The 144,179-nt window shown below is 42.1% G+C and overlaps 2 protein-coding genes across 18 annotated transcripts in view; one reads left to right on the top strand and one right to left on the bottom strand.

Moving 5' to 3' along the window:
* Positions 1 to 27,347: 27,347 nt before the first annotated feature.
* LOC112252607 (liprin-beta-2) lies at positions 27,348 to 140,460 on the top strand. 17 transcript variants are annotated; one of them, XR_006083621.1, is made up of 31 exons: positions 27,348 to 27,510; positions 60,122 to 60,223; positions 67,834 to 68,057; positions 85,759 to 85,845; positions 88,163 to 88,276; positions 101,317 to 101,457; positions 110,949 to 111,146; positions 112,068 to 112,160; positions 114,164 to 114,292; positions 120,184 to 120,295; positions 120,606 to 120,641; positions 121,828 to 121,889; positions 121,972 to 122,047; positions 122,254 to 122,360; positions 122,607 to 122,674; positions 122,934 to 123,017; positions 123,359 to 123,419; positions 126,330 to 126,368; positions 126,759 to 126,897; positions 127,979 to 128,114; positions 128,295 to 128,423; positions 128,589 to 128,739; positions 129,341 to 129,452; positions 129,571 to 129,659; positions 130,010 to 130,132; positions 130,223 to 130,348; positions 132,756 to 132,944; positions 133,475 to 133,672; positions 136,713 to 136,778; positions 137,261 to 138,962; positions 139,180 to 140,460. XR_006083621.1 is itself a non-coding variant. In XM_024423992.2 (31 exons), exons 2-31 carry the CDS (start codon positions 60,160 to 60,162, stop codon positions 139,201 to 139,203), a joined length of 3,237 nt encoding a protein of 1,078 aa, XP_024279760.1. In that variant the 5' UTR covers positions 27,348 to 27,510; positions 60,122 to 60,159; the 3' UTR covers positions 139,204 to 140,460. The 17 variants fall into 17 exon arrangements, 14 of the variants coding, with proteins under 14 accessions (XP_024279760.1, XP_024279765.1, XP_024279764.1 ...); XM_024423992.2 differs by having other exon boundaries at positions 138,903 to 138,962; XM_024423995.2 differs by having other exon boundaries at positions 27,349 to 27,510; positions 114,200 to 114,292; positions 138,903 to 138,962.
* A 2,842-nt stretch (positions 140,461 to 143,302) lies between these two features.
* Positions 143,303 to 144,179, bottom strand: part of LOC112252606 (NADH-cytochrome b5 reductase 2) — a 5,196-nt gene continuing 4,319 nt past the window's right edge. Inside the window, exon 9 of the mRNA XM_024423991.2 lies at positions 143,303 to 143,894. Coding sequence (XP_024279759.1) covers positions 143,722 to 143,894 — 173 coding nt within the window. The 3' untranslated portion in view covers positions 143,303 to 143,721. The remainder of the gene's footprint in view (positions 143,895 to 144,179) is intronic.

Genomic DNA, 144,179 nt, shown 5'->3' with positions numbered 1-144,179 from the left:
ATGTAATTATCTAGGGTCCCCAGACGTGCAGACTCATAATGTTCCGGTAGACTAGTCTAGACTCCCAGGGTGTTCTCGTTAATTACTTCAATTTTTCTCCCCTTCTGCCCTCAAATTAAATGAAACCCAGACACGATAGGGCTGTTTAACAAGGGCCTTTTCCTTTTAGAGACTCAGGAATCACACTGTTTTCTGTGATTTCTCTCACTTCATTCAATTTGCAAGATAATAATAAAAACCGGCTCCACACACCAGGACTGTGGGAGAAACCCATTTCAGATTGGAAAGGATGAATTGTGTTACAGCTCTTTCATGAAATACACAATATATACAAAAGTATGTGGACACCCCTTCCGGCTATTTCAGCCACACCCGTTGCTGACAGGTGTATAAAATCAAGCACACAGCCATGCAATCTCCATAGACAAACATTGGCAGTAGAATGGGCTTACTGAAGAGCTCAGTGACTTTCAACGTGGTACTGTCATGGGATGCCACCTTTCCAACAAGTCAGCCGCGAAGTGGTAGGCCACACAAGCTCACAGAATGGGACCGCCGACTGCTGAATCACGTAGCGCGTACAAATCGTCTGTCCTCGGTTGCAACCCTCACTACCGAGTTCCAAACTGTCTCTGGAAGCAACATCAGCACAAGAAGTGTTCATCAGGAGCTTCATGAAATGGGTTTCCATGGTTGAGCAGACGCACACAAGTCTAAGATCACCTTGCGCAATGCCAAGTGTCGGTTGGAATGGTGTAAAGCTCGCCACCATTGGACTCCGGAGCAGTGGAAACGCGTTCTCGGGAGTGATGAATCACGCTTCACCATCTGGCAGTCGGACGGACGAATCTGGCTTTGGCGGATGCCAGGAGAACAATACCTGCCCAAAGGCATAGTGCCAACTGTAAAGTTTTGGTGGAGGAGGAATAATGGTCTGGGGCTGTTTTTCGTTGTTCGGGCTAGGCCCCTTACTTCCAGTGAAGGGAAATCTTAACACTACAGAATACAATTACATTCTAGACGATTCTGTGCTTCCAACTTTGTGGCAACATTTTGGGGAAAGCCCTTTCCTGTATCAGCAGGACAATGCCCCCGTGCACAAAGCGAGGTCCATACAGAAATGGTTTGTCGAGATCGGTGTTGAAGAACTTGACTGGCCTGCACAGAGCCCTGACCTCAACCCCATCGAACAGCTTTGGGATGAATTAGAACGTTGACTGTGAGCCAGGCCTAATCACCTAACATCAGTGCCCGACCTCACTAATGCTCTTGTGCTGAATAGAAGTAAGTCCCCGCAGAAATGTTCCAACATCTAGTGAAAAACCTTCCCAGAAGAGTGGAGGCTGTTATAGCAGCAAAGGGGGGACCAACTCCATATTAATGCCCATGATTTTTTAGTGTTCGACGAGCAGGTGTCTATATACTTTTGGTCATGTAGTGCAAGTTGGCCACTGTTTGTTTGAATAACTTATAACTTCAGAATATTACATAAAGTAAAGTTAGATAAACTGATTATTGAAATAATAAATAAATGACTTAAATCGCAGACATCCGTTTCACCTCTATACACACATGCATGCATGCACGTGCACATTGTATTCTCCAGTAGTAAACATGCTCATGAGGCTTGCTTTACTAAATGGCGTGCTCTGATCATAATGGTTCCTCATCAGCCAGTTTGACTCTCAGCTCATTACGGCAGGAAGGAAAGTGTGGCCCACTTTGATGCTCTCATCTAAATGGACGGCAATCAGAGGAGTGGCCGTATGAAGCTCCTGCTATCTACCGCACTGTAAATTGCAGCCAGCCAGGGGTAGAATTTAGATTATTCCACCAGCGAGCAGCACTTAATTGAAAGAGCAGCAAAGAGGTCACTTAGCCTGCAAACACTACGATATCATCAAGAGATTGCACACATTGACTATTAGCAGATAATTGTCCTGCCTATTTCACAGCACAAGAATGGCTTGCTATCGTCTGACCCGTTGCTCATAGAATTATAGGTGATCTATTGGGGTTGAGAACAAAAACAAAAACATTGACAGGTTGAGATAGATTGCCCACCAAGAAATTTGAATGAGGCAAAGAGGTTGATCACTCTAAAGAGCAAAAAGGAGTGTATTTTTTTGATAAATGTCATAATAGGTGTTCAGATGGGCCGGCCACTAAAAATGTGTTAGGTAAATGAGTCGAGGGGAAGTAGTTGCATTATTCATATTACTCAGGGATCAGAGCGCTGGATCCTCAGTGAGGCACTTGGGGAGCCTCAGAGCTCCTCCGGAGTCCTGGGACTGACAGAGAGCTCGGTGCAGTGGGCGTGGACAGCTACAGAAACACCGGCCTTCCTCTGGGACCCCTGTTCACTACACCATGAATACCACTCTGGGATGCATAGGGCACACTGGTACCACTGTGGTACTCAGCGAACATACAGGGAGATGAGGCTGGTTGAAGCTGGTTCTTAGCATTGCTGATAAAAACAATGTTTTTCTAAATGCCAATGGAAATGAATGTATCCTTCATTCATGTCGAGAAGCTGCAACATGGCTGTTGTTCTTCTAGGTGACAGAAACTCTTTCATCCATTTATCAAACAGTGTTTAAAAGCTTTCGTGTAAGACTTATTTGTTCTATTTCATTTTACACTCAGCAGGTTTTAGAACATCTGATCTCAGAGTAGGTTCTCTATCGGTAAGTAGAACCATCTACACATGCTGTGAGTGTGGTCTCCTCTACAGGCGTCAGTCTATAAGAGTCAAGAGTTAATTCTGAAGCTGGTCTTGATGCATTATTGACATACAGCCCAGATGTTGACCAGACATACTATGGAATCAGATACAAACAGGATTATCCAGCCATGTGCTTTGACCAAGATGACTGTGGGGGCTGACAAACAGGGAACAGACAGCAGCATCCCAATAAGAAATGGATATCACTTTAAAGTCAGTCTGCCAGTGTTTACCCCATCCATCTCTATTAAAGGGACACACCCACGCTAAGCTCAGCTCACAGTATGGCTCTCTTCTCTTTATTTTGGATCACAAAACGAAATATCACTCCCTGCAGTTAATCTCTCCTTTTTTAGTCACTAGATATCAAACAGAGGAAATGTGATTTGAAAAAAGAAATAATAAATAGAGACATCTCATTTAAGTATAATCATAATACTTTTTCCAGCAAAGAGATACCATAGCCTATCAAGGCAATTTCCCCACATAAAAGCAACCTGTTCTCAGAAACATTTTGTATTATTATGTACGTAATTCCAAGACACTACATTTAGTATGATATGTTACATTTCGTATAGTATGTATTAATTTGTGGATGTCCATCACCCTTTCGTATGATATGTTACGAATTACGATTCATGTTATATGTTACGAATTTGACAAACGTACAATATGTTACGAATTTGCAAAATGTATGATGTTACAATTCTAGCTAGGTGGCTAACATTAGCTAGCTCACTAACGATAGCTAGGTTAGGGGTTAAGGTTAGGGGTTAGGGTTAAGGTTAGGACTTATTTTAGGAGTTAGGTTAAAGGGTTTTGGCTCCCGAGTGGCGCAGCGGTCTAAGGCACTGCATCTCAGTGCAAGAGGTGTCACTACAGTCCCTGGTTTGAATCCAGGCTGTATCACATCTGGCCATGATTGGGAGTCCCATAGGGTGGCGCACAATCGCCTCAGCATCGTCATTGTAAATAAGCATTTGTTCTTAACTGACTTTCCTAGTTAAATAAAGGTTAAATAAAAAAGTATGTTAGGGTTAAGGGAAGGTTTGGCTAAAAGGGTTTAGATTAGGGGAAGGGGAAGGGTTAGCTAACATGCTAAGTAGTTGCAAAGTAGCTAAAAGTTGAAAAGTTGCTAATTTGCTAAAATACTAAAGTTCTCTGTGATAACCTTTGGATCACTAGATGTTCGGGTTATACGCCCACCCAATCACCCTGCATTCATTTTTGCCCTAAGTAACCATCTGTCTTATGTACCATATGAAATATAGCATATCAAACTAAATGGAGTATTTCAGATTTACGTACAGATGAATGACAAAGGAAACCGCACACTGCTCTTGATAGTATCACTGATCTTTAATAAGCTTACGTATCGGCATCTGACGGAGGCCGTGAGGCCGATACGTAAGCTTATTAAAGTGTTCGGTTTCCTTTTTCATTCATCTTGTTCAACTGTTACCATGCACCTGCAAAAAAGACTGCTCAGATGTGTGAGTGCCTTTTGATTTTGGATTTACGTACAGAAAAATCTCAAATGCTCTGAGACCTGGTTGATAAAAGGCTCTCTTCTTGTTATTGAGCACATTGGGCCAGGAAAAGGACTCATAGCAGTGCATTTTTGTCTTTCAGAGGGACACCTTCAGGGGCTCAAGAGATTGAAACAAGTCAATTGGACCCCCTCAATAATATACCATGATGAGTTTGATTGATTTGAAGAAAAATAATCCCTATTGTAAAGTGCCATAACTTTGCACCACAGTGACTCAGTTACTTATTTTATGATTGGATACCCCAGTTGCCAAGTACAATTTTGGTTACGCTGGTCCCCCAGAGGCAGCCAGCCTGTTAGGAGAAACCTGAGAACTCACAATTTCTCTTCTCTTTCCCTTTTCATCAGTCTGCGATGTACTGCTTTGGTCTGCATTAACAGTTCAGCAACGTGCACTATTGAACACATTCTTCCTGGAAAATGACACACAGCAGTGCACTCTCTCTCTCTTTCTCTTTGTGGTGCTTGCTGAGGAGAGGCTAAAATGAAGGGCATCCCGACCTCCTGGGGGCGATAAAAAACATGTCTGGGACAGTTATGGGATGATAGATCCAAAATTCAAAGCAATCATGCTGATGCAACAGATCAGAACATTCAGCTTAAAATGTTGATAAACTACACTGAAAAAAATATAAATGCAACATGCAACAATTTCAAAGATTTTACTGAGTTACAGTTCATATAAGGAAATCAGTCAATTTAAATAAATAAATTAGGCCCTAATCTATGGATTTCACGTGACTGGGAATACAGATATGCAGATATGCATCTGTTGGTCACTGTTGGTCACAGTTGGTCACCTTTTTAAGAAAGGTAGGGGGGTGGATCAAAAAAACTGTCTGGTGTGACCACGCCTCATGTAGCGTGACACATCTCCTTTGCATAGAGTTGATCAGGCTGTTCATTGTGGCCTGTGGAGTGTTGTCCCACTCTTCTTCAATGGCTGTGCGAAGTTGCTGGATATTAGCGGGAACTGGAAAGGGTGTTTCACATGTTGATCCAGAGCATCCCAAACATGCTCAATGGGTGACATGTCTGGTGAGTATGCAGGCCATGGAAGAACTAGGACATTTTCAGCTTCCGAGAATTGTGTACAAATCCTTGCGACATGGGGCTGTGCATTATCATGCTGAAACATGAGATGATGGGGGCGGATGAATGGCATGACAATGGGACTCAGGATCTCATCATGGTATCTCTGTGCATTCAAATTGCCATCGATAAAATGCAATTGTGTTCATTGTCCGTAGCTTATGCCTGCCCATACCATAATCCAACCGCCACCATGGGGCACACACGCACAACGTTGACATCAGCAAACCGCTCGACCACACAAGCTCGGTACAGTTGAAACTGGGATTCATAAAATAAAGAGTATACTCCTCCAGCGTGCTAGTGGCCATCGAAGGTGAGCATTTGCCCACTGAAGTGGGTTACGACACCGAACTGCAATCAGGTCAAGACCCTGGTGAGGACCACGAGCACGCAGATGAGCTTCCCTGAGATGGTTTCTGACAAAAACTGACTGTGCAAACCTACAGTTTCATCAGCTGTCCGGGTGGCAGGTCTTGCAGGTGAAGAAGCCGGACGTGGTGGTCCTGGGCTGGCATGGTTACACGTGGTCTGCAGTTGTAAGGCTGGTTGGACGTACAGAAAATTCTCTAAAATGACTTCGGAGGCGGCTTATGGTAGAGAAATAAACACACTATTCTCTGGCAACAGCCCTGGTAGATTTTCCTGCAGTCAGAATTCCATGTGCACGCTCCCTCAAAACTTGAGACATCTATGGCATTGTGTTGTGTGACAAAACTGCAAGTTTTAGAGTGGCCTTTTATTGTCCCCACCACAAGGGGCACTGGTGTAATGATCATGATGTTTTATCAGCTTCTTGATATACCATATCTGTCAGGTCGATGGATTGTCCTGGCAAAGAATAAATGCTCACTAACAGGGATGTAAAAAAAATTGTGAACAAAATTCGAGAACGATAAGCTTCTTGTGCATTTGGAAAATGTCTGGGATCTTTTATTTCAGCTAATGAAACATTGGACCAACACTTTACATGTTGTGTTTACATATTTTTTCAGTATATTATTTCTCCACATAACCCAAGCAGGATTATTTTTTATTTGTATTTACTTAAATCATACTTCATTAATGTAGTTGTATATATTTAAGTATATCTGTGATAAACACATTTAAATATTGTATGCATTTAATATCAATTCTATTTATATTTTATTAACATTTATGCATATTAAATCAATTTAAAGTGATCTAAATTTGTACTTTTTTGTACTTAAGTATTTTCTTTGTATATTAGATAAAGAGCAAAACAAATATAATTTGAATTCACTTTAAGTTTATTTTATGTATATTTATCATAAATTAGGAATATACTCAAATGGAATTTGAATGAGAATTCCTGTATTGTCTTTACAATAAAGTGTATTTATAATGTGTTTCAAGTATACTTTTACAAATACACTCTACTCAGTAACGACATAGCTGTTGTAATTAGCCATGTAAGGGTTACCTTGATGATCAAGGCATCTTCTCGGCCAATGTTAGTTTTAACATGATATTTACAAAGCAGTTGTGGCTGGTCCAGCAATTTATAAGTAATGCTTTTGATAACTGTGCACCAGTGGCATTTCACACATTAGTTGTTCACATTACAGGGATAAATGAACATTTAAATAAAATGTGTAATATGTCATGTGTAATTAAAAGTACAACATTATTTAGTTTGAAAATGAACATCAAAACATTTGAATAAACTAAATATGAGTAGCAATATCTAATAATAAATCAAAACTTAAGCTGCAGAAAAGGATGCTAGATAATATACACAAATGATTTTGTGGACATTTAAGTTAAATATACGTTTTTGAAAGTATACTTAAGCATATTTTCTTGATATAAGAAAAAGTATACTCTCAGGAAGCATGTTCATTCGCTGTGCATGTTTCCTTATGTGGAATAAACAATCATTATCAACTTTCTCTGCACTCTTCTGAACAGGAATTCAGAAAGTACTTAAAAATTAATTATTGGCACTTAAACTATTTACCTTGCAAATGTCTTCATACCCCTTGGATTTCTTCACATTTTATTGTTACAAAGTGGGATTAAAATGGATTAAAAAAAAAAAAAATGTAAACAAAAAGTATGTATAGATTATAATGTCAAAGTGCAAGAATATTATATATTTATATATATTTTTTACGATTGATAGAAATGAAATAACTAAAATATAGTTATCGCATAAGTATTCAGCTCCCTGAGTCAATACATGTTGGAAACACCTTTTGCAGCGAATACGATGGTGAGTTTTCTTCTGTAAGTCTCTAAGATCTTTACACACCTGGATTGCGCAATATTAGCCCTTTATTATTTTCATAAGATCATGGCTAACAGCCATTTTCAAGTCTTGCCATAGCTTTTCAAGCAGATTTAAGTCAAAACTGTAACTTGGCCACTCAGGAACATTCACTGTCTACTTGGTAAGCAACTCCAGCGTAGATTTGGCCTTGTGTTGTAGGTTATTGTCCTGCTGAAAGGTGAATTCCTCTCCCAGTGTCTGTTGTAAAGCAGACTGAAGCAGGTTATCCTCTAGGATTTTGCCTGTGGTTAGCTCCATCCTGTTTCTTTTTATCCTGAAAAACTCCCCAGTATTTGCCGATTTTGATTTGTTTAACACTTTTTTGGTTACTACATGATTCCATATGTGTTATTTCATAGTTTTGATGTCTTCACTATTATTCTACAATGTTGAAAATAGTCTAAATAAAGTAAAAACCCTTGAATAAGTAGGTGTTCTAAAACTTTTCACCAGTAGCGTATATTTTTTACATTTTGCTTGGTAAGCACAGCAAAGCGCAGAAAAGCGCACATGGCAGAAGCCTACACGCAAATCTTCCAAAATGCAATTAGCGGGAACACAGTTCTAAAAAGCACACAGCACATGCAAAAGTGAAAATATTCTTAGAAATTTAGAGGGGAGTTCTAAAGATGCAACAACTAGCATGGGTTGCTCATATGACTGACTGTGTCTTTGGCTACTGGACAATGACAGAAAGTTAATTTATTTTGTTGTGTTACCGTCTGAATTCAAAATTGATTCAATATTAATCTACACACAATACCCCATAATGACAAAGTGAAAACATGTTTTTAGAAATGTTTGCTGATTTATTGAAAATGAAATACAGATAATATCTCATGTATATAAGTATTCACACCCCTGAGTCAAAACTTTGTAGAAGCACCTTTGGCAGGAAATTGACATTGTACCATTCATAATAGACTGGTACTATCTATTCAGCTAGCTAGCAATACCTACTGCCAGACAGTAAATAAATAATTTATCTAATAAAAAGCAGAATCTAATTCATGTTAATAAGCTGACCCCATCATTGTTAAGGCCAGCCATTTTTGTCATATGTTAATGGTATTTGGTCATATGATTTTGGCAGGGTTCAAAGACGGGCAATAGAGAGAGAGAGAGAGAACACGGCCCGTGTTGAGAAGGCGAGAGGAAGAACAGGTCATCAGATGAGAATTTGCGTTATAAGGCATTATCAGTTCAACTCCTCATCTTTGCTGACTGTAGACCAAGTGCTATAACAAAATAGTTGTTCCCATACAAAAACGATTGCAGTCAAAGTGCAGTACAATGCAGTATAACTGCATTCAAAGTGCAGTCTATCTGCAGTGTGCTGCAAATACTGCGTACAAAATACATTTTTTTTACTACAGTAATTTTGCAGTGTAACTACAGTTACAGTGTAGTATAACTGCAGTACAACTGCAGTACACTGCAGTTATTCTGCAATTACTGCATCCAAAATTCCACAGTCGACTGCAGTTACTGCACCTTCACTGCAGTTTCAAAACTGCCATCTTTTTTTTGTAAGAGATTGCCTGTATTCTGATTTCATTTGGCTGTCATGGCAGGGGTCAGAGGCAGTCAGTAGAGACAAGGAGAGCGCCGCCCATGTTAAGGCACAGGGACAGATCACCAGGTGAGAATTTCAAATTTGAGTCCTAAAGTAGTCGAGTAAAGCACGTTGCACAGCAATTTACATAAGTTAAAACTCCTCCTCTTTGCTGACTGTCACCCAAGTGATATAATAAATGTTGATCCCTGCATTCTGATTTCATTTGGTTGTCATGGAGGCCGAAGACAAATCAAATCAAAATGTATTTGTCACACGCTTCGTAAACAACAGGTGAAGACGTGGCTGCGCTCAACAATGACACAAAGCAGATGGAACCATGTTGTCTGTCATATCCACCAGGAAAAGCTGTACACAATAGATTGGAAAACAATATGCCTGAACTTTATTTCCGACAGTGATAGGCTGTAAATATGTTTTTGGTACGTCTAAGTGAATTGAGAATGAATATCTGACCCCTCTCTGTACCACCATATGCCCACCTTTATATAGGGTTACAACCGGTTATTGACTGCTATTGAATTGCTATTGTACCTTTTCTATTTGATGGTGAATGACACTGAGTTGTTGCTATGTATTTTTGAAGTCTATTGCTTGAGCATGACATCATAGCGATTGGTTTATTTTGAATTCTATTGCTTGATCCATATTGTCAAGTTATATTTTGACTGTCACTTCATTGTTTTATGAATTAATACCGCAACTAAGTAAGACGTTTCTGGACTCAGATCGCCTCGGCTACTTTCAAGGTAATTGGGTGTAAGAAATTAGATAATCAAGCCCACGTACTAGCCAAGCGTGGTGAAGGGGTACACATATAGAATAATGTTTTTTGACATTTACAGTGAATTCAGAAAGTATTCAGACCTCTTGACTTTGTTCACATTTTGTTACGTTGCAGCCTTATTCTAAAATGGATTCAATTGTTGTTGTTTTCTCAAATATGACATTTACATAAGTATTCTAACCCTTTGCTCAGTATTTGTTTGGAGCAATTACAGCCTTGAGTCTTCAAGCTCGGCACACCTGTATTTAGGGAGTTTCTCCCTTTCTTCTCTACAGATCCTCTCAAGCTCTGTCAGGTTGGATGGGGAGTGTCGCTGCAAAGCTGTTTTCAGGTCTCTCCAGAGATGTTCGATCGGGTTCAAGCCTGGACTCTGGCTGGACCACTCAAGGACATACAGAGATTAGTCTTGAAGCCACTTCTGCATTGTCTTGGCTGTGTGCTTAGGATCGTTGTCCTGTTGGAAGGTGAACCTTCGCCCCAGTCTGAGGTTCTGAGCACTCTGGAGCAGGTTTTCATCAAGGATCTCTTTTTACTTTGCTCAATTCATCTTTCCCTCGATCCTGAGTAGTCTCCCAGTCCCTGCCGCTTAACATCAACCCCACAACATTATGCTACCATCACCATGCTTCAACATAGGGATGGTGCCAGGTTTCCTCCAGACGTGACACTTGGCATTTAGGCCAAACAGTTCAACAGTTCTTGGTTTCATCAGACCAGAGAAACTTGTCAAAAAAACAAACATATTCTCTTCAGCGGATGACGATAAGGAGTGGCTTCTGTCTGGCCACTCTACAATAGAGGCCTGATTGGTGGAGTGCTGCAGAGATGGTTGTCCTCCTGGAAGGTTCTCCCATCTCGACAGAGGAACTCTGGAGCTCTGTCAGAGTGATCGGGTTCAATGGTCACCTCCCGGACCAAGGCCCTTCTCCCCCGATTGCTCAGTTTAGCCGGGGGTCAGCTCTAGGAAGAGTCTTGGTGGTTCCAAACTGATGGAGGCCACTGTGTTCTTGGGGACCTTTAATGCTGCAGATATTTTTTTGGTAACCTTCCCCAGATCTGAGCCTTGACACAATCCTGGTTTGGAGCTCCTCCTTCGACCGCATGGCTTGGATTTTGCTCTGACATGCACGGTAAACTGTGGGACCTTATATAGACAGGTGTATGCCTTTCCAAATAATTTCCAATCAATTGAATTTACCACAGGTGGATTCCAATCAGGTTGCAGAAACATCTCAAGGATGATCAATAGAAAGAAGATGCACCTGAGCTCAATTTTGAGAGTCATAGCAAAGGGTCTGACTATTTAGTATTTCTGTTTTTTATTTTTAATGCATGTGCAAAAACCTGTTTTGGCTTTGTCATTATGGGGTATTGTGTGTAGATTAATGAGGAACAAATCTGATTTAATCTACTTTAGAATAAGGCGTAACAAAGTGTGGAAAAAGTCATAAGGTCTGACTATTTTCCGAATGCAATGTATTTACACCTGTTGTGACATATATTGTGTTATTTTATGGCTGGTTATGACACCTACAGTACATAAGTGTCAAACCCCACATTTATTTAAATTCGTTTTTTCCCAGCCAAGAAGTTTCCTTTTGTTTGAACGTTTTTTTCTGAAATCCTTGGTTGTTCTTTACAGTTATGTTTGTTTCATCAAATTTTAACACCTTGCTCGCTCTCCTTCACTGTTGCAGCCAATTTCATAACACTTGAGGGCTGAGTAAAAGTACAGATACCTGTATAGAAAATTACTCAAGTAAAAGTCACCCAGTAAAATACTACTTGAGTAAAAGTCTAAAAGTATTTGGTTTTAAATATACTTCAGTATCAAAAGTACAATTCCTTATATTAAGCCAACCATTTTCTTGTTTTTATAATGTACGGACATCCAGAAGCACACTCTAACACCCAGACATTATTTACAAACAGCATGTGTGTTTAGTGAGTCCGACAGATCATAGGCAGTAGGGATGACTAGGCATGTTCTCTTGATAAGTATTTGAATGTCCTGCTAAGAATTCAAAATGTAACAGTAAGAATAAAAAAATAGTGTTAATATAACTCCCATAAAGTTGAATTCAACACTGTTTCAGATAACACTATGTAGACTGGGACCAAATGTTAAAGTTACTCTACAGGTTGTGTCACATTTTCAGAGTTAATTTGACTCAATGGTGTCAAAATATTTAATACTGGTTTAGTTACACACTTTTCCGAGTCTAGTATACTCAAAGTTGTGTTAAAATGTACACTTGTTTTTTTCCTCTATTGTTATCCAGAAAGCTCCACTGCACAGTAGTGCTACCCAATTACTTAACTTGGTGTCAATGTATGTGAATAAACACAATTACACATGATACACTGGCCCTCAAACCATCACGGTCACCTAATAATCCCCAGTTTACAATTGGCTCATTCATCCCCCTCCTCTCCTCTGTAACTATTCCCCAGGTCGTTACAGCAAATGAGAATGTGTTCTCAGTCAACTTATCTGGTAAAATAATGGATTTAAAAATAAAAATGTAACCATTTACACATCAATGTGAACATAACAAGTGACATGCTCACCAGTGAAAGCAATATCGGACAACAAATAGAGTCATTCAATCCACACAACATTTGTATATCAAATGGTCTATGATAATGCAGGTTGTAGACATGAAAGGAAACAAAACCATGTTTTGACTTGGTTACTTTGTACGCATGGAAATGTTCTTGAAAAGCATGAGTAATTAAAGGCACAGTGAGCAGCAACACTTTGCCATTTATTATCAAAACAGAATCAATTTTATAAAACAGAGGCATTTCAGATTAAATTTTTACCACAGATAACCAGGAGTGGGCGGTAAACAAAGCCATGGTATTTAATCCAGTGCACTTTCATAACCTGAGTGCTAATGGACACTTGCATTGCCAGAACAATCATATAACCACCCTTTACCATATTCAAGACACCATTTTCCCAGGACCAATGTCTAATTGACTAAAAAGTGTGGAGGATTGCCAATTGTACACCATATAGTTTGTGTTTTTTTGCCAAGGTTTTGGTAAGATTTTGTAAAGATTTTGAAAACAATTATGCGTACTTTCATACCACATACACCAACTATGAAGTACAGGTCAAATTTTGGATGCAGCAGGGATATTGGATTAGAGAATGGTGCTTTATTATTTTTTTTAATCTGGGGAAACAACTGTTTAAATAGTTTGTGGTGCTCACAATCAAATGATTTAAATAAACATAGGAGAAAATATTATATTAAGTATTTGAAGTAATAAAAGGAGTAGGCCTCAGTGCTGGTCAGTAGAAGTCACCAAATCCCCCAAAATAAGAGCAACGTTTCTCAGCAGGCACCATGACTGAATTGCATTAAGTTCCAAATCATTCGATACTTCTGATAAATTCACAGCCACTGGTTTATTGTTTCTTTCCATGAATCCATAATCAAAACTTTGTATTTTTAAATCTAATTCTGATGATGTTACATGTGTTTCCTTCAGATAAAGAAATAACTTCACATCCACAACCGACAGAGAACAAAATGAATCCCGCACAAACCTAAGCGGGCCTAACAGGCTTAAATAGACCAAAAATCAAGAAACACAAAAAGGAACAGGTGCAACTAATAAGACTAAACTAACAGAAAAGGAAAAAGGGATCGGGGGCGGCTAGTAGACCGCCGACGATGACCGCCGAGCGCCGCCCGAACAGGCAGGGGAGCCACCTTCAGCGGGAGTCATGACACTCGAACACATCATGCACATCAACTGAGCATTTCTCAGTTGAGTATTTTTCACAAGAGTTTAATAAACACGAATGATTCACACCAAAAATGTAAGGAAGAGATGGATTCCTATTCATTTCCTGACGGTGAGCAGTGTGCATTTCTTTAGTTCGCAACACTATCTTGGGACAATCTTCCGAGAATTCTGTCTGGAAAGTCGTCTTTTTCTGCAAGACAGAACCTACAGCAATCCCTTGCTCTGAAAGACTCCACCAGGTCAAACAGACTATGTAGGCCCAGATTATCGCCACTGGACCACACTGCCACGGATACCGTATAAATGAACCGCAGTGCCATCACTCGCTAACACTTTAAAGTCTCGAACAATAGCAGCAAGGATTGCACTAAATCCATACCATTTAGGAGAGAAGTTCCTTAAAGTAAAATATTACTTGGAACCCAGAGGGTTTGAAAACTCAAAATCATCATAGAACAATGGAATCTGTACGGCGTGCCTTTCTGTTGAGATAAATATACACAAATATCACAGAGTCTTGTGTATCGCATTTTTGCAACATCTCTGAAACATGAAACATGACTTTTGAATATTGACTGAAAGGTAGACAATATTGGAACATACATGAATTTGTCTTGAACTACAATCTGGTCATTTGTTCCAGTCTTTTTGTTTCGTCTTGTGTCAAATCTTGAGCCAGTGACACGTTCAACTGGTTCTACAGTTTCCCACTTCTCTGTGAAAAATGTGGACCTCTTGTATTCAGAATTTAGCACAGTGAAAGGATTCTCTAACCTTTCAAAACATGCCTCAACTTTCTTGGACACTTCAGTTTGTCCTTCATCACACAGAACATGCTTAATTACAGTTTCTCAGCAATTATGGATGCACAACTATTTACAATGTCTGGGGAAGACGTCGCTGACTCACTCTCTATATTTTCAGTCAACACTTCTCCAACACCACTACCATTAAGTGTTAAAGGTGCTTTGAGGGTTTGAAAAATCAACATCACCGACTGAACCAAATTAACTGCAAATGTGGCAATTATTTAAATTCTTTCTAAAAGCAGAAAAGCTACCAAAGGAATGTGAACATCCCACTTGACCACATTTTAGATTAATAGTTTTCTCTGGAAAGAGTCCATGAATTACTTTACTTTAAGTTGCTTGACAAGGGCGTTTGAAGTTTTATGCTCAGTCTTGCATTGAAAACACTTCATCATTTCACCTCAGCCAGATCTACACCAACGCAACATTCTTGCTCTCAACTCAGCAACTTGGGGAGTCTCCTTTGTTTCCCCCATATCAATTTTATAGATGGTTGTTTGCACAAAAGTGAAGGAGTTACTCAGGCAATAATATAATAATATCAACGTACCAAAGACGAAGTGAGCTTTAAAGAGTTCCTCAAAGGCTCCCACTGAGGCCGTTGCCTTTGCATGGAACGGCATGCTTGTCGATCACAACGAAGTTGGAGTGAATGCTGCTCTTTGTGGATCACAAGGCAAGAAGGTAGGGCTGACTGCTGTGGGTGACGCTATCCAGATGCTGCTGCACACTGGTTCCAACTTAAAACAAGAGATATTGGTAGTGACTAAGTTCTGACAAACTTTATAGGAACATTAGCTCACTTCACACTATGCATAGGGGCTTGAGGTAGGGACAGATGTATTAAACTTGAGCCATTTCTGGTGTCTGGTGTATACATTTCAGACAACTTTTCAACACACCTTATGAAATTTGATAAGCTGATCTACCGCTTGACATGCAGACATCTTTCCTGGCTTCCTACATCCTTGCACAGTTGGTGGTAGCAGGTGTAGCAGCAGCAAGATAGCAGCCATGTGATCAGTAAATCAATGTCAAGTTGACATTTGCATTCAATACTGGTTGTGTTGGATTCGGGGTAAACTTTGAACATTGATATACTAGAGATATGATAGATCAGAAGCATAGTATATAAAGGAGTGAAAGAGACTGGTTTTTACATCAGAAGTTAATGGTTCTCGTGAGAAAGACAGATGGCTTTGGAATGTGTTGGGTGGACAGGAGGAAGTCACAGGATTGCTATAGGGGAAGTGGTGAGACATCTGTGGATTAGGTGAAGGAGGGGTTGAGGTCAGGTCAGATCCCCTGAAGGAAGAAATTATGGTTCATTACCCTCTTCCTGTCAAACCATAAGATGTAAGGATTGGAGATAAGGAGGAGTGCCTAAAGTGGAGTATATACATTTGTGGTGGGGGAAACGTTTTTGTCTGAATACAGCTGTGTCGACCCTTTGGGAAGAATTCAACTTGGTTAAGCTTCTCTAGTGTCCGTGAGTTGTATACTCTGAAAAATAAGAACGTAACAGTTGTCACAAACTTACAGTTGAAGTCGGAGGTTTACATAGACCTTAGTCAAATTTCAGTCAGTTTCACAATTCCTGACATTTAATCCTAGTCAAATTTAATCAGTTAGGATCACCACTTTATTTGAAGAATTTGAAATGTCAGAAAAATAGTAGAGAGAATGATTTATTTCAGCTTTTATTTCTTTCATCACATTCCCAGTGGGTCAGAAGTTTACATACACACAATTAGTATTTGGTAGCATTGCCTTTAAATTGTTTAACTTGGGTCAAATTTGTCGGGTAGCCTTCCGCAAGCTTCCCACAATAATCTGGATGAATTTTGTCCCATTCCTCCTGACAGAGCTGGTGTAACTGAGTCAGGTTTGTAGGCCTCCTTGCTCGCACATGCTTTTTCAGTTCAGCCCACAAATTTTCTATGGGATTGAGGTCAGGGCTTTGTGATGGCCACTCCAATACCTTGACTTTGTTGTCCTTAAGCCATTTTAGTCTGGCTTTTTTATGGCGGTTTTGGAGAAGTGGCTTCTTCCTTGCTGAGCAGCCTTTCAGGTTATGTCGATATAGGACTCGTTTTACTGTGGATATAGATACTTTTGTACCTGTTTCCTCCAGAATCTTCTCAAGGTCCTTTGCTGTTGTTCTTGGATTGATTTGCACTTTCCGCACCACAATACAATCATCTCTAGGAGATAGAACGCATCTCCTTCCTGAGCAGTATGATGGCTGCGTGGTCCCATGGTGTTTATACTTGCGTACTAGTTTTTGTACAGATGAACGTGGTACCTTCGGGCATTTGGAAATTGCTCCCAAGGATGAACCAGACTTGTGGAGGGCCACAATTTTTTTCTGAGGTCCTGGCTGATTTCTTTTGATTTTCCCATGATGCCAAGCAAAGAGGCACTGAGTTTGAAGGTAGGCCTTGAAATAGATCCACAGGTACACCTCCAATTGACTCAAATTATGTCAATGACCCACTGGAATGGTGATACAGTGAATTATAAGTGAAATAATCTGTCTGTAAACAATTGTTGGAAAAATTACTTGTGTCATTGTCACACCCTGACCTTAGAGCTTTTATGTCTCTATTTTGGTTTGGTCATTGTGTGATTTGGGTGGGCATTCAATGTTATTTTTTCTATGTTTTTGTATTTCTTTGTTTTGGCCGAGTATGGTTCTCAATCAGGGCCAGCTGTCTATAGTTGTCTCTGATTGGGAACCATACTTAGGTAGCTTTTTCCCACATGACTCCAACCTAAGTGTATGTAAACTTCCGACTTCAACTGTATATTTTCTCATCCTATTCCTTAACTAGATTGTATGTATTAGGTTTTGCTGTGGAATTTGTTAAATATTAGGTTTTGTTGTGGAATTGTTAGATATTACCTGTTAGATACTGCTGCACTGTCAGATCTAGAAGCATTTCCATACACTCGGGTGTTGTTAGGCCCGAGACAAAGTTGAGTGCTGGCAAACCGTGGCAATAAATCATCCAAACACCAGCTTCGAGGGCATTATCACTTTTATACAATGGGTTATCAACATATTCCTATAATGATTTACATATTTTCATTAACTTTATTTTTATGAATTTATTCATCCTATTTCATCCTTCACCAAGATATAGTCCCGACACAAATCTAGGATTGCTACCCAAGCCAGCTGGTCATTCATTTTATTGGTTCGGTTGCCAAAGATGCGACCCAGTTGTTCAGGCTTTTTGCTCTGTATCTATCTACGCTACTCAGTCGTTCCGTCTAAATGTTCCATAGCCATACTTGCTGGCAACATTCTCATCCCTTGCTTGTTAATTAGCCAACTCCGGCTAACCCAGAGTCACGTCAAAAAGTGCAGGCAGAATAACAGCAAAGTAGCTGACATTTATTTGTATGCATCCATAGCAATGAGCTAATGTGGCGCGATTTCGCCTGACATAGAAAATGTGCTCTCTCGTCAGGACACTGTTGTTCAGAGGAGCTAGCCAACAACACAGCTAACACAATCACTTCAAACTGAAAGACTGCAAATGTACACTTTGCATTTATTTGTTTAAATTCATAAAAATGATGAAAGATGATTCATGATTTTGATTGGATGAGAAACGCAGCCTGCCTGTCTGTCTCGTCACCACTCATGACACGTTCATTACTATGTTGCAGCTGAGGATCCAATTTGAATATTGAAACAATGTTGCAAGTGCCATAGAGACAGACTGCAAGGTTTTATACAAATCTCCGCTGTTGAAAACAAAATGTTAGTCTGAAAGAAATGTGAGATAATGTCTCGATGCTTTTTATAGTGGAGATCGAGTTTACAAATTGCCTGGCTGGGCTGATGAGACAGTGGATTGTGCAGTCAGATGGAACAGGGTAAATAAGCATTTATGTCGTAGATTTAGCCAGTGGTAAATTATGGAATAGACACCGTCTGGAACGCGGTTTTAACCAATCAGCATTCAGGATTAGACGCACCAGTTGTATAATACCTCATAAAACAAGTTCTATGCAATTCAGCTTTTGGGGGGTTGTTTACCACATCACACACAGACAAACAGATGATACTGTTCCTCATTCACAACAGACAGACAGGCACAAGGGCAAACACACATTCAAACAGATGCAACCTGATCTCCACTCCAGACATAAAGTGCTTCCGCCTTACATGAAGGTTAATGTAGAAACCCATGTCTAGTTATTACTATTCAAGTTAAAACCCACATCTCACCAATTGCATTATACAACAGCATACATAATTGATCATTAGGATTTGAAATGCAATTATGCCTTTTGCATTCATAATGCACACTGTATCTATCACTACATTAACTGTTAAGTGGGACTGATCAGCGGTGCGATCTGGATGAATTATCTGGATGAAGATTTTGTAGCCAGTTGTAGCCTATATCAAATTCTCAATAGCAAACTATTAAAGTAGCAAAACAATCTGGCAATGATACATATCGTATTACAGGAAGTGGTGATTGCTACCAAAATCACATGGATTTACTGCACTGGACACAGCTAGAATACAGGTCCTCAGGAGGAAATGTAAACATCAATCTTCTTCGGATAATGTGGCACCACCTGCTGGTAGGAGCAAGGTCACTATGCTGGAATCACTGAAATCAACCCTACTGGAAGAGGTCTAGCTATATGGGGCCAAAAGTGATCTCCTAAAACTATAAACAAAGAAGAAGAAATCTATTCAGAGCCTGTGCCTTTTCAGCAGTTATCTATAGATCTATAACAATGAAATAACAGCCAAAACCTAAATTATTTAATGAATACATTATATTATTACAATATTCAAAATAGACAACAGGCCTTTACATTTTGGGAAATCGTTATACCATGGGGGAAAAAACAACAATACATCAATGCCTGCATGAGTGCACTATAAAACTCATTAGACTTTTTGATCACACATAGGTGTATCTTTTTGCAGGACTGGGGATGTGTCAAAGGCCCATCCGGATAATACTAGAACTAAAGTCACAGCAGCCTGAGCGAAACTCTCTCTCAGAAGAAGGACCCAGAGCCTATTTGATCCAGAACCTCCTAGAACCATCTCTTACAGAACAACAAACACAGCCAGATGCCTCTGGAACTCAAGTTCTACTCACAACCAATCAGGAAGAATTTAGTTCATCATTAGAACCTTCGTAGGAACAGTGGTGGATAAAGAACTCAAAAGTCATACTTGAGTAAAAGTAAAGATACCTTTATAGAAAATGACTCAAGTAAAGGTGAAAGTCATCCAGTAAAATACTACTTAAATAAAGTCTAAAGGTATTTGGTTTTAAATGTACTTAAGTACAGTGGTGGAAAAAGTACTCAATTGTTATACTTGAGTAAAAGTAAATGCTATACATCAAAGTCCTTATGTATTTTTTCCAGACCGACAGGGGCACATTCCAACACTCAGACATAATTTACAAATGCAGTATTTGTGTTTAGTAAGTTTGCCAGATCATAGGCAGTAGCGATGACAACCTGTGATATTGATAGATGTGTGAATTGGACCATATTGCTGTCCTGCCTAAGCAGTAATAAGTACTTTTGGGTGCCAGGGATAATGTATGTGAATAAAAAAATCCATATTTTCTTTGGGAATCCAGTGGAGTAAAAGTTAAAGTTGTCCAAAATATAAATAATAAAGTAAAGTAAAGTACAGATACCCCAAAAGACTAGTTTCAGTCGTACTTCATAAACACTACATAAATGTGTCACAAATCATCTAGAACTATGTCATGCTCCGTAAAGGGTTGATAAATGTTGCATAACTGTGTGACATAACCACCAAGATCAAATATGACATAAACCTGTGCTTTATAAAGAGTGGCATGAGCACCGATTAATAAAGGCTGTATAAATCATATTAAATTGAGGCTTCACAAAGCAATTAGAACCTTGTCATGCATCTAGGTAGAGCATTGCAACGCCAGGATAGTGGGTTCGATTGCCGGGACTACCCATACGTAAAAATGGATGCACGTAAATCGCTTTGGATGAAAGCGTCTGCTAAATTGTATATATATTGTATTATATTACTCTAAAACATTTCTAGGATGGCCCAACCTCTTTCTCTCTTGGGTGCATAGCCAATATTGGACCGAACCTTAACTTTCCCCAAAATGCTGTGCTGCAGGATGACACACATAAGAAATAAAAAATCTTAAACCTGGCAAAAAGGAACCAGATAAAATAATCTAGACTGTTCACAACAATGCTTAAACCACATCAGGAGATGACTTTTGAGCTCTGGGGAAATAAAATTCGATTTTTGAATGTAATTTAATTCTGTGTGCATGCCCTGCACTGTTGTTTGGATAGCGATGTTTATGTAGCGCAACAAGTGCATATGTGATGAGTTCGCAGATCAAATGCCCTCTTGTGGTGCCAGCGGACAGCGGGAAACCAGTAAGTTAACCTTCATTTATTGTAATTTAAATTATATTTGTAGTAGTTAAGTGAGGAGTTATATCACAGAGCTACCTAAATCGTTATTTCAAATACGTTTGGTGACTTCACGGCACTTGCTAGCTAGCAAATGAAATTTAGCTAGCTAGCAGGCTCAGCTAAATAATAATCCCCCTAGATACAACCATGTTTCATAGTCACGTTATGAGATTTGTAAACAAAAGAGGAATAGAATAATATGAATAGAATTCCCCATCTCCCCATTTAGAGTATTTCTGGCACAGCACAGAAATTCCCTTTTCCAGATGGTGTAAAATGGCATTTTCTAACTGACCTGCTAACTTTCTTTGTTGTTATCTTTAAGGTTGGAACCAACATGCAGTACCATCTGCAGGCAGAGAGGCAAGAACCATTCGTCTGTCGGCTCAAGGACAAGCTACACTATTCACAGCCCTGAACAGGCAGTTAACCCACTGTTCCTAGGCCGTCATTGAAAATAAGAATTTGTTCTTAACTGACTTGCCTAGTAAAATAAAATTAAAATAAATAATGTTCAATGTAATCAATTGCATTGCTGGACTTTTTGAAACTTAATGTATTTGTATTGTATTAAACATGTCAAAATAAAAGGAAATGTAGGGTTTAAACATGTCTATAATGTTAATTTGTTTTTGCTGTTAGTGATAATTCCCTAAGTGTTAATATATTTGTGTTTATCATTACGCCTTTATGTATCTGTTATGAATGACCAAAGGTGTCTGACTTTATAGTAAGTACAGCGTCATACAGTGCATTCGGAAAGTATTCAGACCATTTGACTTTTTCCACATTTTGTTACGTTACAGACTTTTTCTAAAATGGATTAAATTGTTTGTTTTTTCCTCATCAATCTACACACAATACCCCATAATGACAATGCAAAAACAGGTTTTTAAATATTTTAGAACATTTCTTACAAATACAAAACTGATTTATCACACTTACATAAGTATTCAGACCCTTTACTCAATACTTTGCTGAAGCACCGTTGGCAGCAGTTACAGCTTCAAGTCTTCTTGGGTATGACGCTACAAGCTTGGCACACCTGTATTTGGGGAGTTTCTCCCATTCTTGCACTTGGGAGCCCTTTGATAGGCAGCACGTGACATGTTATTATATATGATAGCTAGTAACCTCTTCACCAGGCTAATTGCGCATGGGCAGAAGTGTAGGTGAAAGGGATTAGGAAGACACTAGCCCTTAATGTAACCCAGTTTATTTTTGATGAGTTTCTGATGTAACTGTGCTTGTCTCACTAATAACCACCAGATGACGCTGTTGTCAAGAACTTCAGCGGATTGAGCCTGCTGCTGGCTTTTTACTCCGCCCCCTCCATAGCCCCCAGTGCAGTACACTGTGATAAGACTGTACATGGCATACATATTGACTTGTACAATGATAACTTTTCTACTTGTCTCAGATAAAGTCTGGTGGAAAATAATCAGTAGTCTCTACTTACCAAATATGGTTAGTTGTGGAGGGGTCTGTGTTGTACATACCCAGCAGGACTTTGTTCTTTGTTCTCCTCCCCCTCCAAAGCAATACATTGTAATAGAACGTACGTGGGCAACATACTGGCTTGTAGAGAGAAAACTGTTCTACTTCTCAGCTAAAGTGGGATGGTAAATACTCAGCAGGGTCTCTACTAACCAAATATGTTTAGTTTTGAAGGGGCACTGTGTTATAGACATATGCATTTAGTCCTGCGTGTTATATTAATTCCAAAACAATAAATGCATGTACTGTTGTGTTGAATATTAGTTGTATAGACCAAACACTTGCTTACCCTGTTTGCTTCCAGTGTGAAACAAAATGTAAACAAAGACAAACACACCATGTAAACGATGATTGACTGACATACCTGTTAACAACCTAGACCCACATTGGTCGCGGTTAATCCATGGTTCGCCTCTTGGACTGAGTCTATGGATCATAGCCCATCTCTCTAAATTATCATTTGTGAGAAAATTACTTGGCCTTGGTCTTAATAGAAACATCAATGTTTAGCATTCCACTTCCAAACATAAAAGGTGTGCTTGACATTCTTTACAAGCAAATTATTACAAAGGGAGAGGCAACGCGCACATGCATTAAAATGTGCAGCAGTACTCAGTAGAGAAACAATTTGGAAAAGCACTCATGATATTCTTCTACTTTATGTTTTTTTGTCAAAAGGTCAAAGGTCACCACTGTAATGTGAAACCCTGTATCCCCATCTCACTTTATTGATCTTCCATCAGTTACTGAGCTCATTAATCTGTCATTCAGGGAAAAATGCCAAAAAAGGGCTCTACTGAGCAAAGTTTATATTTGACTCTTTCCAATATTAAGATGATCTCTACAGAGATTAGTTAAAGCTAACAGAATGAGTCCAAATCAACAATTCAGCAAAGTCATTTCACGGTTGGATGGAGTGAAAACAGGATAGACTACATAACCATTGCTTCAACAGAGGCTTCAGAACAGCGATATGTGTGACATTATAGAATCTTCTGTGTAGGAAATGCTACCTGCAATTTTCTTTTGCCAAAGATCTCCTCCACATTCACAGTTTATGCTCTCAAAATTGCACTCAGTGCAAAAGCCATGTATAGCCAGGGTTAAAACACGAATAGCTGAACCAAGTCATATTTCAGAAAGAGGCACTTAAGAATGCCTTTAAGAACAACTTTCAACGGACAAACTTTGAGGTAATCTATGCTTTAAAGACATTACTAATGAAGGTAGAAAGGCCAGAAAAGAGCTGGTTACCCAAGAGCTTGAATCTATCCTGCATATTCAACAGTATAACATACACCTCTTTGAATGATCTATTATTTACCCATTTGTGAAGTCGTACACACTACATGGCAAGCTCTGGTATATCGACTGCGCTCAAGTATCAAAATCAGGTGCGGGCTTTACCTTAGAGAAGGTACAAGAATTCATGAAGCAAGCTGTGTTCTATCTGTTATCATACAAAAAGAAGCACACTACATTTTCTTCAAGAAATACAAAAGTAATCTGTGCTCTGACAAAATGCACAAAGAATGACTCGTCTGTGTCTAAACTTCTAATTCCAAAGACAACCAAAACTCTTCCATCTCCAGTTACTAAAGATGATTATAAAATATTAAGCAATGACAACAAGTGGTTCAATTAGCAAATAATTGACGTGTACAATTGTCTTTTGAAGTCACATCTGAAGGAATTACGGAGTCTGTTTTGTGACAGCAAAGAGGTTTTGTCAAATGTGCCTGGAACGGTGCACAATTGGTGACGTTTTGAGCTTGTGAACTTAAAGTCACATTGGACAGTTGTAGCCATATATACGCAACATATATACTGAACAAAAATATAAAAGTAACATGCAACCATTTCAAAGATTTTACTGAGTTACAGTTCATATAAGGAAATCAGTCAATTTAAATAAACTCATTAGGCCCTAATCTATGGATTTCACACAGCCTGGGCTGGGCAGGGGCACAGACATGGGTGGGCCTAGGAGTGCATAGAGGCCCACCCACTGGGAAGCCAGGACCACCCACTGGGATTATTTTGATGTTGTTGGACTATATGTGCTTCTTATCTACAAAGGTTTGCAGAAAAAGGCAGTAAAAGGCCCAGTAAAGGCCCATTACCTAGTTAAAAAAAACTATTATAACAGAGACAAGATTATTTGCAAGCTATATTGGCATGATTATTGATCAAGGTCAGCAAAGGCACTTTTTGTAGAGTTTAAGATGTATTACAAGAGACAACGAGGCTACAAGTCTAGCAGTACACAGTGTAATCAAGCTTTCAGAACAACAATGGAGAACATTGTTTACAAGTTATAGGCCTTTTTTTATCTACCAAGGTTAGCAGTATACTGTAAAGTCATATTAACCAAGTTTTCAAAACCAATAACAGTGACAAGATTAAAAGGTAATACATAATAGTGACACGTTGATTATCAATCAAAGGTACTTTCTGTAGAGTTTAAAATGTATTATAAGCTGGGTGGTTGAGCCCTGAATGCTGATTGGCTGACAGACCATATACCATGGGTATGACAAAACATTTATTTTTACTGATTTAATTTAGTTGGTAACCAGTTTATAATAGAAATAAAGGCACCTCGGGGGTTTGTGCTATATGGCTAATATACCACGGCCAAGGGCTGTTCTAAAGCACGATGCAACGCGGAGTGCCTGGACACAGCCCTTAGCCGTGGTTTATTGGCTATACAGCACAAACCCCTGATATACCACACCTCCTCTGGCCTTATTGCTTAATTATACAACTGGTGGGTCTAATCCTGAATGCTGTTTGGTTAAAACCACATTCCATCCGGTGTCTAATCTACAAGTTACCACAGGCTAAATCTATTACGTTAAAATTCCTATTTACTCTGTTCCATCTGACTGCGCAATCCACTGTGTTATCGGTCCAGCCAGGCAATTTATGAACTTGATCTCCACTATAAAAAGCATCTAGACATTATCTGACATTTCCTTTGGGCTAACGTTTCATTTTCAAAAGCGGAGATTTGCTGTCCGCTTAAGAGGAAGCTCCTCAATGTAACCATTGCCTGTAATCTGGTTCAGGTTATTAATCAACCTACCAGAGTGCTTAAAAACACTACAGGAACAAGATGATCCTCATATATTTATGAAATGTTTACTAATACTGTAGAACTTTGTTCTAAAGCTGTATCCATACCCATAGGATGCTGTGATCACAATATAGTGGCTATATCCAGCAAAGTCAAAGTTCCAAAATCTGGGCCTAAAATAGTGTATAAGAGATCATACAAAAGATTTTGCTGTGACTCTTCTGTGGATCATGTTAAAAAAATATTTGTTTGTCTGATGTGATTAATAAGGATCATCCAGACACTGCACTTGATGACTTTATGAAATTGCTTCTTCCAAATATTTATAAACATGTACCTTTGGAGAAACGGACTGTTAAGGCTCCTTGGATTGATGAGGAATTGGAAAACTGTATGGTTGAAAGAGATGGGGCAAAAGGAGTGGCTAATAAGTCTGGCTGCACATCTGACTGGCTGACTTACTGCAAATTGAGAAAGTATGTGACTCAACTCAACAAAAAGAAGAAGAAACTGTATTATGAAACCACTTTAAATGGAGTACTTTAAACAGAAGTAAAGGCAGAAAGACAAATTCAACTCCATCTTTCATTGAATCAGATGGCTTATTCATCACAAAACCATTTCATGTTGCCAATTATTTTTATGATTTTTGATTTTTATGATGACTTAATTGGCAAAGTAATAGGCCAACAACAAACAGTGAGCCATCGTATTCATGCATATTAAAAACAAATAATGATAGAAAAGCATTGTAAGTGTGAATTTTGTCAAGTTAGTGTGGTGGAGGTGGAAAAATTATTGTTATGATCAATAAGGACAAACCTCCTCGCATTGACAACTTAAATGGAAAGCTACTGAGGATGGTAGCTGACTCTCTGTCAATGAGTATTCCATATACAGTGTATTGCACTGCAGTGAATGGAGTGGGTGGAGTTAGGAATCACCAGTATTCTGTATTAAGCCCATAGCCCAGCACAAGAGACCCATTTAAGTTTTGCAGGCTCTATTGAGTAATTCCAAACACATATTTGTATTTTTTCAAATATAGTCTACCTACGCCATAGCTTTCAACATACCAGTATTTGTGTAAACTTTCAAAATAATCGCTGGTATAAATAATACAATATAAAAAATAAAATAGGTCAAATTATCGATGTATATTTTTTCAAAGATGGTTGCAATACTGTGAAAAACTGTTTTACCGCACTAGAGTGCAAAAATAATCGATATTCACAAAGTTTAGCATGTCTTTGCAGTGGGACTCCTATTTTATTTTAATTATCCGCGATTGTGCTTCCTATTCTGCTACTAGGAGAACAGAAATCCTGAAGTCACAGCTCTTCTCGCAGGCTCTTTGTACGTGGGAGCGTTGCGAACCGATGGTCTTGATTCTTTACCTGGTTACATGCACATTGGACAACACCGCAGCTTTTCGGCATGATTTGTTATTTCTGTATAACAAAAAATCTGCAACGAGGTTGGCTCTTACAATTGGTTACAATATGAAGGAATGTTGATTTCCCCCCAATTTTCGTGTGTGGTCAAGGGGATTTCCTTATTATTACATGATAATCGACTCGGAGTAAACCGTAGGCTAGAGCACGTGGACTGTGTAGTTTGATGGGATGGCACGCCCCTAGAATACCATGACAGATGATTGGTGGAGGGTCTTTACGATGAACGCACTAATGACACCCGGAGTGCACAGTCGGGCAAGGTGCGGAGCATCCCATCGGAAAAGACACCACTGTCCGTGTCAAGGACATTTTTAATCCAAAGTGGTCAAAATAGTATTTTCAAAGGGTGCAGGGGAATAATTCGCGTTGGAGAGCAAGTCTCCGAAGTCCAGCAAATAGTAAGTAATGCAAGAGACGCACTTGTTTTCATATCGTTTACATTTTCTATCCCATTCGCAGGTAGTCATAAACAGAAGTAGATCGATTCAAAGTCTACATATTGCCTAATGTACTTCGACTTTGCCAATAAACCATATTTTGCCAGTTATATACAGATTTTTTCAGTATATGTTCAATATACCTATTTACATACGGAACATACATGTAGATGTCCACCTGTGGATGAGCACTGGGTCACACAGACTACAGAATAAAACCTATCTGAACATGACACGTACCATAGCTTTCACCACTGTTTCTCAGCATTCCATAGGCTACTGTAGCATCGTATAGCACTTTGCATGTACTGTAGCGTTATTCAAATAAATACGTCGTTTTTTCCCCCTCACTTTGTTTAAAATGGTAATCTGCTGTTGCTACATATATTTTTGGACTTGTAAATTTATGATATGTACTCAATGATTATTTAAGAATAGAACTTATAAATGCCCCATGAGTTTAGTTCAACTGCCGTACCCCATCAGAACCCAAAATATAAGCTTGTTTTACTCCAATGTTTGTAAACAAATTAAACGTAACAAGCACTACATAGCCTCAAAACATGCTTGAAATGATAATGTTGATATCATGGATGGTCAGTCCTTGCGTCCATAGCTCTGTCTGTGCATTTGAGCGTGGTTACATGTCTTCAACCCCATTGCTCAGCGTTTTACCAAAATCAGAAGCAGGGAGCACACTTTGTTATTGTTTCAACCGGTGATTTCCACTTTAAGTTGCAGTTGCTTTTTGATGTTTAAGGTGTAAGAATTATGAGGAGCAAATACATTTGATCCACACAAAAGCAATTCCCCATGTACATTGGTTTGAGCGGTATGGCTTCTGTTGATGAAATGCAATTTTGTTGTTTTCCTTATGCTATATAGAAGCCTATGTTGCGTTAAATGATATTGCAGCCCCACTCACCAGAGTTTAATTGCAGACTATCCATTATGGAATACATGACAAGCAGCTAAATATCTCTTGCTGTGAATGAAATGGTCATTTCTGAATATCATGGCTGCAGCACACCCAGCTGTGTGTGCTTGTCATCAAACAACAAAGATGATTCATAGACCAGAAAATGCTTGAGTGTCTTGAATATGGACAAAGAGTTGGAGGGGACTTGCACTCAGGATACAATGTATTCTGTTGCCATGCTCATCTGAAGTGGCACAGGTGGCATAAATTTGACTAGAATTCACCTAAACACCAGTGGTTCTTTGGCCTCCTAAATAATGCACAATGTTGTTGGTATCACAGAGATTGCCTGTTACATTCTGTTGAAGATACCCTTGATTGATCAAGAACTAATTTGATGCATGTGAAACCATGGTCTGTCTTGGATTTTGTATTATCAATTTGGAATGAAATTGCAAATGAAGAAAAACTCATTCTTCCAACATACGAACAGTATGCAAAAGAGAGTTTGCACGTACAGTATAAGCGTATGTCCTGCACTAAGTCATAGAATGAGGAAGATGATACCTAAGGGCAATTCCATGGTAAACGGAGTGACACTGAGACACACAAAACATGTATGTCAAACAGAAACCAATGATTGCAAAGTTAAACGAATGATACAACTCTATGCACATGACTCCTTTTAATAATTTCCACTGAAAACTTCTTCTTTTTTTTAAAACAAAATTTAATCAAAGTTTGCTTGAAGAACAGTGCAGATGCAAAGTTTAGTAACAAAATTATGTTTTGTGCTGTTTGTGCCATCATTCTCTTACCAAACTTTGCATCTGCACTGTTCTTCAAATAAATGTGTTTTTTATTCAGTTACTGTGGAATTGCCCATAACCATAGCAGCAGATCAGGGCATTATATTCTGATGATCAAAGAGTGTGGTTAATACCAATGGGAGTAGTCCTCCTCCAACCTTAGGTTTGGATCATTATTATGTCAACTCACACAGCTATGGCTCTGTCAGTCATCTACAGGAGGTAATCTTTAGTCAGATAATCCGAGGGAATAACGTTTCTTTACTTCTTTCGTGTTGATTTAGCACCACATAATCAAGTTATTATATATTATTTTCATACTTCTAGCAGAGAAAAGCGGTTATTGCTGCTCTGTTTATGTCTCCTTTAAAGGTTAAACGGAACCTTTTTCTAACAAGTCAAATATCAAATTATTTCAGGGTAACAATTAAGTACCTCACTGTGATTGTTTTCAGTTAAAGAAACAAAAATAGATTCTTAGCAAAGGGACATTTCTCAGGCATGAATTTTGGACTGTCTGGGAGTGGTCTGAGTGGGGAGGGGAAAACTAAACGTTAGCCGTTATTGGCAGAGTGGTTTGGAAGTATTTTTTTATTATTATTGAATATTTAAAACATACACTATACTTGCAGTGAAGCCACTCAACAACTACATCACATTAGTCATCTAACAGACTTCCATCCGGAGCGACACACAGAAGGAACCAGGGTCAACGCCCTGCTCAAGGGCACGTCGACAGATCTCCCGCAAGGTAAAAAAAAAACGGGGACCCGAACCAGCGATCCATCATCCACCGGCCCAAGCTCCCAACCGCCAGGCCACTAGCCCTCCAAAGTCTTGAATCTTGCATTGTTTTATATATCAACTCATACACCCGGTACCAACTATTCTGCAATCTGTATGGCACAGCTGTCAACATTCTGGTCCTCAAATGAAACTTTATTTACTGGTATACCTATTTATGTTTTTTGTATTCCTTTGGTCCTTTATATTGGGCAGACAGACCAGTTCCCTACTTCCTCCCGCTTCCACCTGCCTCCTCCATGTTTGGGTAAATGGTTTAATCAATTGGTTGCAATCTTGGATTGAGCAGACCTTCCCATACAATTCAGATAACTTCATGAAAGACATCTCTACCATTCCAATTTACAGTATCATTTAAAAACAAAATACCCTTTTCAAACATCTTTCCCTTAAATACAGGTCTTTTATCAACCAGCACATTTGAGTTCAGCCATAATATTTGTTGTAATATTTGTTCTATCTTTTCATGGGGGTGAAATTGAAATTGTAGCCAGCTCCGCAATGCTTGTTTGAAAAAGGGAGATACTTTGAATTAATCGCAAATGAGACATGGCAATCTGCACAAAGGCAAAAAGGCCATTTTTAAACAATGGATGAGCTTTTCTTAGTCATCTACTTGAGAACCATCTAGGGTTCAAGTAAAACTCTTGAACAAGTGAAGCTTTTAGAGAGGTTTAGTGCTTTTAATAATCTCAAACCACCCAATTCATATTCATTATATAGATAGGCATGATTTATCTTGTCTGGTTTAGCTTCCCAGATTAAGTGAAATATGTTTTGCTTATATGATTTGAAAAACGAATCATCAGGAGTAGGCAGTAAGTGAGTGAGTAAACTGAGATATGACTAAGGAGTTAATCAGGGCAATTTTTTCCATAAATAGACAGGCATTTGCCTCTCCAAGGTTGCAGAATCTTAGGCTATTTTGTAAGTCACTTTGTTATTGGTCTATTAACTAATTTAGCACGTGGTGATGTCACCATGGAAGGCCACAACTCAATCCCACTAAAACAGGCAAAAATTTCACTGTATAATTTCAACCTAATCGTATGGTAATACATTGACTGCACCGGGCCTTTAAGGAATGCTCTACCAGAGTTCACTCAGTGAATAATACTCATGGACAGACCCCTGTGTTGGCTATGGATGGTGCTGGACACCTCTGTTTTGAGGTGGTGAAGATACCTAAGATAAAGACAAGCCTGTGATGGGGATTCGCTGTGTTATTATTAAAAAACTAACTTATCTTTTTTTAAACTCATATATCTGGAAAAAGTCAAGACAACATGTTGGTGATCCCACAGCTCCAGGGTGTAAATTTCCCTCAGTAATGAGTGTGTTGGGCGGCAGACTGCGGGGTTGTGCGCCGAGGATCATGTGCTCAGACAAAATGGATAAAGCACATTATTTGTCCTCAGCTCTGCTTTGTCCCGCTCCCCAGCCCATAGGAAACAGTATGCGATTGTATGCCTTTGAGATGACATTCCATCCCAGGACTCAGGCCGAATGCAACAGATATTGCGATTGTTTAGCGACTTCCCCCACAGGATGACTGGATTATTATTATTTTTTTTTTAAATAAGCAGGATTTTATGTTTGCATGGTATTTGGCACTGCTATGCCTGTATATGTTCTGTATAGGAAACAAATCAACATCCATGCTTTGTTGAAATGACTCATTTGGTAAATAAAATACATTTTTACCTAAGTTATTGATCCTGGCTTCCACCAGTGACATTCTTCAACCTGTGTGCTACCCCTTTAACTGTAATTAGAATTTAGGAGACATTGGTGAGCCACCTCCACCAGGCCATTAACTCTTTCCCTGCTTGACAAAAGGTTTATAGCTCCATGGGTCATTTCCATGTAAGAGGATGCCTAAGCAACCCATCCACATCGCTCTGGCAAAACTGACGTTTCTTCTCCATGATGAGTCTACGATTTCCTGAATGCCAACATTGATTGGTTAGATTTGTTAGAGATGATCCAATCGCTGATTAGGAGGCAGATTAAGACGGAATGTATATACCGATCGATAGAGCAGAGAGTTTCTATTGGTGTTGCATACTCTTTGAAAAATATCCAAAACGATGGAAAGTAAATAGGGTAATTTCCATCTAAAAGGACCCATCAGCACCAACATGTGAAGCTCATAGGGGCATGTCAAATCTGGTTTCAAATGAAAGTTAAAGAGTCTCTATTTTGGAGAAATTAAGGCATATATACATTTTTTACCTTTTTCTATACTGAATATAAGGAATAAGCAAATTATTTGATTCCTGGTCAAAGATATGGAGAAGGGGTCTTAGAAAACATCTACCAGAAAAAGTCTTAAAAGGAATAAAAAATACATCAAAACACAATTTTGTTCGACTAAAGACCCCTGCCAACTAATATCAATATATCAATATTATTATTATTATTATTTGCCTTGTGTAAGTTTAAGAAACATTGCCCTGTGCCTTTAAATTCCATTACCAAAAACCCACATACAGTGCATTCACAAAGTATTCAGACCCCCTGATTTTTTCCACTTTTTGTTAAGTTACAGCCTTATTCTAAAAAGTACTAAATTTGATTTTTTTTTCTCATCAATCTACACAAGTACCCCATAATGAAAAGCAAAAACAGGTTTTTCGATTTTTTTTTTGCAAATGTATAAAAAAACGTATATTACATTTACATAAGTATTCAGACCCTTTACTCAGTACTTTGTTGAAGCACCTTTGGCAGCTATTACAGCCTTGAGTCTTCTTGGGTATGACGCTACAATCTTTGCACACCTATATTTGGGGAGTTTCTCCCATTCTTCTCTGCAGATGCTCTCAAGCTCTGTCAGGTTGGATGGGGAGCGTCACTGCACAGCTATTTTCAGGTCTCTCCAGAGATGTTCGATCGGGTTCAAGTCCGGGCTCTGTTTGGGCCACTCAAGGACATTCAAGGACTTGTCCTGAAACCACTCCTGTGTTGCCTTGGTTGTGTGCTTAGGGTTGTTGTCCTGTTGGAAGGTTTGGAGCAGGTTTTCATCAAGGGATCTCTCTGTACTTTGCTCCGTTCATCTTTGCCTCGATCCTGACTAGTCTCCCAGTCCCTGCCACTGAAAAACATCCCCACAGCATGATGCTGCCACCAACATGCTTCAACGTAGGGATGGTGCCAGGTTTTCTCCAGGCGTGACACTTGCCATTCAGACCAAAGAGTTCAATCTTGGTTAAATCAGACTAGAGAATCTTGTTTCTCATGGTCCGATAGGCCTTTAGGCGCCTTTTGGCAAACTCCAAGCAGGCTGTCATGTGCCTTTTACTGAGGAGTGGCTTCCGTATGGTCACTTTACCATAAAGGCCTGATCAGTGGAGTGCTGCAGAGATGGTTGTCTTTCCTGGAAGGTTCTCCCATCTCCACAGAGGAACTCTGGAGCTCTATCAGAGTAACCTCCCAGACCACGACCCTATGGACAATTCCTTCGACCTCAAGGCTTGGTTTTTGCTCATGCACTGTCAACATGCACTGTCAACTGTGGGACCTTATACTGTAAACGGGTGTGTGCCTTTCGAAATCATGTCCAATCAATTGCATTTACCACAGGTGGACTCCAATGAAGTTGTAAAAACGTCTCAAGGTTGATCAATGGAAACAGGATGCACTTGAGCTCAATTTCAAGTCTCATAGCAAAGGTTCTGAATGCTTATGTAAATAAAGAATTTCTATTTTTATATTTTATACATTTGCTAACATCACTAAAATCCTGTTTTCGCTTCGTCATTATGGACTATTGTGTGTAGATTGATGAGGAAAAAAATGTAATACACTCCATTATAGAGTACGGCTCTAATGTAACAAAATTTGGAAAACGTTAAGGGGTCTGAATGCTTTCCGAATGCACTGTATCTTTAAGATATTTTCACATTGCTCTCCCTCATGAGGAGGGAGAATAATAAAAGTTCACAGAAGTAACATGTAAAAATATCTATTTTGTTTCTGAGTTATTTAGTGATTAAAACGCAAAATTCTGTTACGTAATTGGTAACAGAATTTCAGAAAAATCTGTAACGGAATTACTGCAATTGACTTCTATGGGAAATCATAGTAGTCACAAACCACATTTGGGTCACCTGCTATTGTCCTCCCTTCCACTGGCATTTAGTTACGTTCAACCCATAACTGTTTTATTTCTATTTCTGTTCTGTGGTGGTCAAAGTAAGTGTGAAAAAAGTCTGGACAACCCATCCCTCCCTCTCTCCTCTCTCTCCAGTTAATGTCACCTCTCCCGGCTCTTACTGACACCTCCCAATGAGCACCTTCTCTTTCCATTTACTGTAGCCAGCATCCTAACCCATTGAGCACCGACCGGCACAGGATGTTCAGGGATGTTGAAAAGTAGTTGAAATTTGGTCAGTCCGCCCTGTCCTTGATTTCACTGTCCACAGATGTCGTTTTTGGTCCGCTCCGGACCAGCCTTGATTTGTCCCAACAGAGATTTCCATGACATCTTTCAAAAGTGTAGAGAGCACAGTACAGTACAGTAGAGCACAGTAGAGTACAGTACAGTAACGTAAAAAAAGTTGAGCAGAGTTTAGTTCAGTGCAGTACATTCCTGTACTTTAATGTACAGTAGAGTAGAGTAGAGTTCAGTACAGTACACAGTAGAGCATACTAGGGTTGAGTACACTACAATGTACTGTATTATACTGTACTCTACTGTACTGTATTGTACTGAACTATGCTTTACTGTATTGTGCTGCACTATACTGTACTGTACTGAACTCTACTGTACTGTTCTGAACTCTACTGTCCTGTGCTGTGCTGTACTGTGATGTCCAAACTTGTGAAACATAGACGTCTGATTGTTTCAGATTTGGTCTGGTCCGGAACTACCATATTATTCCACAGTACACACTGGTGTGTGTCGAATAATACCCACATATGCAGAGGATATTGCATATGTCCACCTTTGTTTACTATTTAGGATACATCACCATGTAGAGAATTACCTTCATATCCACAACCATGCATTTCTGTGTAGTACAGATCAGGGACCCATGATGATATTCCGTTACAACAATTCCGTTACTGAGTGGTAATCCACGTCACTTACTGTAGTTCAATCACCCATTTTTTTCCCTCAAGATGTCATGTCATAGCTGACAACCCACTCTTTCTGCAGACATCGTTGAATCTTATTTAAGAGTTTTTAGAAAACGTGGTCACATAAATAAAATGAAGGGAGACTTTACCGAAATTCTGTTATCAACCTTTGCTTCTGCACAGTTCTTCCAGTAAATGTGTTTTTGTAAATTGTTCAAATTAGTCATTGTGCATAGAGTTGTATGGTTTGTTGAACTTTGATTTCAGTGTTGTTTCTTTTGGCATACAGTTTTAAGTAGAAAATCTGAGTCCGTTACCGTAGAATTGCTCCATGGTAAACAGGCAGCCCAGAGTCAGCCGGAAGCCAAATGGAGAGGTTGAAGTGAGCATTGTTTTAATCTGACAGAGTTATATGACCATCGCCTGTCAAGGCCAATCAAGCCAAAACCTTCAGCAGAGCAGGGAAGAGTTGAGTGGGGAGTTATTGGGGGAGGGAAAGGCTGTGGGACAGTTTGATGTTTTTTTTCATGCAGGTTGGTTGTTTTCCAGTTACAATTTGAGTTCCTGAGCTAATCAGGTATCCCAGTGTTCTCCAGGAATATTATCCCTAAAGCAATCACTGCCCCACTCCCAGCCCAGATCTTAGTGAAGCATGGGGTCCTGCCTGACGGATGAGCTGTAACAAAATGTGGATTTGAAAACACTGCACTAAGTTCTGTGTTTGACTTGGCCCATTTATCTATGTCAAGAATTTAGAGTCTCTCACACTATCTGATCCTTTCTCAGAGATTAAAGGATGCCACTAAACTGTAGCTACATTATTTTTACAGCCTGAACCATGGTGACACTACCATGTTGTAATATGTAAACCTACAGAACCTGATTATAGGATTGGTTGATTTCTAAAGAACAAAGTATGATGGATTTGGAGAGCCAACTGAGAAAAGAGAGAGGAAGGTCATGTTTTGGCCTGTGATGTGAGTCTGGCTAGACTTTCCAGAGTTGAGTTGAGTTGCCTCCTAGCCTTTCATCTGATGTTTTTGGCACGCTAGATTGCACCTGCTTGTGGGTGACATTTCTCCTCTCCTTCAACCTGCACTTCCCGCATCACAGCTGCCAGGTGAGCAGAACGATGAGTGGTCCAGTGAGCTGGCAAAAAGTCAACCCGGTCCAGGTCACCAGTCCTCACCCAACTCCAGAGCCCCAGTGAGGATGAGTAATAACAGCCTGCAGCTACTGTTATGGCTTCATACTTGTCTTTCATGATATACTTTTGGTGTAGACTTTTGTTTTGTGTTTGATTTCCCCATCCATACAGTTTGCATGCCATGCACATGCAGTATGAATTTGAAAGCAAAGTATCTCACTCCAACAATGGCCCCACATTGGATGTGCTGATTTCATCTGAGCTCATGTTGCTCTCTGGTTAAGACCCACTTTGCATAGTGTGTAATGTTATCCTGTCTTTTGAACTGGGTTTGTCCTGACTCGAGGGTTAAGATCTTGAATCCATGTAACTTTACTCTGTTATGTGCAACAGGAGTCATGTACTGTTTTTTTGTGGGGGGGTTTTATCCGTTGTTTTACCAGGAAGTTGACTGAGAACACGTTCTCATTTGCAGCAACAACCTGGGGAATTGTTACAGGGGAGAGGGATGAATGAGCCAATTGTAAACTGGTGATTATTAGGTGACCGTGATGGTTTGAGGGCCAGATTGGGAATTTAGCCAGGACACCGGGGTAAACACCTCTACTCTTACGATAAGTGCCATGGGATCTTTAATGACCTCAGATAGTCAGGACACCCGTTTAATGTCCCATCCGAAAGCACCCTACACAGGGTAGTGTCCCCAATCACTACCCTGGGGTATTGGGATATTTTTTTAGACCAGAGGAAAGAGTGCCTCCTCCTGGCCTCGAACACCACTTCCAGCAGCATATGGTCTCCCATCCAGGAACTGACCAGGACCAACCCTGCTTAGCTTCAGAAGCAAGCCAGCAGTGGTTTGCAGGGTGGTATGCTGCTGGAAAACGGTATATAGGAGTCTTGTCTATCAGCCATTTTGAATGAGCTGCTGTCTATTTTTTTTTTTTCCAATAAAGGTGCGATGCTATGGGTTGGGCCCTCTGCCAGCACTGCAACAATGACGCCTTGTCTATTATGCAAGAGATCACACAGGTGCTCAGTGCCACAGACACGAGTCGATTCCCACTACTGATTTGTTGACTACCTCTCAAGCGCCCAGCTGAAATGGAAGGCTGTTTAAACTAAAGGCCTGCAGGCAGCTAGACCCCTCCGACGAGTCATCTTGTCAACTACACATGAACACATGTAAGTGGGCAGAATGAGGCCCTGATAGGATGTTGGAGCTGTCAGCGGGCCTCTGGCTTTGGTGCTTATACACTGCTCAAAAAATAAAGGGAACACTAAAATAACACATCCTAGATCTGAATGAATGAAATATTTGTATTAAATACTTTTTTCTTTACATAGTTGAATGTGCTGACAACAAAATCACACAAAAATTATCAATGGAAATCAAATTTATAAACCCATGGAGGTCTGGATTTGGAGTGACACTCAAAATTAAAGTGGAAAACCACACTACAGGCTGATCCAACTTTAATGTAATGTCCTTAAAACAAGTCAAAATGAGGCTCAGTAGTGTGTGTGGCCTCCACGTGCCTGTATGACCTCCCTACAACGCCTGGGCATGCTCCTGATGAGGTGGCGGATGGTCTCCTGAGGGATCTCCTCCCAGACCTGGACTAAAGCATCCGCCAACTCCTGGACAGTCTGTGGATGGAGCGAGACATGATGTCCCAGATGTGCTCAATTGGATTCAGGTCTGGGGAACGGGCGGGCCAGTCCATAGCATCAATGCCTTCCTCTTGCATGAACTGCTGACACACTCCAGCCACATGAGGTCTAGCATTGTCTTGCATTAGGAGGAACCCAGGGCCAACCGCACCAGCATATGGTGTCACAAGGGGTCTGAGGATCTCATCTCGGTACCTAATGGCAGTCAGGCTACCTCTGGCGAGCTCATGGAGGGCTGTGCGGCCCCCCAAAGAAATGCCACCCCACACCATGACTGACCCACCGCCAAACCGGTCATGCTGGAGGATGTTGCAGGCAGCAGAACGTTCTCCACGGCGTCTCCAGACAGTCATGTCTGTCACATGTGCTCAGTGTGAACCTGCTTTCATATGTAAAGAGCACAGGGCGCCAGTGGCGAATTTGCCAATCTTGGTGTTCTCTGGCAAATGCCAAACGTCCTGCACGGTGTTGGGCTGTAAGCACAACCCCCACCTGTGGACGTCGGGCCCTCATACCCTCATGGAGTCTGTTTCTAACCATTTGAGCAGACACATGCACATTTGTGGCCTGCTGGAGGTCATTTTGCAGGGCTCTGGCAGTGCTCCTCCTGCTCCTCCTTGCACAAAGGTGGAGGTAGCGGTCCTGCTGCTGGGTTGTTGCCCTCCTACGGCCTCCTCCACATCTCCTGATGTACTGGCCTGTCTCCTGGTAGCGTCTCCATGCTCTGAACACTACGCTGACAGACACAGCAAACCTTCTTGGCACAGCTCGCATTGATGTGCCATCCTGGATGAGCTGCACTACCTAAGCCACTTGTGTGGGTTGTAGACTCTGTCTCATGCTACCACTAGAGTGAAAGCATCGCCAGCATTCAAAAGTGACCAAAACATCAGCCAGGAAGCATAGAAACTGAGAAGTGGTCTGTAGTCACCACCTGCAGAACCACTCCTTTATTGGGGGTGTCTTGCTAATTGCCTATAATTTCCACCTGTTGTCTATCCATTTGCACAACAGCATGTGAAATTTATTGTCAATCAGTGTTGCTTCCTAAGTGGACTGTTTGATTTCACAGAAGTGTGATTGACTTGGAGTTACATTGTGTTGTTTAAGTGTTCCCTTTATTTTTTTGAGCAGTGTATATTAAGCTGTGTTGGCAGAAGGTTGGCGAGAGAGATTTGAAACGCAAAGTTTTAAACGTATAAATATTTTATGTTTGAAAATAAAGAATGTTTAGTGTGATCATATTATTTTTTTATAGTGTCAACTTTTTCCACAGGCAATCAGGCATCATGTAATTGGTTCGAAAATGACTTGACAGAGAGGACACTGTTTTTTTCAGATGGAGTTAATTCAGGTTTCCTTGATATTAGGAAAGGCGTCCAACAAGGAACGATTTTAGGTCCTGTACTTTTTGCATGTTGTACAGCCCAACCAATAATTCTCATTATTAGCAAGTCAAAGAAGTGGTAGATCTGTTCTATGTGCGCTATTTCTATGCTTCTTGTTCTTAAGTTGTTTTTGTGTATTTTACTTTTTTTTGTACAGCAGCTTCAAACAGCTTAAAATACAATATTTTTGGTTATGGAAAATATATTTCACAGTGGTTTAGATGGTACAATGATTCTCTACACTATACTTGTTTGTTTTGTCTCATAAACTGAATGTAGGTAATCCATTAGAACGGCAGAACCAGGACAATGGCGGAGCGATTTCTGCATCGGGCATCTTTAAATAAAAAATGTAAAACTATTGTAGTATGCAAACCATGTGATTAAAATGTTTTCCTACTTTCCTGAGCTAGTAAAACCTGAAACATGCAAAAACCTGGTCCACACATACTCTCCCGGGTTCTCTTACATGTGTGGTACCAATGAGGTAGTGTTTATGGCTGCAGAGTTTTCTTGACTTTATTTTATAGTGTTGGAGGTAGCTTTATCTGCCACTGAAAGGAGCAATGCAGTTGTGAGGTGGCTGAGATCTCATGTTTGCTTGACATGCTCTGTCATGATTGTGCTTGATTGCTGATATGAGTATGACAGGGCCACGTAACATCCACTGCCAGGACGATTACACTTGGGCCGCCTGATGTTGACATTTCAGCGAGCTAACGAAGCTTCGTCAGCGAGGGGAGAGGTGGAGAGGGCTAAATATAAGGCTGACTGAGTCAAGAAAACCCAAGGTTACAGCAGGGTTTCCCACGTTTTGAAAACATATCAGTTAACCGAGAGCTTAGTTATTATGTTGGTTAGTTATTAGTTAATGAATGTTTCAATCCTCACCTATAGGGTGAGCTTCTGTAGGCTGCTGTTAGAGATCTTACTGTCATAAGATCTGACCGTTCCTCCTACAGATAAAGGTGCCATGTCTTTATTCCTGTGGTAACTAGTGATAAAGACAAGGGGCTGGCGTGAAGCCAGCGCAATTGTCAAACGCAACTGCAACTTCGACCTGTTAAAGCCGACGCTCTTCCGTTTTCAAACCCTAACGCCAGGATTGGCAATTTACTTGATTTATAAGAGCTCACTTGTGCTGAGGTGGGATGGTTGGCAATATCTGAGGTGTGTCCTTAAACATGTGTGCCAAAGTGCCAATTTCAGGCAGAGCTGGTGGGGATATTTAAGACCAACTAAAAAGCTGGTTTTAGAGGTAACACGGTTGGTTATGGCATGGATTTTGACAACGGAAGCGCAGCCTATCCAGCCGTGACGTACAGTGCCAAATGCACATGGAATGAGAGATGTGCATTTTGTGTCTACATCGTATTTGGAAACGTAAAAAAAGTGTAACAAATTCAATTTCATTTGATTGATTTAAAACCAAGCATAGCAATACCTCCTCTCAATGAAGGCAGTTTTTTTTTTTTGTCCTGTCCACTGCATTTGCCAAGTAGTCAAATCTATCATAAAGGATTTGGTTCATGAGACCGCTTTGAAATAAATCCTAAATCCTAATCCTAATTTGGGAGCATCCCCTTTTTATCTATATAGGTAGGCTATTGTACATTATTTTAACCAGCTCCAGTTATTATTTTGGGTGTGCATAAAAACCCTACCATGTAGGCTGTATGCCCATCATGGAACGAGAGATAAGATGGTCTGGTGACACTCGTATTTAGAAACATTTAAGTTATTTTCCTGTAGCAATTTCTTGTTTCCAGTTTCGTTTGATTAAAAACAAGCCCTTATACAGTGCCTTCAGAAAGTAATCATACCTCTTGACTTATTCCACATTTTGTTGTGTTACAGACTGAATTCAAAAAGGATTAAATATATCATTGTTTCTCACGCATCTCCACAAAATACCCCATAATGAAAAAGTGAAAATGTTTTCAGACATTTTTGCACATTTATTGAAGATTACATACAGAAATATCTCATTTACATAAGTAGTTCCACCCTTGAGTCAATACATTGTAGAAACACCTTTTTTTGCCCATTATTCTTTTCAAAATTCTTCAAGCTCTGTGAAGTTGATTGTTGATCATTGCTAGACAGCCACTACACTGACCAAAAATATAAAGGCAACGTGTAAAGTGTTGGTCCCATGTTTATTGAGCTGAAATTAAAGATCCCAGAAATATACCATAAGCGCAAAAAGTTTGTTTCTCTCAAATTGTGTGCAGAAATGTGTTTATATCCCTGTTAGTGAGCATCTATCCTTTGCCAAAATAATCCATCTGACAGGTGTGGCATGTCAAGAAGCTGATTAAACAGCATGATTATTATACAGGTGCACCTTGTGCTGGGGACAATAAAAGGCCACTCTAAAATGTGCAGTTTTGTCACACAACACAATGCCACAGATGTCTCACGTTTTGAGGAGCGTGCAATTGGCATGCTGACTCTTGCCAGAGAATTGAATGTTAACTCCTCTACCATAAACTGCCTACAACGTCGTTTTAGAGAATTTGGCAATACGTCCAACTTGCCTCACAACCACAGACAACGTGTATGGCGTTTTGTGGGAGAGCGGTTTTCTATTGTCAACATTGTGAACAGTGCCAGATGGTGGCGGTGGGATTATGGTATGGGCAGGCATAAACTACAGACAACGGACACAATCACATTTAATTGATGGCAAATTGAATGCACAGAGATACCGTGATGAGATCCTGAGGTCCACTGTTGTGCAATTAATCTGCCTCCATCCTCATGTTTCAGCAAGATAATGCACAGCCTGTTGTTGCAAGGATCTGTACACAATTCCTGGAAGCTGAACATTTTCCAGTTCTTCCATGGCCTGCATACTCACCAGACATGTCACCCATTGAGCACGTTTGGGATGCAGTGGATCAACGTGTACGACAGCATGTTCCAGTTCCTGACAATATCCGTCAACTTCGCACAGCCATTGAAGAAGAGTGGGACAACATTCCACAGGCCACAATCAACAGCCTGATCAACTCTATGTGAAGGAGATGTGTCACGCTGCATGAGGCAAATGATGGTCACACCAGATACTGACTGGTTTTCTGATCCACGCCACTACCATATTTTTAAAGGTACAGTGGGGCAAAAAAGTATTTAGTCAGCCACCAATTGGTGGCTGACTAAATACATTTTTGCCCCACTGTATCTGTGACCAACATATGCATATCTTTATTCCCAGTCATGTGAAATCCATAGATTAGGGCCCAATGAATTTATTTCAATTGACTGTAAATGAACTGTAACTCTCTCTCTGTAAAATTTTGAAATTGTTTCATGTTACGTTTATATTTTTGTTCAGTATACTGTATAACTAGGCCACCCGGGAACATTCAATGTTGTCTTGGTAAGAAACTCCAGTGTAGATTTGGCCTTGTGTTTTAGGTTGTTGTCCTGCTGAAAGGTGAATTCGACTGAACCAGGTTTTCCTCTAGGATTTTGCCTGTGCTTATAGCTGTATTCCGTTTCTTTTTATCCCCAAAAACTCCCTAGTCCTTGCAGATAAAAAATAAGGTTCATGGGGGGGGCAGTATCACTTTAGTGCCTTGTGAACAGGACTCTAAACACACTCACAAGGCTACAGTATTTCTTGGCCAGCGTGAATGACTGCCTCAGGACAACACTTTAATTACAACAGCAAACCGTACCAGGCAGGGGACAGAGAGAGGGCCATGAGGATCTGACCAGCATTAAACCCGGGTTTCTTTTTTCAAACTGGGAGCTCAAATATGCTGCTTTTTATAGTGCTTCGATAGGACTGGAGGGAAAATAAACAGAAAAGAATCTGGCAATTTTTTGTTTGTTTGTATTAGGCAGAGTCATGGAAAATGCAAAGAACTATTTAGAGGTTCAGCCCTTCTCCCTTGTAGGAATGTTGATTTTTGCCCCTTAGAGGAAAGTTTTCAACCTTTTTAACCATGTCCCGTACAGTGCTTATCAGAGTTCTCCAAATGGATGATGTGCAGAAACCAGATACAGATTTGGATGTCTGTAATGTACTTAGGACACTGTTCGGCATGTGATGTTTTCTGATGTCACTACTCATTTTACTGATAGCAGCAGAAGCACTCAGCTGCTTGGTGACTCTCCAAACTGTGGGTGGCTCAGAAATGCACTTATGCAAGTCACTGATCGAGCAGCAGGACAAAATAAACATAGGAGAAACAGCGGTTTGGGGCTGTACGGACTGTGCACAGGTGCAATGGATTTGTTTATTTGTTCGTCCAGGCCAACGACCTCATAAGATATATTTTAGGAAGTTATAGTGTTTTACAGTTCACACATTTTTTAAAACAGCGGCAAGAGATGATAAAATCTTTATATCGTATTCTCGATAAGTGGTTTTCGTTTAGCCCCGATTTAATCATTTTCAACAGCATACAACCGATATGATTGTATTAGGCTACAGATGTAACTTGACCTCAGAGAAGTTAAAAGGGGTTGTGTATGGTAGGGTAATGTATGTTTATCCAAACCAGATCTGATTCAGAGTTTGTTTAGGGGGATGATGTGCTTCAGGATAGGGGAGGTTTGTCGTTTTAACCTTCAGAGGTTTTTAGGCACACCACAAAAATGCGCCAGCAGCTCAGTTTGGCTCAGCACCGAACCTCAAGGTTATGCAGCATTTGATGTGTTATTTGGAGTAGTTGAAAGTCCTTTATACCTTCCCCAGACAGCTAAACATTGTTCTGAACCTGCTCTTTTCTGCATTTTGAAATTTAGCCACTGCTGAAATGTTTGATTTTTTTAACATAAATGTGCTTTGATGGCACTGAGCTGGATCTCACTCTTTGTCGAGTCAATGGCTTATCCAGTGAGCAGCATGTGCAGGTGTTTGAATGGAGAAGACACCTTGTGGCAGAGAAAGGTGCTCACCCATGGAACAATATTATGAGAAACTGCAAGACTGAACTGTCTGAAACTGCTGGCTAATGTTATCCTCTTCAAACAGTCTCAGCGTACTCCTCTTCTCTGTGGGAAGAATGCCTGTGATAGCCGACTGGTGAGAATGGGGCTAAATAGAAGGGTTTGGGTCTAGGTGCTGTCAGGTTATTGATAGGTCTTATTGCTGTGTTATACACTCAGTGGCCAGTTTATTAGTTACACCATGCAGTTCATGAAAAGGGTTAGATCCTACAGATAGGGAGTCATGTGGCCGTGGCTTGCTATATAAAGCAGGGAGACAGGCATCGAGGCATTCCGTTACTGTTCGGTTGAATGTTAGAATGGGCGAAACGAGTGACATGTATGTTCGTCGGTGCCAGGCGAGCTGGTTGCAGTATCTTAGAAATGTCCGTTCTCCTGAGCTTTTCACGCACGACAGTGTCTAGGGTTTACCGAGAATGGTGTGAAACACAAATAACCTCCAGTCAGCAGCAGTCCTGTGGGTGAAAACAGCTCATTGATGAGAGGTCAAAGGAGAATGGCAAGAATCATGCAATATAACAGGCGGGTCACAAATAGGCAAATAATTGAAAAGTACAACAGCGATGTCACAGATGGGCTATTGCAGCAGACGACCACACCGGGTTTCACTCCTATCAGCTAAAAACAAGAAGAAGCGTCTCCAGTGGGCACGCAATCACCAACACTGGACAGTTGAGGAGTGGAAAAATATTGCATGGTCTGACGAATCCCAGTTCCTGTTGAGTCATGCTAATGGCAGAGTCAGGTTTTTGAAATAAGCAGCATGAGTCCATGGCCCCATCCTGTCAGGTGTCAATGGTACCGGCTGGTGGTGGTGGTGTTATGGTGTGGGGAATGTTTTCCTGGCACATGTTAGGTCCCTTGATACCAGTTGAGCAACATTTCCATGCCCCGAATAATTCAGGCTGTTCTGGAGGCAAAGGGCGCTCCGACCTGGTACTAGAGAGGTGTACCTAAAATACTGGGTGTATATTAGTGTATATTAGTAATATGAGTGTATATTAGTCATATTTGTGCGTGTATATTAGTCATATTTGTTTTTGGTAAGTACAACATCAATGCTTTTCACAGCAAGAATTAATTTTAAAATCTGGCAGAAAATGTAATTCTTATAAATAACTGGTGTCATGACAGGGCGTATAAGGAGGAAACAGACTGTTGTCAAACTTGTTTTGCTGGCAGTTTCTACATAAAATATGAGTAGACTAATGTTGAGAAATAAGTAGTAGATAGTTTTACTATGATTATGAATACCAGGGAATTGTAGGTTTATTATTACAAATGACATATAATGGGCTCTATGTTAAAGACTTAACGCAATGGTAAATCTTAGCGCTGGTGGTAGCGTTATACGTTTGGGGGTGTGTCAGAAATATTTTAGCTATTTTCACAACCGGAATTATTGTCGCAGTAGCTGGTGGTGGCACGAAGGGGCTGGGTTTAACAGTACATTTATTCGGTTCTGTCCACACTGTGAACCCAAATTAATACATAAACATTTTATATTTACAAAAAAAAACACTAGACCTATAGACTATGCTTGCACTGTGTTATATGCCTCTTTTGAGTAAATCTGAGTAGAATTTTTTTATTTTTTTTAAACATAAAAGAAAATAGATGAGCACATTGTAATTAAAATTAAAATCTTAATTGGCACATTTCAAACTATCCTTTTGTACAATGGCGAGTGGTGGGGTCGATAAACCAGAATTGGAGGATCCTGCATCATCGTTTAAATCTACAGTATAATGCAACACCAATGGACAGAGAGTTGTGGATAAAAGTTTCCACACTCAATGAGAATAGCCTACGCATTTTTTTTTTGTGGCAACATTTTGGTGAAGGCCCTTTCCTGTTTCAGCATGACAATGCCCCCATGCACAAAGCGTGGTCCATACAGAAGTGGTTTGTCGTGTATCTTGTATAAATGCATCCTCTGTATACACATATAGATTGCATTTGGATTACTCTTACAGTGCTATTTGGTTTCTTAATTATATTTCTTCCAACATTTCATGATTTTTTTAATTGATTATTTGTGTACTGCACGTGTCAAATGTGCAGGGCCGAGTGTCTGTGGGTTTTCGCTCCTCCTGTCACGTCTACTCCCGCTCCTCCCCTCCGGCGGTCGACGTTGCCGGTATACTATCCAACGTTCCTGGGATCCATCATTACGCACACCTGGCATCATTACGTACACCTGCACGTCATCATGAGGCACACCTGGACTCCACTACCTCACTTATTATCTCCCCTATATCTGGCACTCCCTTCTTTCCCCAGTCAGTATTGTTCTGGTGTTTATGCGTAGATGCTACGCTGTCTTGTTCCATGTTTGTTGTTTTTATTCAACGTTGCACCTGCTTCTTGACTCTCAGCGTCTCTGTTACAGAATACTGACTCCAACAATGGAAGCAGCAGGACAACAGAAAATCTCGGTCGACGAGCAGGGATACCTACTACGTCAACACCATGACCAGCTGGCACAGCTGTGGACGGCTATGGAAGAGGTTCTTTGCAGTGTGCAATGTTTTGAACATACCCAGACACTCTACAACCAGTGGACCCAGCGAGCCAGCACAACTGCCCATTCAGCAACCCTCTCAGGTCAGTGATGCCCGTTTGTCCCTCCCGGATAAAAATGACGGCACCCCATCTAAATGCTGTGGCTTCCTACATCAGTGCTCCCTCTACTTTACGCACCAGATGAGAGGTCCAAGGTTGCCACGGTTATTTCTCTGCTGACTGGGCGGGCGTTGAAATGTGCCACGGCTGTCTGGGAGAGAGGAGAGGAGGAGATAGATTTATATGAGGGGTTCATGGCTCTGTTCAAATGCCTCTTTGATTATCCCCTGGATTGCAGAGACGGGGGTGAGCGCCTACTCCAATTACAGCAGGGGGACCAGACGGCTGCCGAGTAAGCACTCACCTCCCGGACAGTAGCAGCATCCAGCAGATGGAACAAGTCGGTGCTTCGTACACTATTAAGAAGAGGTCTGCGCGAGTAGGTCCAGACGGAACTGGCTTGTCGAGATGACAACCTCTCCTTGGAAGCACTCATTGCAATGACTATCCGTCTGGATAACATACTTCGGGAGCGTCGGTACTCTCATCGCTTTTCTCCCTCCCTCAGTGAACACTCTGGATCAGAGACTGAGGGGTAGGGGTCACACGCCTCTCCGCGGCAGAGCGACCCAGATGGAGACAGCTGGGGCTCTGTCTGTATTTTGGTCAAGGAGGGCACCAGCTCCAGCAGTGTCCGGCACTTCCAATCCGGGATCCAAAAGAGTAGAGGGACAGTCACGTGATCTTCAACCTCCTGGGACAGGAGTGAGAATTCCATCTTCATCACTTTCTGCAAAACTCTTTTTGGTGTCCATAACACTAGTTGACTGTCCCTCATATACTGTGTCTACAGCGTTAGTGGATTCCGGTGCTGTTGGGAACTTTATTGACCAGACCCTTGCCTCCTCTCATAACATCATCTCATACCCGCTCTCCTCACCTTTCCCGGTTCAAGCCCTCGATAATCGGCCACTAGGATCCTTAACCATCACACGCATCACCCAACCACTCACCCTCACAGTGGAGTACATTCATCAGGAGACACCATGGAAAAAGCCACTGATGTCTAAGAAAAACATTGCTGCATGACTGAGGTTCACAAAAGAGCACCTGGATGTTCCAAAGCACTACTGGAAACATATTATGGGGACAGATGAAACTAAAGTTGAGTTGTTTGGAAGGAACACACAACACTATGTGTGGAGAAAAAAAAGACACAGCACGCCAACATCAAAACCTCTCCCCAAGGTAAAGTATGGTGGTGGGAGCATCATGGTTTGGGGCTGCTTTACTACCTCAGGGCCTGGAAAGCTTGCTATCATCGATGGAAAAATGAATTCTTAATTTTTGCAGGAGAATGTAAGGCTATCTGTCCACCAATTGAAGCTCAACAGAAGTTGGGTGATGCAACAAGACAACGGCAAAAACACAGACGTAAATCAACAGAAAAAAATACGCCTTCTGGAGTGACCCAGTCAGAGTCCTGACCTCAAACCGATTGAGATGCTGTGGCATGACCTCAAGAGAGCAGTTAACACCAGACATCCCAAGAATATTGCTGAACTGATACAGTTTTGTAAAGAGGAATGGTCCAAAATTCCTCCTGACCGTTGGCAGGTCTGATCCGTAACCACAGAAAATGTTTGGTTGAGGTTATTGCTGCAAAAGGATGGTCAACCAGTTATTAAATCCAAGGGTTCACATACTTTTCCCACCCTGCACTGTGAATGTTTACACAGTGTGTTCAATAAAGACATGAACACGTATAATTGTTTGTGTGTTATTAGTTTTAGCAGACTGTGTTTGTCTATTGTTGTGACTTAGATGAAGATCAGATCAAATTTTATGACAAATTTATGCAGAAATCCAGGTAATTCGAAAGGACCCACATACTTTTTCTTGCCACTGTATTTGTTTGGGCTTATTGTGGTCAATTTGCAGTGTACAAATGATTTGTAATTATGTTCTGGCCCCCCGACCATCCACTCAAGAAAGAATCGGCCCACGGCTGAATCTGGTTGATGATCCCTACCCTAGACTGTTCTGTCTGCTACCTCACGGCAAGCAGTACCAGTGCGCCAAGTCTGGAACCAACAGGACCTCGAACAGCTTCTACCCCCAAGCCATAAAACTGCTGAACAAGACAGCTCAAAAGCTAATCATATGGCTACCCAGACTACCTGCATTGACCCTGTTTTGCACTAACTCTGTTGCACTGACTCTATACACACACGCTGGACTCTACCCACACACTCACATACTTACACCCCAACACACACATACATAGGTACACACGCATACTGACTCCACACACACACACACACACACACATACACTTTCAGACTCACCACATATGCTGCTACTACTGTATATTATCTACTCTGTTGCTTAGTCATTTCACCCCAACCTAAAGTTGAAGTTAGAAGTTTACATACACTATAGCCAAATACATTTAAACTCAGTTTTTCACAATTCCTGACATTTAATCCGAGCAAAAATGCCCTGTTTTAGGTCAGTTAGGATCACCACTTTATTTTAAGAATGTGAAATGTCAGAATAATAGTAGAGAGAATGATTTATTTCAGCTTTTATTTCTTTCATCACATTCCCAGTGGGTCAGAAGTTTACATACACTCAGTATTTGGTAGCATTGCCTTTAAATTGTTTAACTTGGGTCAAACATTTTGGGTAGCCTTCCAGAAGCTTCCCACAATAAGTTGGGTGCATTTTGGCCCATTCCTCCTGACAGAGCTGGTGTAACTGAGTCAGGTTTGTGGGCTTCCTTGCTCGCACACGCTTTTTTAGTTCTGTCCACAAATGTTCTATGAGATTGAGGTCAGGGGTTTGTGATGGCCACTCCAATACCTTGACTTTGTTGTCCTTAGGCCATTTTGCCACAACTTTGCAAGTATGCAGGAAGTATGCTTGGGGTCATTGTCCATTTGCATCCAAGCTTTAACCTCCTGACTGATGTCTTGACATGTTGCTTCAATATATCCACATAATTTTCCTCCCCCATGATGCCATCTATTTTGTGAAGTGCACCAGTCCCTCCTGCAGCAAAGCACCCCCACAACATGATGCTGCCACCCACAGGCTTCACGGTTGGGATGGTGCTCTTCGGCTTGCAAGCATCCCCCTTTTTCCTCCAAACATAATGATGGTCATTATGACTAAACAGTTACATTTTTGTTTCATCAGACCAGAGGACATTTCTCTAAAAAGTACGATCTTTGTCCCCATGTGCAGGTGCAAACCGTAGTCTGGCTTTTTTATGGTGGTTTTGGAGCAGTGGCTTCTTCATTCCTGAGCAGCTTTTCAGGTTATTTCGATATAGGACTCGTTTTACTGTGAATATAGATACTTTTGTACCTGTTTCCTCCAGCATCTTCACAAGGTCGTTTGCTGTTGTGCTGGGATTGATTTGCACTTTGCACTTCGCACCAAAGTACATTCTTCTCTAGGAGACAGAACGCGTCTCCTTCCTGAGCGGTATGATGGCTGCGTGGTCCCATGGTGTTTATATTTGCGTACTATTGTTTGTACAGATGAACGTGGTACCTTCAGTCATTTGGAAATTGCTCCCAAGGATGAACCAGACTTGTGGAGGTCTACAATTTTTTTTCTGAGGTCTTGGCTGATTTCTTTTGATTTTCCCATGATGTCAAGCAAAGAGGCACTGAGTTTGAAGGTAGACCTTGAAATACATCCACAGGTACACCTCCAATTGACTCAAATGATGTCAATTAGCCTATCAGAAACATCTAAAGCCATGACATAATTTTCTGGAATTTTCCAAGCTGTTTAAAGGCACAGTCAACTCAGTGTACGTAAACTTCTGACCCACTGAAATTGTGATACAGTGAATTATAGTAAAATAATCTGTCTGTAAACCATTGTTGGAAAAATTACTTGTGTCATGAACAAAGTAGATGTCCTAACTGACTTGCCAATTCTATAGTTTGTTAACAAGAAAGTTGTGGAGTGGTTGAAAAACAAGTTTTAATAACTCCAACCTAAGTGTATGTAAACTTTCGACTTCAACTGTATATAGCTACCTAAATTACCTGGTACCTCTGCATATCGACTCCAGTGGCGGTCGGTGCCATTTAAGATGGAGGACAATTTTTTATTTCATAAGCATGGAATTATTTCAATTACTGCACATGGGATGACTCATTCATATACTCATTCATATTCCATTCACCCAGTTCAATACCCATCATGAGATTGCTACAACATAACCTATGAATTCAGGTTTACAACGTAGGTACACACAGGTCAAGAGAAAAATTTGAGTTGACAGATAGTGACACATTCAATACAGCCTTGCACACTCTTGCATCTATCTGATCTAGGGTGTAATCATTAGTCCAAAAGTTGCAAATTATAGTTTCTGTTGGACAAATTCAGGTATGTTTATCTCCGTTTCGTTCCATTTGCTTCCATTTAAGAAACTCTTTTAAACAGAATCAACGCGTAAACACAGTTACCTTTCATGGCAGCCACGTTGTGTTCCTTCTTGCATCTATGCGCTTTCCTCCTCTCACCTTTTCCCTTCGCTTGTGGACTTCAATGCACAACACATTAGGTGTATGTGACCAGCCAAAAAAGCCTTTCTAAGCCAAACTACATCATAAACGCTACACACTGCCTACATCGTTCTCTCCATATTAGCTAAAGTAACGTCATAGTCAATATAGAATCTAACACATTAGTAAACCCGCTACAATCATGCAGTAATGTTATATTGTACAGTCAGTAAGCAGTTTAGCACATACATTAGTAAAACCAAAAGCTTACCTTGACTTGGAAGAGTTCCAGTGTTTTGTTGGATAGTCATAGCTAGCTATTTAACATAGCATCCCTCTGTTTGAGCAGTGTGTTTGAGTAGGCTAAACTAGCTTTTTTTTCATTCACTTTTTTCATTCACTAGCTGCATTTGCTAGCTAAGCAAGTGAATTTGAAAGTGAATGAAAATGATGACATTTCTCTCTCTATTTCTCTCTTTCTTCTCCTTCATTTATGAATAAATCAATTTGTTCAAAACTGTTCAGCTATTGTCTTTCTCTCTCTTTGAGTCAACTAATCACCACATTTTATGCACTGCAGTGTTAGCTAGCTGTAGCTTATATTTTCACTACTAGATTCATTCTCGGATCGTTTGATTGGGTGGACAACATGTCAGTTAATGCTGCAAGAGCTGTGCATGTTAATCAATTATTTGGTGACGTGAATATATTTTGTATAGTGTTATCCCAAAATGAACTTTTGAAATGTTTTAAACATTAAAAAAAAAAAAATCACTGAGGAGGATGGTCCTCCCCTCCCTCCTCTGTGGAGCTTCCACTGATCGACTTGGTACTGGTACTTCCTGTATATAACCATGTTATCAATGTGTCTTGTGACAGCAGCCACACTTTAAATATTGTAAGAATTATTTCTGACTTGTTATTATTATTTGGAGCACTACGCTTACACCATTTAAGCTAGAATTGCATTGAAACATTAACATATGTTTTATTTAGACGTGACACTTGGCATTCAGGCCAAAGAGTTTAATCTTGGTTTCATCAGATCTTGTTACTTTTATTTATTTATTTTTTATTTCACCTTCATTTAACCAGGTATGCTAGTTGAGAACAAGTTCTCATTTACAACTGTGACCTGGCCAAGATAAAACAAAGCATTGTGACACAGACAACAACACAGAGTTACAAAAGGAATAACATGGAATAAACAATAAACAAGCCAGTAACACAATAAACAAGTCAATGACACAGTAGAAAAAAATAAAGTCTATATACAGTGTGCAAAAGGCATGAGGAAGTAGGCAATAAATAGGTCACATGAGCGAATAATTACAATTTAGCAGATTAACTCTGGAATGATAAATGAGCAGATGATGATGTGCAAGTAGAGATACCGGTGTGAAAAAGAGCAGAAAATTAAATAAAAACAGTATGGGGATGAGGTAGGTAGATTGGGTGGGCTATTTACAGATGGACTATGTGCAGCTGCAGCGATTGGTTAGCTGCTCAGATAGCTGATGTTTAAAGTTGGTGAGGGAAATACAAGATTTTTGCAATTCGTTCCAGTCACTGGCAGCAGAGAACTGGAAGGAAAGGCGGCCAAATGAGGTGTTGACTTTGGGGATGATCAGTGAGATATACCTGCTGGAACGTGTGCTACGGGTGGGGGTTGTTATCGTGACCAGTGAGCTGAGATAAGGAGGAGCTTTACCTAAGCAAAGACTTATAGATGACCTGGAATCAGTGGGTCTGGCGACGAATATGTAGCGAGGGCCAGCCGACTAGAGCATACAGGTCGCAGTGATGGGTGGTATAAGGTGATTTGGTAACAGAACGGATGGCACTGTGATAGACTGCATCCAGTTTGCTGAGTAGAGTATTGGAAGCTATTTTGTAGATGACATCGCTGAAGTCGAGGATCGGTAGGATAGTCAGTTTAACTGGGGTACATTTGGAGGCGTGAGTGAAGGAGGCTTTGTTGCAAAATAGAAAGCCGATTCTAGATTTGATTTTGGATTGGAGATGTTTAATATGAGTCTGGAAGGTGAGTTTACAGTCTAGCCAGACACCTAGGTATTTATAGTTGTTCACATACTCTAGGTCAGAACCATCCAGGGTGGTGATGCTAGTCGGGCTAGCGGGTGCGGGCAGCGAACGGTTGAAAAGCATGCATTTGGTTTTACTAGCGTTTAAGAGCAGTTGGAGGCCACGGAAGGAGTGCTGTATGGCATTGAAGCTCGTTTGGAGGTTAGTTAGCACAGTGTCCAAGGAAGGGCCAGAAGTATATAAAATGGTGTCGTCTGCGTAGAGGTGGATCAGGGAATCACCCACTGCCAGAGGTCCGGACAACAGGCCCTCCGATTTGACACACTGAACTTTGTCTGCAAAGTAGTTGGTGAACCATGTGAGGCAGTCATTAGAGAAACCAAGGCTATTGAGTCTGCCGATAAGAATGTGGTGATTGACAGAGTCGAAAGCCTTGGCCAGGTCGATGAATAAGGCTGCACAGTACTGTCTTTTATCGATGGCGCTTATGATATCATTTAGCACCTTGAGCGTGGCTGAGGTGCACCCGTGACCGGCTCGGACCGGCTACGGTGGGATTCGAAATGGTCAGTGATCTGTTTATTAACTTGGCTTTCGAAGACTTTAGAGAGGCAGGGCAGGATAGATATAGGTCCGGGCAGGATAGATGTAGGTCCGCGGCAGCTTTCCAATCTTTAGGGATCTCGGACTATACGAAAGAGAGGTTGAACAGGCTGGTAATAGAGGTTGCAACAATGGCAGCGGAGAGTTTTAGAAAGAGAGGGTCCAGATTGTCTAGCCCAGCTGATTTGTACGGGTCCAGGTTTTGCAGCTCTTTCAGAACATCTGCTATCTGGATTTGGGTGAAGGAGAAGCTGGGGAGGCTTGGGCGAGTAGCTGCGGGGGGTAGGCGGAGCTGTTGTCCAGGGGTGGAGTAGCCAGGAGGAAGGCATGGCCAGCCATAGAGAAATGCTTATCATGGATTTATCGGTGGTGACCGTTACTCATGGTCTGAGAGTATTTATTTGCCTTTTGGCAAACTCCAAGCAGGCTGTCATGTACCTTTTATTGAGGAGTGGCTTCCATCTGGCCACTCTACCATAAAGGCCTGATTGGTGTAGTGCTACAAATCAAATCAAATCAAATTGATTTATATAGCCCTTCGTACATCAGCTGATATCTCAAAGTGCTGTACAGAAACCCAGCCTAAAACCCCAAACAGCAAGCAATGCAGGTGTAGAAGCACGGTGGCTAGGAAAAACTCCCTAGAAAGGCCAAAACCTAGGAAGAAACCTAGAGAGGAACCAGGCTATGTGGGGTGGCCAGTCCTCTTCTGGCTGTGCCGGGTGGAGATTATCACAGAACATGGCCAAGATGTTCAAATGTTCATAAATGATCAGCATGTTCGAATAATATGAAGGCAGAACAGTTGAAACTGGAGCAGCAGAACGGCCAGGTGGACTGGGGACAGCAAGGAGTCATCATGTCAGGTAATCCTGGGGCATGGTCCTAGGGCTCAGGTCCTCCGAGAGAGAGAAGGAGAGAATTAGAGAACGCACACTTAGATTCACACAGGACACCGAATAGGACAGGAGAAGTACTCCAGATATAACAAACTGAGATGGTTGTCCTTCTGGAAGGTTCTCCCATATCCCACCCTTATGTAGACCTAGAGTTTCTTCAAGTGCAGTCGCAACAACCATCAAGCGCTATGATGAAACTGGCTCTTATGAGGACCGCGACAGGAAAGCAAGACCCAGAGTTGCCTCTGCTGCAGAGGATAAGTGCATTAGAAATCGGCAATTAACTGTACCTCAGATTGCACCTCACAGGGCAAGTAACAGACACATCTCAACGTCAACTGTTCAGAGGAGACTGTTTGAATCAGGCCTGCATGGTGAAATTGCTGAAAATAAACCACTACTAAAGGACAGCAAAACGAAGAAGAGACTTGCTTAAAAAAACATGAGAAATGGACATTAGACCAGTGGAAATCTGTCCTTTGGTTTCTTTGTGAGATGCAGAGTAGGTGAACGGATGATCTCTGCATGTGCGGTGAAGCATGGAGAAGGAGGTGTGGTGGTGCTTTTCTGGTAACACTGTCTGTGATTTATTTAGAATTCACGGTACACTTAACCAGCATGTTTACCACAGCATTCTGCAGCGATATGCCATTCCATCTGGTTTTCGCTTAGTGGGACTATCATTTGTTTTTCAACAGAACAATGACCCAACACACCTCCAGGCTGTATAAGGGCTATTTGACCAAGAAGGAGAGTGATGGAGTGCTGCATCAGATGACCTAGCCTCCACAATTACCCGACCTCAACCCACTTGAGATGGTTTGGGATGAGTTGGACCACAGAGTGTTGGTAAAGCAGCCAACAAGTACTCAGCATATGTGGGAACTCCTTCAGGACTGTTGGAAAAGCAATCCAGGTGAAGCTGGTTGAGAGAATGCCAAGTGTGTGCAAAGCTGTCATCAAGGCAAAGGGTGGCTGCTTTGAAGTATCTAAACAATATTTTCATTTGTTTAATAGTTTTTTGTTTAATACATGATTCCGTATGTGTTATTTCATAGTTTTGATGTCTTCACTATTATTCTACAATGTAGAAAATAGTATAAAAAATAAAGAAAAACCCTTGAATGAGTAGGTGTGTCCAAACTTTTGACTGATAATATATATACAGGTCTGTGAGAGACAGAAAACTTGCTTGTTTTTAGGTGACCAAATACTTATTTTCCACCATAATTTGCAAATAAATTCATAAAAAATCGTACAATGTGATTTTCTGGATTTCTTTTCTTCTCATTTTGTCTGTCATAGTTGAAGTGTACCTATGATGAAAATTACAGGCCTCTCTCATCTTTTTAAGTGTGAGAACTTGCACAATTGGTGGCTGACTAAATACTTTTTTGCCCCACTGTATGTTTATTTGTATTATTTTTTTCGGGACCCGCGGACCCTATTGACCCCATGTCTGCTGCCCACTGTGCCAGTTGATTATAGGGGTAGTAGACTGTATTATTCTCTCTGGCCTGTCCATTACAGGTTTGCAGTACAAGGGAGTCCTGAGGTCCTCATGGCCTTTAACTGCAGGCTTTAATTGGGTTTGTATTACCAGGCCAGTTATTAGAATACTACTGTCTGCTGCCCACTGTGCTGCTGTTACACAGAGGAGCTGTCACTACAGAGGCTCTGAATAAATGGAGCCATCACCCTCAGCCGTGTCCAGCTAAATCTGAACAGCCACATAATTAACACTGTTGACGCCTTTCAACACGCTCCCTGCCTGCCTGTCCGACGTCTACAGTTGCCTTTTGTCTCAGAGGCCTATGCCTGTGTTTCACCAACGTCTCACAGTCAATGGTCACATCTATAATTTTTTCCAGAGAAGATTACTTGAATAATAATAGATATGTTTCCATTCTGTCATATGATAGTATGGAGATAGTTTGGGGGAATTAAATACTTAAGTATTTAAAGCCCTGTTGAAGATATTTCTATTGACTTTGATAATTGGAACTCATCATAGGTTGATGTGTGAGACAGATGTATTTCTTGGCACAACAATCAAATGATCAGTCACGCTTTACTCTGATCCTTTTTGAACTGTATTGAAGACAAACCTGGTACTTTTCAGCAGTGGATGCAAGGGTGGGGGGGGGGTTGCATTGCTAACAGAGTTAGTGCAATGACATGCCAGCTATTCCCATAGACATCCAGTCATTGAGCCAACAACTATCCATTTAAAAGTGTGTCTCGTTAGAAATATACAGTTGAAGTCGGAAGTTTACATACATTTACGTTGGATTCATAAAACTTGTTTTTCAACCACTCCACAAATTTCTTGTTATCAAACTATAGTATTGGCAAGTCAGTTAGGACATCTACTTTGTGCATGACACAAGTAATAACAACATGTTTCAAGCAGACCACCATAGTCCCTGTGCCCAAGAACACAAAGGAAACCTGCCTAAATGACTACAGACCCTTAGCGCACCTGTCCGTAGCCAAGAAGTGCTTTGAAAGGCTGGTAATGGCTCACATCAACACCATTATCTCAGAAACCCTAGACCCACATTAATTTGCATACCGCCCAAACAGATCCACAGATGATGCAATCTCTATTGCACTCCACACTGCCCTTTCCCACCTGGACTAAAGGAACACTTATGTGAGAATGCTATTCATTGACTACAGCTCAGCGTTCAACACCATAGTACCCTCAAAGTTCATCACTAAGCTAAGGAACCTGGGACTAAACACCTCCCTCTGCAACTGGATCCTGGACTTCCTGATCGGCCACCCCCAGGTGGTGAGGGTAGGTAGTATCACACCTGCCACGCTGATCCTGAACACTGGAGCTCCCCAGGGGTGCATGCTCAGTCCCCTTCTGTACTCCCTGTTAACCCACGACTGCATGGCCAGGCACGACTCCAACACCATCATTAAGTTTGCATATGACACAACAATGGTAGGCCTGATCACCGACAATGACGAGGCAGCGTATAGGGAGGAGGTCAGAGACCTGGCCGGGTGGTGCCAGAATAACAACCTATCCCTCAACGTAACCAAGACTAAGGAGATGATTGTGGACTACAGGAAAAGGAGAACCGAGCACGCCCCCATTCTCATTGATGGGGCTGTAGTGGAGCAGGTTGAGAGCTTCAAGTTCCTTGGTGTCCACATCAACAACAAACTAGAATGGTCCAAACACACCATGACAGTCGTGAATAGGGCACAACAAAGCCTATTCCCCCTCAGGAAACTAAAAAGATTTGGCATGGGTCCTGAGATCCTCAAAAGTTCTACAGCTGCAACATCGAGAGCATCCTGACTGGTTGCATCACTGCCTGGTACGGCAATTGCTCGGCCTCTGACCACAAAGCATTACAGAGGGTAGTGCGTACAGCCCAGCACGTCACTGGGGCTAAGCTGCCTGCCATCCAGGACCTCCACACCAGACGGTGTTGGAGAAATTGTCAAAGACCCCAGCCACCCCTGTCATAGACTGTTCTCTCTACTACCGCATGGCAAGAGGTACCGGAGTGCCACGTCTAGGACAAAAAGGCTTCTCCACAGTTTTTACACCCAAGCCATAAGACTCCTGAACAGGTAATCAAATGGCTACCCAGACTATTTGCATTGTGTGCCCCCCCAACCACTCTTTTACGCTGCTGCTACTCTCTGTTTATCATATATGCATAGTCACTTTAACTATACATTCATGTACATACTACCTCAATTGGGCAGACCAAACAGTGCTCCCGCACATTGGCTAACCGGGCTATCTGCGTTGTGTCCCGCCACCCACCAACCCCTCTTTTGCACTACTGCTACTCTCTGTTCATCATATATGCGTAGTCACTTTAACCTATCTACATGTACATACTACCTCAATCAGCCTGACTAACCGGTGTCTGTATGTAGCCTCGCTACTTTTATAGCCTCGCTACTGTATAAAGCCTGTCTTTTTACTGTTGTTTTATTTATTTTCCTACCTATTGTTCACCTAATACCTTTTTTGCACTATTGGTTAGAGCCTGTAAGTAAGCATTTCACTGTAAGATCTACACCTCAACATCACATTCTTAAAATAAAGTGGTGATCCTAACTGACCTAAGACAGGGATTTTTCACTAGGATTAAATGTCAGGAATTGTGAAAAACTGAGTTTAAATGTGTTTGGCTAAGGTGTATGTAAACCTCCGACTTCAACTGTAAATATATATATATATATATATAAAATCTGAAAAATCATATTGCTTGCAGCAGTGGCAACAATTTAGCTGCTAAATTAGTATAGAGGAAGCATTGCCCCGAGCCCACAAACCATCAACTCTGTCAACAGCTGAAAGAACGAAGACATTCACAGTGTGTTTAAATCCTTTAACCTGGGGGGTTACTCAGGGGACGTGCTGTTCTCTCTGTTTAAGAGGGTAGATGCTGACGGCTGTAAAGCAGAATGACAGAGGGAGGAGACCCTGCTGGGTAGCTCGGAGGCCTCATTAGAACAGGGATTCTGTGCTATACAGTCATCATAGGGGTGGGGGGAACCAGCCTCTAAGCCATGCACTGTCTTACTGACGGTGATGATCCAGGGAAAATACCAGTACTCACTATACCAGGCCAAGCCAATCACACTGAAATGTATGCCTAGGAAGAAGACAGACAATATCTGAAAACATTTCAATGGAGAATATATCACAGCAGTACAATTGGTCCTCAGTACTCCGTTTAGGTATGTATATGTGGGTAATCGTACCATATGACATTTCTTAAAGCTGCAATATGTCACTTTTTGGGCGACCCAACCAAATTCATATATTAATATGAGTTACAGATCTGTCTTTGTCATTGAAAGCAAGTCTAAGAAGCAGTAGATCGGTTCTATGTGTGCTGTTAAGTTTTGTTTTTGCGTCTTTTAATTTCAGTTTTGTACACCAGCTTCAAACAGCTGAAAATACAATATTTTTGGTTATGGAAAATATATTTCACAGCGCTTTAATCTTTAATCTTTTTGTTTTTTTAAACCTTTTTTTCTATGTTATTTACTGTTCAATGTGTACAAAGCTAACAAAGCTAGCATATATTAGATTTGAACTCTTCTAGAATTCTTCATTCTTAGAATTTAACAATGGTCTTCCTTTCCTAGGACATCAAGCATAGAGGCCAATGCAGTAGTCTGTCGCCATGGCCTCAGATGCAAGTCACATGTTGGAGGCAGCCTTGGAGCAAATGGATGACATCATTGCAGGTAAAAGTGATTGAACTCATTATCATATTCCAGTATTTTGTCACTTTAATCTTTCCCTAATACATATAATCCACTCGCCACAGTTCTTATTATGGTCTTTGGATTCACCATTGAAAGAAATTGTAAATATATTAAACAAAGCTGAGAGATACATTTGGAAAACAAAAACAAACAGGATCAACTCGTTAATTTCTTTTTTTAAATAGCTCATTACAGCATTATACCTTCTTTGTACACAGTTACTGCCCAGCTAGCACATTTTGTTTCTTGGAAGTTGTGGGAACGTATGTTTTTAGTTTCTTATTGGTTCTGGTAATGAAGCCATAAGTTTACTGACTGGTAAAACAGAATGATTTTTTAAACATTCTGAACATTCTGAAAATTTTACCTGTTCTGGGAATGTTAGTTTTTGCCGGCAGTTGCCGGCAGGTTCTGAGAATATTTTACTTTGGTTCCCTGAAACTTTTATAACATTCTGAGAAGGGAAATTATAGTTTAAGATATTATATAACGTTCGGAGAACATTCTCTAAATTTTGTGTATGTCTTAAACAAAATGTAAAGGTTTTTGAGGTTTCACTGAATGTTTCAAGAGGACTTTTAATAACACTTCTAATAATCCTAGCTTAATTTAGGTTAACTGTTTTGAACCATGCAAACACAAATGTTTTCTTGTGGCACAGCAACAGTGTGATTCAGATGTACAGTCAGGTTCATAAGTATTTGGACAGTGACACAATTTGCGTAATTTTGTCTCTGTACGCCACCACAATGGATTTGAAATGAAACAATTAAGATGTGCTTTAAGTGCAGACTTTCATCTTTAATTTAAGAGTTTTGTCAAAATTATTGTATGAACCTTATAGGACTTACAACCATTTAGCCCCCCAATTTTAGAGGCTCAAAAGTAATTGGACAAACAAACATAATCATGAATTAAATTGTGAGTTTTAATACTTGGTTGCAAATCCTTTGCAGTCAATGACTGCCTGAAGTCTGGAACCCATAGACGTCACCAGATGCTGTGTTTCTTCCCTTGTGACGCTCTGCCCGGCCTTCACTGCAGCGGTCTTCAGTTCCTGCTTGTTCTTGGGGCATTTTACCTTCAGTTTTGCTTTCAGCAAGTGAAATGCATGCTCAATTGGATTCAGGTCAGGTGATTGACTTGGCCATTGTGGAACATTCCACTTCTTTGCCTTAAAAAAGTATTGGGTGGCTTTCGCAGTATGCTTCGTGCCATTCTCCATCTACACTGTGAAGCGCCATCCAATGGGTTTCGAAGCATTTGGCTGAATCTGAGCAGATATAGCCCTAAACACTTCAGAATTGATCCTGCTGCTTTTGTCAGCAGTCATGTCATCAATAAATACAAGGGAACAAGTTCCATTGGCAGCCATACATGCCCACGCCATAACACTACTTCCACAGATGAGGTTGTATGCTTCAAATCATGAGCAGTTCCTCCCCTTCTCTTCCCATCATTCTGGTACAAGTTGATCTTTGTCTCATCTGTCCATAGGATGTTGTTCCAGAACTGTACAGGCTTTTTCAGATGTTGATGGCTAACTCTAATCTGGTCTTCCTGTTTTTGAGGCTTACCGACGGTTTACATCTTGTGGTAAACCGTCAGTATTTACTCTGGTGAAGTCTTCTCTTGACTTTGACACAGATACACCTGCCTCCTGGAGGGTGTTCTTGATCTGGCCAACTATTGTGAAGGGGTTTTTCTTCACCAAGGAAATAATTCTTCTGTCATCCACCACAGTTGTTATCCGTGGTCTTCTGGGTCTTTTGGTGTTCCTGAGCTCACCAGTGCGTTCTTTCTTTTTAAGAATGTACCAAATAGTTGATTTGACAACACTTGATGTTTTCACTCTGATGGGTTGCTTTGATTTTTCAGCCTAATGATGGCTTGCTTCAATGGCAGTGACAGCTCTTTGGACTTCATATTGAGGGTTAACAGCAAGAGATTCCAAATGCAAACGCTACACTTGAAATCCACTCTAGACGTTTTATCTGCTTACTTGTAAATTAACTAATGAGGGAATAACACACACCTGGCCATAGAACAGCTGAGCAGCCAATTGTCCAATTACTTTTGGTCCCTTAAAAAGGGGGGGACCACATATAAAACGTGCTGTAATTCCTATACCGTTCACCCAATTTGGATGTTAATACCCTCAAATTGAAGCTGAAAGTCTGCACTTCAGCTCATATTCATGGCTTAATTTCAACTCCAATATGCTGTGGTAGACAGCTAAAATATTAATAACTTGGTCAATGTCCAAATATTTATGGACCTGACAATATGATCTTCTGTTCTTTATCCATGCAATTAGTACACTGTGCCACTCATATGCCATGTTTTTATAACTCATACAAAGATATTCATTTTAGTCTATTCAAACAGACCCCATTTCAAAGGAAACAAGCACTCATTAAGATCAGGTGTGGCCAATTAGTGGGTGTGGTCATGATGGCTGAACACACTTAACAAGAGAGTATAACATTTTGTTGATGCTGAGAACGGAATGTACTAAACTGAACAAAAATACAACACAACATGTAAAGCGTTGGTCCCATGTTTCATGAGCTGAAATAATACGTACATACGTACAAAAAGCTTATTTCTCTCAAATTTTGTGCACAAATTTGTTTACATCCCTGTTAATGAAGATTTCTCCTTTGCCAAGATAGCCCATCCACCTGACAGGTGTGGCATATCAAGAAGCATATTCAACAGCATGATCCTTACACATGTGCACCTTATGCTGGGGACAATAAAAGGCCACTCTAAAATGTGCAGTTTTATCACACACCAAAATGCCACAGATGTCTCAATTTTTTAGGGAACGTGCAATTGGCATACTGACTGCAGGACTGTCCACCAGAGCTGTTGCCAGAGAATTTACTGTTAATGCCACTATCATAAGCTGCCTCCAACGTTGTTTTCGAGAATTTGGAAGTACGTCTAACAGGCCTCACAACAGCAGAGAACCACTTGTAACCAAGCCAGCCCAGGACCTCCAAATCCGGCTTCTTCACCTGTGGGATCGTCAGATAGGGCAGAGTGGGGCTGCTGAGGAGTATTTCTGTCTGTAATAAAGCCCTTTTGTGGAGAAAAACTAATTCTGATTGGCTGGGCCTGGCTCCTCAGTGGGTGGGGCCGGCTTCCAAGTGGGTTGGCCTTTCTTAACATTCTCTGAATGTTCTGAGAACATTACTTTAAATAGAACCATGAGTAAACCTGCAGAAAACGTTATGTTGAAGTACTGAAATTCCCACAGAAGAATGTAAACGTTCACTGAACTATTTGGAAACCTTCTCAATGTTAAACCAGTTGGAGAATGTTCCTAGAACGTTACCACATGTTTTATTAAATGTAACCATGTTTGAATGTTTAGGAACATGCTGTTAATGTAATAAAATCATGTTTTTTTGTGAAGTTCCTTAAATGTGCTGAGAATGTTCCAAAGCCAAGCAACTATCTTGAAACATTCCCAGAAAGTTATAGGAAGGTTCTATGCAAAATAACCACAGGAAAACAACGCTCTCACCAGGCTCTCGTTACCAGGCTCTCGTTAACGTTATGTGCTAGCTGGGTATGTTCTGTGGGATAACAAAAGCAATAATATTTTCAGAGGTCCCAATGAACAGAATACTAACCCACAGGAGTATTTTCTGGTCAGGTCGCAAGGCCAGATTTTTTTTTGACATGGTACATACTGTGATACTATAATAGTAATATAACAATACATGCCGTTTAGTAGGTGCTTTTGTCCAAAGCGACAGTCATGCGTGCATACATTTTCGTATAGGTGGTCCCAATGGGAATCGAATCTACAATTGTGTAGTTCCGTGCTCTACCAACTGAGCCAGAGAGGACCATGATGTGTTTATATAATCTTTGACGCCATAACTCATGTTTAGAGACATGGAGGACAGGGCCTGTCTACTCATGCTGAAGATGCCCAGCAGGCAGTGATGGCCTGAATGACATATAAAAACAGTATTCATAGTGTGGATGGAAATCTCCAGCTTAATGCATTTCATTCCAACACGCTGAAAACACAGAGGCAGCTCTGTAGCTACTAGCTGGCACAGCCACAATGTAAGATGTTAAACCCAACTCTAACTGTAACCACACTGCTGCCCTAACCTTAAATTAAGACCAAAAGACACATTTTTGTTTTCATGAATTTTTACGATATATAGCCAATTTTTACTTTGCAGCTAGCCAATCTAGTGCAAATCGCTCAGCTCTGTCTCCTGGACAAGATCCATCCCAGTAAACGTCAACCTGCCAAATACAGTTGATGTTGCAAAGATGAAGATGGATGAAAGAGATAGCATTCAAATGAAGAACCCACACTGGCTTACAGTATGTCAGACCTTAATGTTATTTCAGAGGGCTTTGTTGGAGATCCTCCAGGATAAGGAAGGAGCATGATTGGATGTTTAGCTTGTTTACAGTGGAAATCAGATAAGTCTGTTCTGCTATGATGTGCTCCCAAGATATGAGTGTGTTTTAATGGCATCTGCCTTTTTCTTGCGTGTACAGTATGAATCCTGTTTAAAGGGTCTATGCAGTAACAGTTTGTGTGTGTGTGTGTGTGTGTGTGTGTGTGTGTGTGTGTGTGTGTGTGTGTGTGTGGGTGCAGTGTTTTCTGTAAGTACATGGAAGCAGCCAGATATAAAAAGTAGCCAGCCATGGAATTCTGGGTTGGGGGGTTCCGGAACTAGCTCTATTTTGGTGGCTTCTGGTACATTCTATTGCCTTGCTTCCAACTGAAATAAACAGCTAAATTATTGAATACTTTAATGACTTTACCTCCCAAATTGGTAAGATGAGTTGTGGTATTGAGTAGAAAGACATGATTACTGAAAATATATGAATTGTATGAATTCAGTATGTTGTTAGTTGTTTTGGATATTGTCTAGGCCTCTCTCAGCCCCATGACAAAATGTGTAGTATTGCAGGGAACGAATGTTGTCTCTGTGACCCCCCCCCCCATGCTAACTTTGCCGCTGCTGGAAAAATCAGAGGGGAAACATTCACACGGGGATGTGTTAATTCACTCACAGGAGACGAGACGTAGGCCTACCGAGAGGCGGGACAGACAGCAGATTGGCAAACCAGCTGTTTCCCTGTCATCATGTTCTTTGTGACCGACAGGTGCCTGTCCTATCAATAAATCGCTAAAAGATGCATATCATTCGTTCTAACGGGAGAAGTATATGTAGACTTTTCTGACTAGCGAATGTAAACTTTGAAATGAAAAGAAGTCTGGTTGATATATGAAGTAGAAAAAGTAGCCGGCTTACAATGAGTCTGTTATCAGCTATTTAGCCGAGTGCCAAGCTTTTTGGAAAGACACTGCGTGTGTACCCATGCGTGCGAGCATGTTTGTGTGTGTGTGTGAGTGTGCGCGTGTGCGTGGCTGTTAAATTAGGGACAATACTTTGTAGGGAGTGTGACTCGGGGTCACATTCCCTGCAGCAAGCTCAGCTATTGCCAACATGATTTAACTAATAGAGGATAAATGTTTAATGCAGTCAGTCAACAAATTAGAGTGTGGGGGGTGGAGATCAACATGCCAGTTTGTTGCCGAAAGGATCAGCAAGACAACTTGCTACAATCAGACTGTGGAGAGAGAAAGGCATGCAACACTGACAACCACAGGATTCATCATGGAGTCACTTACTGTGTGTTGGGGAATATCACAGCAGTGTGTGTTATTGTGTAAATCTAAATACATCTGGTCTAATATTTGAATATCATGCCACTGGTCCTGCCCTTTCCTCTCAATCCACCATGACAAGAAATCAGGTTCAACAGTCAAGTGAATATGCTTGACTGACCAAGTCAAGGTGAAAACAATATGTTCACAAACTAAGCATTGCTATTACCACAGTAAGATATGGTCAGTTAGAAGTCAAGTGTATTACTTTACTATGCAGCCTTGGTGTGTCACGAACTACAAATAGAATTTAATAAAAATGTAATTACTGCGAGGAATCCCAATCATCATATTTTGAGATACTGGTCTGATTACATTTGAGTATTAGAACATACTTAGGAAATACTTTTCGTTTTCAGTATTACGTGGGAAACGTCTCTGAAAGGCACTTGACATTAAGGTATAATATTCAGGTTATGAGTTGCTGCAGTGGTGGTGGGCTTGAAAATATGCCACCTACTGGTTATTGCCGGGACATCTGAATGAGATGAGCGATACAGTCATATTATCTATCATCTTGAGTTGAATAATTTGTTTCTTTATGTTTTTTTCACTTATTGTCAATCGATACTAGGATAATATGAATTAGTTATTTGATTAGTATTTGGAAACCTCAACCAACTTCAAACTATGCTCAGACAAACAGAAGAACATACTAAACTACAACTACTGTTTAACTGGGCTGGCTTGTTAACTTGTTTAAGGCGTTTTATTGCACCAACTGTTTTGTAACAGGCTTGTGATCTGAATAAAGCTGAGTATACTAGATATGAGATGAACAGAAAACAGGGCTATTTGGCTGTAGATACCCGTAGTTATGATATCTGTAAAGAGATGTAGTTGAACATGAGTATATAATCCATTGTTTGTATCCCCACTGACCCTCAGGCAGGCACAGGCATATTTACGGAAAATCTAGGGTTTTCTTTTCTACATCGTCCTCAAATGTCAAACCAACCAAAGCATGCACTCAATGTACCATGGTTTCGCTGCATGTTTTTCCATCAGCGAAAGTACAGCTGTTTGTATACATAGATATGGACAAGTCCCAGATCTGTTTGTGCTACATGTTATGACATTGACCATAGGAGTGGGCAAGCCAACACAAACAGATCTGGGATCAGGTTAGTACTGCCAAGACCACCAGATAAAAAAATAAAAAAGTTTTTTCATTTGTTACTTTACTTCACTTTTCTGCTAACATAACAATAGGAATAAACATCATTATGATGTCATGATACGTCAGCCAGTTGAGTGTGAAGGCATTAGGGGGACAGAAACATAGGACAACTCTATCTACAGGCCCATGTGACCTCATGGCCCACCCCAGTATCATAGGAGTGGTGAGGCCATTTTCATATTGTTTAAGATACCCACAGACCTCTAGGGCACATAGGCATTCCCTGGTCTTAACCAGCTATAGTACTTCACCGTGGCCTTATCAATGTAAATGTAAAATGTCCTCTGTCCTGACCTGTCCTGTAGGTCACATCATCTCTAGTTCCATAATGGCAAAACAAAGGAAATGTATTTGCATGTTCTGCCTCGATCTGATGCTAGTGTAAAGTAGGCTAATAGGGGAAAAGGAAGCGTATTGGAGCATTAAGATGTCATGATAATACACTGCTGCTCTGATCCTCTCTCCGTAATCTGGGATTAGCTACCAAACGTAAAATCTCTTCTTTCAGGCTCCACACTGTACACTTGTTGCTCTTACCTCGGGCTCTCAGACCCTGTTCCTGGAGTGCTACCCTCCTGTAGGTTGGATGTGTAGAAGGGAGCTGAGTGGGTCTGATACTGCGATATGTATATGTGCTGATAGCACATATCTTGTCCACTATAATGACTCTTTGTCCTTTGTCCCTGGCAGGCTCCAAGGCTGCAGCCGAGTACACCAACGGCCTGTTTGAGCTGGGCTCCCCGGGCAGCGCGGGACCCCTGCAGGTGCTGCAGCTGGTTGAGGACCTGAGGCTGGCCCTGGAGCTGCAGCCCAGAGAGGAGGAGAGGGACACCCTGAGGGCCCAGGTCCCCAGCAGCACCGCTCACATGCTCATGGACTGGCTTGACATGGACAGGTACTCAGAAAGGGTCTCGGTGAGTAGCAGGAAGCACACCTGGGTCTATGGAAATGCTGTATTTTTCCATTACTTCTGCCAACGATGTCAAGTAACCGTTACTTATGCCAACCATCTCAAGTAGTCGTTACTTATGCCAACCATATAAAACAACCATTACCTTCGCCAACCATCTTTAGCAACCACCGTTATCTTCCTTTGTCTAACAACATATATTTATATATAGGCTATAAACAGATAATATAGATGAGCATCATTCATTATTTGCTCAGAATATTATCACAGTTGTTTACAGGCCATCTTGGGTCAGTAGGATGAATCATATTATGTGGAACATTTCAACTTCTTATTTACTTCCAATTGAGGCAGGTTCTCAATTTTCATTTTTTTCTCTCTTTCTTTGTATCACATTGAAGGAGCGAGGGTTGATTCATTGCAGCAGCAGCTGCTGTGTATGAGTTTTAGACAGACAACTATTCCTGGGTGCTGTTAAATCTTAGCATGGCTGTGTCTGGGACTAAGGCTGGCCATGTTTAAAAGACTCAACGTGTTCCTCAGAGACTCCTAATAGGGCTGAACTCAACTTCCTGCCTTGTCCCCTCTTTCTGCATTACTCACAACCTCTCCACTCTCCCTCTTTCTAATCACCCCTCTCTTCTTTTCCTCCTTACTCTTCCACACTCACTTTTTCCCTCTCTCTACTCACTCCACGTTTCCCTCTCTACTCACTCTCTACTCCCTCTGTTAGCTCTGTATGTTCTCGGTCTGGTCACCTCAAGCACAGCTGAAGCAGTCTGGGGTGTTAGGGGGGTAAGTCTGAATCAATTCTTCATGTGTTCACTGTTCAGCTGGAGCAGCACATCGAGCTCTTAGTCTATAGATTTATTTGGGAATGTCACGCATGTTTCTTAGTTTTTTGTTTTTATTGTTGGCTGTCTGTGAATATCATGACCAGGTCTACGAGGGTATGCAGGCACTTTACATATTTGGATCATATTTAGGAAATGACAAGCACATGATGATACTGCTACTGTGAGCCAGGGCTTTGTTCATTGTGGCCGAATGTTGACGTGAATGTTTGACGTTGTTATGGAATACAATGTCTTGTCATTGGCCGAGGCTGCAGTAAACAACCTGTTGCCGGGGCTAAGGGGCCAATGAAAGGCTCTTTTTTCCCCCTCTCTCGGAGTCGGAGAGGCTAATGCTTTTTCTATTCAGCAGGGGTCTTACACGCTATACAGTCTCTCTACTGAGACCCCCATCTCTACTGGCCCAGAGCAGGATTAAACACACACACTCCTCCATTAAACTAAACACACGGCTCTCTGAGGAACTGAGCCCCTCCACAGAGGAAATAGGATCAAGCTCCCTCCGTATGTTATTGGCAGGAAGAAGAGAGACCCTGTGATGCTCGCTATCGCTGACCTGAAGCTATTGTCTGTCAATCGGAGAATGTCAGACAGTAAGACAGGGGTCAAGTCTGGCGCAGAAGAAGCACGAGATTGAAGATTTTGCCTTAAAGGGAAAGTTGTTGCCTTGACTTTTACAAGGAGGGATTGTTTGAAAGAGAGATGGGGGGGGGGGAGAAAGAAAGAGAGTTATCCTAGTGATTGTCCAACTCAGCAGTCAACATAGCCAGGTGCAGGACAGAGTGCACAGTCAGCCCCTTCAAGCCCTGAAAGCAGTGAGTGTAGCTCTGTAGCAATGGAGTCACTGGAGCACTCCACTTCCTTGTTGCAGTTCCATAGCAGGGCTGGGAATATGATCAGAGCACATGCACTCCAGATGGATTACCAAATCTGTTTTCTTGTTGAGCCTGACGACGTTTGCATGATTTGCATCCCTCATGATATGTATGCATTCTTGTGCTCCTGGGTGGCGCAGAGGTCAAAAGAACTGCACCGCAGTGCTGAGGCACCATTACAGCCTAGGGTTCGATTCCAAGCTTTGTCACATCTGGTCGTGACAGAGAGTTCCATAGGACAGTGCACAATTGGCCGTCTGGGGTACGAGAGGGTTAGGCCGGTGGGGCTTTCCTTGGCTCATCGTGCTCCAGTGACTCCTTGCAACTGGGCTGGGAGCCTGCAAGCTGACTCCGATCGTTAGTCGAACAGTGTTTCCTCTGAGACATTGGTGCGGCTGACATCTGGGTTAAGCAAGCAGTGTGATAAGAAGTAGGCGGCCAGGCGGGTCATGTTTCGGGGGACGCATGACTCGACCTTTGCCTCTCCCGAGCCAATTGAGGAGTTGTAGAGATTAGCCATACCACCCTGAAGACGCCAGTTCAAAGTCAGGCCTGGTTAGTACTGGGACGATAGACCGCCTGGGAATACCAGGTGCCATAAGTTCCAAAAAATATAAAAAATGTTTTAAAAAAATATATGCATTCTTGGCTGTCGTTGAGCCATACCTGTGGTTCAGGAGAGGACATATCATGTGGGTCGTTCCACAAAATGAGTGCCTTTTGAGTCCCTTTGATATTTAAAAGGCCCAGTGCAATCAAAAACATGATTTTTCTGTCTTTTATATATAATTCCAAAATATGAGGTTGAAATAATACTGTGAAATTGTGAAAATTATGATAATGCTCTTTTAATGTGAAACTTGAAACTTCAGCCTGTTTTGGTGGAATGGAGTTTTGGCCTGCCTGGTGACATCGCTAGGTGGTAAATTAGTGAATAGACCAATAAGAAAGACAGTTCCAAACCTCTGCCAATAACAGCTAGTTTTCTGTTTTCCTCACTCAGACTACTCCCAGACAGTCCTAGCAAAGCAAAGCTTGAGAAATTCCTCTTGCTCTGTTTCTTTTTTACCATTTTGATTGAAAACAATCATGTTAAATTGTTACACAGAATGATTTGACATTGAGATAAAAAAAACTGCTGCAAGTAGAAACTGGGCACAAATATTGAATTGTATAAGCATATTATAGTAAATTAAATGCCTTTTAATATAGACCACATAGAAACTACTACTCTGGTGGTAAAGTGGTGCCATCAACTCAGTATTGAGAGAAATAAATTATATACTCACAGGAAGGTGTGACTCTCCTCTCTGTAACTAGAACAACAGTAGTTGCTTTGATAACTGTATTTGTCCCGCAATTACATTTTGAGCAACGGTAATTTGGTCGTGCTTATTAGAATACACCACTCCTCCATGCGCACAGTAGGGAGAGAGAGTGGCTCGCTCACACAGCAGCCGACAGTGAAACAGGGACAGGCAGATACTTTCATATGGTACATTTTTGGTCAATTGCACAATGCAGTTTGAATAAATCATAAATACAAATTGCACTGCCAAGTCAAAGGGTCGCAAATGTGAGTGTTTTGGTCACCGTTTTGAGCCCTGTTGTAAAAGCCCTAGTTATTTTGTTGCTTTGACAGTCATTTCTGAAGATAAGTATTTATTTCCTGTGATTAGTGATTCATTTTTAAGGTAAAAAAAAAACTAACGATCATCAGGTTGCTAATGGTCTGGTGCTCAGGGCTCTATTGTCCCTCTAACCACTCTGACAACAATGCAAAATGCAATAACAAATCACATTAAACACTTATCATCAGAATAGCATGGTCCTTTAAAAACTCACCTCACGTTGATGGTCAATTTGAAGAAAGAAGTTCAAGAGCAGGTTGAAACTGAGTGCAAATCATGGCCATTGTAGATGTTATTAGAGCTTATGCATACGCTTATGAGCCCGAACCCCCCTCCCTGATTGTGCAGTTATACAAAATGTAGCCTACTGCATATTACCCATAGCAGAAAAACATAAAACAAAACTGATTTAAGATGTCTTCGGTGCATAATTGGTCTATACCTATACCTATACTAATTAAACACATTTTAGTAATCGCCTTTGAGTGTGGACTGTATTATTATGCATACTGGGTAAACTGGTTACCTTATGCAAAATGTCTATCCATGATTCTGGGAGAGAGCCCTAGGCGATGCTGATGGTTCATTGATTGTGCAGGCCTGCTTACAGGTAGCCTATAATTATAGTGAATTTATATTGGATTCTGAATAGCCTAGTAATAGGGATTTTTAAATATTTTCATAATTAATTGGGTGGCACATGCATTTCCATCTCCTCCTCTCTCCCCTTTATTCCTTCCTCAAGCGGGCAGAAGGGCTGTCAACTGTTTAGTGAAATGTATTTTGTTGCGAAAACATATTACTAACGAATTAAGCACTGGGTAGCTCCAGGTTTAGGGTTGGAGAGCCCATGGTATACAGAGTTTGGGCGGAATATCACCTGTCGCACAGCGAGAGCAATCTCCTCAAATAGTGGTTGATGCATGGAGTGAAAGAAGTGTTCTTATATTTATTTCGCAGCTGCTCATATTAAGCACAGCTCAGCTATAAAATCGAAGTAGCCTGTCAGGCATCATTGAAAAATTGACCGGCCTCCATTCGCTATTTGAGTGCATACAGATTACATGTATTTTTCCCCTGCCCCTGTTCCTGCCCATTGATAATGGGCCATTCTAAATCCAAGCTAATTTGACATATTAGTAAAGATTCAATTGAGAATAGTCTGATGGGTGAAGATATGATCAGTTGATGAGAGAACAGCTGTGCAGCCTGAGGCTGCTTGAGTGTGAAAAACTGTTGAGTGTGAAAAAGCCAGCAGCATTGCAGTTCTTGACACACTCAAACCGGTGCACCTGGCATCTACTACCATACCCTGTTCAAAGGCACTTAAATATTTTGTCCTGCCCATTTACTCTCTGAATGGCCCACATACACAAGCCATGTCTCAATTGTCTCAAGGCTTAAAAATCCTTCTTTAACCTGTCTCCTCCCCTTCATCCTCACTTATTGAAGTGTATTTAACATGCAACATCAATAAGGGATCATAGCTTTCACCTGGATTCACCTGATCAGTCTATGTCATGGAAAGAGCAGGTGTTCCTAATGAATGGTACACTCTGTGTATATTTCCACATTATGAGGTTGGAATAATACTGTTAAATTATTATAATGCCCTTTTAGTGTAAGAGCTGTCTGAAAAGACAGACTGAAATTTTTGCCTGTTTTGGTGGGATGGAGTTTTGGCCTTCCTGGTGATATCAGCAAGGGGTACATTTGTTAATGAACCAATGAGAACGAGAGTTCAAATAATCTCTGTCAATAACACCAAGTTTCAGTTTTCCCCTCCCCACTCAGATCACTCCCAGACAGTCATAATAAAATTCTTGCTTGAGAAATTGCTCTCGCATAGAAGCTATTTTTGTTTCTTCTTGTCCATTTTAATTGAAAACAATCACAGTAGGGTACTTAATTGTTACCCCTTTCACGATGCAATTTTTTTCTATTGTTGCACAAAACAATCTTCCATTCTCCCTGTCACATGGGGATTTATGGATGATTTAAGATGAAATCGTCAACCCTTGTTACAGTCAAACCTGTTACTTGATTTGACACTTAATATGCACTATACTATTTAAAAATGTTACTTAACCTCTTGAGATGGGAAAACATGCATTTTATTAACCCTTTGACACATACGAGCACATGGTGTGATCATTCTACAGTGGTCCCTGGAGTGTACGCTCAAACCACCATAAAAACCACCATAAAAAGCCAGACTACGGTTTGCACATGGGGACAAAGATCGTACTTTTTGGAGAAATGTCCTCTGGTCTGATGAAACAAAAATAGAACTGTTTGGCCATAATGACCATTGTTATGTTTGGAGGAAAAAGAGGGAGGCTTGCAAGCCGAAGATCACCATCCCAACCGTGAAACGCGGGGGTGGCAGCATCATGTTGTGGGGGTGCTTTGCTGCAGGAGGGACTGGTGCACTTCACAAAATAGATGGCATCATGAGGCAGGAAAAGTATGTGGATATATTGAAGCAACATCTCAAGACATCAATCAGGAAGTTAAATCTTGGTCGGAAAATGGGTCTTCCAAATGGACAATGACCCCAAGCATATTTCCATAGTTGTGGCAAAATGGCTAAGGGCAATAAAGTCAAGGTATTGGAGTGGCCATCACAAAGCCCTGACCTCAATCCTATAGATATTTATGGGCAGAACTGAAAAAGCACGTGCAAGCAAGGAGGCCTTCAAACCCGACTTGGTTACACCAGCTCTGTCAGGAGGAATGGGACACAATTCACCCAACTTATTGTGGGAAGCTTGTGGAAGGCTACCCGATACGTTTGACCCAAGTTAAACAATTTAAAGGCAGTGCTACCAAATACTAATTGAATGTATGTAAACTTCTGACCCACTGGGAATGTGACGAAAGAAATAAAAGCAGAAATAAATCATTCTCTCCACTAGTATTCTGACATTTTCACATTTTTTTCAAATAAAGTGGTGATCCTAACTGACCTAAGGCATGGAATTTTTACTAGGATTAAATGTCATGAATTGTCAAAAACTGAGTTTAAATATATTTGGCTAAGGTGTATGTAAACTTCTGACTTCAACTGTGCATACATCCTGTATATGCCTACAGTAGAAACAACATCACTATATTCAGAAAATAAGGAACTTACTTTCATAGGAACGCACACATGTCCAATGTTATTATTTGTAAGGAAAACAAAACGGAAGGCAATGCAAGCGGCAGCCAGAAAATGTTCTAATTCGTGCCAGACTGCGCGACTGTCTGCAGACTTGATCTGCGCAAACATTAGTGAAGTACATGGGCTCTCCTCGGAGAGAGAAGTTTGTCCGGCTCAGTAAAGCCTCAAACATAAATTGTCCGCAATGCTGAAATGGGCAACTTCTATGTGAATTAATGAGGAGGCAGAACACACCTTAAATCAAACTGTTGTTGGAAAATGCAACTTGTTAGAAAATAATTTGACATTTACAAATTGAAACAGCTTATAGATAATTAGCAGGAAGCGCGTGTTAACTGTACTGTTGCGTAATAATCACATTTTGGAGCAGAGTGCATTCTGACATCACGTACATAAAAGAACTAAATCTGGCGCGACCGTTAAAATATTTGGAACTCACATATGAAAAGGTTAACAGAGGGTCTAGCACGATTGTTCCTATTTGTCTGCCTCTTTAGTCCAGGGTGCATTGTATGGTGCTGTTGCCAGAGATATTATAGAAAGGAGGTAGGTATCCTACGAATGCAGGAACGTATAACACCCGAACCAGCAGACTGTCGACCAATCGTGTTCACGATTGCAAAGCAATACGATATTACAGATAGCTAGTTAATTATCTCACATATCGGAAAAGGTGTGTAATGTTGTACTTCTTGTTGACAAAATTTGTGCTAACGTTGGATTTTTGAGCAAGCTCCCAATAGACTCCCATTCTATCCTTGAAGGAGAGCACTCCTTGTCCCAGAATCGCCCAGAATGCACCACGTGACCCAATAACGTAGCTTGGGCAACGTTTCCCATCTCCTCCAAAATATATCTGCCATTGCAAATGTTAGGCACATCGATCTGCTGGTGGAGCATGGTGAGATTGTAGACTCCTAAATTGATAGCGCAGTTTGTTTAGGCGATTTTACAACTAACTACAACTAAGACCAAACAAATTATACCACAAAAAGTATTATTTTGTATTACATCCGAGCGTGATTGGGAGTTCCATAGGGCGGCGGACAATTGGCCCAGCGTTTCTCTCCCTCTAAACACAGAAATAAATGTTTTGGCCTTTACAAATATTATTTTGGCCTTTATTCAGATTTACAATCGCTCACTTTTTTAAAATGAAATAACCTCCAAAATATGAGAGAGGCCTGTAATTTTCATCATAGGTACACTTCAACTATGACAGACAAAATGAGGGGGAAAAATCCAGAAAATCACATTGTAGGATTTTTTATGAATTTATTTGCAAATTATGGTGGAATATAAGTATTTGGTCACCTACAAACAAGCAAGATGTCTAGCTCTCACAGACTTGTAACTTCTTCTTTAAGAGGCTCCTCTGTCCTCCACTCGTTACCTGTATTAATGGCACCTGTTTGAACTTGTTATCAGTATAAAAGACACCTGTCCACAACCTCAAACAGTCACACTCCAAACTCCACTATGGCCAAGACCAAAGAGTTGTCAAAGGACACCAGAAACAAAATTGTAGACCTGCACCAGGCTGGGAAGACTGAATCTGCAATAGGTAAGCAGCTTGGTTTGAAGAAATCAACTGTGGGAGCAATTATTAGGAAATGGAAGACATACAAGACCACTAATAATCTCCCTCGATCTGGGGCTCCACGCAAGATCTCACCCCATGGGGTCAAAATTATCACAAGAACGGCGAGCAAATATCCCAGAACCACACGGGGGGACCTAGTGAATGACCTGCAGAGAGCTGGAACCAAAGTAACAAAGCCTACCATCAGTAACACACTACGCCGTCAGGGACTCAAATCCTACAGTGCCAGACGTGTCCCCCTGCTTAAGCCAGTACATGTCCAGGCCCGTCTGAAGTTTGCTAGAGAGCATTTGGATGATCCAGAAGAAGATTGGGAGAATGTCATATGGTCAGATGAAACCAAAATATAACTTTTTGGTAAAAACTCAACTCGTCGTGTTTGGAGGACAAAGAATGCTGAGTTGCATCCAAAGAACACCATACCTACTGTGAAGCATGGGGGTGGAAACATCATGCTTTGGGGCTGTTTTTCTGCAAAGGGACCAGGATGACTGATCCGTGTAAAGGAAAGAATGAATGGGGCCATGTATCGTGAGATTTTGAGTGAAAACCTCCTTCCATCAGCAAGGGCATTAAAGATGAAACGTGGCTGGGTCTTTCAGCATGACAATGATCCCAAACACACCGCCCGGGCAATGAAAGAGTGGCTTCGTAAGAAGCATTTCAAGGTCCTGGAGTGGCCTAGCCAGTCTCCAGATCTCAACCCCATTGAAAATCTTTGGTGGGAGTTGAAAGTCCGTGTTGCCCAGCAACAGTCCCAAAACATCACTGCTCTAGAGGAGATCTGCATGGAGGAATGGGCCAAAATACCAGCAACAGTGTGTGAAAACCTTGTGAAGACTTACCATCAATTACCTCATATTTTGATAATTGACACTTTTTTTGGTCACGTGTGTTATTTCATAGTTTTGATGTCTTCACTATTATTTGACAAATGTTATTCGCAACTGTCTCAATTCTTAAACTGGGGAAACACTGGGAGAGTGCTTGGACTTTCATCGAAGAGAGTAGTTTGTCCAGCTCATCCAGTTGATCCTCACCTCTTATTAGCCTAGCATGCCTAGCCTGACAAGCAAAACTGGTGCTCCAACAAATGAGGCCTAATTAGACAAAAAAAAATTGAGTCGTTTGAACAAGATAATTAGGGATGTGCATGTTTCCATTTCAAGACGATTCATTACGTACAGTATCTAGATACATGGGCTCTGACACAAAACAGGTACGATACGTTTTAGTTTGAACATTTTGCATTGTAGCCTATGAGTTTTGACCCCCCACTTTGGTTCTGAAATCACCATCACCCACTGATTAACTTGTAATTTTTGCAGATGATGTATTTGAGCTTGTAATATATCAATATTTATCGTTTACAAATGAGATATGACATAGCCAATGAATACATCGCAAAACTTTGGATTTCACCCCCATCTCAAAGTCAAATGGTTTTGACCGTTTAGAAGTTTTTACGGAGTGATCTTCTCCTCTCCCTACGGCCATGCAGTTTACCTCGCAAAAGTGATTCCTGTCCTCGTTAAGACATTATCAACTTTACCTTGTGTATCTAAAAATGACCATATACTGTACACTGATTGTTTAAAGCAAAACTACCAAAACTATTGCTGATGCTGAACCATGAACAATCAAAATAAAATCTATTGTAAGCCCCCTTCAGCAGCTATAGCCAGATGACAGTTCTGTCTATGGTACCTTAATTTTATTCCGGTTAAACACCATTTTCAACAGCGCATAGATAACAATAATCTAGCAAATGACATATGTTGTCACTCAACTAATAAAGCCTAATATTACACAAGCCATTTTAGAATTTGAATGCTAACGGTGCCAGATGCGCAAGATCAGGAACAGGCTGCATACCTTTCGTTGGGCGCAATGTGCAGTTTGACTAGGCTACTGATAATGCCTGGGGTTGTTCGGCATGCAAACTTACTTGTAGATCGATGACTGTCAACACAGTTATATGCAGTTCAATGAAGCAGAGGACGCATCAGTTGTCACAAAAGATGAGGTATTTTCGGAAAGTAGAAATAATGTAATATGAGCAAAACATTTTTGTGAACTGGCAATTCGTAACGTTTGAATAGATTTTTTGGACCTGCTACAATTGGATTGGTTTGGGGTCCGTGGCCCCGTGCACTTGTATCTTAAACATTTGAATCGGGGACCGATGCGTATCGGTGAATCGTTACATCTGTCACGCCCTGACCTGAGATATCTCTATTTTTGTAATTCTATGTTGGCCTGATATGGTTCCCAATCAGAGACATCTGTTTATCGTTGTCTCTGATTGGGGATCATATTTAGGTAGCCATTTCCCTTTGGTGATTGTGGGATCTTGGCTATGTGTAGTTACCTGTCAGCACTCATTTGTATAGCTTCACGGTTCGTTTTGTTATTTTGTTAGTTTCTTCAGTGTTCATTCTTTAAATAAATAAGAATGTACGCATACCACGCTGCACCTTAGTCTCCTTCATATGACGAACGTGACAACATCCCTAATAATGAGCTGTTCAAAAGACTTAGTATCCTGTTCGAATGTGTTAGTATCTCGTTTGAACGACTAGGTAAAAGTAAAAAGAAATTCTAGTATAAATGTTTTCTTTTTTTACTAAGTCGCTCAAATGACACACTAAGTCATTCGAAAAAGATCATTCCAACAGTCTACTTTCTTTTTTTTTGTGCCTTGGGCATTAGGGCTTCCATAGACAGACTATTAAAATAAGATGAAGTAAAAAGTTTCACTATTCAAAAGGCACCTACATAGTGGAATGACCCATGTGCAAATGTCTCTGATGCCCCATCCATCCCTGTGACTAAGGGAGAAAAGAGAGGAGAGAAGGAGTGATCTGGACAATGGTAACAAAACTGTAGGGTGTTAAGACATAGGATCACAAAATACATTAAAGGCAACGTGCATCACAATCACACTGTGCTCCAAGTCTAATTCACTTTTTTACTTACTTTACTCAGTCAAGCTCTGCAATGAGCACCATCTGTCTGACACCGAGTTTACAAACAGTCTGAGTCTGAGCCTCACTGGCTGTAACCCATGATTAATTACACTCTGCGAAGAAGAGACAAGTTGCAGCATTCCCTACATACATGTCACCCCCCCCTCCCCTGTGTTTTTCTGTCTCTGACTGTGCTCTTTGAAGTGTGCACATGAATACTGTCAGAGGCAGCCAAATGGTTCAGTGAGGAGGGGGATGAGTTTGTTTTAGAGAAGGATCCCATACACAGGAAATGGGGGGTCCAGATAATGATTTCCAGTCGGACCTAAGGCTAATGGTAGGAGGGCTGTTGCTTCATTGCTTAGTCTAAAGAGATAAGGAGAGAGAAGAGAGAGAGAGGTGTGTATTTGTCTTTAATGGTGCTCCCTCTCATCTTAAGCCACAGTCTTGTTCAGTTCAGGCTTGCGTTGTGACTTTAAGTTAATAAGAGGAGAGAAAAAGGGAGGGAGTGACCGTTTAGGAGAGACCATCGAGGAAAGAGTGAGCAAGAGAGGAAAAGAGAGAAAGGGCGATACCGTTGAGGAGAGCAAGGGAATAAGAGAGCGAGAGGAAAATAGAGAGAAGAGAGTTGAGAGTTGTCATCGTCTGTGTCTCGGTTGGCAGAGCCTGTTGCTCTCTTTGGGCTGCCTGGGTCCTCAGTCTCAGTCACAGCAGATGCTGAGGTTTTATTTTTATTTTTTTATTTTACCTTTATTTTACTAGGCAAGTCAGTTAAGAACAAATTCTTATTTTCAATGACGGCCTAGGAACAATGGGTTAACTGCCTGTTCAGGGGCAGAACGACAGATTTGTAGCTTGTCAACTCGGGGGTTTGAACTTGCAACCTTCCAGTTACTAGTCCAACGCTGCTGCAGCAGACGTCTCTCACTCGCTCTCTCTCTTTCTCACTCTCTATTTCTATTTCTCTCTCGCTCTCTCTCGGCGGAAAGATTTGGACGGTTGTCTCACCACGTCAAGGAGGGGAGTGAGGAGGGGAGCTGTGAGGCTGCAGTCTGGGTAATAAATCCTATCACAACGCAGTGGAGCACCGAGCAGCACATAGAGGGCCAGCTAGAGCCTCTCCTCTCCAGGCTGCAGCTCTCTAGAGCACCACAGCACTAGTCACTCCATTGCCAGGATAAGCAACTCAAGAACCCAAAAGAATCTCAGGCAGCAATGGGCCGGCAACATGGAAAGTGATATTGACTTTTATAAGCATTTCACTTGGCTTAAAAAGGTGAGTGCATGTGCCTCATATGTTGGCTGTTTTTCTCCGACTTGAGGTACGTTTCTTGAGAAGGTTTTCTCAGTGCCTAGGTTTTTGCAAACTGTAAGAATGAACTGCACAAACATAAGAATGGACCATATCCTCATGAGATTGGTATTCCTATGTTGTGTCCGGTCTGGTAATAGTTTTTCCTGATGCATTTCTACTAGTTTGAATGTGAGTCTAGTTGCGTATCCTGGTGAGCTTATGTGTCATGTTCGCTGGAAACATGTTATCAGATGAGAGGCATTACAGCACAAACCAGCTGATGTGTGTTTTGCAAACAGAGCCTTGGCGCTGTTGTTCCTCTGTCTCCGCGATGCTATCTTGTGATTGTGATATCACAGCACTCTGCTGTGTAATCAAAAATGCCATGAAGTTGCCATTGACGAAGACTTGAGAAGGTGGGTTTTGTAAGGTGGGTTTTCCCCAAGTAGACATACCAGGGTTTGAAATTAAATGTAATGGTAGGACATGTTTTCGCAGGCTTGGCGTGACAGTCAACAGGAGAGTTAATTTAGTGGCTTGTACAAGACAGGTCAGGGTTGTTGTGAGTTATTAGGTAGTGGAATAGTGACTAGGAGTTGTGCAAAGAATGCAGAGCACGTCAAGAGGTGGAACCACTTGACCGCAGCCTAAGTGGGCATCATGCAGCCAAAATAAACCACTCATAACATTATTTTATAGAAAGAAAGGAGTAGTACCTACAAATCAAATAAAATTGTGTTTGTCACATACACATGGTTAGCAGATGTTAATGCGAGTGTAGCGAAATGCTTGTGCTTCTAGTTCCAACATTGCAACAAGTAATCTAACCTAACAATTTCACAACAGCTACCTTATACACACAAGTGTAAAGGGATGAAGAATATGTACATAAAGATATATGAATGAGTGATGGTACTGAACGGCATAGGCAAGATGCAGTAGATGGTAACGAGTACAGTATATATATATATGAGATGAGTTATGTAGGGTATGTAAACATATTAAGTGGCATTGTTTAAAGTGGCTAGTGATACATGTATTACATAAAGATGGCAAGATGCAGTAGGTGGTATAGAGTACAGTATATACATATGAGATGAGTAATGTTTGTTTAAACATTATATTATGTGGCATTGTTTAAAGTGGCTAGTGATACATTTTTTACATATATGGCAGCAGCCACTCTGCTGTTTAACAGTCTGGTGGCCTTGAGATAGAAGCTGTTTTTCAGTCTCTCGGTCCCTCCTTTGATGCACCTGTACTGACCTTGCCTTCTGGATGATAGCGGGGTGAACAGGCTGTGGCTTGGGTTGTTGTGTCCTTGATGATCTTTATGGCCTTCCTGTGACATAGGGTGGTGTAGGTGTCCTGGAGGGCAGGTAGTTTGCCCCCGGTGATGCATTGTGCAGACCTCACTACCCTCTGGAGAGCCTTACGGTTGTGGGTGGAGCAGTTGCCATACCAGGCGGTGATACAGCCCGACAGGATGCTCTCGATTGTGCATCTGTAAAAGTTTGTGAGTGCTTTTGGTGACAAGCCAAATTTCTTCAGCCTCCTGGGTTAAAGAGGCGCTGCTGCGCCTTCTTCACCACGCTGTCTGTGTGGGTGGACCAATTCAGTTTGTCTGTGATGTGTACGTCGAGGAACTTAAAACTTTCTACCCTCTCCATTACTGTCTTGTCGATGTGGATAGGGGGGTGCTCCCTCTGCTGTTTCCTGAAGTCCACGATTATCTCCTTTGTTTAGTTGACGTTGAGTGTGAGGTTATTTTCCTGACACCACACTCTGGGGGCCTTACCTCCTCCCTGTAGGCCGTCTCGTCGTTGTTGATAATCAAGCCTACCACTGTAGTGTCGTCTGCAAACTTGATGATTGAGTTGGAGGCGTGCATGGCCACGCAGTTGTGGTTGAACAGGGAGTACAGGAGAGGGCTAAGAACGCACCCTTGTGGGGCCCCAGTGTTGAGGATCAGCGGGGTGGAGATGTTGTTTCCACCCTCACCACCTGGGGGTGGCCCGTCAGGACGTCCAGTACCCAGTTGCACATGACCCAGGGTCTCGAGCATGATGACGAGTTTGGAGGGTACTATGGTGTTAAATGCTGAGCTGTAGTCGATGAACAGTATTCTCACATAGGTATTCCTCTTGTCCAGATGGGTTAGGGCCGTGTGCAGTGTGGTTGCGATTGCGGTGTCTGTGGACCTATTGGAGCGGTAAGTAATTGGAGTGGGTCTAGGGTGTCAGGTCGGGTGGAGGTGATATGGTCCTTGACTAGTCTCTCAAAGCACTTCATGATGACGGAAGTGAGTACTACGGGGCGGTAGTCGTTTAGCTCAGTTACCTTAGCTTTCTTGGGAACAGGAACAATGGTGGCCCTCTTGAAGCATGTGGGAACAGCAGACTGGGATAAGGATTGATTGAATATGTCCGTAAACACACCAGCCAGCTGGTCCGCACATGCTCTGAGGACGCGGCTGGGGATGCCATCTGGGCCTGCAGCCTTGCGAGGGTTAACACGTTTAAATGTTTTACTCACGTCAGCTGCAGTGAAGGAGAGTCCGCAGGTTTTGGTAGCGGGCTGTGCCAGTGGCACTGTATTGTCCTCAAAGCGAGCAAAGAAGTTGTTAAGTCTGTCTGGGAGCAAGACATCCTGGTCCGCGACGGAGCTGGTTTTCTTTTTGTAATCCGTGATAGACTGTAGACCCAGTAACTGTGCTGACTGTCCACCGTAAAACTCAAGTGCAACAGAAACATTTGTTAAGGCCATTAAAAGCAGGCGGTGCCCCTTTGCTAACTGCACTGTACACAGTCGTCATGCATTCTCAGACAGTGGGATAATATTTTGCTCACTTTGGATTTGTCCTTCACTCTCTCCGCCTACTGGATGTCTTCAAGAGGCATCAAACAGCCATGTAGCTCATAGCATAAGAGAGGGGTTAAGGGAAATTCCGATGTGGCTTGGCCTAGCCTGAGAAAGATGCCTCTATAGTTTCCATAGCAAATGTTTTGAGCTCTCTCTCTGTACAATGTACTACAGCTCTAGGTGCTCTGTTTAAAGAGAGCTGGGTTATATTCATCAGTGCACATTTTAGTAAAAGGCTTTCCAACAAAAAGCAAAAATTTGTGTTTCTTATTGGACAAGTTCAAGTAGTCCCTCCTTGTTTCAGTTTATTTTCTTTTGTTTGGTGCCTACCCACTGGGCACACACTGGTTGAACCAACGTGGAATAGACATTGAATTGACGCCTGTGCCCAGTGGGTATTGTACACAACCCTGTTCTCTGTAACATGCGTCACATCCCCTAAGAGGAGAGGAAGTGGTCATTTGTCTGTGTGGCAGAGAACGGGCTGGCTCTCCTCTGCTTTGGCTTGGGTTTAAAGCCAGTGTCATGACTAATCACTGCTAAAGAACTCCATATGGACTTTGTCAGGATTCAGGAAGTGATGTAACCAAGCCCTTTGATCTCGTGGACATCTAGCAGCACAGCAGGAACCTGGGTATAGCTTTTGCTTTGGTGCATTGTTTTATGTAACCATGTTCAACATCAATCATGGGGTACCTGGCAAAGAAAGTATTAAGTTAAGCGGTAAAGAAATATTATGTATTTAGAAGCATTAAGTTTTAAGCACACTCACATACACACACCTCTCCTCTCAATCAAATTCAATCAATCAATCATATTTATTTTATAAAGCCCCTTTTAACACCCAAAGAGCAAGCAATGCAGATGTAGAAGAACAGTGGCTAGGAAAAACTCCATAGAAAGACAGGAACCTAGGAAGAAACCTGGAGAGGAATCAGGCTTCAAGGGGTGGCCAGTCCTCTTCTGGCTGTGCTGGGTGGATATTATAAGAGTATGGCCATTTAGGCCAGTTTGTTCTTCAAGACGTTCACAGATGACCAGCAGGCTCAAATAATAACCACAGTGGTTATAGAGGGTGCAACACCCACTAGCTCCCGAGTGGTGCAGTGGTCTAAGGCACTGCAGCTCAGTGCTGGAGGCATCAATACAGACCCTGGTTCAATTCCAGGCTGTATCACAACCAGCCGTGATTGGGAGTCCCATAGGGCGGCGCCCAATGTCGTCTGGGTTAGGCCGGGGTAGGCCGTCATTGTAAATAAGAATTTGTTCTTAACTGTCTACATTTGAGTCTCAGAGAGGTCATGTGATAGTGGGTATGGAAATGCTGTACCTCCTAGAAAGTGAGTTGTGAAACTGCCTTCTGAGTGGACTGCCCTTTCAGATGACCTCAGAGAAACTGCTCCATATATGTGTGCTGTCAGTGCGATCTGAAGCAGTGGCCCCTAGACCAGCTATTTAAGACAGGATTATCTGAAGCCGTGCAGTGAGACAAAACCCAGCTCAGCGCTGCACACAAGTCACAGCATGTTACTTTTCCCCGCTGTGACAGACCTTATGACAGGTCCCCAAGATGATCACATGGTGCTGTGGGTTTTCAGAAAGAGAGAGAAGCTCAGCTCGCAGGCTTATGTCAAGAGCATGATGTTAAGACATCCCTGGAGAAGTTCTCAGGGACTGAGGAAGACAAGTGTTAAGCCCTAGTATGAAGTCAAGGGTCTTTGCACCGATGTAGTGGTTGGTTGAGAAAGTGTCCTAATGCACCACGTCAGCTGACTGAGGCCAGTGAGAAAGGAAAAACTGTATTCCTCTGTAGAGGGAGGTCTTTAAGGTCTGAGGTTTCACGCAACACACTATATCTAATTAGTATAAATTAGGTGTCTTCTTTAATGCAAATCAGTGAAAACACTTGTTTCTGATGTTAGGGGTTAAAGAGTGTGTTTTCTGTATGTTAATGCCACATGGTCACATTTCACATTGTTGTGATGTTGAACGTGTTAAGGATTTTCAGCCGAGCTTAAATTTGGGTATCAACACAGTTCTACTGGTTCCTTTTCTTCTACCAGCTAGCTCATATCAGAAACTTTGTTTGAAATGGAGCAGTCCTCCAGCATGCTGTTGGCCAGGCCTTTGGCTGCAGCCTTCAATACTGTATCTGACACTGAATGCAGATTAGACAACAGTGCAGTAGAAACAGTGTGTACCCATACCGGGAGTCAAACCTGGGACGCCTGAGTGAAAACCAGGAATCCTAACCGCTAGACCATATGGGAAGATGTTGCTAAACACAATACTGGTCTTATTTCTTCCTCTTTATTGGGTCAGTGCAGATGAATCATTGAATGGTTGATACTAAATTGTTTAGCCTGTTCAGTGACAGTCTTCAACCTTTCTCCTCCTCTCCTTCCCCCTCTCCACCTCTCTGACTCCTCTTTGCCATGTCTGTTGTTGCAGGTTAACCTCTGCTCCCCGGTGAACAATGAGAGCTATCAGGAGCGGCTAGTTCGCTTAGAGGGGGACAAAGAGTCTCTGGTGCTCCAGGTAAGGTGCTCCTGTCATCTGTCGCCCCACCATCATCCTTGCAGGATTATAGTTTAGCTTTTAGAGAGAGATAGAGTGAAGGAGGAGCACAGAGCGAAATAGTGAGACAGAGACAGGCCCTGACAGTAAATCTCAGCGAGACAAAAATAATGGTGTTCCAACTAAGGTCCAGTTTCCAGGACCACAAATATGAATTCCATCTAGACACCGTTGCCCTAGAGCACCGAAAAAACTATACCTACCTCGGCTTAACCATCAGCACCACAGGTAACTTTCACAAAGCTGCAATCAATCTGAGAGACAAGGCAAGAAGGGCCTTCTACACCCATCAAAAGGAACATAAAATGCGACATCCCAATTAGGATCTGCCTAAAAGTACTTGAATCTGTTATAGAACCCATTGCCCTTTATGGTTGTAAGGTCTGGGGTCCACTCACCAACCAAGAATTCACAAAATGGGACAAACACGAAATTGAGACTCTGCATGCAGAATTCTGCAAAAACATCCTCATTGAACAATGCAAAACACCAAATAATGCATGCATTTCAGAATTCGGCCGATACCCGCTAATGATCAAAATCCAGAAAAGAGACGATAAATTCTACAACCTCGTAAAAGGAAGCGATTTCCAAACCTTCAGTGACAAAGCCAACAGCTACAGATAGATGAACCTAGAGAAGAGTCCCCTAAGCAAGCTGTTCCTGGGGCTCTGTTCTCAAACACAACCAAACCCCACAGAGCCTCAGGACAGCAACAGGAACATAATTAGACCCAACCAAATCATGAGAAAACAAAAATATCATTATTTGACACATTGAAAAGAATTAACAACAACAAAAAAACAGAGCAAGCTGGATGCTATTTGGCCCTAAACAGAGAGTACACAGTGGCAGAATACCTGACCACTGTGACTGACCCAAAATGAAGGAAAGCTTTGACTGTGTACAGACCCAGTGAGCATAGCCTTGCTATTGCATAGGCAGACCTGGTTCTCCTTGCATAGGCAGACCTGGTTCTCCTTGCATAGGCAGACCTCGTTCTCACACTGCCCACTAAAGGAGGTGGAAGCTGGGCTGCACTTCCTAACCTCCTGCCAAATGTATGTTCATATTAGAGACAAGGTGAAGAACAAAAAACGATTTAAATACAACCCATATTTATGTTTATTTATTTTCCCTTTTGTACTTTAACTATTTGCACGTTGTTATAACACTGTACATAGCCATACTATGATTTTTGAAATGTCTCTATTCCTTTGAAACTTTTGTGAGAGTAATTTTTACAGTACATTTTTTATTGTTTATTTCACTTTTGTTTATTATCTATTTCACTTGCTATGGCAATGTATACATATGTTTCCCATGCCAATAAAGCCCTTTTAATTTGATTTAATTTAATTGAGAGAGCCCTTCCTCAGGGGTCACCAGGGTCACGTCAGGTGAGTGTAAAGGCATTAGGGGGACAGAGACATGTGACACCTCTGTCCACAGGCCCAAGTGACCTCACGGCTCTGCTGTTCAATTGAGAGAGGAAGGGCAGTATATCACAGTGATGTTAGAATGTCCAGGGCAGGCTAGGGGGGCTGGGGGCTGGTTGTGTGTAGCAGAGAAGCTCAGGCAAACAAAACGCCCCTAGTACATTTCATGTCTGGATAATGCCTCTCGTATTTGGTTGTACTGTAAACATCAGGCTCAAGTGATTTGTCAGGACGCTCCATGCTTTTTTACATCTGTGTAATTGGTAGTTTATACATCTGTAATCTAGTCTACACATTGCATATTTATATTTTCCCTCTTCCTCCTCGGCCTCTGTCATGTCTTATCTAGCTCAACGTGTGCTGCTTAAAACTAGCTTTATCTCAGCCTTGTGCCACAGTAGCCCTTTCTTTCGCACATGCCAGCACATTCCTCAAGCCCCTCTGACAAATGCTGCTGATTGGCCAACGGGCTTGTGCCTGTTGACTGAAAACATTATTGGGTGGAGCAGGTAAAAGAGAGGTGCTCGCTTTCCCTTTCACCTGCTTCATTGTGAGCTGGCCAGAGTTGTGGGCTCAGTTTACTCAGCTCCGTGTTTGTAGTTCAGTGAACCATGGCAAGTGTAGGTTACCTTTGATATTTCTATGATATTTCACAATGGCTGTTGACATAGAGTTCCAATCCGGCTGAGGAATGAAGTGAAACTACCTGTGGGTTGCCAGAGGAATTAGCAGCATTAGCATACGGATCGCTCCAGTCCTGACCAGGAGAGAGGAGGTATTTGTCAATGTGAGTGACTGAGTAAGGTGTCCTGTGTGTGGGTTGGCTTTGTGTGCTATAGGTGAGCGTGCTCACAGACCAAGTGGAGGCCCAGGGAGAGAAGATCCGAGACCTGGAGAGCTCTCTGGAGGAGCACTACCACAAGCTCAACTCCACTGAGGAAATGCTAAAGCAGGTAAGAGACATACTACATTATCACTACTCTATCACTGCTCGGCTTAGAGAGCTAACTGCTGTTGTTTACCTCAACTGGTTTCTTGCATACACATAGTCTTGTTTTAGTCCTAGATCAATTGACTATATTTTGTGAATGTGTGATTAGAGCAAGGTTAAAGATTACAAGGTTGCTCCGTAACAAATAGAACGAACAGCCTGTTCTTTTTCTGTTCCTTTAGCGTGAAGTAAGTGTGTGGTAAATTAGTAATAGGAAATGTGGTTTTCATTCATAACCATCCTACAAACATAAAATACTGTTGCTTGTGAGTGACCAGGGCCTAAGGGGTGGCAAAGCCAGGAATGGACTCCCCAGATAGAATTTGTGCCCCCACCAAATGGTATATGAATTACCCTGCCAGGTTTTGCCAATATTGCACTGCCAGTAGAGCTGACTGGGACAGAGGCTATATGCTGTGTTAACTCTTTATCTGAGGAGGGGTGAGGGGGGGTGTAATATTTTCTACCTAAAATCCAAAAATCCATTCTGATTGGGCAACTAGCCATGCAAAATCATAAGGTACCACCTTCGTTAAATTGTTAACCTCTTGAAGCTAGGGGGCACTATTTTTATGTTTGGAAAAATAACGTTCCCAAAGTAAACAGCCTATTTCTCATGACCAGATACTAGAACATGCATATAATTGACAGATTAGGATAGAAAACACTCTAAAGTTTCCAAAACTGTAAAAATATTGTCTGTGAGTATAACAGAACTGATATTGCAGGCGAAAGGCTGAGGAAAATCCAATCAGGAAGTGCCTCTTATTTTGAACCCTCTGTGTTCCTATGCATGGGATATCAACCAGATTCCTTTTTCTGTGGCTTCCCTAAGGTGTCAACAGTCTTTAGACATAGTTTCAGGCTTTTATTTTGAAAAATGAGTGTGAAGGATCACATTGCGTAAGTGGAGAGGTGGGTGCTCTCAGAGTGAGTTTGTGCGCAATTGAGTAAAGCGGCCATTGTTCCTCCCACTGTTATGGAAAAAGTTACACACTCGGGTTGATATATAATCAAATATATATTTTAAAAACTACCTGAGGAATGATTATAAAAAACGTTTGACATGTTTCTGTGGACATTATGAAGACTATTTGGAATTTCCATCTGCGTTGCCGTGACCGCTCTTTCCTGTGGATTTCTGAACATAACGCGACAAACAAACGTTGGTATTTTGGGTATAAAAATTATCTTTATGGAACAAAAGGAACATTTTCTGTGTAACTGGGAGTCTCGTGAGTGAAAACATCCGAAGATCATCAAAGGTAAACGGTTCATTTTGATTGCTTTTCTGATTTTTGTGACCAAGCTTCCTGATGCTAAGTGTACATAATGCTATGCTAGGCTATTGATAAACTTACACAAACACTTGGATTACTTTCGCTGTAAAGCATAATTTCAAAATCTGAGACGACAGGGTGATTAACAAAAGGCTAAGCTGTGTTTCGCAATATTGCACTTGTGATTTCATGAATATGAATATTTTCTAGTAATATTATTTGACTGTTGCGCTATGCTATTCAGCGGTTGCTGACGAAAATGATCCCGCTACAGGGATGTGTGCGTCAATAAGTAAAGGATGTTCCTAGACAGGGATTTTTTTCTGTCCCTTTTGCAGACAGCTACAGTTAATAATAGGCTAGCTAGTAGCTAGTAGCTGTCACAACTTCCACCGAAGTTGGTCCCTCTCCTTGTTCGGGCAGTGTTCGGCGGTCGACGTCACCGAGCTTCTAGCCATCTCTGATCCATTTTTCATTTTCCATTGGTTTTGTCTTCCTTCACACCTGGTTCCAATCCCATTGATTATATGTTGTGTATTTAACCCTATGTTTCCCCTCATGTCCTTGTCGGTGATTGTTTGATTGTATGTTATGTGCAAGATATGTTCTGGTGTACGACGGGTTTTGTACCCACTTTTATTATTTTGTATATTTTGGTTTTCTGAGATTTGTGAGCACTTATTAAACGACTCCGTTGACACCAAGTTCGTTCTCCTGCGCCTGACTTCGCTGCCACCAGCACACACCCATTACAGAATCACCGAACCGAACTATGGAGTCAGCAGGAGAAGGTACCCCGGCCAGTGAGGTGCTGGAGCATGTCCAGGAGCATGCAGTTATGCTTCACCATCTTGGCGCCGCCATGGATCCCGTTGTCCAGACAATGGACCGCTGGGAGAGACAGGGAGATCTTCCAGCACCTCCACAAGCACAACCGGGGTCTCTCCTGAGCACCCCTTTCCCACTCTCCTGAGCACTCCTTTCCCATCTGAACCCAGTGGGATCCGTCTCTCCTTGCCCCAGGAGTACAACGGGAGGGCTGTGAACTGCCAGGGGTTCTTATTGTAATTAGACCTGTATCTGGCCACCGTCCACCCGGCTCCATCGGGCCGTGAGAGGGTGTCCGCCCTTGTCTCATGCCTCACCCGGAGAGCCCTGGAGTGGGCCAACGCCGTGTGGAGGGAGATGCGGCGTTGGACCAGTTTGAGGAGTTCACCCACCATTTCCGGGAAGACTTCGAACACCCGCCCAAGGATAGAGAGGCGGGTGAGCGCCTCTACCATCTGAGGCAGGAGAGGTCACACTGCCGGTCAGTCCTTGGTTGGTTCCTCTGGGAATCGAGGCAGCAGGCAGGGCGCTCTGGCGTCACTCCCGGTGAGACGGCGCCATTCTCACCCAGAGCCCTATATTGCACATATGTTTGTGTCTGTCACGTTCCCTGAGTTTTCCCTGCATTCCCAGCATAAGGCGTTCGTCGATTCAGGCGCGGCTGGGAATTTTATTTCTAGAGCTTTAGCCTGTAGTTTAGGGATCCCCATCATTTCCATGGATGTGCCCTTCCCCGTTCACACCTTAGATAGTCAACCATTAGGCTCAGGGTTGATTAGGGAGGTCACCGCGCCTTTGGGCATAGTGACGCAGGGGGGTCATACGGAGAGAATTAGTCTCTGCCTTATTGACTCTCCTGCGTTTCCCAGGTGTTGGGCCTACCCTGATTAGCTTGTCATAACCCCACTGTTTCTTGGCCACAGAGGGCTCTCACGGGATGGTCACGAGAGTGCTCAGGTAGGTGTTTAGGGGTTTCCGTTGGTGCTACTACGGTGGAGAGTCCAGACCAGGTCTCCACCGTGCGCATTCCCCCTGAATTTGCCGATTTGGCTCTCGCCTTCTCCAAAAAGAAGGCGACTCAATTACCACGTCATCGACGGGGCGATTGTGCGATAGATCTCCTGGTAGACGCTGCACTTCCCAGGAGTCACGTGTATCCCCTCTCACAGGTGGAGACGGAGGCTATGGAAACATATGTCTCCGAATCCCTGCGAAGGTCCTCCACTTCACCCGCCTCCTCGAGTTTATTTTTTGTGAAGAAGGAGGGAGGTCTGCGCCCGTGTATTGACTATCGGGGTCTGAATCAGATCACTGTGAGGTATAGTTACCCGCTACCGCTCATAGCCACAGCGTTAGAGTCAATGCACGGGGTGCGCTTCTTTACCAAATTAGATCTCAGGAGCGCTTACAACCTGGTGCGTATCTGAGAGGGAGACAAGTGGAAGATGGCTTTCAGTACCACCTCTGGGCACTATGAGTACCTCGTAATGCCGTACGGGTTGATGAATGCGCCATCAGTCTTCCAAGGCTTTGTAGACAAGATTTTCAGGGACCTGCACGGGCAGGGTGTAGTGGTGTATATTGATGATATTTTGATATACTCCGCTACATGCACTGAGCATGTGTCCCTGGTGCGCAGAGTGCTTTATCGCCTGTTGGAGCATGACCTGTACGTCAACGCTGAGAAATGCCAGTTCTTCCAACAGTCCGTCTCCTTCCTAGGGTATCGCATTTCCACTACAGGGGTGGAGAATGAGAGTGACCGCATTGCAGCCGTGCATAATTGGCCGACTCCCACCACGGTAAAGGAGGTGCAGCGGTTCTCAGGGTTAGCCAACTACTACCGGAGGTTTATCAAGGGTTTTGGTCAGGTAGTGGCTCCCATTACCTCACTGCTGAAGGGGGGTCCGGTGTGCTTGCAGTGATCAGCTGAGGTGGACAGGGCTTTTAGTCACCTGAGGGCTCTGTTTACCTCGGCTCCCGTGTTGGCCCATCGGGATCCCTCTTTGGCGATCATAGTGGAGGTGGATGTGTTTACCCTTTCCAACAGACCAGGCTCCCAGAACGTTAAGGCAGATGCATTGTCCCGGCTGTATGACACAGAGGAGCGGCCCATGGATCCTACTCCCGTACTCCCCGCCTCTTGCCTGGTGGCACCGGTAGTGTGGGAGTTGGACGCGGACATTGAGCAGGCGTTGTGTGCAGAGCCCGCTCCCCGCCAGTGTCCAGCTGGGCGTCTGTACGTTCCGTCTGCTGTCCGCGACCGGCTGACCTATTGGGCCCACACGTCACCCTCCTCTGGTCATCCTAGGATCGGTCGGAAAGTGCGCTGTTTTAGTGGGAAGTACTGGTGGCCCACTTTGGCTAAGGATGTGAGGGTTTATGTTTCCTCTTGCTCGGTGTGCGCCCAGTGTAAGGCTCCTAGGCACCTGCCCAGAGGTAAGTTACAACCCTTACCCGTTCCACAATGGCCGTGGTCGCACCTGTCGGTAGATTTCTTGACCGATCTTCCTCCTTCACAGGGTAACACCACGATCCTGGTCGTTGAGGTTCGTTTTTCTAAGTTTAAACACGTCTTCAGGCACTATGGGGTGCCTGAGGATTTAGTGTCTGATCAGGGTCCCCAGTTCACGTCGAGGGTCTGGAAGGTGTTCATAGAACGTCTGGGGGTCACGGTCAGCCTTACCTCAGGTTTGCACCCCGAGAGTAACGGGCAGGTAGAGAAAGTTAACCAGGATGTGGGTAGGTTTCTGAGGTCTTATTGCCAGGACCGGCCGGGGGAGTGGGCAGCGTTCGTGCCCTGGGCAGAGATAGCCCAGAACTCGCTCCGCCACTCCTCCACTAATCTCTCTCCCTTCCAGTGTGTATTGGGGTATCAGCCGGTTCTGGCTCCTTGGCATCAGAGTCAGACCGAGGCTCCTGTGGTGGATGACTGGTTCCGGTGCGAAGAGGAAACATGGGCTACCCATGTCCACCTTCAGCAAGCTGTGCTGCGCCAGAAAGTTGGTGCAGACCACCGTCACCGCAGTGAGTCCCCGGTGTTTGCACCGGGGGACCGGGTCTGTCACGACTTCCGCCGAAGTCAGTCCCTCTCCTTGTTTGGGCGGTGTTCGGCGGTTGACGTCACCGACCTTCTAGCCATCGCTGATCCATTTTTCATTTTCCATTGGTTTGTCTTGTCTTCCTTCACACCTGGTTCCAATCATATCGATTACATGTTGTGTATTTAACCCTCTGTTTCCCCTCATGTCCTTGTCAGTGATTGTTTGGTTGTATGTTATGTGCAAGATATATTCTGGTGTGCGACGGGTTTTGTACCCACTTTTATTATTTTGTATATTTTGGTTTTCTGAGTTCTGTGAGTACTTATTAAACGACTCCGTTTATACCAAGTTCGTTCTCCTGTGCCTGACTTTCCTGCCACTAGCACACACCCATTACAGTAGCTTTGTTAAGTTTTGTTAGCAGCGCACTGAATAATTGTAGCTAGTTGGCTAAGCTTTGATCAGCACGGATATCCGAAACTGTCTGGGCACTGTCAAGAGCAAAATAATTGATGTCGAAAGCCATGCCAAGCTCAACGAACAGCCTGCAGGACTGACCACCGAGGTTGAGGAGCCTAGCAGCAAATGTAATACCCGCCCATCCCCCACACCACCTGCTGACCAACAAGATCGAGAAGAGCCCGGGCCTAGCGCCAGCAGCACGAGGGTAACATCACAACAAGCACCTGCACCTCCGCTACCCCAGCCACTAGACCTGACGACCTGTTGAATCTAACCCGAAACTGAACCAGTGGAATCAGAGTTTATTTTGACTCGCACATTCTTGCGAAGTGAAATCGGAACCACAGCCAGCAACAACAAACGGACTCCACTCAGGGTTCTTCAAAGATACAGCGGGCCTTCGTCAGCAATGACGACTGTGCTGTTGGCACTGAAACGCGATTAACATTTTGGGGGCATCTACAGCAATGTGCAAAATTCCTTCTCCACCCTGAAGAACGTATTCAGTGAACACAGCATGTTACGTCAACGAAAAGCCCAGCTTGTCCAGCTGGCATTTGAGAGGGGACCTGACAAGTACATTTTGCCAGGAAGGAGAATGGAATCAGAAACTTCTCTTGAGGTTCAACACTGCATCGGGAGGCTGCTGCAACTCGTCTAAATGGTAAGTTACAACCTTGATGGCCCTCGCCGCCGTGCCAGAATGATTTATTCATTGGTTTTCCCTCATGTAAGCCTACTGGTTGTTTGGCAAATGTTTGTATAGTATAGTTTAGGCTTTTGCTTTTACATCAATGCATATTTTAGATGTATCTGTGATTCCTAATGTCATTGTTTGCTTTTGCGGATGTAATTTCTATTGACAGATATACAGCTTTGCTTTTATTTGATGGGTATAGGGACAATAACCAATGTAGGAAAATTGGTCGTGCTCTGAGGTGAGCCCTGGTGCAGTGCTCCTGTTGTCCTGGCTGTCCACTATGGTGGTGCTGAATTTGGCAGCGCATCTAACGTTATCCTTTCATCGCGCTGACTGGTGGTAACCTTCTGTCCATGGTCCTAAATCGATGGTTATGGTGTGTGCTGTTTTAATGAGCGCATCTTCTACCAGTCTTCATGGGGCTTCTCTTCAACATCGCTTGCTTTCTTGTGAGCAAAATGACAGTGTATATGGCTGCATTTCAGATAGGCCTAGATTTGTGTACATTTTGCATGTCGCAGTAGTAGGACCAATACCGTGTGTAGCCTACTAAAACAAGTAGGAAAACGTTCACTCTGTTGTGATTCGTTTGCATTACACACAGTCGCTGTGTGACAGGCTACTGTAAAAGTAATGTCAGACCTATGAAAACGACACACTTAGCCTACTTATCCGCCCCCTCCCTGCTCTCTTGCTATAGCTTGTGTGTGTAACAAACTCTCCCACACAGAAAATATTGCGCACCTGGAGAAGTGGTGGCTTAGTTACGCTCATGGCATAGTGTCACACATTCGACAGCATTGTAGATTATAGTTATAATGATCAAAGTTTAATCTATGAATCTTTGATAGCCTAGTGGTGCTCATCTTGCCGAGCTGCCATGTTCGTGTTGGTATGTGCAAAGCATGTGTAGGCAGGCCTATGGCAGCTACGGTTGCATTTCCGATACACTTGTATGGCGCATATCTTTGTGCTATTATATAAGACTGGTACATTTCAGATACATTTTTTGTACATTTAAACAGTAGGACCAATCTTGTTTTAAAGCATTACTACTCGTGCCACCCATGGATTTAAAATGCCCCCTCAGTCATGTCATCCTGGAGTAAACTCACCTCGATTGCACAAGGTTTGTCACTCAGAAGATGGAGGGAAACAAAGTTCACTTCCTTTCGGTCTTACAGGGTAACTCCCTATGGCTTACTGACTCCATTGTGTTATAAGAGCAGAGATTTTTATGGGAGTGGGCTCTACTAAAAACAGACAGCATAGTCTTTCTGAATTTAAAACAGCACATAAAAATGTTGGGAAAAAATGTGACTCTGAAAATGTCCGCTCTAACTGTATAGTTTAGGTGCACCCATATTAAAATACATTTACAGTTGAAGTCGGAAGTTTACATACACTTAGGATGGAGTCATTAAAACTCGTGGAAAATTCCAGAAAATTATGTTGTGGCTTTAGAAGCTTCTGATAGGCTAATTGACATCATTTGAGTCAATTGGAGATGTACCTGTGGATGTATTTCAAGGCCTACCTTCAAACTCAGTGCCTCTTTGCTTGACATCATGGTAAAATCAAAAGAAATCAGCCAAGACCTCAGAAAAAAAATTGTAGACCTCCACAAGTCTGGCTCATCCTTGGGAGCAATTTCCAAACACCTGAATGTACCACGTTCATCTGTACAAGCAATAGTACACAAGTATAAACACCATGGGACCATGCAGCCGTCATATCGCTCAGGAAGGAGACGTGTTCTGTCTCCTAGTGATGAACGTACTTTGGTGTGAAAAGTGCAAATCAATCCCAGAACAACAGCAAAGGACCTTGTGCTGGAGGAAACAGGTACAAAATTATCTATTTTCACAGTAAAACGAGAGCTATATTGACTTAACCTGAAAGGCTGCTCAGCAAGGAAGAAACCACTGCTCCAAAACCGCCATAAAAAAGCCAGACTACGGTTTGCAACTGCACATGGGGACAAAGATTGTACTTTTTGAAGAAATGTCCTCTGGTCTGATGAATCAAAAATAGAACTGTTTGGCCATAATGACCATCTTTATGTTTGGAGGAAAAGGGGGAGGCTTGCAAGCCGAAGAACACCATCCCAACCGTGAAGCACGGGGGGTGGTAGCATCATGTTGTGGGGGTGCTTTGCTGCAGGAGGGACTGGTGCACTTCACAAAATGGATGGCATCATGAGGCAGGAAAATTATGTGACTATATTGAAGCAACATCTCAAGACATCATCAGGAAGTTAAAGCTTGGTCGCAAATGGGTCTTCCAAATGGACAAATGACCCCAAGCATACTTCCAAAGTTGTGGCATTATGGCTTAAGGACAACAAAGTCATGGTATTGGAGTGGCCATCACAAAGGCCTGACCTCAATCCTATAGAAAATGTGTGGGCAGAACTGAAGAAGCCTGTGCTAGCAAGGAGGCCTACAAACCTGACTCAGTTACACCAGCTCTGTCAGGAGAAATGGGCCAAAATTCACCCAACTTATTGTGGGAAGCTTGTGGAAGGCTACCCGAAACGTTTGACCCAAGTTAAACAATTGAAAGGCAATTTTACAAAATACTAATTGAGTGTATGTAAACTTCTGACCCACTGGGAATGTGATGAAAGAAATAAAAGCTGAAATAAATCACTCTCTCTAATATTATTCTGACATTTGACATTCTTAAAATAAAGTGGTGATCGTAACTGACCTAAGACAGGGAATTTTTACTTGGATTAAATGTCAGGAATTGTGAAAAACTGAGTTTAAACGTATTTGGCTAAGGTGTATGTAAACTTTCGACTTCAACTCTAGCTGTGTGTACCAGGACACCGTGCCAAACAGCCTTTGGATCGTCAAAAGTGGATAGGTCTTGTCGCTGCCTTATCTGCCAGTAGGATGTAAGTAAGTAAGCCATGTTTGTTGTGGCGGTAGGGAGGAGGACAGGGTGAGAATTGTCCAGTTTGTGCTCTTACGATCAGAGACAGTGGTGAGGGGTTGTGAGTGGAGAGGAGCCATTGAGCAGTGTCTGCTGATGCCTCTTATTAGGCTGTGTGTGCATGCCAAAAATTGGCACACACAGCTACCCAATTTAGGAATCAAAAAGCCCTCTGTTTGGGCTTTTCAACTGCTCCTTTGTCTACTCTGTGATTTTGTCTCATCCAGCCGGTTTGCTCCCCATAAATGGCAATGGTAAAAAGTGCATTTGTTGTTTTTCAGTTTAATTGACCTCAAATTCCGAGCAATTTTATTATTTTTTGTACATAAGCACAGGTCTACGGGAAAACCTTTTTTCCCCCTCAAGTTGTCATGGAGAATATACAATAAATGCTTATTTCTGTTTAGAGACCACAGCCACTGGTGTCTACTGTCTACAGTGCTCTGTGGTGTGGCTGGTATCTCTTAGCAGGTCCCTTGTGTTTGACCTTTATCGATAACCAGACACTGTCTATCTTCACATTGTTTGGCTCCATTGAAGTTTTTAATGAGATCTGTTTAAACAATGTGCATGGTGTGATTAGGCAAGGTCAATGGCAAGGTTGATCTTTGTCACTGCTGTTCTGAGCCTGAAATGGAGATAGCTCTTTTCTGAGTGTCAAGAGAATGCTTCTCAGTATCTGCTGCCAGTTCCAGCAAAAGCTAATGGGTGAGTGTGTTGGGCAGATTATTTCGTCAATCGACTCACACACACACTAAAGGCTGGTTAGCTACCTTGTTATCTGGCTAGCCGCTGACAATGTCTTAACTTTAGAAATGGTTTATTCATTATTACAGGAAAATAAATTCACAAGATTCATTATTAACAAGTTAATGGCGAGCTAATTACAGTGAGTGGGGGCAGGAAAGGGGGGAGGGGGGATATTGGGTAGTACCTCTTTCCATAGCACAAACCTTTCCTTACCTACCCCTTTCCTGCAGTCAAATAACGAGGTGGCCTCATGGATGGAATTAATCAACATTATTATTGTTTGTTTTTTACGCCGAAAGTCCGGTCAAACGGTTTTTAGATGTTTCAGTCTTCTGTGATGTATATAAAGTGTAATGTTGGGATGCAAACAAAAAAATGTAACACATTTCAACTCTATATCTGAGATGGTACAGGTGTCTTCTTTTTTTAAGCCCATAACTAAGTGTGTGAGGTGTATACTTTTGTTTCAAAGTAGATTTGTTTAAGACTACCAAGAAACACTATGTTTGACCCTGTTTTAGCCCACTGCAGTAAAAGGCTAAGAAGGAATATTTGCTATTAGAGGGCCAGTCCAGTCTAGGATTGCAGGTTTGATAGCTTGACCTACCACACATCCCCCCTTCCTTCTCCCTGTGTCCTACTTGACCAAGCAGGTGAGGGTACAGTTGCAGAGAGTCAGTGGCATCTTAGCCGGTCTAGTGGTTCCAGATCTCTTTTGGCTGTTTAGTCAACTATGGGTGTTGTCTGCCAAACATACTGTATGTCTTAGGAGTTGGTTAAACGGCACCAACAGATCTGCGACCAGGCTAGTGGCACCTTGGGTCTGCTGAGAGGTCTGACAGACTGACACACCTCTGGCTCTGGTCCCTGGCCCAGGGAAAAGAAGAGGTCCTGTTTCAGAGGGACAAAGAGGGGCTTGGCCCCAGACTCTGATCACTGACTCTGAAAGCCTGAGTGGCATGTTGACCTAGTCAGGCTAGTCAGCCACAACACTCAGAATGAGAGCCCATAGCAGTTCAACACAGTCCAATCAAGCCTAGATAAACGGATAGTTGGATATCAGAACGCCACAGCCTGCAGAGCTAGTTAGGAAGGGCTGATAATCCTGCATGTGTTTCACTTCTTAGTTAGTTCAAAGGAAGGATTCATCAGGCTTAGCCAGCTAGCTAAAGTGTCAGCTGTTGGGCTTTTACAGAAAAGACCTTCAAATTGCTTCTAAATGCTCAGCTGATCCCCCTCGAAGTAATGCCGGTGTTGGGTTGCAAATGTCACAGGGTGCCACAACTTATTTATCAGATTTTATTTTCAATGTATTTCCCTTGAGCTGTGGTGATTACAGGGGTTTACATACAGTCCATCTACACAGACTGTATAGGGTTCTTCGGCTGTCCCCATAGGAGAACCCTTTGAATAACCCTTTTTGGTTCCTGCTAGAACCCTTTTGGGTTCCAAGTAAGAACCCTTTCTACACAGGGATCTACATAGAACCCAAAATGATTCTACCTGGAACCCAACAGAGAACCTGGAATGAGAAAAGGTTATTTTATGGGGCCAGCTGATAAATGAATGAAAAGGGACAGCTGATAAATGAATGAAAAGGGACAGCTGATAAATGAAAATGGCGCCGGAAGAAATGGCAGCACTTTTACGGGCGCCCAACCAATTGTGCTGCTACTGTTATTTTTCACTGTCTTTTTACTGTTGTTTTTGTTTCTTTACTTACTTATTGTTCACCTAATACCTTTTTTTCACTATTGGTTAGAGCCTGTAAGTAAGCATTTCACTGTAAGGTCGACACCTGTTGTATTCGGGGCACGTGACAAATATACTTTGATTTGATTTGAAGAACCTTTTTGGAACCCTTTTTTCTAAGAGTGTATGTGTCTGCCTGGTAGTAGGGAGTTGTTATTTTTCATGTGATGTTACCAAGTGGCTTGTAGTAAAGGTGCGCTATCTCTGAACAATTTATCTACAAAAGGATATTGGTCGGGGTATTTAGGATAGCTTATTACAGATCATGCATTTAGGCCAAGGCCTATGTATTGCTGTCTTGGTAAGGGACATCTAATTCAAAAGTATGATGGCAAGTTATTTTAAGGAGAGAGTAGTATTCTCTCGAACAGGAACCGAAATCAGCCTCCAGTGATGAGGGGTGTTGGGAAATCCATAGGGCGTAAGGGAAGTGTGTTTACTGTGTGTGAAACCTAGAGTCAAAGCTCACACACCCACCCGCTCTATATATACACACACACACACACACACACACACACACACACGCACACACACACTGCTCCTGTCCCAGGTCTTTTGAACATTTTAGAGTCTGTCTCTTAACTTAGTGTTCTGTCTCTAACTTAGTGTTCTCTTTCTTTCTCTCTCTTTCTTTCTCTCCCTCACTCGCTCCCCCTCTCTCTCTCTCTCTCCTCTCTCTCCCCTATCTCTCTATCCCTCTCTCTCCCCCTCTCTCTCCCTCCCCCCTCTCTCTCTCCTCTCTCCCCCTCTCTCTCCCCTCTCTCTCTCTCTCTCTCTCCTCTCTCTCTCCCTCTCCTCTCTCTCCCTCTCTCTCTACCTCTCTCTCCCTCTCTCTCCTCTCTCTCTCCCTCTCTCTCTCTCTCTCTCTCTCTCTCTCTCTCTCTCTCTCTCTCCTCTCTCTCTCTCTCTCTCCTCTCTCTCTCTCTCTCTCTCCCTCTCTCTCTCTCTCTCTCTCTCTCTCTCTCTCTCTCTCTCTCTCTCTCTCTCTCTCTCTCTCTCTCTCTCTCTCTCTCTCTCTCTCTCTCTCTCTCATGTCTGAGTCAGACAGAGGAAGTAAAAATAGAGCCACATTGCATTGTGTATATATAGCAGAGCAGGGCCCGGGCTCCCAGGCTGAACTGTTGGTTTGGGGGAGCTTTATGCCCAGTGGAGTGGCACACTGACTTTATACTTCACTCTGGTCGCACTGCTCAGTGGATAGAGTTGTGTTAATGTGTGTGTCTCTGCGGCTGTGTGTGCGGTACAGGAGCTGCTGAGCCGGACCTCATTGGAGACCCAGAAACTGGATCTGATGGATGAGGTTTCCTACCTGAAACTGAAGCTGGTCGACATGGACGAGGAACAGAACCACAACGACAGCAGCGAGGACCAGCAGAACAAAGCTGAGGTACGGTACTGTAGTACAGGCTGGGAGGAGGGGAGAGGATGGGTGTGTAAGAATCACAGACTCTGGGCTGGTTTACCATAAAACTTGACTTAAACTCAGCCTGTTCTGAAAATGAATGGCACTGTTTTCTCCACTCAGGGCTTTGTATGGTGGCACCATTTACCCTCAGCTGTTAGTAAGATTCCCACAAAGCCCTATGAAGTAAGCCAACTTTGTGTATTTGCTAGTTAGAGTAGGATGGAATGCCAAGTGAAAAACATCATTCCATTACTAAGGAGTTTGGTCTCAGTGAGGTCTCTCTGTGCCTTTACCACTCTAGCCCCAAAGTGTAGCAACAAACGGTAACACTTTACTTGACACCCAGCATCATAACAGCTGACATAACTTCTCATAACCTGTCATAATATGGTAATAACACTGTCATGACCCTATATTTACACCTGTAGTGACATGCACCACATGACCAAAAGTATGTGGAGACCTGCTCGTCGAACATCTCATTTCAAAATCATGGGCATTACTATGGAGTTGGTCCCCCCCTTTGCTGCTATAACAAATTTTTATAACAAAGGCTTTCCACAACGTTGTAACATTGCTGCAGGGACTTGCTTCCATTCAGCCACAAGAGCATTAGTGAAGTCGAGCTGTTGGGCGATTAGGCCTGGCTCGCAGTCGGCATTCCAATTCATCCCAAAGGTGTTCGATGGGGTTGAAGTCAGGGCTCTGTGCAGGCCTATAAAGTTCTTCCACACCGATCTCGACAAACCATTTCTCTATGTACGGCGCTTTGTGCACAGGGGCATTGTCATGCTGAAACAGGAAAGCGCCTTCCCCAAACGGTTGCCACAAAGTTGGAAGCACAGAATTGTCTAGAATGTCATTGTATTCTGTAGCGTTAAATTTACGTTTACTGGAACTAAGAAGCCTAGCCCGAATCATAAAAATCATCAAAGAACATTATTTCTCCTCCACCAAACTTTACAGTTGGCACTATGCATTGGGGCAGGTAGTGTTCTCCTGGCATCCGCCAAAACCAGATTCGTCCATCGGATTGCCAGATGGTGAAGAGTGATTAATCACTCCAGAGAACGTGTTTCCACTGCTCTAGAGTCCAATGGTGGCGAGCTTTACACCACTCCAGCCGACGCTTGGTATTGCACATTGTGATCTTAGGCTTGTGTTCGGCTGCTCGGCCATGGAAACCCATTTCATAAACCTCCCGACGAACAGTTCTTGTGCTGACGTTGGTTCAAGAGGCAGTTGGAACTTGGTAACGAGTGTTGCAACCGAGGACAGACGATTTTTATGCTCTTCAGCACTCTGCGGTCACGTTCTGTGAGCTTGTGTGGCCTATCACTTCACGGCAAAGCCGTTGTTACTCCTAGACGTTTCCACTTCACCATAACAGCACTTACAGTTGACCGGGGCAGCTCTAGCAGGGCAGATATTTGACGAACTGACTTGTTGGCTAGGTGGCATCCTATGCCGATGCCACGTTGAAAGTCACTGAGCTCTTCAGTAAGGCCATTCTACTGCCAATGTTTGTCTATGGAGATTACATGGCTGTGTGTTTGATTTTATACACACATTTTAAGGGGTGTCCACATACTTTTGTATATATAGTGTATATTACATTCTTTTATGGCTAGTTATGACACCTACATAAGAGTGTCAAAACCTACATTTATTCAATGTATTTTTTCCCTGCCAAGAAGTTTCCTTTCGTTTGAAAGTTTGTTTCTTAGGTCCTTTGTTGATTTAATGAATTCTTTACAGTCATGTTTTTTAATCATCATATTTTCAACAACTTCCCGAAAATACACTTTATAACACTGTCATGAAGCATTATGACCATCCTGTGTCACTTTACTTGGACTAAGAAAATGCACTTTATGACACTATCAAGAACCATTATGACCATCATACTCATATAATCCAGATAGGCCTATCACGTACATGCCCATATGTCAGTCATTAGTCAAAAAGAGGGTGTATTGTCCTGCTCCTGAAATCTGCTCCTGCATTTGTCCCAGTCACCAGCAACAGAGCATTGAGGTAGTAGGTGCATGTCTGACATTAATTTGTGTGCAATTACAATGATAATTTAATATTAGAAATTTAAATTAAAAAAATTATATAACATATGAACATAAAGATGTAAACTTTTCATGTGGCGTTGGCTGTGTCTGTGTGGGAATCATCAGAGCCTCAGCCCTGTCACAACCCCCAGTCTGTCTGTGTGGGAATCATCAGAGCCTCAGCCCTGTCACAACCCCAGTCTGTCTGTGTGGGTATCATCAGAGCCTCAGCCCTGTCACAACCCCAGTCTGTCTGTGTGGGAATCAGCAGAGCCTCAGCCCTGTCACAACCCCAGTCTGTCTGTGTGGGTATCATCAGAGCCTTAGCCCTGTCACAACCCCAGTCTGTCTGTGTGGGAATCAGCAGAGCCTCAGCCCTGTCACAACCCCAGACTGTCTGTGTGGGTATCATCAGAGCCTCAGCCCTGTCACAACCCCAGTCTGTCTGTGTGGGAATCAGCAGAGCCTCAGCCCTGTCACAACCCCAGTCTGTCTGTGTGGGTATCATCAGAGCCTCAGCCCTGTCACAACCCCAGTCTGTCTGTGTGAGAATCAGCAGAGCCTCAGCCCTGTCACAACCCATCTGTCTGTGTGTGTATCATCAGAGCCTCAGCCCTGTCACAACCCCAGTCTGTCTGTGTGGGTATCATCAGAGCCTCAGCCCTGTCACAACCCCAGTCTGTCTGTGTGGGTATCATCAGAGCCTTAGCCCTGTCACAACCCCAGTCTGTCTGTGTGGGAATCAGCAGAGCCTCAGCCCTGTCACAACCCCAGACTGTCTGTGTGGGTATCATCAGAGCCTCAGCCCTGTCACAACCCCAGTCTGTCTGTGTGGGAATCAGCAGAGCCTCAGCCCTGTCACAACCCCAGTCTGTCTGTGTGGGTATCATCAGAGCCTCAGCCCTGTCACAACCCCAGTCTGTCTGTGTGGATATCATCAGAGCCTCAGCCCTGTCACAACCCCAGTCTGTCTGTGTGGTTATCATCAGAGCCTCAACCCTGTCACAACCCCCAGTCTGTCTGTGTGGGAATCAGCAGAGCCTCAGCCCTGTCACAACCCCAGTCTGTATGTGTGGGTATCATCAGAGCCTCAGCCCTGTCACAATCCCCAGTCTGTCTGTGTGGGAATCAGCAGAGCCTCAGCCCTGTCACAACCCCAGTCTGTCTGTGTGGGTATCATCAGAGCCTCAGCCCAATCACAATCCCCAGTCTGTCTGTATCATAGAGAATCTGACCTTGTGTTAAATAAACATGATTTAGTGTTGTGGACGAACGCTGAAGTCCAGGGCACCCAAACGCCCTCGCTGCCCCAAAAGGCAATATAGAGACTGATAAACAGGGACGGAAATTGGCTGAGACGTGAAAACACGACGGGGCCAAAACGAGATCTTCTGACAGACAAGCGGGCAGATGAGAAATGGCACGGAGCAGAAACGCCGGCTGTATTCAAGAAATTCTGATGAGCAATCATCAACTGAGCATAACGCTAAAGACATATGCATAGCAGATCGAATACAATAGTGACATCTGTGGGAAGTCAAATCTCGGTTGTATTTCTAATGAAGTATTGCAATAACCGAGAGCAATCTGACTGTGACATTATGCAGAGATGTCTTGGGGACAGAGTAAGTTATACTGACTGAGGGGGAACATGTAATGTACACAGCTTGTCGGGTCACGCCTCTCTGCCCCCGTCCCAAAAATCAATGATATCCGGGCAGAGCTGGACTCAACGCAGGTCGTGTTGCCGTGGTAACATGAAACCAGTCTGCATTTGTTTCATCCACAAACACTTGTCCCTGGAAGTGACAGCTGCTGGGCCCCATGCACTAATGGGGAATGGCAGAAATTCACTTGGAACATTCCACAAGTGCAAACACTTTCACCGCCCAGACCTCCCCCGACCACCAAGCTCAGAGCGTACAGCTATATATAGAGTGGGAGCGTGTGTCTTATCAGCCGTACTGTAAGTGTAACATCATCTGGCACTATCATATGAAACTTCCTCTGTCCACAGTCCTGGCATTTCTGTCAGTGTATCCAAGATTAGGACATTAAACACCGCCCCGCCCTACTATTCAGGATATGGAGTTGCGCACTACTACTCAGCACGTTAGTGCAGTGGTATTTCAACTTTTTCAGCGGGGACCCCATTTCTGGGAAAATCCTTCTTTTTACCTGTCTCCTCACATTCATCTACACCAGGGGTGTCAAACTCAATCAGCGTACGGGCCACATTGAAAAAACAGACATAGCCTGTTGTGTTTTTTTTTTTTACGTGCAAACAACTGGCCCAAACTGGCCATTGTTTTATTTGAAAAAATATGGCCCTTTATAATGTCCACTTACTAGATGTGCAGAAGATGAACGTACAAGTAGAGATACTTGGGTGCAAAGGAGCAAAAAAATAAATAACAGTATGGGGATCAGGTAGTTGGGTGGGATATTTACAGATGGGCTATGTACAGGTGCAATGACCAGTAAGCTGCTCTGACAGCTGATGCTTAAAGTTAGTGAGGGAGATATAAGTCTCCAACTTCAGTGATTTTTGCAATTCGTTCCAGTCATTGGCAGCAGAGAACTGGAAAGAAAGGTGGCCAAAGGGGGAGTTGGCTTTGGGGGTGACCAGTGAAATATACCTGCTGGAGCGCATGCTACCTAGACTTATAGATGACCTGGAGCCAGTGGGTTTGGCGATGACTATGAAGCAAGGGCCAGCCAATGAGAGCATGCAGGTCGCAGTGGTGGGTAGTGTATGGGACTTTGGTGACAAAACAGATGGCACTGTGATAGACTACATCCAATTTGCTGAGTAGAGTGTTGGAGGCTATTTTGTAAATGACATCGCCGAAGTCAAGGATCGGTAGCATAGTCAGTTTTACAAGGATATGTTTGGCAGCATGTGTGAAGGATGCTTTGTTGCGAAATAGGAAGCTGATTCTAGATTTAATTTTGGATTGAAGATGCTTAATTTGAGTCTGGAAGGAGATTTTACAGTCTAACCAGACACCTAGGTATATGTAGTTGTCCACATATTCTAAGTCAGAACCGTCCAGAGTAGTGATGCTAGATGGGGCCACAGGGCGGGTCTGGAGGTTAGCGGTGTCCAAAGAAGGGCAGCGATCGGTTGAAGAGCATGCATTTAGTTTTATGATCTGTTTGTTAACTTTGCTTCTGAAGACTTTAGAAAGGCAAGGTAGGATAGATATAGGTCTGTAACAGTTTGAGTCCAGAATGTCACCCCCTAAGAAGAGGGGGATGACTGCAACAGCTTTCCAATCTTTAGGGATCGCATAGAGAGGTTGAACAGGCTAGTAATAGGGGTTGCAACAATTGCGACGGATAATTTTAGAAAGAGAGGGTCCAGATTGTCTAGCCCAGCTGATTTGTAGGGGTCCAGATTTTGCAGCTCTTATAGAACATCAGCTATCTGGATTTGGTGAAGGAGAAATGGGAGAGACTTGGGCAAGTTGCTGTGGGGGGTGCAGAGCTGTTGACCGGGGTAGGGGTAGCCAGGTGGAAAGCATGGCCAGACGTAGAAAAATGCTAATTGAAAATCTTCATTATCGTGGATTTATCAGTGGTGACAGTGTTTCCTAGTCTCGGTGCAGTGGGCAGCTGGGAGGAGGTGCTCTTATTGTCCATGGACTTTACAGTGTCCCAGAACTTTTTGGAGTTTATGCTACAGGATGCACATTTCTGTTTGAAAAGATAGCCTTTGCTTTCCTAACTGCCTGTGTATATTGGTTCCTAACTTCCCTGAAAAGTTGCATATCGCGGGGGCTATTCGATGTTAATGCAGTACGCCACAGGATGTTTTTGTGCTGGTCAAGGGCAGTCAGGTCTGGAGTGAACCAAGGGCTATATCTGTTCTTAGTTCTACATTTTTTGAATGGGGCATGCTTATTTAAGATGGTGAGGAAAGCACTTTTAAAGAATAACCAGGCATCCTCTAATGACGGAAAGAGGTCACTATCCTTCCAGGATACCCGGGCCAGGTCGGTTAGAAAGGCGTGCTCGCTGAAGTGTTTTAGGGAGCGTTTGACAGTGATGAGGGGTCGTCGTTTGACCGCGGCCCCATTACGGACGCAGGCAATGAGGCAGTGATAGCTGAGATCCTGGTTGAAGACAGCAGAGGTGTATTTAGAGGGTAGGTTGGTCAGGATCTATGAGGGTGCCCGTGTTTATGGATTTAGGGTTGTACCTGGTAGGTTCCATAATAATTTGTCTGAGATTGAGGGCATCTAGTTTAGATTGTTGGATGGCCGGGGTGTTAAGCATATCCCAGTTTAGGTCACCTAACAGTACAGAAGAAGATAAAAATGGAGGACAATTAATTCACATATGGTGTCCAGGGCACAGCTGGGGGCTGAGGGGGTCTATAACAAGCGGCAACATTGAGAGACTTATTTCTGGAAAGGTGGATTTTTAAAAGTAGAAGCTCGAACTGTTTAGGCACAGACCTGGACAGCATGACAGAACTCTTCAGTAGATTGCAACTCCACCCCATTTGGCAGTTCTATCTTGGCGGAAAATGTTGTAGTTGGGGATGGAAATTTCTGAATTTTTGGTGGCCTTCCTAAGCCAGGATTCAGACATGGCTAGGACATCAGGGTTGGCGTAGTGTGCTAAAGCAGTGAATAAAACAAACTTAGGGAGGAGGCTTCTGATGTTAATATGCATGAAACCAAGGCTTATACGGTTAGAGAAGTCAACAAATGATAGCGCCTGGGGAATAGGAGTGGAACTGGGGGCTACAGAGCCTGGGTTAACCTCTACATCACAAGTATATGGCAGGATGTGAGTACAGTGGAGGTAAACCTAGCCGTTGAGTGACGATGAGAGAGGTTTCGTCTCTGGCGGCACAAGTTAAGCCAGGTGAGGTCTCCGCATGTGTGTAGGGTGGGACGAAAGAACATTTTGAGCGGGACTGAAGGCTCTACAGTGAAATAAAACAGTAAAAACTAGCCAAGACAGCAGTAGACAAGGCATATGGACATTAGAGAGAGGCATAAAGCAGGTGCATAATATGCTGTGACCCTAATCAAAAAGTACTTAATAACTCCAAATAGCAAAATCGTAGCTGTAGGTTATTTTAACATTTTAACTTAAAACATTTTGTTCATTTGTTTTGCACTGCATGGATCACCAGTGCAGTTGAATGCAGCATTGCTGTATGGTGCACTCAGAATGTCTTGTAGTTGAGTAGCCAGGCTACTGCTCAAATGTTGCTGTAATAGGTCTACATGTTTCTCCTTTGCATGGTGTTTTGTTGCAGGTTTTGCTTTTTGGTTATTGATTGTCAAGCTTTAAAAACTGAAGCCAGACTGCAACCCTTTAGGAGCCAAGCTACTTTCCATCCCCTGTGAGCTGTAAACGGCTTGTGTTTATGTTTATGTCCAATGGCAGATGAGCACCGATACATTTTATCTATAATTTCTCTTCATTATTTTTCTTCAAATGACAAGGATCAAAAACCATTTGCCATTAGATTGTTGACTTCATTCATGATGATGACTGCTAGCTTGCTAGATAAGAATGTTAATGTATGATGTTGACATGATCAGTCCAATCAAAGCGACTGTAGATATAACGTGGTTTGACATCATTTTATCTGTCGCCAATGACCTTGAGCCTTCTTGGGTGGGCACTTCTGATGTAACTCTATGGCAACACCAAAGGGGCCTGAATTTTTTAGCTCTACCCTTAGATTTGGCAGTGACATAGTGTCCCCATGAGTGAGAGAACACTGAGACAATCATGGCACAACTAGAGAACATTACCAACATCTACGCTCCGTATTTTTCACTGGCTGCCCCACCACGACAGAAAGCACTGAGCTAGGCTGAAACACCTGCATTTTGGAGCTGCCTAACTCAAGAAAGCAAAGAGACCAAGTTTGTATGAAGCTTTATTAACTCAATGATTTGTAGATTATTTTTTACATTGTTTGCAAACTGATATGTGACACGTATTAATGTCAAAATAAAATGCAAAACAGGCAACCTGTTTAACACTTAAACAAGGAGGCAAACAATGACATAAATAAATAAATTATGTATCATTGTATGTAGCCTACATTGAGGTATTATCTTCAGTGTCACTATGACAATGAAAGCACACTGAAAGAGTTGAATGTGTTACCACTTTATTAATAGGCCTACAGTGTGCACTAGGATGTGTTGATCAGTTGATTGACAGGTGTACTGTAAACTGATAAACGTTCCTCTAGTGTGGATGCTCACCAACGTGCGTTCGAGTCCAGACTCGCGATAAACAGTTACTGCAAAACTGCAATCTGTAGGTGTTTGTTCACATCCATCTAAGTCAACATTTGTAATTGGATGATGAAGAATTTGTTGCAGGATATAATCACTGGCACCTGGTGAAGTTAGCATCGGGCTAACTTCATATTATCTGATGGGACCATCTGCAATTTAGCGTTCTGTCACATGTAAGTAAATCAACAATTTATGTTGGCTGATAAGCATTTTGAGCCGGATAAACTGTTTAAGTTTAAATCTGTGCTTAAGTTCGCAAGTATGCCCCCAAGGTAACTATCCACACATAGACATGGGCAGCAATCCTTCTCCGGAGCAATGGGGGCTGGAATTAGGTACAGAAGGAGACATTGCTTGCAAACTGATATGTGACACGTATTAATGTCAAAATAACATGCAAAACAGGCAACCCCCCCCCCCCTCACAACAGCCCTGAATGACGAGTCGCCACTGCTCTGGGAGGAGCGGTGTGTGTTGTTTGGCGTGCCCCACTTGGCAGTGCTTGATATGACTTTTAGTGCAGAGCATGGCGGGCAATATGGAAGCGAGCCAAAACGAATTGACAAACCAAATCATTGCGTGGGTTGAATAGAAATGTGTCATATTTTAAAATGTTGGCAACCCCACTGCAGTTCCCCCGTGACCCAACTAGGAGTCGTGACCCCCACTTTGAATACCACTGTGTTAGTGAGACATCCCGTTTCACATGCCCTTAGGTTTAATCATAGTTGGCCAAACTGCTAAGAATTTAGTTAGGAATCAACTTTCTGTCCTAAATCTTTGGTGCTTTCCAATTCCCATGGGAAGTAAAGCAAACTTTTGCCCTTGAGTCAGACAAGCCGTTCCTCCCATTTGCACTTTGAGAACTTGGAAAGTAGGTCAGGAACTTTTCTTATGCTGTCTGGCAGCATGTGACAGTTTAACCGTGTCAAATATGATCTGCATTGAAGCTCAGAGGTCCCTTTACCCTCATCCTCGTAATAACCACTTCTGTTATGTGTCACATATTAAAAAAAAAATTTTTTTAAAACAACATAGAAACATTTAACTCACAACAGTGCATATTATTTTGAAACGTTTTTATTATTATTTCTCCGTTTTCTGTTTTGTATTTTTTTCCCCCCTCTCACAGTGTGTGGTAAATCTGATTAGCGAGCTCCAGGAGCAGATGTGTAGGTTTCAGGAAGAGATCCATACCCGGATCATGGAGAAACGGGCCATGGAGGCCCAGGGGGAGAGTGGTGCCCGCAAGGCCTACAGTCAATGCCCCGACGTGGGCTTGGGTGGCTCTGACGTGGAGGAGTTTTGCTGTCGCTGTGGAGGACAGAATGTAGGCAGACTCTCTGAACCAAATGGACGCACTCCCCCGTCTCTCTTAACCCCCGTCCTCCTCACCCTTCTGGAATCCTCTACAGGCTTTAACACTACCCGCTTCTCTTACAGTGTCCGACGTCTCTACCTCTACTACTACAGTGTGTGGGAATCCTGTGGTTTTCATGTGTGCTGTTTGCTTCCATGTCCAGGTGTTATCACAATCTGCATTACTCATTGTAAGTGGTGTGGTGTGTTTGCATATCCGTGGGTCACCTTATTAATGCAGCCAAGGTTTGCTGGTCACTTTCTCCAAGTACTAGGCTTGGTTAATGGCTTACGCTACTAACTACCCTGTCTCTAAACAGGAGATTCATTGTTAACATGTTTTTTATGACTTTATGACATTTTCAAAGAAACATTATATTCTTGTTGCCAGTTTCTTGTTGCCAGTTGCCAGTTTAAAAAGACAACTTTTTAAAATGTGCCTAATTGATGCTATAACAAACTGGAAACCAGACTATCTAACTGACAGGTAATGGCCATAAACATTGGTCCTTTTAAGTAGTCTGAGCCATCCATACTGAGTACAGTATAGGGGACTGACTGACTGGTCACATATTAAAAGGGTCACCTGCTGTGTTTCCTGGGAAGTAGAGGTTTAGCTTTTTGTCTTAACTGCACGGTGTTTTCAGCTGTCAAGGGAACAAACTACTTGGGATTTTGAAAACCTTCCCTTCTACTTTTTGGTGTAGCATGTTCATTTATAAACTGAGGGAACAATGTCTAGATCCTAACACTGGTTTTTGACTGTGGAGAAATTGGTGTTTTCGTGTGGAAGGCACAGTGAAGAGCATGATGTTTTTAGTTTGGAGATTTTACATCAAAGGGACAGTTAGTTTCAACTAAAACATTACAATATGTTCTGTGTTATTCACAGGGCTTTCTGCAAGAACTCCGGTTTCTCAAGAGTAAAGTGGATGAGCTGGAGGGGGAGAAATCGCAGTATGAGAAAAAACTAAAGGCCACAAAGGTAAAAAATCATTTCTGTCACCTTTTTTCTTTATAGTTCACTAATTATCTGTCAGTTTAGTTTATTCACATGGCACTTTGTGACACCCACTTTAGTTATTTAGTTATTTTTGCTTATTAATATTCCAATTTCATTTGAACACATACGGTACAGTCGGAAAGTATTCAGACCCCTTGACTTTTCCCACATTTTGTTACGTTACAGCCTTATTCTAAAATGGATGATTTTCCTCATCAATCTACACACAATACCTCATAATGACAATGTGAAAAGAGTGTTTTATAAATTGTTGCTAATTTATAAAAAATAAATAAACAGAAATACCTTATTCAGACCCTTTGCTTTGACACTTGAAATTTAGCTCAGGTGCATCCTGTTTCCATTGATCATCCTTGAGATGTTTCTACAACTTGATTGGAGTCCACCTGTCGTAAATTCAATTGATTTGACATGATTTGGAATCGCACACACCTGTCTATATAACGTCCCACATTTGACAGTGCATGTCAGAGAAAAAAACCAAGCCATGAGGTCGAAAGAAATGTCCGTAGCACTCCGAGACAGGATTGTGTCGATGCACAGATCTGGGGAAAGGTACTGAAAAATGTCTGCAGCATTGAAGGTCCCCAAGAACACAGTGACTTCCATAATTTTTAAATGGCAGAAGTGGGAGGTGACCAAGAACCTGATGTTCACTCTGACAAAGCTCCGGAGTTCCTCTGTGGAGATGGGAGAACCTTCCAGAAGGCCAACCATCTCTGCAGCACTCCACCAATCAGGCCTTTATGGTAGAGTGGCCATATGGAAGCCACTCCTCAGTAAAAGGCACATGACAGCCTGCTTGGAGTTTACCAAAAGGCACCTAAAGAATCTCAGACCATGAGAAACACGATTGAACTCTTTGGCCTGAATGCCAAGTGACACGCCTGGAGTAAATCTGGAACCATCCCTACGGTGAAGCATGGTGGTGGCAGCATCATGCTGTGGGGATGTTTTTCAGCGGCTGGAACTGGGAAACTAGTCAGGATTGAGGCAAAGATGAATGGAGAAAAGTACAGAGAGATCCTTGATGAAAACCTGCTCCAGAACGCTCAGGACCTCAGACTGGGGTGAAGGTTCAACTTCCCCAGGACAACGGCCCTAAGCACACAGCCAAGATGACGCAGAAATGGCTTCGGGACAAGTCTCTGAATGTTCTTGAGTTGCCCAGCCAGAGCTCAGACCTGAACCAAATCGAGCATCTCTGGAGAGACCTGAAAAGAGCTGTGCAGCAACGCTCCCCATCCAACCTGACAGAGCTTGAGAGGATCTGCAGAGAAGAATGGGAGAAACTGTATATCCCCAAATGTTTTTTTATTTTTTTATTTTACCTTTATTTAACTAGGCAAGTCAGTTAAGAACAAATTCTTATTTTCAATGATGGCCTAGGAACAGTGGGTTAACTGCCTTGTTCAGAGGCAGAACAACATATTTGAACCTTGTCAGCTCAGGGATTCAATCTTGCAACATTTCGGTTACTAGTCCAATGCTCTAACCACTAGGCTACCTGCCAAATACAGGTGTGCCAAGCTTGTAGCGTCATACCCAAGAAGATACGAGGCTGTAATCACTGCCAAAGGTGCTTCAACAAAGTACTGAAGGTGCTTCAACAAAGTACTGAAGGTGCTTCAACAAAGTACTGAGTAAAGTGAATACTTATGTAAATGTGATATTTCAGTCTTTTATATTTAGTAAATGTGCAAAAATGTATAAAAAACAGTTTTTGCTTTGTCATTATGGGGTATTGTGTGTAGATTGATGAAAAACAAAACCATTTATTCCATTTTAGAATAAGACTGTAATGTAAGAAAATATGGAAAAAGTAAAGGGGCCTGAATACTTTCCGAATGCAATGTAATTTCCTCTTTATTTACTTTTATGATCTTGGCAACCCCAATTTTGGAGATAAACTGTTCCTATCTTCAAGCTTACTGTCCACCCCTTCTGGCTTTCTCTCTCTCTAGCTGTCTATCTCTTACTCTCTCCATGTGTGTTACCAGTCGCTCTTGTCCAAGCTCTCTAGCCTGAAGCTCACTGTAGAGCACACTCAGGTAGAGAAGCAGCACTGGGAGGAGCGATGGCGGACCGCTCAGGTGCATCTTCTTCTTCCTCACCCCTAAACCGCCTCTCGTGCTGACTCCTCCTTCTCCTCCCCCTCTGCTCTTGTTGTGCTCCACCTCCTCCTTCGTCTGCACCTGTCCCTCTTCCTCCTCCCCCTCTTCCTCTCCTCTTGTTAACCCCCATGGTTGCGGAATCTCATTCACCCAATCCCATACAGGTTCAGGTGGTTCTACTGAGATCCTCTGGGTAGAGTTTACTAGGAGTATTGTCACCTGTATGACTATTAAATCTACGGAATCCATATGACGAACACCTCTGACGTACCCGTTTTAAGTCACTTTAGATTAGAGCTCAGATGTTATTTTCTTATACATTTAGTTAAATAATGTGGAATGATATAAAAGATTCCTCCAAAATAAGGACATGTGCTTTGTGTTATATATATATATATGGTGGGAAAATGAGAGAAATTCAAAAAATAACAAATTAAGATAAATGTATGAAAGAGAAAGAGAAAAACAAACTTTTGATATTGATTCGGTCCGACAGCTCACTATTCCTCCCCTGTCCTCCCTTACCAAGCACTAATAATACAGAAAACTCGGCATGCTCCAATGGCATTCTGTTATTCAATGTACGTGTTTTGCAAGAGCGAGTGGAAGGGGGATAGAGGGGGCGATACGTACATCTCAGGCTGCAGACAGTTTGTCCATGTGCACAGGATATATCTACACTGTGCTCATCCAGCAGAGACGAGTCAAGTTTGTGTGTGTGTGGTCGTGAACGGTAGACAGAAGTTCACTCTAGGACTCCTGTTTAGTTCACTGACCAAGTTCATGACCTCCTAAAGGTGTCTCTGTAGTTATTGACTAGTGACTACTTCCACACAGGCTCCAGTCAGTTCGGACTGGCAGATAATCATCATGCTCACCTCCAGGCTGCCACTCAGGCTGCCCTATAGGCTATATTGGCTTAGTGAGATTCCCTGTTTAATGTGCATGTGGTCTATTGGGTTTGTACTGCAGTGAAGTGTACTGTTGTGCTTTCATCCACCCTCATTCTCCAGTTTTATGTCTTCTACTGTACCTAGTTCCAGCCCACATTGCTCCAACCTGTGTTACCAGAGAAGGTTTGCTGGCCATGTCTATGTGTGGATAGTTACCTTGGGGGCATACTTGCGAACATGAGCAAAGATTTAAACTTAAACAGTTTATCCGACTCAAAATGCTTATCAGCCAACAAAAATTGTCAATTTACTTAAACGTGACAGAACGCTAAATCTGGTCCCATCAGATAACATGAAATTAGCCCGATGCTAACTTCACCAGGTGGCAGTGATTATATCCTGCAACAAATTCTTCATCAGCCAATTACAAATGTTGACTTAGATGGACGTGAACAAACACCTACAGATTGCAGTTTTGCAGTAACTGTTTATCGCGAGTCTGGACTCGAAACCACGTTGGTGAGCATCCACACTAGAGGAACGTTTATCATTTTACAGTACACCTGTCAATCAACTGATCAACGCAACCTAGTGCACACTGTAGGCTTATTAATAAAATGGTAAAACATTCAGCGCTATTGTGCATGGTAACAGCTGGAAAAGAGAGGCAAGCAATGTGTAGCCGAAGTAAGAAGTGAAATATTAGCTTGATATTAGGCCATTCGTTAGCTAAATATTAGGGCTATAAATATTTACCTGTCAAAGTGCAAGGAAAAAAAAGTTTACAGATTATGAAATGGCAGATCTGCACGTTGCTCTGCGATCCCCGGGTACGCGGAGGTATTGATCAGCCCTATTGATTGGCTTTTTCTTGGGACTCCATAAGATTTAAGAGGAATAGCCGAGGCAGCAGGGATGCCAGGTGCATAAATTCACTACAAAACAATGAAGTCGGACTGCTTCGAGATGTGTAACCTAAGTTAGAAGCGTATGCGCATTAGCCCATAATTCATTAGCTCAATTAGCTCATTAACTCTTTCATTAGCTCTTAGCTTCATTAGCTCTTTCTGAAGACACTATAAGTGTAGCCTACACATCTATAGACGTGTAGGCTACACTTATAGTGTCTTCAGAAAGTATACACACACATTGACTTTTTCCACATTTGTTCTGTTCCAGACTGAATTATTAATGGATTAAATTGAGATTTACACCCAGTACCCAAAAATGTCAAAGTGGAATGATGTTTTTCAGATTTTTTTTACTAATTAATAAAAAATGACAAGCTGAAATGGCTTGAGTCAATAATCATTTAACCCCTTTGTTATGGCAAGCGGAAATAGGTTCAAGAGTAAACATTTGCTTTACAAGTCCCATAATAAGTTGCATGGACTCACTCTGTGTGCAATGATAGTGTTTAACATGATTTTTGAATGACTACCGCAGCTCTGTACCCCACACATACAATTATCTGTAAGGTCCCTCAGGCAAGCAGTGATTTTCAAATTCAGATTCAACCACAAAGACCAGGGAGGTTTTCCAATGCCTCGCAAAAAATGGCACCTATTGGTAGATGGGTAAAAAAAAAGCAGACATTGAATATCCCTTTGGCATGATGAAATAATTCACTACATTTTGGATAGTGTATCAATACACCCAGTCACTACAAAGATACAGGTGTCCTTCCTAACTCAGTTGCCAGAGATGAAGGCAACCGCTCAGGGATTTCACAGTGAGTGTAATAGGAGAACACTGAGGATTGATCAACAAACATTGTAGTTACTCCACAATACTAACCCAATTACTAACCCAGAGTGAAAAGAATGAAGCCTGTACGGAATACAAATATTCCAAAACATTCATCCTGTTTGCAACAAGGCACTAAAGTAATACTGCAAAAAAATGTGGCAAAGCAATTCACTTTTTGTTCTGAAGTGTTATTTTTGGGGCAAATCCAATACAACACATTACTGAGTAACACTCTCCATATTTTCAAGCATAGTGGTGGCTGCATCATCTTATGGGTATGTTTGTCATCATTAAGAAGTGGAGTTTTTCAGGATAAAAAAATAAACTGAATGGAGCTAAGCACAAGCAAAAATCCTAGAGGAAAAGCTGGTCCAGTCTGCTTTCCACCAGACACTGGGAGATAAGTCTCTAGGCTTACCGCCTTAGTGGAACACGTCACCAATTAGTGATAGCAGTGAAGGTAAATTACAGCTATTTGACAAGACCACAAGCATCTTCAACTTCTTTTTTAATGATGTACAAATATAAACGTACTTGTTGCATAAACCTCCTACATCTTTATTGCTGTGAAAGCACACGAATGAGTGTGAAACTGTAAAAGGTATAGGTATATACATAAAACAAACATGCACAAAAACCATGGGGAAAACAGAGAGTTAAATAATGAACAAGTAATTGGGGAATTGAAACCAGGTGTGTAAAACAAACACAAAACAAATGGAAAATGAAAAGTGGATCGGTGATGGATGGAAGGCCGGTGACGTCGACCGCTGAATGCCGCCCGAACAAGGAGAGGGACCGACTTTGGCAGAAGCCGTGACAGCAACGATAGGAAGAAATGTGGGATTTTGTCATATATGCGAAAACAGTAACAGTTTGTCTCACGTTAGGACATTTTGTTACAGACCAATGGAACAAAAGTAAACCTTCGATTTGTAGGTTTTAAATATCCCTCTAGTGGCCAGCGCTGACCTATTTTAAGAAATGCCATTGGTTGGTGGATATATAAATATTCCTCTAGTGGCCAGCGCTGACCTATTTTAAGAAATGCCATTGGTTGGTGGATATAAAGTCTAAGATCTTAGGCTGATGAAGAATTTGTTCCAGGATATAATCACTGCCACCTGGTGAAGTTAGCATCGGGCTAACGTGTGCCATGTTATCTGATGGGACCAGCTACAATTTACTGTTCTGTCATGTGCAAATCAGTCTCCAATTTTAATTGGCTAATACCCATTTTGAAACTGTTTACATTAAAATGGTTGATCGCAAATATGGCCACATTGTGTTTAAAGTGCTTTGTTCGACTAAAATAGATTCTTTGAAACACAGAGCCTTTTATTGACTTGAATTGATCAGTATTTGTTTGTTCTCCCTACCCCACTAAGGACTTAAAGCGGTGCTCCAAAACGTTTGTATAATTTCAGCGTGGTGCTCACGAGCCAAAACGGGTCCCCGTTTTTGTTGTTCTACGTCATCCAATTTGTATGATACAGTATGTTACGAATCCAATTTGCACAATATGTTACGAATTTGAATGTGTTTAAGATTGTGGACTGTGTCTTTTATCAGGAATTATGCACCACACCTAGGGCTGTTGCGGTGACCGTATTATCACCACACCGTCGGTCACGAGTCATGAAGGCAGTCAAATTCCACATGACTGTTTAGTCACGTAATTAGGCTTCTCCAAGCTCTGATGCTGCTGCTGATCATAAGTAGCCTACCAAACTTGCTAACTGCCCGGTACTCAGGACTCTATTATCCCTTTACACAATCTGGTATCAATGCAAATGTAATCGAAAATCGAATCAAATACTTCATGAGAGCCCATGAGCTCATGTTGCGCAACATTTCTATAGGCAATACAATTGCGCGAGAAAACAGAGTGATGGCCTCTACTAAAAAGAGGAGGTTCCAATCTTATTTCTATAGGCTAGGCCTGCTATATTTATTTCTAAACTTTCCTAATATTAAGCACATTGCTTATATTTATAACAGGAGTATAACCTACCTGGCTGGCATGAACTAAAGTGGCCAAATAACTTCTTAAAATTAAGCACATTAATATGGGATCTATTGCATCCCACAACTGTCCCAGACTATGTTTGGAATATTTATTTCTTGTACAGAATAGAATAGGTTGACTTTTGTACTATGGCGGATAGTAGATTGACATAGGCTAGTGCTTTTGCTGTTCGTTAGGCCTACTCATCTTGTTGGCTGACGAAAAGTAAATGTGGGCAGTTCAGTTGCGTCCCCGATGTGTCTGTCTTCACTTGTAGCATATGAGAAAGACCCGATCACGTGATGGAGAGCCATGTGAGTGAGAGGTGATTTGGAACGCGCAGCACTCAGGACGAAGGGCACAATGGCCACTGGCAGTCTGCAAAAGGCATGGATTTATTTAAGGTGCATTACTACCACACAAATGGAATGCCGCCGTGAAATTGTAGGCATTATCAAGTGCTTGTCAAATTGTGAATGAGTGACTGATGTAGTGTGTACAGAACAAAGCAGAGCTCATGACTTTCAAGCAACTTTAAAAAAATCATCATTAGAGTCTCATCATGCAGGCTTACAATGTATTGAAAATCAAAACATATAGGCCAACGTTTGTAGAACAACTAAAGTTACATTAATAACTCTAAATGAAGCATATAGGAATACCTATTTCTTTGTTTACCGCTCAACACAGAATAGACACATGTGCGCACTCTCACAAATCGTTTGGAGAAAATATCCAGTGTATTTTATTCAGCTTTGTTCAATTGCATTCTTCCTACTATAAAATAATATAAAATAATGCCCCGGAATTCTAAGCAGATCTTCTGCTGAATGAACTAGTGTTGCCCACAGCCATTGGCATAGCCAGATCAGGGCCTAACATAAGGACAACTCAGAGGATGCTATTCTGTTCTTCTGAAATAGACTACATTTTATTCATATCATACTTCTTTAGACCTGTCTAAAATAAATAATGTTAATGTTATGTTAATTAACTGTCAATTACCATGAGACTGACAGTTGTTTTCTTGACATTCACCTGCTGACAAAGTTTCGTGACTGCCACAGCCCTATCCACACCCCTCTCATGCTTTTCCTCCTTGAGGAAGACATAATTGTCTTGCCACCTTGTACCTATATCTGTATGAGATCTAATGTCATAATGTGGCTGTCAACATGCAGTATTAACTTGTATCACTCCATTGACCGTGACCCTCTCAGGCGGAGATAGCAGACCTACAGCAGATGCTGGCTTCCAAAGACTCTGCGATTGAGGGCCTACAGAGCCAGCTGGTCTCCAGAGGCCCAATGACCAATGAGAACCCAGAGAGAGGTAACTTTACCTGTCAAACATACATAATCAGTAATACCAGGGACTGGCGATTTTAACGCATGCTGTCATTATTTCAGGTGCCCCACCTCAAACTTAATACCATCCACTAATGCTTATTCTACTGTCAGGGCAGGGGGAGACTTTGAACATTGACATTTGATAATACGAACTAATGATACATATTTAGAGGTTGAATTATACCAGCTGGTCATCTGCATGTGGTGCCTCATTCAGATAATACAATACCTATCAAATGCCCTCTCTCTGCCCCCTCCACTGTTGTCTCTTTACTCTATGCTGCCCCCTGCAGTAGAGGAGGTGTATAGGAGACAGCTGACAGACAAATGTAAGTCTCTAGTCTCTAAGTTCCTGCAGTTGTGGCCCTGGTACAATGCTGCTCCGCCGTCACTGCCTCTCTACTGTGCTGTCTAACCCACGCTGGCATGCTGTCATGTCTGTCATACCCATTCCATCAGCCCCGGCAGCTGCAGATGGGAGAAGGGGTGAGGGGGGAAGAAGGGGCAGGGAGGAGGGAAGCTCTGACACATCCTCACACCCACGCCCATGAGAACATTGGAGATGAAATGGCCTAATAGAGAAGCATGTCTGTTCTACGAAATATATTACCCAATATTTTATTTTCTCTGTTACGTTGTGTGCACTGAGCTAACATACATGATTGTTGCTGACACTCAAAAAGCCTACTGTAGCTGCTGGCAAAGTCATTCAAAGCCTATACTTTATCAATCAGGATGTAACTTTCCAGTGCCACTATTTTTGCCATTTAATGTTATTATTAAAACAAAATCAGACCACCCCATAGTAGAATAGTTGACCTATTTACCTAGTCGGCTTGTTGTACTGTGTTCTATGCAAGATAAATGTTCCTCTGAAGGCACATTCAAGTTGCGAGAGCATAGGGAGAGAAACGTACTCTGACAAGCAGTCAATTCAGAACAATTCTTAATGCAATCGTGGGAAAAAATACTTTTGAAAGCAGTATTGACCTTTGTTAAGAAAAAAAGAGGGGGATACCAGCTTTCCATTGCTACCACATTTATTTCTCTACTCCTAAAATTGTGTGCGGCATAAATAAATAAAAATGATATATACATGGTCCAATATGTAAAAATTATTTTAACGTAATTTTTACCAATATGTTATTGGGCTCATTTCTGGAGTTGGAAAATATATTGTAGATGGTGTCAGCATCCTCATTTTTTAAACATTTATTTTGGAGTAGAATGTCCTTTTCCGGGGGGTGCCCCGGACCCCCTAACAAATGGGACTGGGATTGGTCAAAGTCGCAGTTTAATACATGTACAAAATGATCCTCTTTCCCTAAAAGCATGATGGTCATTACTGCTTTACATAAAAGGTTAACTTGGCCCCGCAGACAATCGATCTGAGATCAACTTCAGTTTCACTCATGGGATTTGTTTTTGCTTTATCCCAGGGAGTTATGAACAGTTGATATTTAAACATAATTACTCTCATGAGTCACAAAAATACATTTTCTTTTCTGTTTTCAGACCAAGAATTGCAAAGGTTGAAAATGGGGATGGAGTCTTTGGTAGCAACTAATTATGAGAAAGTAAGTAAATGTGTCATATTCTAATTTCTTGAAGTTGTACAGAGTGAAGGTATGTTATTAAAGTCCTTTCTATTTGTGTCAGGACCGTCACATAGAGGAGCTGACTGTTCTCCTGGGCCAGTACAGGAAGATGAAGGAGGTGATGGCCCTCACTCAAGGTAATATACTCACTGCCTATAAACACTCCCTCCCAGAGATAATACACATTCACTGCTTTTATACACACTTACTCAAAGGTGATACATGCTGCTTTCATATACTCAAGCTGAGAGCTTGACATTTTTCAAATAAATAATTACAAGAATGTTGAAGAGGCATGGAATAAATTCTGAATGTGTGTGTGTGTGTGTGTGTGTGTATTTAGGGTCCAGTGAGAAGCTCCTGGTTGGGAGCAGTGAGGAGGAACTGAGTGGGAGTCTGAAGATGAGGGCTATCACCCATAAAGCTCATTCAGACATCATCCGGTCAGCGGTAAGAGAGCTCTGTCTGCTCCTCCTCTGTGGACCACACAACACAGTACAATGACAACCTTGCATTTCTCAAGTACTCGCCCACTCATCATATTTTCATTGAAGAGTACTAACACTCTGACTAGTAATACACTCCGTGCCTCTGCTCTCATATACCATGCCGGTGTATTAGCAGACTATTTAGTGTGCATACTCAAAGTGTTTAAACTCTTGCTCTAAAGTGTCTGTGTGATATCGCCCTACCCAGATGTCTTCTAGAGGCTCCTCTCCCCTGTTAGTGTCTCCCTCGTCCTTCCAGAAAGAGCTGGACTCCAGGTAAATAAACAAGCCAGCTGACAACCACTGATTACACACATGGAGGAAGAAGTCCCCAACGGGCTTGTATTGTTGTTGTTGAATCTAGATGTCCTTGGGAGAGGTTGACCGAACGTGAATAAAAGGCACTTGTGCCCCTGTACACCCAAACACTTGCAAGCACACTCGCTCTCACAAACACACACACACACACCCCTTGTGCCCCAGCCGTGCTCCCTCAGGTTTACCGTGTTATATTGGACCTGTCCCTGTGTCCCAGCTGCCGCAGTATCCAGACCTCCCTGGAGACGTCGATGGTGATGGTCTCCCAGAGTGATGCTGGTTGCTTCTACAGCGGAGAATGGCAAGTAGAGCTGAGGCTGTGTGGGTGTGACAGCCAGGCCCACTCGTTGTTTTGGTTGTCTTTAATTAAGGGCCCACTAAAGTGGCTGTGAGTGACCCTGTCACTGTGATGTCCCCGCCTGGCACAAACAGCCCCCACAGCCCCCCTCTCCTGTAGAGCCCAGCCTGTCACATCACATTACCTACAATCCCCTCCGAGAGGTAGGGCATCCCAAAGACCACAGGCCGCTGCCAACCACTGCCAACTCAGAAATCTACTGCGGAGAGGCCAGCCCTTAACCCAACTTGAAATACTATAGTGTTGTATTGCTAGTTTGGTTTCAATGTTGTTTTTCTCAATAGGTCCCAACCACAGATGCTTTCAAGTAGCCTGGAGGAGTTACAAAGTGGATCGTTACCAAAGGTTTCATGATTTTGCCATGTTTATTTTATATATTTTTTTGGACCAAGTTTTTACTTGTTTTTGTCATTTTTTGTTAATTATTTAAATTACAGGTACATCATTTAAATGTGTTACTTTATTAAACATGAACCCGTAGGCTGCCACTCAAAAGAAAACCAACAGTAAGAAATGCATAACAGTTTAAGTAATAATACATTCAGTATAAACATATAAACAGGAGAAGAAAAAAAACAAAAAGAAGTGGGATCCCCCCGTGTATATGCTTATTTATATACAGTACCAGTCAAAGTTTCACACACCTACTCATTCAAGGTTGTTTTTGTTTTTAAATGTTTTCTAGATTGTAGAATAATAGTGAAGACATCAAACCTATGAAATAACACATATGGAATTATGTAGTAACCAAAAAAGTGTTAAACAAATCAAAATAGATTTCATATTTTAGATTCTTCAAAGTAGCCACCCTTTGCCTTGATGACAGCTTTGAACACTGCCCTCGGAAAGTATTAATACCCCTTGACTTATTCCACATTTTTTGTGTTCCAGCCTGAATTCAAAATGCATGAAATAGATTTGTTTTGTTAACCCTCTACACACAATACCCCATAATGTTACCCCATAATTCTAACATGTTTTTAGAAGTTTTGGCAAATGGATTGAAAATGAAATATCTCATTTACATAAGAATTCACACCCCTGAGTCAATACATGTTAGAATCACCTTTGGCAGCGATTACAGCTGTGAGTCTTTCTGGGTAAGTCTCTAAGAGCTTTATACACCTGGATTGTACAATATTTGCACATCTTTCTTTTTTAAATTCTTCAACTAGGCCTCTCAGGAACATTCAATGTCGTCTTGGGAAGCAACTCCAGTGTAAATTTGTTTTAGGTTATTGTCCTGCTGAAAGGTGAATTTGTCTCCCTGTGTCAAATCAAATCAAAGTTTATTTGTCACGTGCACCGAATACAACAGGTGTAGACCTTACAGTGAAATGCTTACTTACAGGCTCTAACCAATAATAGTGCAAAAAAGGTATTAGGTGAACAATAGGTAGATAAAGAAATAAAACAACAGTAAAAAGACAGGCTATATACAGTAGTGAGGCTATAAAAGTAGCGAGGCTACATACAGACACCGGATAGTCAGGCTAATTGAGGTAGTGTGTACATGAATGTATAGTTAAAGTGACTATGCATATATGATAAACAGTAGCAGCAGTGTAAAAAGAGGGGTTTGGGGGGGGGGGGCACACAATGTAAATAGTCCAGGTAGCCATTTGATTACCTGTTCAGGAGTCTTATGGCTTGGGGGTAAAAACTGTTGAGAAGCCTTTTTGTCCTAGACTTGGCACTCTGTTACCGCTTGCCATTCGGTAGTAGAGAGAACAGTCTATGACTGGGGTGGCTGGGGTCTTTGACAATTTTTAGGGCCTTCCTCTGACACCACCTGGTGTAGAGGTCCTGGATGGCAGGCACCTTAGCCCCAGGGATGTTCTGGGCTGTACGCACTACCCTCTGTAGTGCCTTTCGGTCAGAGGCCGAGCAATTGCCGTACCAGGTAGTGATGCAACCAGTCCTGATGCTCTCGATGTTGCAGTTGTCTGTTGGAAAGCAGAATGAACCAGGTTGTCCTCTAGGATTTCTCCTGTGCTGTTCCAGTTAAAGGGTTGTTCAGATTCAATTAGATCAGGGGACCATCCTTTTTAAATGGCTAGCTCGGAATATGAGCTTTCCAAAAGTAGATTTTTCTGTATTTTGATTTAACTTTACGATTACAATATATCCATCTTAGACATGCAGCATGTGCTTCATTTGTAATTAACCAAACACATTAGAAACTTTATGGGTGCTCTAACAAAAATACATAACCATTTAGCCTAACAAAAACAGCTGAACACATACACTACCGTTCAAAAGTTTGGGGTCACTTAGAAATGTCATTGTTTTTTAAAGAAAATCTATTTTTTTGTATTTTAAAATAACATAAAATTGATTAGAAATATTCCATATGAGAAATTGCCAAGAAACCGAAGATCTCGTACAACGCTGTGTACTACTCCCGTCACAGAACTGTGCAAACTGGCCCTAACCAGAATAGGAAGAGGAGTGGGAGGCCCCGGTGCACAACTGAGCAAGAGGACAAGTACATTAGAGTGTCTAGTTTGAGCTTCATTAAATAGTACCCGCAAAACTCCAGTCTCAACATCAACAGTGAAGAGGCGACTCCTGGATGCTGGCCTTCTAGGCCTTCTGTTCTGTGAAGGGAGTAGTACACAGCATTGTACAAGATCTTCAGTTTCTTGGCAATTTCGCGCATGGAATACCCTTAATTTCTCAGAACAAGAATAAACTGACGAGTTTCAGAAGAAAGTACTTTGTTTCTGGCCATTTTGAGCCTGTAATCGAACCCACAAATTCTGATGCTGCAAATACTCAACTAGTCTAAAGAAGGCCAGTTGTATTGCTTATTTAATCAGGACAACAGTTTTCAGCTATGCTAACATAATTGCAAAAAGGTTTTCTAATGATCAATTAGCCTTTTAAAATGATAAACTTGGATTAGCTAACACAACGTTTCATTGGAACACAGGAGTGATGGTTGCTCATAATGGGCCTCTGTACGCCTATGTAGATATTCCATAAAAAATCCACCGTTTCAAGCTACAATAGTCATTTACAACATTAACAATGTCCACACTGTATTTCTGATCAAATTTGACGTTATTTGAATGGGCAAAAAAAAAGTGCTTTTCTTTCCAAAACAAGGACGTTTCGAAGTGACTCCAAACTTTTGAACGGTACTGTGCTTGTATTCTAAGACTGTTGTTGTTGAGTTGATGATGCCGATACATTACTATACTAACAGTGTGTGTGTTCTCTTCGTTACATGCACGCTCCCCCCTCCTGTAGCATGTCGTGGTGGATCAACCAGTTGAACCGGTTTCAGAGGTATTTTCTACTTGCATGATCTCACCACCACTAACCCTTAATCTCTCACAAGCTAACTTTATCCTATCTGACCGGGACAGAGCCAAAGGTTCAGCCGAAACTGTCAAATGTAGTAGCGATCATACTCTAGGTGCGCCCAAAGGCTTTTAAAATTGGCCTTTTGTCTGTTGTCTCCTGAAAACTTGTGACTCCAGTGGCAGTCCTATCGAATTAACAGCGATAGGGTCATGAAAGGACAAAATATAAATCTGATTCTCAAATTCTGTTCTGTAATTTAGCAGCATTTCAACTGAAATCTAATGTCAACAGATGCCATTTAATTCCATTTGGATAGACTTGGGACTTGCCTGTAACCATGCCCCCCCCGCCACCCCGCCCCTCTCCCTACAGAATCAGCACATCGAAATGAACAAATATCAGACCCTACCAGGGAAGCTGTCTCGACCTGACATGAATGGCGATCGAGAGCAGTGTTCGACGCCAGACCAGCTGTCCCCTGACGATAGCGAGGACAGTGAGTTTCACCTAAGTAAGTCACATCTTAAAACACTGCTGCTTGTCATTTTTTTAATCAAACAGCCTTCAAATAACAACAAAACCTTCCCGTGGATGTATATCATAAATTGAATAAATACACTTCTATGGTTTGTTTCAAAAACCTGCACTGTTCCACTCTTCTCTCACAGTGTGGTTGGTTTGCATGGGGTGGCTATCCTCAATTCTCGCTCACTCTGTACTAATCTTCCACTTGCTGTTGTACTGTTTCTGCTGTCCTCTTTCTTTTTTTTTTGCTCTGCGTGGCTTTCTGCTTGTATCACGGCTGAAGACCGCTGCAGGAGTGCCAGTGCTCCAGCATTAGGTACCGTGCTACTACTCACAGACAGAAGCCCCGTGTCAAAGCACCAGGCCCCTGTATTCACTATGGATTCAAGTTGTGACTTAAAGTTGATAACTCTAGCCTGTGTTGGAAGGAGTAAGACACTCAGTGAGTCAGAGAGAGGCATCTCCGATTATGCCTGGCTCTTTTTTTCTCGCATGTGTGACTGGTGTTGCAGTGCACAAAGTGCACATTGACCTCAAAAGCAGTGCTCCTTCGGCGTCGTCACGTGAGGCGAGGGTTGTGTGCACAGAGGTAGACCATGGTTGATCTGGCTTAACCATACACTGTAAACAAATACAGATGCAACTTGACGTCCCATTCGCCTCAGACCATCATTTCATTTCAGTGTATTAAACATGTTTATTAGATAAGCGAAAAACTAATTTGTCTTCAAAGATTTTAATTGACATCCATTAAGACAACATTTACATTTTGTGTGTAATTTTGCTGAAAATGCTGGAGCGCACTAACAATGTTAATGCTTTCCTGTTTCACTTTTCGCTTGGCTAACCTTTGGCACAGCAGGATCTTGTGGAAAGCATGATCTGTTTGCTATGGGTGGGTCCTGCATGGATAATACCTCAACTTTAGACCCTAAAGAATTGAAGGAATACAGTGTCCTTGAAGCGTTGCACGACTTACTTTAATTAATAGAACAATGACTTAAATGAGGAAGACCATTTTAAATAGATTCCAGTACTTACTAAAACTCCATATGCTGCTCTCACAGGAAAGTCGGAGAGACTGGATGAGTCCACACTGTCAGACTTGTCTCCCCTGTCGTCTGGAGTGGACTCAGGACAGCAGTCCCCTGTCTCTCCAGAGAACAAGAAGAACCACCGGGGCATCAAGAAGCTCTGGGGAAAGTGAGTACCTGTACAGCTGACACACACACACACACACGAAGGGCACACTGCTGAAGATCTTTTTAGAGATATTTATTCAGAGACTATTGGTATAAATGCAAAACGATCTGATATTTGTCATCCTGGGTAGAGGTGGTGGCCTAGCAAAGGTACTGATGTGTTCTATCTCCTCTACCCTAGGATAAGGAAGACACAGTCTGGCAGCCTGCAGGGAGAGGACCTTGAGCCTGGAGAGTTTAAGAGGGGGGGACTGAGAGCCACCGCCGGCCCTCGCCTGGCCCGGGCCGGAGAGACATTGACCTCTGTGCGGTATGGGATGGACACTATCATAAAATACATTAAATACAGTGTATTATCTTAAACGTGCATGTGACCAAGAATATACCAAAAAAGCCAATGTATTAATTAGATGAGAAGGAATTCCAAAATGTTCCAGTCTTGATGATCCAATCAGTTGTCTGTCCTCTCCTGCAGGGATCTGAAGACGCCCTTCTCCAAGTGGACTCCGGAGCAGGTGTGTTGCTGGCTGGAAGAGTATGGGCTGGGCCAGTATGTGATTCTGGCCCGACACTGGGCCGACAGCGGGCAAACTCTCCTCTCTGCCTCACCACAGGATTTAGAGAAGGTACGCACTGTACAGTCACACAAATTACTCTGCTAACTTATTTTGGTTCCCAGAACGCTGTTGGAAAGTTATTTCTCAAATAAGGCAAGGACATCCTTCCGGGGATTGTTCTGTGTTAGCTGGGTGTTCCTCTAACAACACACTGTATAATCTCCATCAGTATGGCTGTCAAAGCAATGTTTAGCTCGTCCCCTCCAATCATTCTACCTGTCTAGTCATTGCAACATTCTCATCGCCATTTAGTTCTACCTGTCTAGTTCTCAAGACGTCATTTCGTTCCGTCTTTCACATCATGTTGCTCAACCTTTGTTGTTGTTTGGAGCTAGTTTGGAGCTATGTTTCAGCTATGTTTCAGCTATGTTTCAGCTATGTTTTTTGTTGTTGTTGCATTTGACAGGTTCCTGTACCAAACGTCATATCAATATATATGTAGGCTGTTCTCAAACTAGCAGGGCAAACTAATTTGTTTGAATCTTGATCACAATTGTGAAATAGTGTGCCAAGTGACTCCAAATCCAGTTGCTAAAACTGTCATTTGCAGCACTCACTTTGGAGTAAATAGTGTGCTCATAACCTGGATTCATTTGAATCTTGATATCAGGAGATGGGGATTAAGAATCCACTGCACAGAAAGAAGCTGCAGTTGGCCCTGAAGTCGTTCAGCACCAAACTGACAGAGAAATCCTCTGAACTGGACCACATCTGGGTCACACGTATGTAGGACACAGTAGAGGCCATCAACATATTCACTCAACATTCAGCAAACTTGGTGCTATATATTCTGTGTAATCGATCCAGTATAATTGGTTGTTGTGTGGTTTATCCTCAAAGGTTGGCTTGATGACATTGGTTTACCTCAGTACAAGGATCAGTTTCACCAGGGAAGGGTAGACGGCAGAATGCTTCAGTACTTGACAGTGGTAAGTACATCCATCGGTTTTCATCGTAGTCTTAGTAGTTTTTGCCTCACTGTTGTGTCTCAGCCACTGTATATAATTCATAAGGCTTTCAGATCTCCCTCGAAAAAGAGGGATCTCAAGGGACTTCCTACACTCAGAAAAAAGGGTTCCAAAAGGGATCTTCAGCTGTCCCCATAAGAGAACCCTTTTTGGTTCCAGGTAGAACTCATTTTGGGTTCCATGTAGAACTGGAACCTTAAAGGGTTCTTCAAAGGGTTCTCCTATGGAGCACCTTTTTTCCTAGGAGTGTAGTTAAATCCAGTACAAAAAAAGAAAAAACATGCACAACATATTTGATTCACTTCCTTCAGAACAACCTCTTGTTCCTGAAAGTGACCAGTCAGCTCCATCACCTCAGTGTGAAGTGTGCTATCCACGTCCTCCACGTCAACAAGTTCAACCCCAACTGCCTGAAGAGAAGGCCTGGAGATGAGGTGAGACACGTGCATGTGCACGTTTGTGGGAGTTTTTCCATTTACACACGTATGTAGTTGTGTTTGCTAAGACGTGTTATTACCTACTAGAACAAGACGTCTCCCTCGGAGGTGGTTCAGTGGTCTAACCACAGGGTGATGGAGTGGCTTCGCTCGGTGGATTTGGCGGAGTACGCTCCCAACCTGAGAGGCAGCGGGGTGCACGGGGGCCTTATCGTAAGTACAAGGGCCCAATGATTGAATCAGCCCCTTCTTATACCTTTCTACTGCATTTCAGCTCAGCTCAGGCCGTTATAGTGACAAATACGTCCATAATGGGACATGTATAGTTACATACAATTCCTAAGAGACTATCCCTAAAGAAACTTTTATTTTTAACTGAATCATTTCCACTAATTGGTCTTTTGACCAATCACATCAGATATTTTCACATCAGCTCTTTTTAAGAGCTGATCTGATTGTTCAAAATAACAATTAGTGAAAATAAAATCAGGATTGGGCTGCCTGTGTAGACGCTGCCTATTTTTCCAATTCATTCCATCCCGACTTTCTGTGTATTCACCTGTATGTAGGCAGGTTAGCATTTTTCCTCATAAATCTTGTTCTGGAGGCAGCACTGCAGTGGTCACTACCTGGCACAGCCATAAAGTCATAAAATCTGATTTTAAACCTAAACCTATCCATAACCCTAACCTTAACCTTAACCACACTGCTAACCATAATGCCTAACCCTAACCTTATGGCTGCAATATGTACCATTTTGGGCAACCTAACCAAATTCAGATAGAATTGTGAGTTATAGAACTGCCATTCTCATCGATAGCAAGTTTAAGAAGCGGTAGATCCATTCTATATCCTCTATTTCTATGCTTCCTGTGCTTAAGCCATAATACAGGTGTCGTGTCAAACTCATTCCACTGAGGGCCGAGTGTCTGCGGGTTTTCGCTCCTCCCTGGTCCTTGATTGATGAATTAAGGTCACTAATTAGTAAGGAACTCCACACACCTGGTTGTCTCTGACTTAATTGAAAGGGAAAACCAGGCCCTCCGTGGAATGAGTATGACAACCCTGCTCTACACTATACAGTGCATTCGGAAAGTATTCAGGCCCCTTTAATCGTTCTAAAATGTATTAAATAAATAAAAATCCTCATCAATCAACACACAATACCCCATAATGTCAAAGTTGTTAGAAATATTTGCAAATGAAAAATAAAAAACAGAAATAAATTAAGTAAATAACTATTCAGACCCTTTGCTATGAGACCCAAAATTGAGCTCAGGTGCATCCTGTTTCCATTGATCATCCTTGAGATGTATCTACATCTTGATTGGAGTCCACCTGTGGTCAATTTAAATGATTGGACATGATGTGGAAAGGCACACACCTGTCTATATAAGGTCCCACAGTGCATGTCCGAGCAAAAACCAAGCCATGAGGTCGAAGGAATTGTCCATAGAGCTCCGAGACAGGATTGTGTCAAGGTGCAATCTACAGCATTGAAGGTCCCCAAGAACACAGTGGCCTCTATCATGCTTAAATGGAAGAATTTTGGAACCACTAAGACTCTTACAAGAGCTGGCCACCCAGCCAAACTGAGCAATCGGGGGACAAGGACCTTGGTCAGGTAGGTGACCAAGAACCCGATGGTCACTCTGACAGAGCTCTGGAGTTCCTCTGTTGAGGTGGGAGAACCTTCCAGAAGGACAACCATCTCTGCAGCATTCCACCAATCGGGCCTTTATGATAGAGTGGCCAGACGGAAACCTCTCATCAGTAAAAGCCACAGGACAGCCCACTTGAAGTTTGCCAAAAAGGCACCTAAAGACTCACAGACCATGAGAAACAAGATTCTCAGGTCTGAGGAAACCAAGATTGAACTCTTTGGCCTGAATGCCAAGTGTCAAGTCTGGAGGAAACCTGGCACCATCCCTACGGTAAAGCATGATGGTGGCAGCATCATGCTGTGGGGATGTTTTTCAGCAGCAGGGACTGTGAGACTAGTCAAGATCAAGGGAAAGATGAATGGAGAAAAGTACAGAGAGATCCTTGACGAAAACCTGTTCCAGAGCGCTCAGGACCTCAGACTGGGGCGAAGGTTCACCTTCCAACAGGACAACGACCCTGAGCACACAGCCAACACAATGCAGGAGTGGCTTCGGGACAAGTCTCTGAATGTCGTTGAGTGGCCCAGACTTGAATCTGATCAAACATCTCTGGAGAGACCTGAAAATAGCTGTGCAGCAACACCCCGCATCCAATCTGACAGAGCTTGAGAGGATCTGCAGAGAAGAATTGGAGAAACTCAAGGCTGTAATCGCTGCCAAAGGTGAGTAAAGGGTCTGAATACTTGTGTAAAAATAGGTTTTTCCTTTGTCATTATGGGGTACCGTGTGTATATTGATGAGAAAAAAAAAACAATTTAATCAATTTTAGAATAAGGCTGTAACCTAACAAAATGCGGAAAAAGTCAAGGTGTCTGAAAACTTTGCTTGTTTTGTCACATAAACTGACATTAGGCAAACTATTAACATCGCTCAGTTCTGCTTCCAGGGCATGATTCATGACAATAAATGTCAACCACCCTGTATCTTCCTCTGAATCTTCTCAAATGACCCCCCAGATTCTGGAGCCTCGTTTTAACTCAGACACCCTGGCCATGCTGCTGAACATCCCCCCTCAGAAGACCCTGCTGCGACGCCACCTGTCCACCAACTTCAACATGCTGGTGGGCTCCCAGGCTCAGCAGGAGAAGAGGGAGTTCATGGAGTCGTCTGGCTACACTCCCCTCAGCACCACAGCCAAAGTCAGGGTAAGAGATGACAGTACTGTACTGTAGTAATGCCAAGGGCTGAACCACCACCCTGTTGTTAGGAGCCCTCGTTTTTGTTGTTTCTCTCTCCCTCCCTCCTCTCTCAATCTCCTTTTCTTACTCTCTCATCCCCCTCTCTCACTGTCTCCTCTTTCTATCTTCCTCTCCCTATCCCCCTCCCTTTCCCCCATCTCTTTCAGGAGACAGGCACCTTAATCCTTAGTGTGACCCCTCAGACCTGGCTAAGCTCTAAGACCAGGGCTGCTCCAAGCAGCTTTTCGGGCAGCAAGCTTTTGTAGCGCCACGTATCTCTAACACCCACTATTTTTTTAAGGCTAGTAGAAAATGTGCGGAGGCAAAATGTAGCGATAGCATAATGTACTTAGTCAGCACAATTAGGCTTATAGGAACCGCACTGTCCATTTGTACGCTGTTTAGAAATATTTTCACTGATTATGGTTAAAGGGACAGAATAGAAATGATACACAGCTTTCTCTCAGTCTGTTCATAAAGCATGTCCTCCCATTCAGCCAAAGAAGTTGGGCTTCTCAAACTTCGGCCACCTGAGGAAGAAGAGATGTGACGACTCGACTGACTACATCTGCCCCCTGGAGGCGGCCCAGGCCCAGGCTCAGCTCCAGGCGGTGGTGAACGGGGCCCACCGGCCCTACTCCGGCTTTAGGGGCCTCAGCCCAATCCTGGACAGAGACCCAGACAGACGAGAGCAGGTGGGGCTATACAGCTGATGATGTCACACTACTGTATCTACCTACCCATCACTACTCAGCTTGCAGCCAATAACCCCACCTCTTCCTGCCATGCCCATCCAACGCTACCCAAAACCCACTCCAGCACACCCACCTCCACACCCCTCACGTGCCATCATCTAACACCCAACAACCAAACCTAGCCTGGGGCATGAGCTGCTTCTGGATACTTAGGCTGTTTTTACACAGGAAGCCCAATTCTGATCTTTCTTCCACTAATCAGTCTTTTGACCAATCACAACAGATATTTTTCAGAGCTGGGTTTATTGGTCAAAATACCTATTAGTGAAAAACCCTCCTATGTTCTCTGTGGATCTACAAGCCTAGTGTTCAGCTGTGATATATCAGCCAAAGGTGTCATGTACCATTATTTTAGAGGTGGCACGAAGTATATAAAGATGTACGGGTGGTGTCCCCCTGGAAGTTGAAGAATTTTGCAATTTTCAAACACCTGAAACAGCTTTTTCCTGGCATCTAGAGCCATAATCATTATGCCTAATTCAATGTTAAAAGAAAAAGACAGTTTTTCTGCATCGGTTATCTAAACATACCTCTTTACCTGTTCAATTGTAATTTGAATGAGGGTGTCATTCTGACTGTTCCCACATCTCAATATATTGCACTAACATGCCTAGGATGTTATTTCCAAATTACAACACAGCACGTGGGATCATAACACACATCATCAATACAGGAACATATCATGGCATCCTAATTACAACACAAATATCATGATATTATCATAAGGTGCCAGATTACATTTAAACCAAGTATTTTTCTGCATATCTAAGCATACCTCATGAGCTGTCAGTATCCTCCTGACTGGCGCTTCTTTTTTTTAAAGAAATTAAATGTGCTTCTGTGCATAAATCTGGGTAAAAGACTGAAGGAATTTGAGTCTTATTCAGTACATTTAGTAATTGCTTGCCTTTCCAAAATTTGGCAACCTTGCCAGCAGGCATGGCATCTAAGATAGTTGGACAAGCTACTCTAACTTGATTGACAGCCCGAAATGGCTTGATTGCTTGTTATGAGGTTGGGAGACCGGGAACCAACTTCATAAAATTGTAAGTTGGCTAGTAATACAGGGAAACAACAAAACATTTTAGTTTTATTTATTCATTAAGAAGGAATCAATTGGCTACATAGCTTGATCAAATTCATTTACAAACCTACTTCCTGCCAGTCCATCACTAACATCTAAAATCAAAATCAAACGCTGTGTGTGTCCTAGCATATCTTTGCTCTCCAGGGTGTACCTTGGAAGTAACCACTTACTTGGGGGTACTCTTTGCCTGGACCAGTCAGTGTGCCCCCTCTGCAAAATACTGCTTAGAGATATTTTTAGAAATAATTACGATAAAATGTGTGCTTAAAATTGAAGTTTAGTAAATCATTTTACATGTGCCCTTGTGCCCCATGAGCATGATGCTTCTGATATTATCACATCAGCCCTTTAATGCACTAAGATTATACCACTGACGTAAACAACATTGTGCATCATTTTATTGATCCTTTTAACACACATATTTGAGATTCACCTAATGGTATTGATCCATTGTTTAAAAAATGTTTTTCTAACCAGTAGAAAGCAATGTTGCTTGTTTGTCAGACAGTTGTGGAATGAACTTGTGCAATATTTGCATATGGAGGTATATATTTATGTTGGTAAATTGAAAGAAGTACAATGAGATTGTGTAGCTGTGTACATTTTGACGGAATCCAGATTGTGAGTATCATGCACTGTTCTTTACAAATGTGACTGTTATAATATTTTTATAGTTAAAGATTACGCTTCAATCAAGGAAGCCCTCTTGTTGTCATTAATTGTAAATAGTACTATCCAAATCCGTCAATAAAAATCATAAGTGTGATAAAGGAGTGGAATTCTTCCTGATAACCTATTTAATACATGCAATCTTTGTACAAAGCGTGCTTCTCGTATTAGAGGAGAAAGTTGTCTTGTCTCGGTTTTATGTTGAAGTCATCTCTGCCCATTAACTATATTTACAGTTTTAAGAACTTGAATCAAAGATGCACTGTAAGGAATTGCGTTGCACGGTACAGGGACATCAGAATGCATAATTAATTAACCAGTATCATTCACTAACTAGCCCTCATCAATGCTTCTGATCATCATGATTGGCCCATTGTATGCAAGATGGAGGAGTGCATGTTGGAACAGGACTATCCCATCATGCACCTTGGGGGGAGGGGCTCAACCATCCGCAGGTACATCTGTATCATAAATCCATAATGACCATGTTCCAGGCTGACTTCACTGCAGACACCTGCCATAAATCATTGGTTTATGCAATGCAACGACTGCAATGTAGTCGGCCTGGAACGCGACCTATGACTTGAACAGTGGTGCTTGCTCAGCACCTACAGTAGATCCTTCTACCCTCCCATCCCATCATGCATGGAAGTAACAAAGTGTAACTGCCAAAATAAAGGAAACACCAGCATAAAGTCTCTTAATACGGCATCGGACCACCACGAGCCAGAACAGCACCTTGTCAATGCACCTTGTAATAGATTACATAAGTGTCTGGAACTCTATTAGAGGGATATAACGTCATTCTTCCATGAGAAATTCCATCATTTGGTGTTTTGTTGATGGTGGTGGAAAATGGTATCTCAGGCGCCGCTCCAGAATCTCCCATAAGTGTTCAATTGGGTTGACTGAGACGGCCATGGCATATGGCTTACATTGTTTTCATGCTCATCAAACCATTTAGTGACCACTCGTGCCCTATGGATTGGGGCATTGTCATCCTATGGGGGCATAGCTATGGTAGACACAATACTTTTAATACATTATCCTAAGCATGATGGATTGTTAATTGCTTAATAACCTCAGGAACCACAGCTGTGTGGAAGCACCTGCTTTCAATATACTTTGTATCCATTATTTTGGCAGTTACCTGTATGTCATTGATGTCCTAGCCTGTTAGTAGTACAGTAGCCCCAGAACTAGGTGTTGTGTTTGACTTTGCAGATGGCGGTGACAGAGGGGACCGTACTGCAGATAGAAGCTCTTTCTGAGGGAATAAACCAACTCACAGTAAGTATTTCCTCAATCCGTCTCATTCAACATGCTTTTTGACAGTACTGTAAATAATTAATAAACTAATCAGTTAACAAAGTATTTTCTGTTACGCTGTTAACACTGGTGTAGGATGCACCCCCGCAGCGCCCACAAGCTCTGGGATCCTCCTGGAGGTATTGCAAATACTTCTCCCTGACCCGTGGTAGAATTTCAGGAAGTTAGCTGCCCCCTCCCCCCAAGGGGTGCCTTGCTCAGACTTTGCAGGTGGGGCCTTGCAAAACTGCGCTACGCCACTGGCTGTTATGTTTTGAATTTCTCCTCAATGCTACAGTGCTATGTTGGTCTTATATTTCCTGACAGTGGAGGTTTCAACTGAATAAAGCGGTTTCGACAAGTAGATGTTAAAGTTAGGGACATTACTCTAAAGCCTTTAACTGACAAACATTGCAGAATAATGCTTCCTGCTAACCCCAGCCCCTGGCCCTTCTTGCTTTCAGTATTTGCTAAGCCGAGACGAAGTTCTGAAGGAGATGAGACGGGCTCAAACAGCACTAGTCTGAGAGGACGCTACGCTGGCCACACTAATTAACGCAGCCAATCAACCAAGGGAAACCTCTATCTGCCTCATACCTCAACCTAACCTCAATGCAGGAGGCTTTACCAGCAATCTCAACTGGCCATACCCCTTACCTCATCATAATACAGGACTATAATGTATACTACTTCTGTATTAGTGGCACGAACACAATGACCGGTGAAGGAATTCTGTTTTACATGCGTCATTGGTATGTAGCGCTTCCCCAAACTAGAGTAAATAGCATGTGTTTTATATTTTTGGTGAAAGGTATAGGCCTCCCCTATGCAAATTAGCCTGTAAGATTGCTCAAACTGTATTATTTTGTACTATTTGACAACTTTTTTGTATGTTTTTTTAGATTAGGGTCGTTCCACTAAATTAGTCCCTTTTGGGTAGTTTCATTTGGTTTAAAAAAATATATATATTTAACCTAATTTAACTTTCTATCATTAAGAGCACATGTTCAACTTAATTAAAAAAACATGTTTCCCCATCTCAAGAGGTTAAATGAAAAACAAAAGATAATAGCAAGTGCCTATTGAGTGGCAAATAAAGTAACCAGGTTTATTGTAACAGGGTTGACGATTTCATCTTAAATCAGCCATAAATCCTCTCGTGAGAGGGGGAATGGAAGCTTGTTTTGTGCAACAGGGAGGGTCAAATGAATGCAAGCTTTAAAAAAAAAGGAAATTGTTTTAAAAAATTCTAGCCTGTCTATCAGTGGTTGAAAGGGTTGACGTGTCATGCTCGACCTACAAGAGTAGAATCAGCTCTCCGGCTTTTACACTATGATTTGACTATAAGATGTTCAATGTTTCTCCTTTTTTATGTTCCAAAAGGAATAGTTTCACCATATTACAATGAGAGTTCAGTTCATGTAACAGGGTTGACATTTCTTTCTTTCTTTTTTTACCTTAAAATAAATCACACATCTCATGAATTAAATAATAATATTCAGAAATTACTTTGACAAAGCAACAAAATAACTAGGGCTTTCAATGAAGGTGAAAACTTGGAGAAATGTTGGGGTTAAAATCACAGAGGGACATGTCAAAATGCAGAATTTTGGCACTTTAGCAAGTCTTTAGGCATATTTAAAACCAGATGCATTGAATTATCAATGTGGTCTATATTAAAGGGCACTTCATTTAATTTAAGGGTCTTTTAAAATGTAATATATGCAAAGGGGACTCATTTTGTGGAACAACCCATTACCTGGACACATCCATGATTCAAACAAGGCACTAAGACATCCTGCAAACAAACACACCAACACTTAATACAGCTAATTTGTATATGACCAATAAGAAACAGTTTTTTCTATGTTTCAACACATAATTCGCATATAATTGAATAGGCAGATGTAGTCCTTTAAGTAAGTCCCTTTAACAGTCACCCGAATGGAGGATCGCTTCTGTAACATAAGAAATACTAAGGGAAGCCTGCTCCCTGGGAGTTAGGTAGCCCAGTGAAGTGTCCATGCCCAGGTATAACCTGTACAGTATGAGGATCCTATTGCAGGTTAATCTGCATCAACCCAGCACATCACAATATCTCACTAGGGTTTCAGAGAGGAGAGAGGGGCTGGAGCTGTTCCAAACATCAAAGGCAGACCCATACTGGTGAGTTTTAATTGACTTATTTTTATCATTTTTTCACCATTCTAGAGCAAACATAGTATAATTAAAGTATTTTTAGGGTTGAGGGTTCCATTAGGGTTGAGTACCCTTATGTACATTCAATCCATGTTATTACAGAAGTATAACCTATGTAACGTTTTGTTCATGTAAGTTATAATTTCTACAACAATAAACTATACTGTTGTTATCAAATGTTCAGGTCATAAGGGAAACCACCCTCTGACCTAATCATGTAGACATGGGGAAGATAGAGAGCAAACAACCAGCCCTGGACATTCCCAAGATAATCTCAACCTGTTGGGAGAAACCACCATGACCATTCCCAACATGAACTTCAATTTCTCAACCCTGTGGGGGAGGAGAGAGCAAGCCACTAGCCCCAGACATACCCCGTGTATTCTCCCCCCTGTGGGGGAGGAGAGAGAGCAAGCCACTAGCCCCAGACATACCCAGTGTATTCTCCACCCTGTGGAGAATCCTTAACAAGCCCAACGATTTTGTCCCTCTATCCAAATACTGTGTGGGGATAGCTGCCGCCAGGACCCAGGAGTACCTCCTGTTTCCCTCGACCCAGAGGACATGTTCCAGCCCTCAACGAGATCTTCCTAATAACCTATATTACCCAGAGCAGCCACCTCCACATGACCGACTCCTCCAACTGCACCACAATGACAAAGCAGCAGCGCATATTTCTGGGTGCTGACTGGGCGTGGGCTGTGCTGGAGAGGCCCACCAAGAACCCCTGCATCTAGATTGCCGTGCAGATCCTGCCCCTGACTGAGAGGGGGGAGGGACGGCAGAGGACTTCTCCCCGGAGATATATACTGAATCCATGCAAGATGGCCAAGACGGAGTCTGCTAATAGGAACAAGGCAGAGACGGTGGTGTATTTTTGCACCTCCATCGGTAATGACTGCTACTCCCTCTTTCTCCTATTTGGCCGCAAGGGCGACTCTGGCAACATCTATGGGGTGCTGAGCAACAAATGTCACAATGCTATAGGAAGAATAAGAACAACCGGGCACTCATTGAGAATTTCTTTAAAAGGGTCCAGGTTCTTACGCCCACAGGAACGCTTACAGGCTTTCGTCACCAAGAGAGACGGTGACCCTTTAACTCTGCTCATCAAGTTTACCTGACCAGTATGATCGATAACCGTGCAACCATTTGTTACATTTCTCTGTGTCTATTGTAGTGTTTCAAATGGGGGGGGGGGACTGTTGTGCTTGGTGGGTTTATGCTTGCCTGGGACTCAGGCCAATTTCAGCACACTGGGTCCCTGTGTCCATGTCTCGTGTAAACTACTGACCCATGCCTCGTGTAAACTACTGACCCATGCCTCGTGTAAACTACTGACCCATGCCTCGTGTAAACTACTGACCCATGCCTCGTGTAAACTACTGACCCATGCCTCGTGTAAACTACTGACCCATGCCTCGTGTAAACTACTGACCCATGCCTCGTGTAAACTACTGACCCATGCCTGACGTGCCTAAACTACTGACCCATGCCTCGTGTAAACTAAACTGACCCATGCCTCGTGTAAACTACTGACCCATGTCTCGTGTAAACTACTGACCCATGTCTCGTGTAAACTACTGACCCATGCCTCGTGTAAACTACTGACCCATGCCTCGTGTAAACTACTGACCCATGTCTCGTGTAAACTACTGACCCATGTCTCGTGTAAACTACTGACCCATGCCTGCTGACAGCTGCTCACACCCTTGTGTTTAGTATTTATTTTAATGGGCTTAACACTTCGCTGGCATCGCACCAGTGTGGAAATTCGCTTATCACTACCAAATGACATTAAAACCTTTCTACAGCATACAATACAGCAAATATGATTTGCCATAAAATATTTTTGTATTTTCTATGATGGATTTAATGACTGATCACATTGCGGTATCTTCGCCCATAACATGATTCTAAGTCAATGACTGTTCATTTGATTAAGGTGGATTATTTTTTGTTAAAACTAATTAAACAAAATGGAGAAAAAAAGAGGATGGAGTTGGAAATAAAATAAAATATGTATTTCTGGATGTCTTGAGTTATCTTGTCTAGAAAAGGAATATGTATGTTGAGGTCGACCGAGTCGAGGTCGACCAATTATGATTTTTCAATGCCGATACCGATCATTGGAGGACCAAAAAAGATGATAGAGATTAATCGGCCGATTTTTATATATATATATATTTGTAATAAATGACAATTACAACAATACTGAATGAACAATGAACACTTTTATTTTAATTTAAAATACATAAATAAAATCCATTTAGTCTCAAATAAATAATGAAACATGTTCAATTTGGTTTAAATAATGCAAAAACATTGTGTTTGAGAAGAAAGTAAAAGTGCAATATGAGAAAAATGAGTCTTCAATATTCCCAGTTAAGAAGTTTTAGGTTGTAATTATTATAGGAATTATAGGACTATTTCTCTCTATACCATTTGAAAGTAAAAGTGCAATATGTGCCATGTAAAAAAGCTAATGTTTAAGTTCCTTGCTCAGAACATGAGAACATATGAAAGCTGTTGATTCCTTTTAAAATGAGTCTTCAATATTCCCAGTTAAGAAGTTTTAGGTTGTAGTTATTATAGGAATTATAGGACTATTTCTCTCTATACCATTTGTATTTCATATACCTTTGACTATTGGATGTTCTTATAGGCACTTTCGTATTGCCAGCCTAATCTCGGGAGTTGATAGTCTTGAAGTCATAAACAGCGCTGTGCATCCCAGCATTGCTAAGAGCTGCTGTTTGAATGAATGCTTACGAGCCTGCTGCTGCCTACCACCGCTCAGTTAGACTACTCTATCAAATATCAAATCATATACTTAATTATAATATAATAAACACACAGAAATACGAGCCTTTGGTCATTAATATGGTAAAATCTGGAACCTATCATTTCGAAAACAAAACGTTTATTCTTTCAGTGAAATACGAAACCGTTCCGTATTTTATCGAACGGGTGGCAACCCTAACTCTAAATATTGCTGTTACATTGCACAACCTTCAATGTTATGTCATAATTATGTAAAATTCTGGCAAATTAATAACGGTCCTTGTTAGGAATAAATGGCCTTTCGACAGTTCGCAACGAGCCAGGCGGCCCAAACTGCTGCATATACCGTGACTGCTTGCACTGAACGCAAGAGAAGTGAGACAATTTCCCTAGTTAATATTGCCTGCTTACATGAATTTCTTTTAAATACATATGCAGGTTTAAAAAAATATACTTGTATATTGATTTTAAGAAAGGCATTGATGTTTATGGTTAGGTACATTATTTTTTTCACAAATGCACTTTTGTCAAATCATCAAGTTGAAGTAGGCTGTGATTCGATGATAAAATAACAGGCACCGCATTCATTATATGCAATGAAGAACAAGCTATTTAACCTAGTAATATCATCAAACATGTGTCGTTAACTAGTGATGATGTGAAGATTGATAGTTTTTTTATAAGATATGTTTAATGCTAGCTAGCAACTTACCTTGGCTCCTTGCAGCCACAAGGTCCTTCTGATGCTGCACTCACGTAACAGGTGGCCAGCCTGCCACGCAGTCTCCTCATCAATTGCAATGTAATCGGCCATAATTGGCGTCCAAAAAGGCCGATTACCGATTGTTATTAAAACTTATTTCGAAACATATTTCGGTCTAATAATATAAAATAACTCAACAACAATAACTCTTGAACCATTCAAGATAGAGACACCAAACAACGTTTTACAAGCACTTCCTATGCTTGACAACCAGTTCCCTTATTCCACCATTTGGTACTATGTGTACTGACCCATGTTAATTGTGAGCAAGGACTCAAAAAAGCTTTGTATACCAGAGCTGCGAGAAAAGTTCTATATATTATTGAAACAATGTTGCGATTGTTTGTGAGAATGCCAACAGGTGTGGTTCCTGTGGGGGAAAGATTATATTGGGGGAAAGGTTCCCGTGTGGGTTTCATGGAAGCCAAGAAGGCGAGTGAGGTGTGTGTGTGTGTGTGTGTGTGTGTGTGTGTGTGTGTGTGTGTGTGTGTGTGTGTGTGTGTGTGTGTGTGTGTGTGTGTGTGTGTGTGTGTGTGTGTGTGTGTGTGTGTGTGTGTGGAAGGGTGTCCATCTGATGAAAGGGCATGTGCCTGAACTCATTTTTCTACACTAATTGTCGTCTCACCCAGTCATTTCTAATGACCGGTCATTTTTGACCGGGAACACTACAGGTGTACAAAAGGTAAATAAAACACCCAAAATGTAATGAAAATCATACAAATTTATTTTGTGTGTTCAGATGCCCTGTGTGGAAAAGGTCATGGAACCTTATGACAATCAGATTAAATGAACTACATTTTTCAGAGAGAAAACTTGTAAATCGGTCCAATTCAACCCGAACACAGCAGGAGGGTTAAAAATAGCACGTCAAAAAGCTTTGGAGACAATACTTATCTAGACAAATTGTTACTGGAACAGTCCAAACGTTCCAAAACCCAACCAACCTTATTACAGTCTTTCTAACACAAAACAGTTCAAACTGTTCTTTGAATGTTAAACATGAAAATATTACATTTTCTTTTATTAAAACCCCTAGAAAATATCCCTTTGGTCTTGTAGTGTAGGCTTTTACATTATATTCTACACAGATAAGTCAATATAACAAATGGTCTCAAATGTCCTGGTGCAGTTTAATGTATATATGGGGTTCTATGCCTAGTTGGCAAGGCCTGGGAGTTACTAGTATGTGAATGTGTTCTCTGCCTTGTAGCCCAGAGTGGAAAGGTTGGGGAGGCATGCATGCTGGATCATGGGGGGTGGGCCACACATGACAATAAGCACATCGTTGGATGCCGGGGGAAGGTGCTCTTTCATCATATTAGCGTTCACAAATCCTGAGCTGTACTTCCAGTCTGTAATCAGAGGAAAGGACACAAGCTGAATTCCAACGCTTTTAATCAACAGATAAGGATCAGCTATGCAGGCCAATGAAATTATAACACCTTGTTAGCGAAGACATGTTCGCTTTCAAATACTTGTTTCGACGTATCACTATGGGTTGAGCCCCTTCCCCTTTATAAGGCGCCCCTCACCCGTCCTCTGGTTATTCTCGCCTCTCTTCCTTGCTAAGATCACTACGCTCCGGAAGCTCTCTTCAGCACAACATGATCCCGGTCTTCTAGCTTTACTATTTTCAG

Source organism: Oncorhynchus tshawytscha, linkage group LG06 (assembly GCF_018296145.1).
Source record: "Oncorhynchus tshawytscha isolate Ot180627B linkage group LG06, Otsh_v2.0, whole genome shotgun sequence".
NCBI classification, from domain to species: Eukaryota; Metazoa; Chordata; class Actinopteri; order Salmoniformes; family Salmonidae; genus Oncorhynchus; species Oncorhynchus tshawytscha.
This window is presented reverse-complemented; position numbering and strand designations above follow the sequence as displayed.

Excerpts from the sequence above, each read along its gene's own strand:
- LOC112252607 (XM_024423992.2), top strand. The coding sequence starts at position 60,160 with ATGGCCTCAGATGCAAGTCACATGTTGGAGGCAGCCTTGGAGCAAATG. Across the intron at positions 112,161-114,163 it reads AAAAACTAAAGGCCACAAAG|CTGTCTATCTCTTACTCTCT; the intron begins GTAAAAAATCAT and ends CTCTCTCTCTAG. Across the intron at positions 126,898-127,978 it reads GGACAGTGAGTTTCACCTAA|GAAAGTCGGAGAGACTGGAT; the intron begins GTAAGTCACATC and ends CTGCTCTCACAG.